The sequence below is a fragment of the Hydractinia symbiolongicarpus genome, chromosome 10 (assembly GCF_029227915.1).
Source record: "Hydractinia symbiolongicarpus strain clone_291-10 chromosome 10, HSymV2.1, whole genome shotgun sequence".
NCBI lineage: Eukaryota > Metazoa > Cnidaria > Hydrozoa > Anthoathecata > Hydractiniidae > Hydractinia > Hydractinia symbiolongicarpus.
In genome coordinates this window covers 10,848,103-10,950,108 of record NC_079884.1, presented here as the reverse complement: position 1 = coordinate 10,950,108, position 102,006 = coordinate 10,848,103, and the positions used below count along the sequence as shown (strand labels likewise).

General features: G+C 33.8%; 11 protein-coding genes across 12 annotated transcripts; 4 read left to right on the top strand and 7 right to left on the bottom strand.

Moving 5' to 3' along the window:
- Positions 1–4,141: 4,141 nt before the first annotated feature.
- LOC130612728 (uncharacterized) lies at positions 4,142–13,726 on the top strand. 2 transcript variants are annotated; one of them, XM_057434077.1, is made up of 9 exons: positions 4,142–4,277; positions 5,550–5,779; positions 8,246–8,371; positions 8,582–8,686; positions 9,814–10,000; positions 10,617–10,808; positions 11,915–12,138; positions 12,323–12,400; positions 13,101–13,726. In XM_057434077.1, the coding sequence occupies exons 1-9, from the start codon at positions 4,178–4,180 to the stop codon at positions 13,293–13,295; spliced, it is 1,437 nt and encodes a 478-aa protein (XP_057290060.1). In that variant the 5' UTR covers positions 4,142–4,177; the 3' UTR covers positions 13,296–13,726. The 2 variants fall into 2 exon arrangements, with proteins under 2 accessions (XP_057290060.1, XP_057290061.1); XM_057434078.1 differs by having other exon boundaries at positions 4,161–4,277; positions 5,704–5,779; positions 13,101–13,721.
- A 5,722-nt stretch (positions 13,727–19,448) lies between these two features.
- On the bottom strand, positions 19,449–20,387 carry LOC130612852 (uncharacterized). Its single transcript, XM_057434195.1, has one exon. It carries the CDS (start codon positions 20,385–20,387, stop codon positions 19,449–19,451), a length of 939 nt encoding a protein of 312 aa, XP_057290178.1.
- Positions 20,388–25,072: 4,685 nt separating this feature from the next.
- Positions 25,073–29,947, bottom strand: LOC130613060 (uncharacterized). The gene is made up of 5 exons (XM_057434376.1): positions 28,204–29,947; positions 27,930–28,117; positions 27,135–27,278; positions 25,996–26,157; positions 25,073–25,815 (listed from the first exon to the last, which is right to left on the bottom strand). Exons 1-5 carry the CDS (start codon positions 29,834–29,836, stop codon positions 25,813–25,815), a joined length of 2,130 nt encoding a protein of 709 aa, XP_057290359.1. The 5' UTR covers positions 29,837–29,947; the 3' UTR covers positions 25,073–25,812.
- Positions 29,948–32,216: 2,269 nt separating this feature from the next.
- LOC130612420 (uncharacterized) lies at positions 32,217–35,679 on the top strand. Its single transcript, XM_057433725.1, has 5 exons — positions 32,217–32,491; positions 32,933–33,097; positions 33,866–34,014; positions 34,805–34,914; positions 35,018–35,679. Exons 1-5 carry the CDS (start codon positions 32,332–32,334, stop codon positions 35,469–35,471), a joined length of 1,038 nt encoding a protein of 345 aa, XP_057289708.1. The 5' UTR covers positions 32,217–32,331; the 3' UTR covers positions 35,472–35,679.
- Positions 35,680–36,226: 547 nt separating this feature from the next.
- On the bottom strand, positions 36,227–45,974 carry LOC130612410 (xaa-Pro aminopeptidase 3-like). Its single transcript, XM_057433715.1, has 16 exons — positions 45,831–45,974; positions 45,516–45,608; positions 45,253–45,330; positions 44,487–44,585; positions 41,775–41,829; positions 41,392–41,484; positions 40,508–40,581; positions 40,145–40,272; positions 39,663–39,813; positions 39,036–39,145; positions 38,551–38,714; positions 38,220–38,370; positions 37,989–38,061; positions 37,606–37,652; positions 37,179–37,339; positions 36,227–36,818 (listed from the first exon to the last, which is right to left on the bottom strand). The coding sequence occupies exons 1-16, from the start codon at positions 45,892–45,894 to the stop codon at positions 36,683–36,685; spliced, it is 1,677 nt and encodes a 558-aa protein (XP_057289698.1). The 5' UTR covers positions 45,895–45,974; the 3' UTR covers positions 36,227–36,682.
- An 86-nt stretch (positions 45,975–46,060) lies between these two features.
- Positions 46,061–53,582, bottom strand: LOC130612418 (uncharacterized). Its single transcript, XM_057433723.1, has 5 exons — positions 52,847–53,582; positions 49,808–49,960; positions 48,506–48,731; positions 47,348–47,502; positions 46,061–46,937 (listed from the first exon to the last, which is right to left on the bottom strand). Exons 1-5 carry the CDS (start codon positions 53,441–53,443, stop codon positions 46,719–46,721), a joined length of 1,350 nt encoding a protein of 449 aa, XP_057289706.1. The 5' UTR covers positions 53,444–53,582; the 3' UTR covers positions 46,061–46,718.
- Positions 53,583–54,415: 833 nt separating this feature from the next.
- Positions 54,416–72,280, top strand: LOC130612407 (uncharacterized). Its single transcript, XM_057433712.1, has 24 exons — positions 54,416–54,485; positions 56,089–56,162; positions 56,455–56,589; positions 56,818–56,854; positions 56,944–57,067; positions 57,993–58,130; positions 59,480–59,652; positions 59,772–59,946; positions 60,342–60,533; positions 60,810–61,040; positions 62,072–62,110; positions 62,528–62,695; positions 63,107–63,253; positions 63,641–63,859; positions 64,231–64,470; positions 65,517–65,716; positions 66,372–66,565; positions 66,882–67,057; positions 67,881–68,042; positions 68,182–68,315; positions 69,388–69,530; positions 69,988–70,085; positions 70,625–70,784; positions 71,189–72,280. The coding sequence occupies exons 2-24, from the start codon at positions 56,111–56,113 to the stop codon at positions 71,263–71,265; spliced, it is 3,414 nt and encodes a 1,137-aa protein (XP_057289695.1). The 5' UTR covers positions 54,416–54,485; positions 56,089–56,110; the 3' UTR covers positions 71,266–72,280.
- Positions 72,281–72,368: 88 nt separating this feature from the next.
- LOC130612411 (uncharacterized) lies at positions 72,369–76,676 on the bottom strand. The gene is made up of 5 exons (XM_057433716.1): positions 76,519–76,676; positions 74,294–75,570; positions 73,680–73,802; positions 72,944–73,040; positions 72,369–72,696 (listed from the first exon to the last, which is right to left on the bottom strand). Exons 2-5 carry the CDS (start codon positions 75,548–75,550, stop codon positions 72,650–72,652), a joined length of 1,524 nt encoding a protein of 507 aa, XP_057289699.1. The 5' UTR covers positions 75,551–75,570; positions 76,519–76,676; the 3' UTR covers positions 72,369–72,649.
- A 145-nt stretch (positions 76,677–76,821) lies between these two features.
- On the bottom strand, positions 76,822–81,608 carry LOC130612408 (uncharacterized). The gene is made up of 2 exons (XM_057433713.1): positions 79,362–81,608; positions 76,822–78,978 (listed from the first exon to the last, which is right to left on the bottom strand). The coding sequence occupies exons 1-2, from the start codon at positions 80,200–80,202 to the stop codon at positions 77,003–77,005; spliced, it is 2,817 nt and encodes a 938-aa protein (XP_057289696.1). The 5' UTR covers positions 80,203–81,608; the 3' UTR covers positions 76,822–77,002.
- A 298-nt stretch (positions 81,609–81,906) lies between these two features.
- LOC130612424 (ADP-ribosylation factor-like protein 1) lies at positions 81,907–89,317 on the bottom strand. The gene is made up of 10 exons (XM_057433729.1): positions 89,161–89,317; positions 84,943–85,045; positions 84,436–84,470; positions 84,205–84,255; positions 84,041–84,055; positions 83,916–83,931; positions 83,544–83,655; positions 82,974–83,021; positions 82,652–82,782; positions 81,907–82,246 (listed from the first exon to the last, which is right to left on the bottom strand). Exons 1-10 carry the CDS (start codon positions 89,162–89,164, stop codon positions 82,216–82,218), a joined length of 546 nt encoding a protein of 181 aa, XP_057289712.1. The 5' UTR covers positions 89,165–89,317; the 3' UTR covers positions 81,907–82,215.
- A 5,686-nt stretch (positions 89,318–95,003) lies between these two features.
- LOC130612419 (queuine tRNA-ribosyltransferase accessory subunit 2-like) lies at positions 95,004–100,528 on the top strand. The gene is made up of 11 exons (XM_057433724.1): positions 95,004–95,259; positions 96,138–96,207; positions 96,493–96,603; positions 96,885–97,052; positions 97,720–97,813; positions 98,433–98,497; positions 98,899–98,950; positions 99,047–99,095; positions 99,480–99,662; positions 99,830–99,955; positions 100,309–100,528. The coding sequence occupies exons 1-11, from the start codon at positions 95,078–95,080 to the stop codon at positions 100,409–100,411; spliced, it is 1,203 nt and encodes a 400-aa protein (XP_057289707.1). The 5' UTR covers positions 95,004–95,077; the 3' UTR covers positions 100,412–100,528.
- Positions 100,529–102,006: the final 1,478 nt, after the last annotated feature.

Here is a 102,006-nt window from a genome sequence, read left to right as displayed (position 1 = left end):
TACTGTTGATATGTTCCATTTCGGCATTGTTCTGGATAGCTTCATCAATGAGCTTTCGCTTTGTTAATGCAGCGTCTCTTTGCTCCAACCTTTGCCACGATTTCCTTTCTTGCTGTGCTTTGGAGTAGACAAAAATTGTCGGTACAGCCCCCTCCGTTAAAATCCGTTAAAAGTCTCGTTGGCAGGCCAAGCATTTTATTCTGTAAAGAAAACAAGATGGTAGATGAAATGATGATAATAAATGAATGTACTATAAAACATACAAAAATGACTATAAACATTACAGCTTATATGGTTGTCATTTGCAAGTATAATTTTCTTTACTTTGAGATCTCTTTTAAAGCCACTATCAAAATGAAAATGACGTGGATGTTTTCTTCTCCTTTAGGCATGTCTTGTTTCAGCTTTGAAATCCACATTTTTTTTTATCTTTGCTTCTTTTGGAAGTTTGAAAAAACTGATTTTCTTTCATCATCAGTTTTTGCTAGAACTTCTAGTAGAACCAAGTGCTGCACAGTGGACCTTACTTAATTGTGTTGTGAAGCCTGAAATACACTATCATTTTTCAATGATCATTTTTCAATGATACATTCCAATGACATTAAAAATGACAAGTTTTTCTTTGCAACATGGACTCTGAATAAGAAATAGCAGCTGCTGTTGTTGTGTATATGTTATCCAAAAAAAGCGCCAAACGTAGGAAAAGAAAGCAAAGAAATGTATGGGTGAAACCGTGGTTAAATAGGCAAAATGAACTTGGCATCTACAATACTCTCATGTATGAACTGCGCGTAGAGGAAATTGCAGAGTATATGCGATTTTTAAGAATCCCGCCAAATATTTTCGATGAGCTTCTAAATCTCATAGAAGTTGAATTAAGAAAAAAACAACGCATTTGCGAAACCCAATTCCTGCTAAAGTCAAAGTAGCCGCAACTTTGAAGTGTTTATCATGTGGGATAAATTACGCCGAATTACAGTATTTATTTCGTTTTCACAAAAGTATTTTGTCACAGTTCATCCCTGAAGTTTGCGAAGCTGTTTACATGCGAGTAAAAGAAAAAATACACGAAGGTAAATATATATTTCGTTCAGTAATTTATCAAACGTACTAAACTAGCAGTCACACATTAATACCCTGTACTTTGTCAGCATTCACTTTCTGGATTGAGATCTGACAAACTTTTTCGACTCTGATAAGTGTTTTAAAATATGTTCGCTGGGTATCGGTACATATTCTGTAAAACAGGAAGAGGATGGTAACTTTTTGTGAAGAGTTCCTTAAGATCGGAGATTGAACGGGCGGTGTTCTGAAAGAGGGTACAGCGAGTAATCCCATCTGAGCTTGTATTTTCACTTTAAGGTATTCTTTTTGCATTCTGTGTGGAATGGCTTTTAGACTCTCTCCAAGAGTGCAGCCGTAGAGTTCATCTGCACTCAGTGTTTTCCCGCGTTTTTCTTCAAAAACTGATATCGCGTGGCTCAACATGTGATTTTCTGAAGATTTCGGGGAAACTTTTCGTTTTTTGGGGAGAGGCTTCTTCGTTGATGCCACACCGGTTGTACACATGTCAATTTCATCCTCTATGTCCCATTCTTCGAGGGTTATTGGTGAATTTTGAAGTGACTAACTCTCCTTGTCAGCTATTTTCATTGTAGTCAAATTCCTATAATAAATTTGCTTAGACACCATATACAGAGGAGGAATGGCGGAAAATCGCGTCGCAGTATGAACAACTTTGGAACTTTCCAAATTGTATTGGTTCTATGGATGGCAAGCACATTGTCATAAAGCAGCCAAACAATAGATTGCCAAACAATCGTTTTATTTCAATTATAAAGGTACTTTCACCATTTTTCTGCTCGCTCTGGTCGACGCAAATTACAAATTTATTTACGTTGATGTGGGTTGCAACGGCAGGATTAGTGATGGAGGGGTGTATCAAAATTCTACACTTTCGGAAGCCATACACGACAACGTTGTCAATATTCTACCCCAAAGGATAGTAGGAAACGGGGAATATTTACTACCATATGTCATAGTCGCAGACGATGCTTTTCCTCTAAAAGAATATATCATGAAACCCTACGCTTTTCGGGGCTTATCTCTTCAGAAACGAATTTTCAATTACCGATTAAGCAGAGCGCGATGTATAATAGAAAATGCTTTTGGGATATTAGCAAATAGATTTTGCGTTTTTTGTCACCAATGTTGCTATCACCCAAAAATGTAGAGAAAGTCGCGCTAGTATGTTGCGCACTTCACAATTTTCTTTGTGAGAAAACACCCTCAGAGCATTCACCACCAGGGTCATTGGATGTTGAATATTTGGAAAATGGTTCCATCCACAGTGGTGAATGGCGTTCACAAACACAAAGAGGAATGGAGTCGATTAATTTCGCTGGAAGCAACAACTACAGAAATGATGCAAAAGATATCAGGGATAAATTTTGTGCGTACTTTAACTCCAACGGTGCTGTTCCATGGCAAGAAAAATTTGTCTGAAATTTATACCCACCATCGAAGAAGTTGTTTTTCTTGGGACGATGGAGACACGTAGGAATAGCAAGGACTGATCGCTTCTTGCGTCTTCATTCTCGGGTGAATTACTTGTTCAAATCTTTGTTTTTATCTATATTTACGCCTAAACTACATCGCGTGCAACAAACACGTGTGCGAAAACAATGGATTCGATTTAAAACAATAGAAAAAAAATGTCATTGAAAAATTAAAAGTTGAACATGTTCAACTTTTAATTTTTATGGATCATTGGAAATGAGAGTGTGAAAAATGACATTTTTTCCTGTATACACTGTCATTTTTCAATGAAAATTGGAAAATGATCATTGAAAAATGATAGTGTATTTCAGCCTTAATATATTTAAAAAGTCCTTCTTTTTATCTTACCAACTATGACGTCACAGCTATTTAAATAACAGAAAACAGAGTTGTAAAAAAGGTCCGAATAAGAACAAAAAAATGATTTATTTTATTATGATAATAAATAAAACATTTCCAATAAAATAAGATGAAATTATTTTTTTTGATTTTTCGTTGGACCACTGGGGGTTAAATAAGCTATTGTAGTAAAGTAAAGCTGCCAGTTTTTCTTCAAAAAATTAAAGGACAGATTAAAAAAGAAAAGATTGTAGTCTTCGATGATGATGTCATGGAAGGTACCATCAGAGAAAGAGTAATTATTAAGTTTCGTAGATGGATGGAAATTTCATGTTTCAGAAAGATTACAATTTTATTTGGGATGCTATGTGGGCAAGAAGACTTTTCAAGGTTAAAAGAATTAATATACCTTAGTACTTCAGTAGAATCAGTAGACAAGAGAAAAAAGGTGTTGGAATTTGTATGGTCGAGAAAATCAAAAAAATGTTTAAGTTAATGTAGAAAGTTCGAGCTAACTTTGTCAGCAACAGTACAGAAGTGATTAATAAATGGTTAACAATTATTTATTAAATAGTCATTAGAGATATTAATATTAATATTAAGAGTTTTAATTGAATTTCTTGAAGAAGGATTAACAGACTAGTGAAGAAATATGATTTATACCAGCAATATTTATTTTGTCTACAAAGAATGGTTATTTAGTTAAAATATTGCTTATAATTGTTTAATATAACACTCTTTTAACTTTGGTTCTGTCCCTCAAAATATTTTATTACGAGAATATATTTAATTATAAGCATACCCTTTGTGATCCATGATTTATTTTTAGAAAAGCAAGATGAGGAATTAGATGGAAGTTATAAGCATGATTAAGAGCTAAGTTAGTTAAAGATTGAATATAAGAATTAGAAGAAAAGTTTACATCCTGTTTATTAAGTTTTTGTTATACATTATACATCTTTTTTATGTTTCTTTCTTGAACTAGAAATAGTGTATTGTTTAATAATACGACCTACAGCTAATTTGCTGCTCATTTGGCCACCCATTAGCGAATTATACGGTCAAACTAATGTCTTCTTTGCTCAAACATTTTTTGTTTTGGTTTTCGTTAAATCAGAACATATTTGGAACTATAGCTTCAAATGGGTATGAGAAGGTTAGCCCTTTTCAATTCCAACCACCAATCAAGCAGGTAGTTTGAATGTGCTATTTTGTTAACCAATGTGTGAGTTTCACTAAAGGTGACTATTTTTTTGCATAATAGAGATAAGTATATATAATGGGAAGTGGATGTTCTTCTCCTTTACCTGATCTACCAAGCAACAATTTTATGGCAATCTCTCTTTATGAATTGGACTCTTTTATTGTACTATATGGCGGTATGTTTAATTTTTAACTATGAAAACTTACAATAGAAGAAAATACATTTTTATTTAATGGTATTAATTAAAGTAATTAATTGGCAATTGTTACTACCCACACACCCTTTTAAGGATTTTTTTTATTTCAATTTTTTGAAAAGTCAGTTATTTTTTATTTTTGCTATAGCTTAGTGGTTATAACGGTTGCTAGTGCAGTTAGCTGTGGTATACCTTAATTGGATCTATGAAGCTAAAAAATGAGCATTAAATATTTAAGAACTCCCTATCTAAGCAACGCCCCTCTTGGAAAAATAGACACAGTATATCCCTCAATATTTGTGAGGTTAGCCATGTAAAGTATGCACGTCTATATATATCTATGATAACAATAATACCCAGCAATTTAAGAATTCTTACTGTGTATATATAAAAAATCCTTTTTTTTTAGTAGGTTTCAAAAATTGTACAAGCACTACCTTAACTTAACTGCTCAACTTAGTTTTGACATGGCCATGACTCACTGATGTACTGAACCCTTTTTTCACAACAGCAAAATGTTGCCCAAATCCAATTTTCAAATAAAAAGCTGTACTCCATTTTTACATGACCTCTTCCTTCTCCCTTAAGATAAAAAGTACTTTTTTAATGTTCCCATGTTTAGCTTTGCACTTTTAGTCTTATACCTTAATTTCAATAATGAATAAGACCTTTTTTATGAGGTATTTAGGAAAAATGCATTTACAAGTCATTCATATATTGTGGCTTTACTCAAAGATTTTTTGTGATCAAATCTTTTTAGGAGTTTTTGCACATGGGTCTATTTTTGCAACTTTGCCAGTATTTTTATGCAACTTTAAATTCTGTCCTGCTTAAAGTAGTCTGCGAACTTCACTGGGGCCAGTAATTAACTGTATGTAAAAAAACAAATGGAATCAAAAAAGAAACAAAATTTAGCTCCTAAAAATTGCATGTCAATTTATTATAAAAATTGCATATCCAGAACAATAGAAAATTCCATCCTATAGAAAAGTTCCAAAGGCAGTAAAGCAATGGTTTTATTGAGAGGGGGTTATGCAAATAAATTAAGGTGTGCTATTAATAGCACAAAAAATACTAAATTTAGACACTTTAATTAGACTCTTGACATTTGCTTTTAGTAGCACATGTGCCAAAATTGCATATGAAAGGCATAAAATGATGATAAAGAATTACCACAATACATAAAGTTCCCGAAACAGTTCATTCTTTCAATATTATAATTAAAAATTTATGATACATGTGTCTGTATAGGTCAACCTGAATTGGATGTGATCAGACATTCCATTGTACAATTCTGGTCAAAAGGAATACAAGAAGAAATGCCCAAATTTGTGAGACCTGAAAATCCTAACACTGCAACAAGATGTTACAAATTCAAGATGAATGGCTATCCTTTTTTTCTTAGTGAAAAATCATCATCTATTGAAAGTCGAAAGATGTGCGCAAATGTGTTATATGGCATGTACAACTTAGGATGGAAGGTAATGTACTCTTCAAGGTCCCAATAAAAGGGAAGAGTTACTTATTACTTAAGAGTCTGCTTTACTGGCAGTTTATTAGAACTTTAAACTTAATTTTCAAGAAAAAGATCACAAAACTAGTTCACCAAATGAAAGTTAAGCTAATTTCAATTTATTTTGGAGTAGACTCGCTTTTGTATCCATGTACAAAATGAATATAACTCGTCTCCATACCAAAATACTCTAAACTACATGCCTGCTTTTCTCAGTAAGTAGCTGGTGTTTCTGGATAAAGGTCAAATGAATTTTTTACTTTAATTACTAAAATTTGCGTCGTCCCAGAAAAAATTGAACATGTATATATACAATTGTATGATACATTCTCATTCAGTTTTCTTTGTGAGTTATATCATCATACGTTTTTTTTTTTTATAAAATGTATTTTTAAATAACATCAACTTTTTACACTCAACGAACAACAACAGTTTGTTTTTTACATTTTGGATTTGAATTAAATTTGAATGCCTTATCTTTTTTATAAAAATAGCAACCTCAGAACACACAAATGGAATATGAAAAAGAACAAACAAACTTTCAACTAGCTCTAACCTTGTGATCAGTAAACATTGGCATGCTTTTTTCGAAATAGCTTTTTCAGATTTAGCTTTGACAAAATGAATACAAAAGATATAAAAAATAGACAGACTTCTTCGCTTGGGTTTTTTCTTTGCAGTTCATAAACAACTTGTTTCGGTGAGATATTGCATGTGCATACTAATATGGGCGTTAACTGGTGACTTTGCGACGTGCCAACCATGCTCACTCACTCAGGGAATTAATATATGAGGTAAAAAAAATTAGAAGATTGTGTAGAAAGTTTTATTATTTTTAAAAAAAGTTTCACGATTTTGAAATTTGAAATGCTGTTAATTATGCATGTCCATATAAAAAGAAATATGGAAAGTGTTAAATTGATGGTTTTTGAAACTTGCTTGTACCTATTGGATGCTCCAACCCAAAACCTTGGCACTAAAACTAAAGCGTCGTACTATAGCAAATATGATTTTCCCTAGAACTTTGTCCCAGTATCAAATACTATGAACATGGATGCATCGCAGATTGTGTTTAATCTAGTCATTAAAAAATCACTAAGATGTTAAGATAATAAATGTATTTTGTTGATATATAAACATCATGTATCTTTTTTTGAAATTTTTAAGTGAACCTTTTATATTTCTTTTAATTTGGAATGGGATATTATATATATACCATTTTTTATGCTTACCTTTGCATTAATTAATTACCTGTGTCAACTTTGCTTTACCCCTTACCTTGAGTCGACGTCATGTTATGGAAAGAGTCCACTCAGGCAGAAGAACAATGGAATAGAGAACTGTCAGTGGCATTTTAATAACGGTAACCTGTTATACACAAAAAAAATATTTTAAAATTTTGTTTACCCGTTTCTTCTATTGTGTAGGGCTTGAAATGCTAGTCCAAATATTATATGGGACCACGTGCTTTAAAAGAACATTTAAATAGATATTGGGGTTTAGAAATTTTGCTGAGGTCAGCAAAGACTTGCCAAAGTACTAAAAATATTTTTAGAAATTTTAATTACAGTTACTTCTATTGTATATAGCTTAAAACTCTGATCAAGAAAATGTATAGGATCGTGCCCTTTTTAAAGAATGGTTGAGGAGATATTGAGGTTTAAATTGTCGGTTCCGAAAAGAGTGAGTTGACCCGGTATCGAAAAAATTGGCCTAAAATTGGTCTCAGGTGGTCCTTACTTACCCCATAGATGATGACTTCAATGATTTCCAGCTTTTTCCAAAGTATTAAGCCGACACAATAGTACAATACAAAAGTCTTAAGACAAACAACGTACTCTTTGCAGAATTCACAGACAGAAGTCTTGTATTATCATAAGAAATGTTTGAACTCAAGAGAAATTTATTGTTATCGTGTGAGCAAATAAACTTCTAAACCAAAATCAGAGAATAGCAACACAGAGGGATTTTCACACATTATCAATCACATTTTGTGTTAACATTTTCATAAAAGTTGTAACGGTTGACTTCAACAGTGCCCCCTCCCCCTTAGCCTCACCTAACCGTGGACGTTATATGTCAACTAGCTATAAGCAGGAAGCCATGCTAATCTAATATAGTTTCTATCCAATAACAGGAGTATTGAAGTTATTACAAGACAATAAACTTTAAACTATTTAAACTCTGACCAAAAATTTACAAATTAGCTAAAAAAGCTAAAAAATCGACAAGAAATGCAAATTGGTGGTTGGAAATGATGCTGAAAATATGTTGCAGAGATTAAAAAGTTTTTTGAATTTTTAAAAAAACTTGTTTTGGTTACATACTACTAGTTTTCCCTTTTTTAACCTTTCCAACTTTGACATCAAAATTACAATATTAACCAAGTACATTTTTCAAATTTCATCTAGATTTTTATAGCCATTTTTTTTAGCTTCTAGTTTCCAGTGATTTAAGCCAGATGCGAGATATGACTACATGGATTTTCCAAAAGCAAACATTGATACCCAACACACAAATCTTTTTCTCGATTGGTATCTCTTTATCTGATAAACTACAGGTAATATTTGGTTTTTTGGTTTTATTGAGAATGAATGCCATTTATTTGCTGGATATTTAATAGAACATTTAGGATAATATACACATTGTTTTTTTGATGAGGGTACCTACCTACCTACCTAACTACCTACTTATTTTGAATTTTCTTGTATAAGCCACTTAAGGCCATGCTCGTCAAGGCCCACTATGTCGATTTGATTTGAATTTCTAGATTAACAATTGCCCAGTGCATTTACATTCCGTTATAAAAGATGTATGCTTATCGTGCTGGACAATTGGTTCGGAAGAGAAACACATCTCTGACAGCACCTTTGAGGTAGTGATTTTCGCTTTAACTCAGTTATTGTCATTGAATAATACGAATATTACTATGTCATGAACAACCAAGTTTTCTTTGGTTATATTTTAGTTCAGGAGATATTAAGGGATCGAAATTTGCCAATCAAATCATTTGCATGGAAACAATAGATTGATTAAAACTTCTTTTTTTTTCTAAATGTTCGCTTGCCAGAAGTTGAAAGGAAGTGCTATTGATATTAGTATTCTATGCTCTATGTTGTTTATGGCTTCTCCTACCATTCTTATTGACCAACTGGACTCTCGGTCTATGATCCTAGTTCTTGCAGGTATGGTCTGTAATCTCATTCTGTCTGTGCCATAGTTGGTTATGGCCTATTTGTGCTTTTGCACACGTTGTTTGAACATTTGTTTCGTTTCACAGACGTAAACAACATCAAAATCATAACATGGGATTTTATAGAAATATTGCATGTACATAATTTTTTTTAAAATCCTAGGAGCGTGATATGCAGTTGATAAAGCTTCAGTCTCATTGGTCTGCATAATATTTCAGCAACAACAGAAAGATTTGGGCCCTCTATAGCCACATCGACAGTTTGCGTAAAGATATTACTGTCGAATAAATGCCATGTTTTTGTTAGCACTAGTACTTCTATCAAGGACATTAGTGTTTTTGTAGGGTATACTTGCTTTGTTCTCATACTCATTTAAAAGTAATTCCCTGATAATGTATATATAATGCATATTCCGTTATCGATACATTTGTGTGCAGTGAAGTAACTCAAGCAATACCATACACTCGTTGTCTTTGATTTATATGTTTCTGATAAATTTTAAGACTCTCTCAAATTTTTACAATGACATTTGTAATTGCCAAGAGCAAAAACTTTTTTAATAGAATATACAAAGAAGACCCTATACACAAAATTGGGTGTACTGGAAATTATAAATGCCCTAATGATGTTATTTTCTATTTCGACATCTTACGTAAAATCCCCTTATTCTAGCCTCTGCTAATGAATGCCTCTGAATATGGTGTGCTATTGTTTCACAGTCAAAAAAAGACTTTATTAACTCCTGTGCAGTTGTTATTTTATAGCAAAACTTGTTTTACTTAAAGAAAATTTCCTATTCCATGTTTAGATAAAATTTAAAGGTAATCCATGGGATTTTGTGAATAAAACTGATAAAACTGAATCTATCATGGCTAGACATATGTTAAAGCAAATTATTCAAAGTCTGTCTGCTCATCAGTGGCTTCTGTATGCAAATAGTAACTTGAAGTCAACAGCTGACACGTTGTTTTTTCGGCATGATCCTACACTGCAAGGTACAGTTAGCTTAAACTGGGCCACTACTGGTGAAATCTCTTAGAATGTAAAATCTCTTTAACATAACACACCCTAATGATTTCTTAGGTTTTTATTTTTGACTCATCCGAAATAATTTTTATAAGGATACTTCAGTTTATCGCATCTTATCGAAAAGTTTAAAAATGTTAAATATGTTTCCGAATGTCCTAAACAAGCTGTCAATTAGGTTATAAAACTTTGGGAGGTGGGATTAAGCCTGTGGTACATTACTGTCATAACTTTAGCGCAAACATTTATGCAATTAAGGTAGTGTTAGGCACAGAAATAAACTACAAGAGAAGAAAACCGTAAAAACGCCTTTGTTTCATACCTCAGTTGACTTTTTATATGATTCTTCTTCCGTTTTCTCTTTTTACATAAATTACTAAAATTTGTTGAATAAAATTAAGCAACCAGTGGAAAATTTCAGACTATTGACTAAAGATCTGAGATCTGAGCAAAATCCTACTAGTGTAATATAAGCAATGGTTTTATCCATGAGGCATTAGAACTGGTTCTTAATTTGATTGCTCTGTGAGGTAAAAAAGCAAACAGGAAAAACTGGCTTTTTTTTGTATAAATTTTAATTTTTAGGTGAAATCGAATTTTTATCTGTGAGCTTAAACAGGTCAGATCGATTGCGGTTCATACACATGCCTGATGGTATAGTAGCTGATTTGGAAGAAGTTGTCCGACAAATTTGGTACAACGGCATACAAGATATTAAAGATGAGCGACCTGTTTGTTATGAGTTGAAGTTAAAGGGTAACCCTTGGTGTGCTTCAGGTAAGAGTAGATGGGATGATTTTACTGCATAGAAGTAACATCGCCCCGAATCGTAAGCAGAGTTAATTCATCGTCATTATTTGATTTTCCAGGATTAACTTGTTGCAGAGCAGCAGCAGGTCCTTGAAATTCCTGTAATTTACAAAACATTCTTGAAAGTGCTCTTTTATTTTTCTTGTACTTCTTTTCTCATTCTTTGTTTTTTGACACTTTTATTAGTTATGAAGTTTGTTCATTTCAGTGCGTGATATTAAAATAACGCCTGGATACTTAAATTTGTTGCATAATGATTTTTTGTTTAAATCTATTTATGCTTTTTAATTTTAGGAATAGTCTAATGATAAAAATTATGTCTTAGAAATTGGTCAAAATTATCAACGAAAGACTTTTAGGATTCCCACCATTTTCCTGTAACAACACTGCAGTAATTCGAACTTAGAATTCACTTTTTTGTAAGCAGTACTAAATCGCATAATAAATATCTGCATCAGCTTTTTGTTCTGTATGGTGGACGCATGCCCAACGTGGTTGAGCTTGTTCACACTAGAAATAACTATGATTTTAAAGGATTTCGATTTTTTTTATGAAATTTAAAAACGTGCAAACGGCTATTAAGTTTTTTAAGTTCTCACCTCTAACTTGTTTTGAAATTCTTTGTACAGACAGCCACTTTATTAAGTTTTCTTCACGTTGGTAATAATTCATGCCACAATAATTTGTGTCCGCAACATTGTATATCAGAATAAATAATGTTTCCAATAATTTTGCCACGATAATTTATATCCTCAATAGTTTGCCACAATATTTTATGTTCTCAATAATTTATACCACAAAAATTTATGTTCCCAATAATTTATACGACAATAATTCACGTTTTCAATAATTTTGCACCAATAATTTATGTTCCCAATAATTTATACCACAATAATTTATGTTGTCAATAATTTATACCACAATAATTTACGTTTTATCCCTAATAATTTATACTACAATAATTTGTGTCCTTAAGGTATTATACTTTACGTTCTAGTTATTTAGATGGGCTTGTGTATCAACAATAATCGCGTGTCGATGGTAATTCACAAAGGCTGTTTGGGATTTTTTAGGAAACGAAGCTATCACATCCAGATTATTGATCGTAAAACTTATGGAAAAACTCAGTTCATACGGTTACTTCGTAATTACTGGCTTGGATATTACTCGAAAAACTAATGATAAGTCGCTGCTACTGTTTCAACGTGGATCACCTCTTCATACCAAGTTCATGTGTCTTTCTTTAAATGAAACTGATAAAATCCGCCTAATTAATGCGCCGAACGACGTAAACTCTGTAAGTTAGAATTTCAAATTTCCTTCATATCACCAATGATTCCAAGTACAATTATATTGTTATAAACTTCCAAAAGGTAGAAAGGGGGATTAGGAAACTGATGACGGTTTTTTTTAAAATTTTACAATTTAAAGTCCCAGAAAATTTGAATGGCTTACTTTCTCAGATTTATGCATTTATGTAGGTTGGGAGAGAAATTATTAGCAAATGGGTGCTTGGTGTCCAAGAAGAAAAAAATGTATATGGTGGTGTCACTTATCAGGTTTAAATATTGATTTGCGTCATTAGCTCGTCGGTTTCAAAATGGGTGGTACTCTGCTTAATTTTGTTTTATGTGTCCTCTTAACCATTTTAGTTACTATTTTATTGTATGGATGTCAAAAAACATTTCTAATTTGCTAAGTGCAAATCTCCCTCCCCTGTTACATGCTCAGTTGGGGAAAAAATGTGCTTATAGGCGTTGAAACAAGACAACTGTGTTCAAAATTTTTGATGGAATCTGCATTGGCTGGTCTATATAGAAAAAGAAGATATTGCCTTTATTACTTAGAGGTTGAAACGCTGATCAAAATATTGTACAGAATCGTGTGTTTTCCACGAGTGGTTGTAAAGTTATTGCGGTTTAATTTTAAAGAGATGAGATCGTTAAGCGTAGATTCCAAACCTAATGTTTTAGCCTCGTTTTGGCAAGTTAGCTCATTTTGGTCTCAAGTTGTTCCTAGTTCCCACGTAAACTCAAAAACAATGCTATGGATTCAATAATTTTGTGTTAAGCATTAACTTTATGCTGCTTTGTCACTATAATTGCGTAATGGCAATATGGTTAGTTTGCTGTTTATTAAATGAGACGTAGCACGATCATATACTTTGAGTAGATATTTTTTTTAGGAGGTATTCCGTGATATTTTTTGTCGTTGAAAACATTACTCTCTCCCTCATGCTTTCATATTGCTAAATTTTAGGCCAAACTTATCGGTAACCCTTGGTGTCACATGTCAAGTGAAGGAATTCACGGACGGGCACTCCTGCTTGGTCTACTTAATGCTTTCACTTCAATGGGATGGAGATTGGTCTGTTCGGCTGACGTTTCAGCAAAGGATTGGATAACCCTTTGGATGTTCACAGTTGGTATTTCATGTTTGACAAATCCTTGCTAAAGCAGCTGCCGGGTCCATCTGGGTATCAGAGTCCTAATGAATCCCACCCAGTCACTGCGCTAATGCTACAACCAGTTGGTCCCAACGCTCCAACCGCATACCGTAGTGTGCCTGTTTATACTAGCTTGCTAGAAACTGCGGATTCTGCTAATACGATGCAATGAAATCATGATGAATACACTCATATATCAAACACATTGCACTTCATCATATTCAGTCAAACCTTGATATTGAAGTATCTTTTTGTTGTTGACCAAATGTTACCTATGCACTTAACTTAATTGGAATTGTAAATATCCCGAATTATGTTATATATATTTGCAATTTGTTGTCAATCAAAGATTTTGATTGTCAACGAAAGAAATGTCTGGGTCGAATATTCTGCTTTTGATCAGTGGCAAATCTAATCAACTGTAATTTTCCGCTACAAAGTGATTAAAATTACCCTTTTTTCAGGTTAGTTTTGTTACGGATTGCAAACTATTGACCATAGTTTTTTTGAGAAAAGGGATTTGGAAGTTTTCCTGTTTGTTTTTTGACCGGGTTTTTTTTAAGTAACTATTATTTATTTGTTCTTATTTATTATATTTTTAATGGTATTGCGTATTGCGTTTTCGTGCAATTCGTACATAATCTTTTTTATAATTTTTTGTGTATCACATATCCAAGTATAATAATATTCGATGTTCATCTGTTTTCAATTATGTCTTATCCTTGAAGTGTATTGGTGTCATGTGATAAAGTCTATATAATTAATTTTAACGCATAAGTCATCTCTAGTAACTTTATCCATTTTCTTAAAGCTTTTTCTGTGCGAAATTCCAGGAATTCTTTGCATGGTCAATGCATGGTTGGTAGTAGGGTCTTGGTATTAGGTACTTGGTAGTAAGTAGGCAGTAGGTAGCAGGTATTTGGTAGTAGGTGCTTGGTATTAGGTACTTGGTAACAGGTACTTGGTAGTAGGTACTTGGTAGTGGTACTTGGTAGTAGGTACTTGGTAGCAGGTACTTGGTAGCAGGTACTTGGTAGCAAGTATTTGGTAGTAGGTATTTGGTAGTAGGTACTTGGTAGCAGGTACTTGGTAGTAGGTACTTGGTAGCAGGTACTTGGTAGCAGGTACTTGGTAGCAGGTACTTGGTAGCAAGTATTTGGTAGTAGGTATATGGTAGTAGGTACTTGGTAGCAGGTACTTGGTAGTAGGTATTCGGTAGTAGGTATTTGGTAGTAGGCTGTAGGTAACAGGCACTTGCTAGCAGGTACTTGGTAGTAGAGATAGTAGATACTTGGTAGCAGGTACTTGGTAGTAAGCTGTATGTGGCAGGTAGGTAATAAGCAGTAATGAACAACGAGGCATAAATGACGAATTTAAGCATAAAGATAGACACTTAACTTAGGTTATTAATATGATTTGTTATAATCGCAAGTTTGTATTAATGTTATCATTATCCTCACTGCATCATTAGATTTATCGTCATTATCTTAATTGGTGCACGTAAAGTTCTCATTTAAGGCACAAAATCTAAGATGTAAATCTTATTCCCTTTGCGCAGCGCTAAACAATATGACAAAACAGTCTATAAACCAAATCTGGGTATTGATTACGGGAAATAGCAAAGCACGGTTTATTTGTTGTGTGGTGCCGTGCGTGAATTGTTTGAATACATGTACATGGCGCTTTGATTGCACTTGCATGTGCAAGAATGTACACATAAAATTTGGTACGTTTACAGAAATACCACCGGCGAATGTTTACAAAAGAGAATAACTTTGACGTTCTTTGATGTGTTTTTTCAACAGGTAGCTTGGCTGCCCTATAGCTACATATATTTATTAATTTATTAGTTAACTAAGTAAAATTGGTCAAGTTTGAATATTAATTTGTTATAGCTAGCTGGAGTAACTATAAAAAGACAAAGCTGAGAGTTTTAGCTGGGCCAAAGTCAAAACTTAAAAGGGAAATTACATGATTTACGTTATTCATCATGGGTAAGAGTTCTTTATAAAAGAACTTGAACTTTTATTAGAAAATTTTTCATGAGGCTTACTTAAGCTTCATATATCTATAAATTTCGCAAGATAAACTTTTGGAATTTTATGATTTATAACTTTTCAAATTTGTCGCTAAAAAAATGTTAGGTTTGAAATAAATGCGCCTCAGAGGTTGGATAATCATATTACGCTATGCAACAACTTCTTTTTTGTAAGAAAATAAAAACACATATAAATATATATACAAAGTATAAAAGATTTCTATCAAAATCTCATAGAATAATTTCAAACCGATTATTCTCTTCAGTCATTTTGGTGTCAGTAGTTGCATGGAAAACAGTGTATCACTTTTGACAAGATACATGTGAAGAAAACATTAAAAGTGATTCTCAGGATTAAAGTAAGTCAGATAGATAAAATGTGTCCTAGGTTTAGGATCAAATGATTCATAAAGCTCAGAGAAAGTGGTAATGTGCTTTTCATCACATTGCCAAATATTCAATCTAAATTTCATGCCGTATAAATACAAAGTTGTGAGAAAATTATTTTTTGTGTCTACCCGGATCTGCAACATGGTTTATCTGCACTATTCGCTTAACCTATGCCACTCACAATTATGTTTTGAATATCCACAAGAACTTATTCTGTAAAATAAAAAAATGCTAAACCACTTTTGTTTCCTTTGCCAAAGTAACAATAGGTTTCATCAAAAGTCTGAAGAATCATTCAAACAGTATGCAGTATCATTCAAAAAGTCTGCAGTGTCATTCAAAAAGTCTGCAGTATCATTCATAAAGTCTGCAGTGTCATTCAAAAACTCTGCAGTATCATTCAAAAAGTCTGCAGCCTCATTCAAAAAGTCTGCACTGTCATTCAAACAGTATGCAGTGTCATTCAAAAAGTCTGCAGTATCATTCAAAAAGTCTGCAGTGTCATTCAAAAAGTCTGCAGTGTCATTCAAAAAGTCTGCACTGTCATTCAAACAGTATGCAGTGTCATTCAAAATGTTTGCAGTATCATTCAAAAAGTCTGCAGCCTCATTCAAAAAGTCTACCCTGTCATTCAAACAGTATGCAGTGTCATTCAAAAAGTCTGCAGTCTCATTCAAAAAATCTGCAGTATCATTCAAAAAGTCTGTAGCCTCATTCAAAAAGTTTGCAGTGTCATTTAAACAGTATGTAGTGTCATTCAAAAAGCCTGCAGTATCATTCAAAAAGTCTGCAGTGTCATTTAAACAGTATACAGTGTCATTCAAAAAGTCTGCAATATCATTCAAAAAGTCTGCAGTGTCATTCAAAAAGTCTGCAATCTCATTTAAAAAGTCTGCAGTGTCATTCAGAAAGTCTGCAGTGTCATTCAAAAAGTCTGCAACATCAGTCAAAAAGTCTGCAGTGTCATTCAAAAAGCCTGTAGTGTCATTCAAAAAGCCTGCAGTGTCATTAAAAAAGTCTGCAACATCAGTCAAAAAGTCTGCAGTGTCACTTCAGAAATGTGCAGTGTAAGTGTATTCACCATTTTGGAGGTACCTTATGTCATATAGTGATAAATGAAAAGGAAATTTTGCCATACATCGTTTTCAAAAAAACAAACAAAAAACATCCAAGTATTGCGAAAATAAAGTTTCGCGAATATCGATTTACTAAACTTTAGCAAAACTGACTAAATTTTGTGAAAGTCGCGCTAATTAGTTTTCTTGAGATAGCATAAATTTGCTCATAGTGTTACTTTACTCCCCATTTTCTTCCTCCACAGCACATTCTAAGAAATAATTTATTTTTTTTAAATATTGGTTTTACGTGGAATTTTTTGTTTGTTTGTCGTTGTTCTTGTTGCCGTTGGTTGGAAAAAGTTTTCTTTTCAGAAGAGTTGAGTAAGAATGCGAAAATTTCTAGCGACAGGTGAATTTGATATTAGCTGTTGTTGTGCACATCAAAAAACAGGCTTTAATAATTTATCAGCTTATTCATTTCCTTTTGCCTTTGTTTGGCTATTTCTTTATTTCTATTTATACTGTGTCGCATATATCGGACGGAACGTGGTGTTTAATATTAGTTGACATGATTTCTTCGTACGCTCTTCTTCTGTTGATGTAGATTATTTATCACAAAAGTGAAGTATTTTAATTCTATCATTTGTGCTAAAATGCTTTCATATCTTTTAAGGAATTGTTTACAAATGACGTCAACCGTTAAGGGGCGTGCGTTAGGGGGGGTGGGGGTGTTATGCTAAAGTTGACGCTGGTTAACGAGGGAGAGGGGGAGGTGATATGTTGACTTCAGCTTTCACAGTTATCAAAACCTTGTTTTTTTCTAATTAAAGCAAAAGTTTCTTATAAAAATGTTTACACTGAATGTAATCAAGGAGAAACCTCCTTGATGTGATCAGTATCATTTTTCTTGAGTCTAAATTTGTATGAACATCTCGACTCGGGGAAAGGCTCTCATGTAACTCAGGGAGCGGGGATAAAGCAAAGCTGAAGGGGACAGTAACAAATCTTAAAAAATAATTCACATCATTTGTGTTTACAAATTTCTTAAGAATAGGCATTGTTATGTTGGTCAATATTTATACATCTCTAGGGACGAGATTGGAGTACCTTAAGAGGACTAATTTTTGGGAAAAAAATATCACGGCCTAATATTTCGCGAAAATTAAATTTCGCGAATCTTGCAAAAAAAAAAAGATTTTATGACATTTTGTTTTTTAATTTATTTTTTAAAGGCCTTTATGTAGAAGAAGTCATAAAATACAGACTGCTGGAGTTGAAATATATACTTTTCATGTAGTTCAAGGTAAATTAGAAAAAATATGTCAGTAGGGAGTTTTACAATAATTTTCATAGATAATAATTTTCAAGAAATTAACAAAAACGCGCGAAAATTAATTTCCATTAAGGTACGCATACAATCACAAAGATTTAATTTATTTTATTGTTTCTTCTAAAAATAATTTTATTTCTGATTGATGTTAAATGTTTGATTGCATTGCGGTATGCAGATAAAACATAAGTAGATGGATAAAACGTTATTTAAAAATAAAAACCGGAATATATAATAGTAATTGTAACCCAATTGTAAAAATAGGCTCCACGAAATATTTTTGTGTAAAGAAGCATAGCGGGTTGAGGGTTTCCCGGCTACACCTGCTCATTTACGCCCATTCTCTAAGAATTTGAAACGATAAAGGTGAAAGAAAACTAGACAAGCTGTTTTTAAAATTTTTTTTAAGCGCCTTAGCTATGATCCTTAGGTCGCCCTCAAGAAAAAGTATTTTCGGTCTAGCTTGTAATTATCGTAAATAGCCCAACTTTCTCATCCTCGTCCACTGGGTCTTGTGGCCCCTGAGCCGTAATTACGGAGTGGCCAACAATGACTTTTTGCCGCTGTCAACTTATCAACAAGGCAAAATGCCCTGGGAACGAGGTTGCAACTTTCTCATAAGCCACTAAAAACTCCCCCTTACTTTGGACAACCCCATTGCTAAACTCCCCCTGCCACCCACCTCAAAGTCCCATCCCAGGAGTGTACTAAGTTGAGGGAAACTACTGATATAATGCTCAAAAAGTTCTCATATTTCTGATCTTTGTCGTTATTAAAATATATTTATCAACAATTTCCGTACAAGCTATTAGCTACCAATCTATATGTACAATTTAAAATTAAGAAAGAGCAAACCAAACCAGCAGATTTGCCAGATTTTTTATTAAAAAATTATCTATTTTAAAAATATGCCAGGGTTGTACTGTTTCTAATATATAACCCATTCGCAAATATTTCATTTTTTAAATGAGCAGTTCTCGTCCCCGGGGTCTCTTATGACCTGCTGATGGGACAGCAGAGACCTGTAGAAAATTCCTGGTGGCGAAGTTGGTCGATTTATTGTATTTATTAGATGTAATAAAAAAATTCTCGTTAGCTAGTTTTTACTCTGCACATATTCTTCTCATTATGCCAAATTACCAGCACGCTAATTAAGAACAATCGAGGCGTAGTCGCAGGTGTTTCGTTGAACAATCGAGGCGTACTCATAGGTGTTTCGTTGAAGGGACAACATTATAAGTTTGCCAACCTCTTTCCTATGGAAGGACTGAAGAGGATCCACTATTACTGGAGCCTAACTGGGTAGAAAACGTAATTAAAAATTATCTTTTTTTTTAAGCAGGGTTTAGATGTTTCTGATAATAGTGGCACAATTTGATTTGTGCATCTCTGAAAAATGATGTATTTTGTTTCGTCCGAACATTTTCCGTCGTATGTTCCTATTCAACAGCAAATAAATAGAAACGTCTGACACAAATCCACAGGAGTAAAAAATCATACTTCCAAGTGCAAGCCATTCAGGATAGGTGTTTAAAAATTTCATGTATATGAAATAGGTGGCATCTGGTATGTAGACAAATATGATGAAAGTGACCACGATTAATGATGGAATAAAGAAGCTATTGTTCTTTTTCTGCTTTCCTTGATCACTATTGCTTTTTATGCCGTTGTTAAGGTTGATGTTGTTGTTGTTGTTGTTTTCGATAGTTAATGAACTTGCTTCTCTAAACTTTTTCTTTCGATTCTCCCTGCATTTCTTGTAAATATACGAATATACGACTATCGCATGCAGCACAACTATAGTGTCTGTAACGGGATAGATATATGTATACGAAAAAACTAAATAATCAAAATTTTGCAGAAACTTCAAACATAAAAATATCACGGCTAGCACTATTGAGAAAATCCAAATCGATAGGACGAGAAGAACTGTCCTGAATGGTGTAAAATATATATTGTATCTGATGTTGAAATAAACTTCAGCAAACCGATCGAAGGTCAATGCGACCATGGTGGATAAATTCACGATCCAAAAACAGTAGTAATGAAGACACACCATCGTGTGATACCAAGTCGAATCCATTTCCGAGTCACAACAAATCGTTGTTATCTCCATAATAAAGTGATCCACTGTTAAAATTACTTCACTGCAACTTAAGTTAAGCATGTAGACCCTTTGATTAGGAGAAATTACTTTGGGATATTTTATTAAAACATAAATCCCTATCAGATGCAACACTTCAACAACAGTGAATAAAACCATGCTAACAGCAAACACTGCCATTTTGAATTTATCCATGGTGGCTGTTTTTTTTTTAATTTATGTATATTTTTTATCAATGCTATGCTAATGAAGGAAGATTGAAATCAATGATAGACAACATGGTTTTTTTGTTCAATTCAAAAAAACACAAAGCTAAAAATTATATTATATATAGAACGAAGCAGATAAATTAATCTTAGAAGAAATCGCTTTGTGATTGAGATCACGCACAAATATGAAAATATACCCCCTGCGAACTTATTAGGTAGTCATAGCAATAGAAAAACTTACTCTTCGGTTCGCTGTATACGTAAAAGTTTCTGTAATTAAGTGCACACATCAAAAAAAGCAAAGCTATTCTCAATAACCAATAAAACCTGATCTTCCTTCTTGTTCTTCAAGGTCTGACTTCCTGTGTTAAATTTTGGTATCCATAAACCAATACATCTTTTCTTCTAGGTGTTAAGTTTTTACTTTTACATGAATTAAGTTTCTTTTAGTGTGAACATATAACTGATTCTCTTTGTTTTTTCAATAATTTTTGCGCGTTTATTTTTTATGAATATTTTAAGGGTTTTTTTCACAGCACATCTGACGAAAATAGCTCGTTAAAGCGGTTTAAACTTTTACTCAAAATCTTATTTAGGCGAAACACTTCCCCAACACTCTCGTGTGAAGGCAGATTATACATTATTTTGACAAAATAAAAACTCCAAAAATACTGGATTATTATGTAAGAACAAGTTGTTACCACGTGGAAAATCCACCTTTCCACGCGTCGTACTTATTCCGTTCCTCAGATTATCGCCCCTCATACATATTCGTGCATCCTTAACACACGCTAATGATTCCGCTAACAGTTCAAACAAAATACAGCTATTATTGCAGAGGTTGAATATTGACGCTTCTGCAACTTATAAAATATTAATAAAATAATAATATAATAAAAAAATTTCACCACTAAGCACAAAGTAACGTTTACGAAATCATGAAGCAATCTGTTCTGCATTAATATTCATCCAATCACACTGGGATACTCTTCCGCGACAAATGTTTACCCCGAATTACGGAATACACTGGGGCTGGTATGTACGGGGTGCGGGGAGAAAGTAATTGGGGTCAGGGGTTGGGGATGAGAAAACAAAAATGTTTTAAAAAATGGATATTTCGTGGAAAACCCCTTATGGATGTTAAATGACGTTAGTGCAATGCAGCATTGTTATTTTTTCCACATCTACATACTACTTGCATACTAATATGTTGTTTTAATTTTATCACAGAAAAAAGTTATTTGCTTGGATATTTCGAATCAGTTAATATTTTGCTCATATCAATCAGTTGATAAGTGTGGGAAAGACGCGTGTGTGGGAGGAGAAAAAAGCAACAAAGATTCACAACAAAACGAGGGGGGAGAAACTTTGCTACTCGCTGCTCTAAAAGGTATCTAAAAAAGTTCCGGGCGTTTAGGGCAGTTGAATGTTTAATCATGGCAAACATTCAAATCTATCACTTATGTAATTATTTTGTTTACAATACAAACTCAATCGTTGAACCTGTAGCGTTTTTGTTAAGGATTTTAATGAGGGTGTTTCATATTTGTATCGAAAAACACCGCAAGAACAAGAGTCGAGGTTGGTTGCAATAAATACGTTAGTTTTCCCAGAAATTGATTATCGTGGGTTTTTGTGGTTTAGGTTCATCATCGCAATTGTTTGGACCGATTGTCTTAGAAACGAGTTTGGTCAATTTTCTTATTTTGAAATTTACTTAATTAATAGGTAGCATGTTCTATATCTATTTTGGCCATTTTAGGTCAAATACCCCAATTACCCACAGGTAATTCTAATTAAGCTTAGATTTGGCACAAACCCTACATTAAGTAACTCCTCTATTAACTGCTCTTGGGTAAAGCAAGTCAAAATCATTCTCCCTGACCTTCCTGGCGCCCCTGTGCCAGTCAAATTTTCTGATAATAATTCTGTCGAAAAAATGACTTTTTCCGCTGAATAGAACTAAAAAGAAAGATGGCCAAAAATGGTATTATATGTTAAATTCACTTGATTCCGGGAAAAAATAAACAAAAATGTCTACAAACTGCATAAAAAGGGATTATATATGGCTGAATTAGAAGTTGTGAACAGGTTGTGTTGCAAAATTGTCAATTCCATTAATAGACACGGTTAATATTTCGTCGGTTACGTATTTAAAACTTAAACTCTCTGGAATTAAGCCAGTTAACTAATTGTCATAAAAACAACAGAATTAGAAAAAAAGGTTGAACAACTGGATGAAAGTAATAATAAGACGGAAATTTAGTCAGACATATTTAATCCTCAAGTACGCCTTAAGTATTATTAACTACGGTAATAAAGCCTACGTTAGGAAAATCTGACATCAAGCATAGCTTATCAGAGACAATGTATTTACTAACAAGCTAAATCAGGAAACACGTTCACAGGTCGTACAACACCAATGGGGAGAAGGACTTGAGAGAGGCTTTGAAACTAATAGCTACCAAAGAAATAATGTATTTTTTATGGGCAACATGAGATGGAAATCCACAAAAAAACAGTATATAACTTATAATTTCTTAGACTTTCTTTGTGCTAAAGGTCATGCAAGTTTCACATAACAATAAAGTGATTAAAATTTGTGATTAAAAATTTAATGTTTTAATGGTACACCAGGCTGTTTTTTGTTTTGTTGAGAAAACAGCTGCAGGTAAAAGAGCCTGGAAACGCAGTTGAAGTCCGGTTTTTTTCATATGATGTTTTGATTTGCTTGAATAATGGTAAAATTTCAGAATTAATTAAATAATACGAAGATTATTTGCATGCTGGGCCGCATTTTGCTAATTAGAAAAACAATTTATGTAATAACAGAGGATAACTTCTATGCACACTCCAAAAATACGTTTTTTCATCTAAAAAAAATGCTGTTCCCAAATCGGTATCTTGCAATATACTACCGATGTTACTAAGCAAAAACAAGCTCGTTCCAAGTGCCTTTTGTCTCTTTTTTTTACTGTAAAAAAAAAAGAGACAAAAGGCACTGGGGACGAGTTTGTAAGCAAAAAGTATTTTTTTCCAATTGTTAGCTGTTTTAATTCCTTAGATGGAGTTTTGTTAGCTTTTAATTCTAACTTGCTTTAAAATTTTTTCGCCACTCATCGTCATCTATTTGGCACTCATAAATCAGTAACATATGTCCACAATTAAGTGTATCTTAAAACTCCTTTGAAACCCATCGACCACCTATCCCGAACACAAGAAGATTTCAGACTTTCTGCAGTCACCATAGATATTATTGCGGAGCGGGACGGATCTTACTGGACAAATTTCTATTCCACATAGGACAAAAAATTACTCGCCGGCGAGGAATGCTATTTGTTCTCGTTTTTTAATTCGAACTACCTTAAAACGAACAGTTTTTTACCTGTAATATATAGGGTTCAAAGTTCAGCTTTCCCTCTATGCGTTTAAATTGTGCAACTTTTACAAAAACATAATGGCTGCAGAGCCTCCTAAAATCATCTACCAGACATTCCCGTCAGAGAAAACACAATATTAATTATTAATAGAATCTAGAGCGGATTTGCGCCTCGCCAATTTTCCTCTTTTCAGGGTCAACGGAACCAGACGTCTGGGTTTTACCAAAGATAATAAAAAATGTCTAGAAAGTGATAATCACATACGTAGTATGAGTATAGGACTTAAAGTTCTACAAATTATTCTGACTGCGGCTAGCTATCAGTAATAAGTACATAACCAGAATGAAATTATAGCAAAATGATTACACCGCGTTTAAATTATTTTTTTGTGTTCTGGTATTTTTGAAATGAGCAATGCGTGTTACAACGTGGGCAATCTGCAATCTTTTTTATCAAAAAATAGAGACAAATACTTTTTTTAATTTAGATGCCACGATAGCGTATCGCTAGTTGGAAACAAAGATATGAAATTAATGAAATTTGGACAGTTGGGACGTGTCAAGTCGCACGTTAGATATTGATACTTTTTATGAAAAGCTTCTTTTAAATTTGCATTAAAAGGTCCTGTAGGACATACTGGGATAGACTGTGAAGCTTAGCGAAACCGAATACTGCTCACACATATGAGCATAGTTTATGGATCCTCTAATGTAAATGTTACAGTTACTTGCCCATTCTGTTGACGACGCCCAAGAAATCAAAATTTCCAGTTACCTAGCAACGGATATGTCCAAAATATATTAAGATAAAAATCACTATATCACTCTATACCGATAGCGAATATGTTAATTTCTCTTGTGTGTTACTAAGAGCACACGAAATAACGATGGAAAAAAAGGATTTAAGTGGCTTGGTCTAAAGATCGTGGATTAATTTTATTATAAATTATCGTTCCAATCTTTGTCAGCGCTTGTGAGGATCATTTGAGGTTACGGCAACGAGAAACGACGAGAATTTAGGGCGAGAAATTTGAGCCAATCTTTAAAAAGCAATGGGTGTTGGGAACAAGGTTGTAAAGTTCCCTGTGTACCACATCAACCTTTTACTAATGATCATGCTTTGGTCTCCGGCGTTGCTTCTTTAAATTTCAACGTTATTAAACCACTCTCGAAATAACATGGGCGCTAAAAGCAGGGTGCTCGATTAACAGAAGAAATGCGGTAGATTTGAAAGTAAAATTGTATTGCGCACGCGCACTTAATCTTTTCTTACTTGGTCTTTTTTTACGAATATATGAAATTATTACAAAAAATCCGTTACAAATTACAAATATAATATACCTAACTACAAAAAATCAATAAATCAAGAAAAAGAGAATAAAAACCATACTTTTAACGCAGGGAGGAATGGGCACCAAAAAATCGGAAGTTTGTGTATTTTTAAGAGACAAAGTAAAACACATAATATAAGCTATTTATCATAAACAACAAGATTTTATTGGTCTGCTTAGTTAGATTTTATAAAGCGAAAACACCATAGTTTATGTTATCAAATAGCTCTTTGAAAATATTCAGTTCAAAAATGAACGGTAGAATTTAAACTTAACTTGAGTTACTAGGCGAAATATAGGCCGTTTTTGGGCTTTTTCGGACCAAAATTTACTTATTTACTCTTTATTAGAGCTTTCTAATGGTGCAACTGGTGGCTTACTAATCTATTCCATCAAGACTTATAAGCAACTTAGGCCCGTCTTAATACAAAAAACTGTGAAACCTTGGAAACAAGATTTAACCTACTAGGTAGCTATTCCCTAAACTCAAAAGAACTACTATATAAAGTTTAATCTGGTTTCTTGGAGTTTTTATTATTTTTCTGATTTGTAGGTTTGATTAAATCCTTCTTTTAATGTGTCTTCTTCGTTATGGGAGTTGAGGCTTATCAAAGGTGTGCTTAATTCTCTTGATGTTGTAGATTGATCCTCTCCGTTTTCTTTCTTCTTCTTCTTACGTGTCTTGCTTACTAAATGAAAGTTGCAACTTGTAGAAGAATCTATGGCTATTAATCTCCAACACGCCTTCCTTAACAGCTGCAAACAGGATTATAAAATTTATTGGTCCAAAATAAGTTTACTATTTTGTATGCTACTACAGCTGTTGTCTTGGTTCATTTTTTGCCTTACAACAACTAAACCATGCTTACAAATTTTTCTGCTTTTCTCTTCTTTTTTGTTAATTCACTTTTCTTTGGTGCTGTATTTCTTATACCTCCTGTTTCTTTGGTGTTTTTTAGATGACACCCAAATGCAGGGACATATGCTAGTCTTTTGTCGTTTTCTTTTTGCTTGTAAAGCCACTCTGGAGTCTAAATATAAGATCTCGTTTGTGTACCTGTTGTATAAAATCAGCATCCAGTAAAAACGCATAACGTTTGCTAAACCCTGACTGACTAAAATGGGATATCTGGCAACGAAAAAAGGCACTGAATTTATTCACGACGCGTTGGACTCGAGGACTTAGCAACATAAGTTTACAATCGTAAAACAGAATCACCTAGGGCTCCCTAACCAGAGTCATACTTTCCTAAATTTACCCAGGGGCCGGAAAAGAATGTTCGCTAGCCCTGCAGCATGTGAAAAGGGCATAACTAAAACCTCTAAAAACTTCATACCATTGCTCACTTTTTATAAGACACCACTAAACAAAGAAAGCGTGTTTTGCTACTTCCTAAAATACCGAGATCTGATACCAAGAGCGTAATCTTTTTTAAAAAAATACTCGGCGAAGTTTAAGCAGCTTTATGGGTTGAGACGAGTCAAGTTCTAAGCGCATGCATGTGGAAGCTTTTTTAATAAGCAATAAATATTTAGAAGACGCTACCATCTTTAATATTATGGAAATGCATATTGAACTCCTACATTTCAACAAGGCAATCGCAGTTGTAGTAATAAGCAGGTTAATGGAATGCAGCATTAATGGGACATTATTCAGTCGAGGTTTTGCTATTCGACAATTCAATGACATCTCGCTAGCAATGCAGCATTTTTCTTGATGCTTCTCTCCAGAGAATTCAAATAGACTGTTTTAATTGTATTACAGACAAACGTAAATAGGCCGAATGTCTTAAACTTTTATTTACTTTACATCTCAATAAATAAGCAAATACAAGGGCTGGAATTAACCTCAGCGAATCGAGAAAAATATAACAAAAATTATCATAATGGATTGATACTCTAGGTAGCATTTAAGGGATGACATTTCCAAACAAATATGATGATACACAGTCCGCAGAGACAAATATATTGTTAAAAATACAAATACAGGGAAAATGATACAACTTACAATATGGCGAAAGATCAAATCTTTCGGTAAAATAGGATTTCTTTCTGCAATGATGGCTTTCTCAATTTCTATCTCAGCATTTCTTAATTTCTCTTGTTGTATTCGCTGTTCTCTCTCGGCTGCTGTAACTTTTGCATCGATTTCCTGGAAAACAATGCGATATATATTATGAAGTCTTTTCATTTTTTTGCAATATTTCTTAACCAATCAATTTTACAAATAGATGTCATATATTGTCTAATTCGACCCTCCAGTAGATTCCAAGATAAGATAAGACAAAATTGGTCTAGAAATCACGCGACCCAGTAAGTTTTGCAAAATAACATGTTTAGATAATAACGAACAATTTTGTTAAGAGAATTAATAAAAACTTTGCCTTGGGAAGTTTAGGAAAATTAATAAAAAAAAATTACATTCACATGCATTATCCTACTGATGGTCTATCTCTACAATTACTCAACCAAATTTTTTTTTATTAAGGTTATCTTTCGATTAAACGATTAAACGCCCTTTTTCTTTAAACACCCCTCGAAGAAAAAACGCCCTTCCTTCAACTTAGAACTGTATCAAAATGTGACATTCTTTTTCAGCTTAGTTGAGCAACAGCCTTAGTTGAGACTACCTGTTATAACATTTCAAATTAATGATAAAAAATGGATACAAAGAAATATTTTTCAAATAAACGCTCTTATGAACCTCCCTCAAGATCTCCTGATATTATTGCAATGCGTTCAACGGCCTCAATCATTTCGTCTTAATTTTCAAAACATTTGAATAATATTGTTTTTGTCTTACCTTTTTCTTTTTCAGTAAATCATTGAGTTTATCAGTTGCTTCCTTTACTTGCGCTTTTACTGCTTGCAAATAGAATTCAAATTCTTCTGTGGTATGACCTTTCTTTTCAGATATTTGATGTCTCTTCTTTCCATATTGTTGTTCTGCATATTTAAACATTCCCTCAGCAAGTTGCTGTTGAATCTTTTCTATGATAAAATAAAACTTTGTGAAAATACATAATTTAGCTTTTAAAAAAAAGGAAAGATGAAAAGGATGAATCAAGATTCTCAACCTTCTGCCTTCAAACGTAATCTCTCTTTTTCGGAAGCTCTCAAGTATTCGTAATCAGATGGCAAATACAACGACGACCAGCTTTGCCTTTGGTTCAAAGCATATCTTTCCATCCTCCAATCATAATGTTTAGCTACATAATCATCCAATGAGAACGTTAGATCATGAAGCATTGAACTGTCCAAATAACGAGTTGGAATCGCAGCGCCATTTTGAGTTATCAAAATTTGTCTTCCGTGAATATCATAGTCAAATTTTCCACGACCAAATTTCTTCAGGACCTTTTTGAAATTTCTCGGCTCCAATTGCAAAGCCTTAGATTTTGCAACAGCAAGACGCGGCGAGGGCGATCTTCGCGGTGTGGTTTTCTTAATAGGCGTGGATGTAACCTTTTCTTTCTTGGGTGTTAAAACAGATGTGGGTCGATTTAATTTGACCTGTGTTCCTTTTATAAACCAGCTTGGGTGTGTCTTAAATAAGGGTGTAGATTGATGCAACTTTAAGCGAGCTTTTTCTTCTTTTGCGGAATCTAAGGAGATATTTAAAAGCTCCGCTTGTGTTTTTTTCGCTTTGAAGCTACTGTCTTGAAAACTGCGTCCGGTTACCTGCGACTTCTTCTCAGAGAACGACGATGCTCTTGCAACTGGTCGCTTCTCCTGAACTTTCGTCGCGCTCTCTTTCCCATTGCTGATTCGACTGCTGGTTCGTCTAGGCGACAAACGATCGTTCCAGTAATCCCTTAAATTCTTCACGCTAAAGTTTTGTTCAGTCGCAGACTCTTCTCCTGTTTTCTTAAGGTCAGACTCATCTACTGTCTTGGTGATAGATTTCTCTTCCTCATCTTGCATGTTTTCTTTTGAGGTAAAAATGGATTCTTTCATCCTCTTGCCATTGATGGATTTTTCACCTTCTTCTAATTGTATCTGCACGAATGTGTCGTAGTTGAACCCTGCATTTTCCATCTGATTTAAATATAAATGTTTGTTCTGTTTAGCCTTTATTTCGGATTTAAGAGCATAATCTGAAAAACTTGTCTCGTCTTTTTCATAACGTTTGCGAAATTCCCCGATATTTCCAAGAACTCTTGATGCCGACTGACGCAAGTCACTGAGCTGTTCTTTTTGCTTCATGTAATTGTCATACAATCTTTTTCGGCTCTCGTAAATTCTTTTATTAAAATAGGGTGACCGAGACGCTTTGTTGTTAGCTTGTAGATAAAGAGTCTCCAGTGTATCATTCGGCTTGTTTTCTTTAGCTAACGATTTTGATTTTTCTTCAAAGAAATCTGTTTCCTCTGTTTCTAGATTCGATACTGCCGAATCTACTTTTTCACAGCCGGGATGTGTTGTTTCATTTACAAATCCTGAATAGCTAGGCTGCTTGGCTGAAGAATTATACAATGACGAAGCGTTGTATAGTCTATCATATTTATTCGTCAACTCACTTGATTCGTCCTCTTTCTTGGTATAAACACGGATCGCATCCAGTGAATCGTCTTCCATGTATTTCTTATATAGGAAAGGTCTTTCTCTTTTTTGTTCAGGACAAAGAGTGTACGTCGTGTTCGCATTGTTAAACCCATTGACCTTCGACTTGGTCTCAAATTTTTCTCTCAACGCGCTTACAGAAAACATTCTTTACGATGTGAAGATCATCTACCAAAGCCAATGGAAAGTTGCATTTTTTGAAATAGATATCTTCTCAAATTATCCAACTTTGATTTTGTTTATAAATGTTAGTTTTTTCAATAAAACCAACGCTACATTATATACATAAAATAAAAAATTGATAATTTTATCAGTAGGCTTGGCAAGCAAAAGAGGTCCATTTCAATACTCTCGTGCGATTAATTTTTAATTTTTAAATGAATTTGCTGCCCTTAAGAAGGAGTTGTTTTTTTAATTTGTGGTGAAGCAAACGAAGAATGATTCAATAATTTATGTTCACAGCGCTTGAATTATTTTTTCAGTTGTATATCTTGAATTGCAGGTAGTACTAGAATTCCAGTGAAATTCTTTTTGCCTTATCAAAGATTGACTTGAAAGGCAGACCACTGATCAACGGGATAAGTCGCAAATTTACAAAAAAAACTGATATTTTGTAAATAATAAACCCATTGAACGGCTTTTTGAAAAATTGGTTTCACTTCCAATGTTGTTATCGTCCTCTAGCTGACAAAATTTAAGAGAATTTTAAAGAAAAGTTTTCTTTCTAACTTTGACAAAAAGGATCGGCTTTTACAAAATATGAAACCACGTGTCTTTTTATGAATTTCCGCATACGTTATACTTGCATTGCATTTCAGAAGAACAAAGTGGAAATATGCATTTTCCTGACTATGCCATCTTTTATTGCCGTCCACGGTTATGTTAAAACTTCGCAAAAACACCATTACAATTCTGATAAAGTGTCTTGATTTTGAGAGACAGGCTTATTTCAAAATTTTTGTTTAACGACTATCGGAGAATCGATGAATACAACTTTCCCGTATTTTAAGAAGTCGGAAAGTCGAAATATCAAAATATAAAATTTTGAAAAACATGCAATTCGAGACTTTCGCGCAGTCAATGCTTACTACCAGTGTACAGTGTAGTTAGGATCGCAGAATTTTGGGTTATTTATTTGATCTTAGATGCTTATTGTTGCTGATGTCAGCGTTATTTTTTCTCCTTAATTCTAGCCTTTCACCTGTAGTTGTATTTGCCAGTAAGAAAATGAACTACTTTGAACGAGCGCTTTATCTGATTTTTTAGCCCAAATTTCGATCGCTGACCGTTGATGGCAGCTGTCGCATTGGAAACGTAGATTAGAATAAACTTGCTTGATTATATTCTTCCCTATATTATTACTACCCGTATTCTGTCTGTTGATCTACGGGGGGTTGATCTATTTTACCTTATTAATTCATCGTTTTCTTACTTAAAAGAGTATTTTTTTGTCAAGATTTTTTTTTATAGAACGAATTAAAAAAGTAAAACTTAATATTCTAGCGATGACGGCATGCTTGGTGGACGATCTAATGTAGCTACTGGTGTACCATTTTGAAGGAGGTTTATAGGTCATTTTTGACCTTTTTTGTTTTGAAAAGTTTTTTATTTATTTTTTATACGTTTTTGCATTTTAATTTTAAACAAACTAATTTTAAGAATTTTGCTACAAACGTAGATTTTGAGAGAGCACCCTAATGCCAGCCAGCGAGATAGCTAGCTAGCCTTATTTAATAGGTTTATCTTTTAATGTTTTAAATCATTTTTGGAAAAGAGTTTTTCATCCTAACCAACATTATTTTGTTTTGCGTTAGGGTTGTGGCGTTCTAACTGCGTCTTTAGCTAGGTCTGGCTATTGCTGAGAAATTGTTTTAACTAAAAGTTGCAACCAAACTTTTTTTACAGAGGTTATTGCGCCTATACGCATGTGCGACATTCTTTACCTGTGCTAAGCGTTTAGCACAGGAACGTATTCTGCAAAATAAGAAATTGTTGGCCGACTCTTTTTGCTATGATAACGTAACAAAAGGTTGTAAACTGTGTTTTTATTTCAGCTAAAGTTGCAGGAAAGTATTTTGTGAAAAATACATTAACCCGAAACACTATAATGCTCTGTAATATATTTCACTGGATTTATGACATTATGAATTTATGTATACTTGTACTATTGCGCTCCACCTATATGTGTGATTTAGTTTACGGCTCTTAAGAAACGCTCGACCTGGCGTTTAACGCCAGGTTTTACAGCTACTTGTGCCTTAACTCGGCATTTCCACGCAGGGCCCTCGGCTTAGTTTATACTGATACCCATATTCTACCTGTGCGTAGTGCGCGAGAAAAAATTATGTCATGGATACACGAAATAGCAAATGTGATAAATTTCTTATCCACTTTGTTGTGACAGGTGAATTCTCGTGAGCTAAATATGGTAGTTGTGTAGTGGGCGAATTTCGGTGTTGTTGAGTATATTTTTTTGCTAGGTCAGCATTTTACACAAATCAGATAGCGCTGATTTACATGCATAGCTATGCGTTCGCAACGTCAATAAATTTGAAGACATTTTTCACTTTAATCTATTTGTTGTGAAAATTTTAAGCTGTTTTATATCGAGACATGCCTGCTTGAGAATTTTATATGTCCTTATGTCCTATAATGTGTGCACGTTGGCATTCTTAACTGTACGCTTGATAATAATCAAATTTTATTTGCATGGTTACTCATGTGTGAAATGTAGGAGAATTATCAACGCATATTTCGCAGCTGACACACGCACGTCCAATATGGCCTCTATTTTTGTTTTTTGTAAGTGTTTGTTTTTATATTAACTTTTTAAGGATTGTTTCTCGTTACACTTTTTTGATAAGGAGAACCCCAAAAACACGGCCATTTGAGAACAGGGACTGGCGGGAAAAATTTGATTCCGTAAGTGGATAGATGGGTTTAAGTGAAGTTAGGCTATGCCTATTTAATTCAAATATAATAAAAATTGAAAGTGAATGTGCAAAAGAACTAAAAGAAAATTGAACTTTGAGCCCTAACTATTTTTTTATAAAAATATAAAAAGGTCTTACGGTGCTGTCAATTTTTAAGTTGCTTCAATTTTCGTCATTTGCGAAGCAGTAGGTTTTGTTTTGGTATGTTGGAAGCATGAAAGCACTACAACAAAAATAACTGTTTAAAAAAATTTTGTTGACAATATTATTCCTATTTTTGTGCAACTCAACAAAATAATATTTCTCGTAGGTATTAAACTTGTTCTTTGCATACTGTTCTTGAGAACATGCCAAGCAAAAACGCAGTCAAGATATGGGCGTGTCGTGACGTTGCAGAGTGGGACAGCTAACGTTGAAGTATTTACTGATGTGTGTATAAAACCAAGAGGTGTTTTGCTTCATATTCACAGTGGAGGTGAGTTAAAGTTTTCCTTACCATCATATAAGAATCACGCAATTTGAGCTTGTCTATGCATTTTTTTTAGTTAAATCCAAAGTCCTAAGCTGTTCTAATTGAAGCACGATTCCTTTCTGACATTTCGGCACTTCGTGGATCTGAATGGGATTATTCCGTAATTCTTGCATGTTAAAGAATGAGCATTCGTAAAGCTCCTTAGCATAACTAATATATAGAGAATTTGAATTTTCGCAGGCTTTCGGTTTAAAGAAGGCACGTAAAGTTCCCGTTACGCTAAATTTTAGTCACAAATTGTTGGTAATCACTATGTATTTTTCATGTATTGTTTGAATTTTAAAATATGAGTTTTAAAAGATTTACCACTTTTATTCTTCCATGCGATTTGAATACATGACATTGGTAGGCTTTTGGTAAAACCTGGATTTGGTTAATCTAATATGATTTTGTCCAAATTTTCAGTACTTTTCTGCACAATAGAGTCACCAGCGCCGCATTCAGCATTTTTTCAGAATTAAGGATTTAGGAAATTTTGATTTTTTGTAATTTACGCCACAATTTTTTACGTCAATTTTTTTTTGTCTCGCATTAACTAAAATTATGTTTAATTCCAAAGAAATTAAAGACCCGGCCTTCTTTACTTACGTTAATAATAAAAAAACCTCTAGGAAGAATTACAAACCATCTTTGCTTTTGATGTTCGAGTCGTTAAATCATGCCCACGGTTAAATCCGACAAAACACAGGTTAGCTATTTCTTTATTTCTAGAACTTGGTGAGTGGAAACAGCTGATAACTTCAAGTAAAAGTATTCTAGTTCCAGGATTCACACACAGAAACAACATGAACGACCTCATTCAATTGAAATTTGACGTGCAAATATATTACGACGAGATTTTGAATATGTTTTCCCAAAAAGTAAGTTGGCATATGTCAAAAAAACAAACCCATGACCGCTTTCCGTCATTTAGGAAGGTACCGTGAGTCTGCGTTTTATATCTAGCGTGTTAACACTAGTCAATTACCAGTGAAAAACACCCAGAGGAAAACCGACCTTTAAATTCCACGAAAATTCGCCTGTCTTAACAAAGTGGACAAACATCTATTGCATTTTCCACTTTGCACGACTTTTTCTTGCGCACACATTAGTTATTAATACAAGACACAAAAAAAATGATTTGCACGAGGACGAGGTCGGGAGAGGGAAAACATCAGTTCAAGTAAAAAAATTTTTAGTTTTCGTGGGGACTAATTTTAGCACTAAATATTTTAAAAATGAAATTTAATTTTCGTGAGAGTTAATATTCGTGAAGTTGGAGAGAAATGAAAATTCGCAAATTTCGAAAAAAAGGTGAAATGCAAGTATATATAACATGCAGTTTTAGACAAATCAAAAGAAAATCATATATCATATATAAATCATTTTTACAAAAAAAAAAAAAAATGATCCAAACGTGAGGGAATTATTATTTTTCCGCATTGACAACAGCTCCGCCAAAAATAATTCCCCATGTTCGGTTTGAAGTTTGTCGAAGTACGTTTTAGATGTTCTCCAATCATTTGATTTTTTTAAAAAATCGACACAAACGATGTTCGCTTTCTTCCAACTTCGTCCCCAGAGCTTTTCTTTTCTTTGCCAATCTCGTTATCTCCATCTGGAAAAAAATAGCGAAAAAATCACAAGGAAGAAGTAAATTTTCTTTCACAGGTTCACCTCATAGAATTCGATAGAAGAAATGGTAAAATAAAGAAAAAAGAAGTTTTGAATGAAAATAAAAAGACTGGGGACAATTATGACGTTAATCAGTGCAAGTCAGGAAAGTGAATTTCTGTGTCTGTGACGTGGCAGGGATCTTTTGTTTATCCTGCTGATCTCTTTCAATATTTGTTCAACTTTACCGAAACCTCTTCTTACGTTAGGGTTCAATCAATGGTGGCACAATGCACCGACCACAACACGATATGTGATCATAATTTCCGTCACTGTGGGCGCCTTTGCCGTCATCTTCTTATCGTGTTTCTTTGTTTTACGACTACCAAGTTCAGGTGATAAAGACAGCTTTTTGTCATCTAACAAAACTGCCTCCAGTGTAAATAACGAAACTCTAAGCGACAGTCAACCAGGTGGAATTTACGTTCCCTGCGAAGGAGAGCTGGATGATGTATTTGGTATTAAATTTTCAAGTGAAGGATATACTCTAGTTGAACTTGTGGATAAACAACCTTGCACCTCATCTCCAGATTCCAAACGATCACATGGAAATGGAAACGGAAGTCATAGGAACTTAATGGAGGAACTGCTTGAATCCAGAGGAAGAATACCATCCACTATCAAACGTGAAAAGTTGAAAAAAATGATTATCACTCAGATTTAAATCTCGTAATTTCGATTAAAAGATTGTTGCTGAAGAGAACTACGTGATCTTTGTGAACAGTAACCTTCCACTGCGAAGCTGATAAGCAATTCTTCGATTGATCCAATGTCATTGCTTTCTACACAAGTTTTTAAAATGTCTAAAAAATTTATTGTGAATATAAAATAATTCTTAGCGTTTTCATGTTTGTAAATATAATTTTTTGTAAGTATTGAGTATTATTTAAACCCCGTTTAGTTTTTTTTACGACTCCTCTGTCGTCAAATAATATGACGCAAAATTATGCTGGCTACGTGATCAGGATAAATATACAACTTGCTATTCAAATTTGAGAATGTAAAATTCTCTTCCCTTGTTTAGAATTTTAGTGAAGATGCACACGTTTGTGGATAGAGGACTTTACAATAAGCATGCGCAGGAGTAATTCGTTGGGTTTACGAGAGACGCATTAAAAAAGTTGCCTTGTTAGCTGGAGCTTTCTAAATCAGAGTGGAATGCCTCGGATTCATATCGTGGTGTTTGTCTTGCCGAACTGTTGTTTTTTCTGATGGGATTTTAGAGGAACAACTCGTGGCCTGTGCTTAGTGTCGCGGGTTACATCTCCGGCAGTCATGCAAGAGAAGGCTGTTTAGTCGAGCGATCCTTGTTTCCATAGCTCAAATGCGAGGTTCAAAAGCTGCAGGACACCTCATTGATATCAGAAGAGGTTGTTCTCGGTAAGTAAGGACGCATGGTCAACCTAGAACAGGTAAAGATCTAATGCATGTTTTTTTTTTTCTGAAAAAATTATACATATAGACTATACAATAACGCAAAATTTACACCACTATTTACAATATAAAACTACAAAGACTTTTGTTAAAAATGTACGTTGGATGTGATGCATAAACTTGTGCAACATAATGTAGTGTCTCGCAATGAAACTGCTATTGAATTTCGTTGTGCTTAGCTACATGTAGGTTGTAAGAACTGCATTTAATACAAACTGAAATTACCGGACGCAAGCATCTGTAGAGACGAGGCTTGACATTGAAAACAAATTGTTATTCTGCCCCTGAATTGGGGAATCATATTTATCACTTATTATTTTCAAAAGCAATGCGCCAAAAGAAAGATTTTGGCAGTGATATGTCTGTTTTGTTCTTCTTTTTTGTTCGACACACGTTTCCCCCGAAAACAAAACTTTTTCTGAAACGGTATAAGTATGACTTTTACTTTCTGAAAGTCCTTTGTGAAAGCAGTTCTTCCACATCCTCAACTTCTTTTGGCAACTCTGCACTCAGCACATATGGACCAGTCTTTGTCATTAGAATGTCATCTTCGATGCGGATTCCAATTCCACGATACCTATTAGTGAAAAACATTTTTTAATGGTTAGAGCGCTTACCATACTCTGTCCAATCTATCAGGACCAGAAAATTTTCACGATTAGGTATAGTAAAAAGTGCAATCAGAAATTCGAAATATTATTAAATCAATGGAAAAAAAATTCCCAATTCTACCTTAAAAATAATTTCCCTCTTTCCTATTCTCTTAAGAAAAGTGAAAAAAGTTCCGAAGGTGTTTTAATTTGCTGCAAGTTTAGCATCCTTGATAATTCTTAAAAAGTAAAAACAAACGGGCAACGGAAATGATTGTTACGTGATGGAAATACAATTGCCTGATAAAGAATGTATCACACTCAAGTAGAAACCAGCTGCAACTTACCTTTCAGGTACATTAGTATTAGTAGTAGGTATGTATAAACCAGGTTCGAGGGTGAACATCATTCCGTCTTGTAAAGGTAATCCTTTGTGAAGTAACATTGTATCATGGGTGTCCATTCCCAAGTAATGACCCAGATGATGCGGACAGAATTCAGCGGTGGTCTAAAGACACAAGTTTTTTTCGTTTTAAATGTTTTCTTAAATGGCGCTCCACCAGTTGAGTCCAAAAAAATTTAGGACTTTAAACACTTGGTTTTGACAATTATTGGGGACGTGAAAACAGCGATCTAGAAAGTGATTTGTTTAGTTAAATATATATAAAAACACACACAAGGAGCCTGCATCGCAAGACGTAATGTATAGTACTGTTCATTAAAGGCGCAGTTAGCCAATATTAAATGCTGTAATACATGTGATGGAATACATACCCTCTTCAATTGGATTTCAGTCAGATTTCGCTGGATCAAACCAATACCTGAGAATAGAGAAACAGTGATATAAAAATAAACAGAGAAAATCAAATATACATCTCAATTGCAGAGGCAAGACGAGTGTGATGTATATGAAAATTTAGGTATCTATTATATAAATGCTGGTACATTAAGACAGATGAAACTTGTAATCGTTTTCAAGCAGGAATATTTTTTTTGCAAATAGCGGGTCTCGAAACAATTTTTGCAGGAAATGATTTTCAAAACATTCGCGAATATTTAAATAACGTTTCCCTGTTTCGTAACAGTTTATCTGCGTACACCACTAAGCAAAGCCGGCCGCTAGCTAGTAATAATCTAGTCGCATTAACGAAAAATACCTTGGAGCTCTTTCCCCATATTTAATAACATTACGTGGTGTAAATGATCTATTGATACGCCAGGTTGGCAAGCCTACGAAAACATGGAAATTAAGTATATAAAATTCGTTCTCCACCTTGGGTACATGCGGAAATGCGAAAGGTGTTAACAGGTTCTAGCGATTCGTCAAGAGCTAAAAATTTTTCTCTCGACGTTAAAAGTGCGTCTGTCAAAGTTAAAGTAACTTTTACCTCCAGACAGATCTTCTGTACATTTAGTACAATTTCATAAAGGTCTCTCTGCGGGAGAGAGAATGTTCCGCTAACTGGCCACGTACGAGTCAAATCGCTTGCGTATCCGTTGTATTCACACCCTCCATCCATGAGCACTAAATCACCATCCCTGAAGTTTTCGTAAATAAAATGCATAATTGCATTGAAAAATAATAAACAGAACTACTAGTAAATATGGCGTTGCAAAATATTTTATGGAGAAAAAAAGCAAAAGCTTCACGACAAAAGAACAACGAATAACCAACAAATTTAACGAATGTCGAAAACAAAAAAATCAAGCAAAATTTACCTCAGTATATTAGTGTTGTTGATGTAGTGGAGCGTATTTGCACTGCTCCCACCCGCAACAACGGGCGGGAATGAAAGACGCTGTGCACCGCCAATTCTACAATGAAAGTTGAGCAATGCATGCAGATGTGATTCTGGAACACCGGCTCGTGTATTTTGCATTACCTGAAATTTCCAAAAATATAAAGAAATGTTTTTTAAATCAGAAAAAAGCCGTCAAAAATGGAAAAAATATTAGTGGCGAAACTGTAACAAGAAGCTGAAATAAAACAAAAAAATTGAACATGTTGGAATGGAAAACATAACGTGGAGTGGAGAACAGATTATTGCTGTACATATGCAGCATTTCCATGCATTTTAAAAATAAAAACATGCTAAAATTGAGGAGTAACCCTGAAATAATATGAACAACAACTATAAGAGAGAACTTTGGTCCAATTTTCACAAAACACAAAACGGACTGCTCAATTGATAAAATTTACGTACCTTTGTAAAAGCTTGCGAAGCTATAGAAGCCGACTTCTTCATGATTTTTATTTCTGCAGGTGATTTGATCAGTCTTAACAACTGCAAGTTGAATCCTATGTTATGTTGTGCTGAAAGAAAGAAGAAATCAAAATATTTGGTCAGATTTTATTTTCACAAAATAATTTCCAGCTAATCTAACCTCTCATGTGCCTAAAGAAAAGCTTCTTAGAATCAAACTTTGTGAAAAATTTTCTTTTTATAAAAGTTCAAACAAAGATATACAAGAACCTCCTTGACTTAATAAGTGGGGAAAAGGGCAAACCTAATTTACAAGAACCCCAGTGCGTAATGCAAAACAGACTTCAGGCGGATATATTCTAAGTTTGAGCTTTCGAGTAAAAACCCAATACTATCGGCTGCACATAAAAACATGAGATCTAATCCGTTCCACTGTCATATCTACTCTGTTTCGTCCTGTGGAAAGTACGGCATCTAACAATATCCACTTTGCTTATGTTCTTCAACATGATAACCAAAAATAAGAATTTGCATACTTTTGGAAAATTACAAAATAAGCTTCTGCTCATGGACATTTTAAATTTTAGTGAACTTTAACATAAACCTCATTAAATATATAACTCCTACCTTCACTATGAAACCATTTAGCTTGAAGAATCGACGAGATTAGTTCGTGTTGTTTACCGTTGCGGTTTTCTGTTTTATACCAGACACAATAATTTTTACTGTACCCATATCTATCACGCATGATAGAATGCAGGGAGTTTAGTGGAAACGCCTACAATAAAAATTATGAAGATTGACTGTATAGTTTTTTAAAGCAATATTTACATAAAAAACAAAACTCTCTGGGATAAAATCCTTCAGTGCTATGGCTATTCAGTAGAAAAGTTAGTTTTTACACCAGAATATGACTAACATAACTTCTTAGTATCTTGTCTATCGCTTAAATACTGACACAAGATTCTCCAGTATAACATCATATCCACAAACAAAATAAAAATTTGTCAATTTTCTATAGTTCTTCTTGGCAGTATTATAGTTAGTATTGGGAAAATGCAACCTGCGTCAAAAAGTAAACTAAATTTAAACAAATGCAATCTTTTTACTTCGTCAGCACCAAAATATTCCACAGCCGCCTTCTCACCCACCACGGCTCCGTCCCATAATTCCCGTTTCGGATCTTTCGGTTTCACAAAAAGTAAAAATTGAATGGACCTGGACGTTTTGTTAAAATCTAGATGGAGAAAAAACAGAGGTTAATAAAGAGAACAATTATAATATCAAAGGTAAAAGAAAAGCAATAGCAATAAGCAAAGCGTAGCGATGTTCACAGTGGTTCCCAACATTCACATCTCAGCGAAGGAAAACGAAAAAACGAGAAACAACGACAACAGCCGCAACAACAACTACAAGATAAACAAACAAACAAAAAACACTGGCAGCTATTAGTGCAGTAGTTTTAGGTATACCTATAGCTAGTACTGCATCCGGCTCGTTGAAACCAGTTAGGTACAGAAAGTCTGTGTCCTGATGAAACGAATATCTAAACATAAGTAATATTGGATAAGTTAATTATAACAAACTACTCGTCATCCCGTGTAAAAATTAACGGGTCTGCTGGTCCTCAGATTTCCGCTTGTCGTGCATATTTTGTCCGTCTGATAGCATTTTGAACAGACAATACGGTTACCTCCTTAAAAAGCAGCTCAAAGTGGCTACAATTTTTGTTCAAGATGTTGTTCGTTAAAAGTGAAACGAAAGAAATGAAATGACACATTTTACTTGTTTTTATCTTAGAAAAGTTAATAAGCGCCCCTGCTTAAATAAGCGCCCCTGCCGAATAACTGCCCCTTCTAAACATAAAAAATTTAAATAAGCGGGCGCTTACTCCGTCTTTTACGGTATTATTGAAACTGCTGGCTGGCAGGCTGAAAATATATGAAGTCAAGTTTTATTCTCCAAAAGATCAATGCGTCACGTTGCACGTCAGATTGACATTTAGTGTATACTTTTTAAATTGTGAGTCACTCCTCATTATTACATTACATTGTGTTTTTAAGCTTTATAATAATAACGGCGTTCTGTTAAAAATAGTTGCGCCGCAGCTTAGCATTTTTATTTCTTCGTGGTAACAGGCGGAGAAAATATGCACGAAATATCGATGCGGGAAAATCTGAAGACCAGGATATGTTTGACGGGCGTACTAATTAACAAAAATTGACAAAAAAAAAAAGAATTGATGAGAAATTCAAAAACTAATGACATTGGAGGAAGGGTCTTGAACATTAGATTCCCGGATTATAAAAATGGTATAACAAGAGAAAGGATAGTTCGTAAGATACTAAATACTAACGGAATATCGTTGGACATCAATTTTAAATGTTCAGCTGACAGAAGCACCAAATGGTTCTCATAATCACGACCAAAGTTACTTTCGCTTAAAACTCTAAAAACAAAAAAAAAAACTTAGGTTAATAAAACGGTTTTTGATAAGAGTCCTCTTAACCCTTAATTTATCTCTACCCTAAATAAAATTTCCCAGGGACAAGCTATAACAAGCTAGTAAGAATCGCTAAAATCCTAAGCCATAAAGCGTGGCAAAAGTTTTATAAAACAGACTACCGCTTAAAGCAGAGCTTACGTGCGATTGAATAGGCCATTACTCAGAATTCAGAAATCACAAACACATTACATATACCAAACAGAATAAAATGTGGAAGTTAAAGCAAGCATTACGTCATCAATTTATATCTTCTCTCTTGATATTCTCTTCTCGTAATTCCAGGTGTCACTAAAAAAGTTAAAAAATTGAAAAAAAATAGCAACAAGGATAACACCCTAAAAATTTAAGTGTTAATGAAGCCGAGTGTTTATGAAAACCAAGGCAGCACGCAATGCTGGAGTTATACTGTAGAGCTTGCGAAAAAAAAAACTTCCTGTTGACTTGAACCGATGCTTTTCTTTGTCATAATCTGGTACCTGTAAAAGGATTGTATTTAAACTGTACCAATATGTGAAGTGTTAACAAAATAAAGTGCCAGATGTGGCAGATACATTCAAAGTAGCTATCCCAAATTAAAATGAGACAATAAATATTCTTATTCTTACCCAGCTCTCCTATATAACTTCGGTAACTAACAAATGGTGTCTTAGGAAATGCCTTGAAAATCTCCTGCATGAAATCATAGCCAACACGAAGATAGAGAGCAATCAAGGCAAAAACGAAGCAAAATAGCAACTTAAAAATATTGAAGATTTTCATGACCAAAGTAACAACCAATCAACAGCCAAAAACTGCAACATTTCATTCCCAGACCACATGGTTTAAATCCCTCTACTTTCAATAATGGGCATTCATGTTTTTATGAATGTTTTTGAAAGCATACAGAAGTATGCGCAATGTGAGCAAAAATACCAGCACCAAATCATGTTCAATCATGATAAGCAGAAGCTTACTTAAAAATCATTGCCATGACTACCACGTTGCCATGGATACAGCAGTAAACAGTGCAGCCATGGTAATCATATATTATATGTTTTGTAGGACATTTTTAATTTCCAAAATAAGATCTTTTTTATTTGCACATGCATATTGGTTTTACAAACGTTTTTATGGTTGTAGACATGGACATCTGAGATAGAGTTAGTTATTAAAAATTTCATGAACTTTATTTCATAACATGATTTTTTCAAACAATTTCTTAAAATAAAATAGCTAGCTACAACCGTTCACAAAATTAAGTGAGACAACTTAATATTTGGTAAGAAATAACAACAAATCAAATGAAAAAAACCCTCCCCCCTTAGCTTAATGTTGAAGACCTGTGTGAACACTGGGTAGTTGCAGGGGGGGGGGGGGGTAGAGCAAGGGGTCTAGCTAACCAAAAAAGTCACAACACTGATTTTGACTCAGTAGTTTTGTGGAGGCTTGTAGTTTTTTTGTCGGCATGTATTCTAACTTATACATTTGCAGTACTGCGACAGATTTAATATTAAATGATAAAACAAGGTTACGAATGGTGAACGAAATAAAATACTGACATCTGTCAACTATGTGAAAAAAAACTGTATGATAATTTTATATATAAAAAAGATTGCTTTTTATACTAATTTCATTAATTTTCGCGCCTTACTTGATGCAATGCATGACAGTTTATTTCTTACTTGCTACAACTAGATACCCATAAAATTTTAAAATGATTCAGCGATGCAATGATGTTAGACATGTTGTTATGGAAATGTTTCACTAGAAAATATTGAAACTGAAAAATATAAAATATTTCTAATATATTATTAAGACTTTAAAACATTATAGGTTTATATTCCCTTGTATCATAAGTCTATTTTATACATTTATTTATAATACAATTTCATGTTGGAAATTGTGGATACAAAATCAGTATGACAATTATGTTTCGCCACATTATAATACATGAGTTTTTTACACATCAAACAAATCTTCCAAGGTGTACCAATTATTTAGTATTTCTCAAGTTCAGTTACTTGTATCTTAAAATATTTTATGATATTGACTGGTTTAAAACAGATGCAAATTTCCCCTTTTTTATTGGTTACCTTTGAGTGTTGTTTACATTGCCTTGACAACTAGAACTTCCACAGGAACAACAGGCAGCTCAAGTTGAATTTTGACAAAAACGAAAAAAGAAAACAGTTTCATTTTTTTGTTTTTTTGCATTGACAGTCAAACAGAAAACAGAAACAAATATCACTCAATATGTTTAAATATGCTTTAAAATTTACTGAAAATATACTTTTAAATAAGCCATTTATTTTTTAAAATAAAAACAGAACCTTAGATATTTTCCACTAGTTTTTTCTTTGGGATTCGAGTTATCGAGCATATTTTGGCCAGCAGCACTGCTGATGAAGTTCAACTTAGCAAATGCTCGAATTATCAGACAGGGTTATCGAGTGATTATTATGATAACATATTAGTAAAGGTTCAGGGAGAATTTAGTTACGGGAAGTTTGAGTAGTCCTGTGTTCAGATTATAGAGAATAAAGTGTAGAGCAAAAGGTAGGGAAAATGTTGTTGCTGTGGTAATGTCATTTCAGGCTTTTTTTGTATATTGTTTGGGTAATTCACCTCAGATTATCCTTTTCTGAACAATAATCAATTTTTTTAAAACAATGAACTTTTGGACGCAGTTGTAATTAAAAATGCAGGCAGGCAACAGGCACAACTTTCCTCAGGCTTAGTTACACATTTTTTGTTTTAACACTATCATTTTATATACATTCTCGAAATTATGACACAAGTTGCATCTATGTGACCAGGATTGTATTTGCAATACTTGAAAATAACAAGTTTTGCACATGTTTACAATGTTCTGTTCCTTTTTAGCATCAACAGTATTCACAAATAAAATAATGTTTAAAACCTTTCCAATACCACAAGCAAGACATGCAAAAAATTGGGTAGCCTACCTTCATCATAACTTTTAAAGAGGTGAGGATGCCTAAAAGGAGTTGGCTGTCCAATATCAGGATACATTTTTCCTTCAATGCTGCTTTCCAGTTGTGGAGCTTAAAAAATAGTTATGGAATTTAAGAAATTAAAGTAATGCAGACACAAAATTTAATCTTAGTATTGAACTGTGCTGGATATGAGATCAATTTATTTCAATCTATTGCAATTCTGTCTAGCTTTCTGGTATGCAATGAGACAATTTTCATTTTCAATTATTACTGTTTCCATGTTAGAAGTGCTCAATGCACAAGGATCTCCATTATACTTTCAAAAGTACATGTACCCATGGCAGCTTCATACCAGGATAGATCTAGCAAGTCTTTTTACTAAGATTTATCACAAACCACAATTATGTATAATGTCAAGTAGAAAAACATTTTGACTTAATATTTTCATAATCAAATTTTTTAAACGTTATCAACTTTGCTAATCATCTTTATGGTAACTCATGTACAAGAAAAGTTGTACATTATTAAAATCTGTAATTTATGAAAAATTTTTACCTCTTTTCAAGACTTTTACCTTGACATTTGGAAATATAAGTGAACATTTTCTTTACTTCAAAAGTCAGTATCAAACTTGGTACAAAACTATTTAATATATTTTAATTATGGTCAGACCAACAGGTCAGTTTTTTGACTTCCTTAGTCCAACTGGTTATTAGAATGGTGACACAAACTTGTTAATAGATATCTTATCTTTAATGATAATCCTGTAACCTACCTGTCAAATAAGGTTTTGCATTTTTACTTCTTTGTAGAGTTATTTGAACTGCTGATATGATGGCAGGCTGTACAATGACTAAAAATTTATTTATTTTAAAAAGTTGAAAGACAATTTTTTCTCACAAAAGTATTTTTTTTATAACAACTCAGACAACACAATGTCTTTACACTCGACCTTACAGTTCTTATAAAAGGTTTTTAATTATAAATACTTCTAAATTTATAACACAAAATAAAATTATGTCTGCTATTAAACTTTACCTTGGTCATTTTTATTTGTGCTTTTTATTTTCGGTTTTCCTAGGTCAGTTCCTGAGCTTGATATATTGGAAGAAATGAATCGCCAGTAATGATCTAAACATCAAGCAGCATATAAAAGACTTGAAAATATGAATAAAATGCCAGTAAAAAGTAACAAGCTACAGAATGTTTACATAAGTGAATGAATGTTCAAAAAAGCAACACACAGGAGTTTTAAGAAGTTTAAAGAATGGTACAATTGCAGATTTTTGTTATGTTCTACATTGAATTACCAAAGTTGGCACAGTTTACATAAAATTTAGAGAATGGACTTACATTTGCACCAAGAATTATCCTTCATAATAATCGATTTTAGCATTCTTCTTGTAGAGAAAGCCATTATTTTGAATTTATGTATCTGAGGTATATTAAAATTTTTGTTTAATAAAATTCTTGAAAAAAAGTCTCAACTCTCAATTTCAAATTAAAGAGAAGAGAGAAGTATAGAAGTAAACAAATCTGTTGAATGATTTTTTTCATATTAGACTAGACAAGCTTGAGTAATATGAACCCAAAGTCATATAGAAAATATAATTTAAAAACTGGAATACAAATAAAAGCTGCTGTCTACAGATTATTCTTCGCATAAAGACCATAACAAGAAGTCTTACTAAAAATATTTTTTCATCCCTCACTATTTATGCAGATCAAAATATATTCAATTAAAATATTAATAGAACCCTGGAAAAATATTACGCCCTAAATGTGATGAAAAATAAATTACAATAAGTACATAATCAAATATATACGAAATATTTAAAATATTTTATCAGATTGGTACAAAAAAGTGCATTTAAAGGTATATATTGTATATACAAATTATTCTACAAATAATAATTGAATTGTTTAGTTTGGTTTTCTTTTCTTTCAAAAGTATTACGTCATTGTTTTTTTACTTAATTGTACGGAAAAAACCTACAAAATACAAAAGTATATCATTCTTAATAAGGTAGAAAATTAAATTATTTTATATAATTGTGAATAAATAAAATTATAGTATATGCAGAGCGCGTTTATATTTATATTGACTTAAATGTTTAAGTTTCGCACATTCATGAGAAAGACAACAACAATTACCACAGCCTAGAGAATGTTTTAGACCACAATTCATACGTTCAAAACACATAGCACAAAATTTGATTTCTGCAAAAAATTGTAACTTCACTAATCTTTCAACCTTCCTAAGAGAGCATCCCGAACTAGTAAACTTGTGGCAGCAGCTGGCATAACTTTTAGATAGGAAGCAATTAGCCCAGCATAAATTCTCTGTACTCCCCCTTCTCTCCATAGTAACTTTAACGCTGATATCGATGTTCTGGTAATGTTTTCTGTGCCTCGCTCAACTTGCATTTGCCTTCGCACAACATCTAAAGGGTGAACAACCTAAAAGCGAATAAAATAGTTATTTTTTAGCAGTTACTGTATATTTAACAGAATATATATTAAGATAATAAAAATCTTGCTTATAGGGCAACAAAATTATCTTATGGGATAAAATACTTAGCAGTAGAAATGGCAAAAAATTAGAAGAAAAAAGTAATTCTTATTATGAATGGTAATACAAATCCTCATAAACACTTGAAAATTGATGGTGAATCTACCAGGCCGAAAATAGTTTCTGTTAAATATTGTCTTGATGCTACTTGACATTTTAGTCGTGATTGCTACAAATAAACCTTGTTTAATGGACAAAACAAAATGTGTATAGAGGAAAAACAAGCAGATGCGTAAAGCTTTTTAAAGCTTTGCTATAACAAAAATCAGAGGATATATGCCTAAAATATTACACTCACAGTTTGAGCAAGCATTCCAGCCAGACCACCACACACCAAGAAAGTAGAAGGATTTGCACCAAATTGACTTTCTAATGCATGCAATTTCATGACATCATATGCACTTTGTTGAACGCCAAGAAATGGAGCAATAGAGACTAGCGATGGTATTAATCCTATAAAAATACAACAGAAATATGCAAAAATTTTGGTAAATTTAAACAAAGACAGGTTACAACATTACGGGTGAGAATCCACAAATTGAGACCCCTTGTTGTGCACCTGCAGCACAATGTGTCCGTACCTTTCATCTGCAAAACTCTGTCCAACATAATTTATTACTAACAATCCAACACTTTGTAATCATTAAAACCCTTGTGTAAATTCTTAGTAGAGGGTTAGGGTTAAGGGAAAATACTTATTGGCTCATTTATTAAGCCATTTTTATAAAGAATGAAATCAATGACTACAACAATTCCTGAGATAATACTTTTTTCAAAATATGTAAATCTTTAAATGTGCTCCCTTTAATATGTTTCAGAAAAAGAATTCGGTGAACAATTACCTGCAAATGAATCACTTAATTTCAGTTTTGAAACAATTCACAGGGGAGACTTCATAAATTTTAAGCGTGTCCAACGCCCAATTCCCTTGACCTTTTTTTATTTATTTTTCTCACTTTCATCTATTTTTGGCTGGTACTGATTTTCTAATAAAGCTTATTCCTCCTGATATTTCTGACATTTTAGCAATTTTTAAAAAATTCTTGACAATTTTTAATGTTTCCTGACTTAGATCTAACACAGTCTAGATCAGATTGGAAGAGGGTCATTAATATACCCCGTCCAACCCATGCTAGCATGGAAAACGGACGTTAAGCCAAGAATGAATGATGATGATGATGATGATGATGACATTTCCAACAAAGTGGACACCCTGAGTATGGCATTTTCATGTGCCATCAATACCATACTTAAATAATTTTAGGTTAGCGAGTGTGTGGACATGCTAATATTCTAGAACTAAAGTATATATGTAAAAATTGTTGTGTATTATATCCAATGCAATCTGCATGTCCTTGACTGTTTACTACTATTACTACTATTACTGTCTACTGTTTACTTTATGTCACACAAAATTAATAGTTAAGGCTTATTAATAGCAACCTGAAACTCCTACCTTTATAAAGACCTCTTACTCCTTCTTCTACATGAATTCTCTTCAAGGCACTGGCTATTCCAGTATAATTTGAAACATTTTTTATTGATAAGTCCTGAATTGTTAATCTGGCTCTGACAACATCAAGAGGGTGTGTGACAGTTGTAGCAATAACTCCAGCCATAGCACCTGATAAAAACCGCCACAAGGGTTGATTGGGATTTTTGGAGTTATCAACAGGAGTGTACTAAATTAACAAAAAAAGGTATTTTTTAGGGGGGATCAAAAAAGTTCTTGTGTCCAAAGAAAGTGGTTTTTCTTAACAACAGGCTGTCTGAAAAGACAGTTAAGCCTAAAAAGATTTTTATTTGCAAAAATTTGTGATTGTTTCAATTGTATAAAATGTAAATAGATCATAGAGATTGTCCCTAAAATAATTTATGTATTTCATGACTACATTTTGCTGTGTTTCAAAACCCTCTCCTGTTTTAAAGATGGTGAGAGCAACTTATACGTACATTTTACATCTTTTGCCAACACGAAGGAAGGAAGCTTAAAAATTGCAGTATTCTGTTCCAAAATGATGAGAAAACAACCTACGAAACTTAAAAATTGGCATATTTTGATTTAAAATGCTGAAATGATGATGCCTCTAATATGATTAAAAAAGCAATCAAAAGTAATATTTTTAATCATGAAAGAAGTAAGTGTGAAATAAAAAAACATCCATTTATTTAAATAATAATTTTAACAGCTTTCGTGATTGTTAGCACTTTTAAATAACAGCTTGCATGCTACATGTGAAAACAAAAAGGTTTTGTTGCATTTGTTATATTGCGCACACGGTGATAATAGAAAGCAATTAAGTTCATTTGTAAACAAAGGATACGTTAAGCATTAAGCATTGTCGTAAAACTCAGAAGTTACACATCATCTGCTAGTATTTTCACACATGTAAAAAGAGAGAGAAAAATTTATGCATAAAGTATTTTTAAATGTTAAATTTCGATCAGCAAATGTGATGTTTAGTGGGTAAATTTGACCTGTCAAAAAGATTATTGACTTGCAAAAAATAAATCATTTGCGAATCTTAATTCATGTGCCATTAATTTGAAAGCTGATAAGAAAAGATCATTCTCTACATTAAGGTGGGATGATATGCTACACATCTATTATAGTTTAACCTGTCTCTGCCCAATATATATCTTAGAAATTTTAAATTCACATATTTAACTTATCTGACAATTGCACATATGTATTTTCCCTGCAAGTGTCAATCAGACTTTCAAGTTATACAGATATTTTTAATACAAGAGTACGTACCTTTATCATCCTGGAATAAACCAAACAAACTAATGCTGAAGTTGGGAAAATTCTAACACAATTGGTTAGGTTACCACTAAATAAGCCACGAAAACCTTCCCCGTGATATATTTTTTGAAACATCCTTGCAATGCTTGTCTTTCCTGAAGATGTCTAAAAACAACATTATAGTATATCTGTAATAGCTAAACAAGGATAATAACAGTAATGGAATCAGGATAAACATCATGAACACATATCAAGCGCAACACATACTTTTCATGATGCTATAAATCATCTTGCCCAATGAAAAAAAAATCAAGATTATGATTTTAAGATTTCATGGTTTCATGTTGAATGTTCATGTTGCTTATTTTGAATTACAATTTATAAGTTCTGATGAGTTGTTTTGAACTAGAAACATTATTTTGGGAAATCATAGTTTTAAATTATTCAGATTGTTAAAGGACCATGGAATTCTCATTAACAATTTTTTGGTTGACGTGTCTAAAGATGATGTATTCAGTCTTACTAGTATTAAGAGCTATCATATTGGCGTTAATCCATTGCTAGAGAAACTTCAGGTCAAGATTTACCTCTTTTGCGAAACTTCTCAGGGAACTATTTATGTGAAGAAGATTGGTATCATTTGCAAAATGATGCACCTCTGAGAATTTTATTGCTGAATAAAGGTCATTAATATAACCACAAGCATAATGACCCTTATCAAGCGCATCAAGAATTATTTGGAAAATGTTCATGAGGGTGTGAGAAGTAGAGTCATGTTTTCGAAAACCAAATTAATGACTATACAAAACCTTAAACTTTTCAAGAAAACTATATATATACACCTTTATACAAAAGTTTCTCAAATATTTTGTCAATATTGGACAGAAGACTGATGGGACAGTAGTAAGCGCAATCCATTTTAGAGCCTTTTTTAAATACAGGAATAGACCTTAGCATATTTGACGTAAGAGGCGGTGGAGAAACGAAAAGATAAAATTTTGGGGGGACTGCATGGACCAGTTCCTTTTTTAAGTTAAAATTTCAATACAATCAGCAACTTCCTGTGAGAAGACAGGATTAAGGAAAATAGAACTGGGAATAGGGTTACCAAGAAAGCTAGAAATATGTTTATTGGCAAAGGGTATTTTAAAACAGATTTTATCAGCAATGGAAGAGAAAAATTATTACATTTGTTTGAAATTTGACCAGGATTAAAGGAAACAGAACCATTGATATTCAAGGAGGTGGGTACAAACTTATCATTATGTTTTAATGAGATAATAGACCTAACACCCTTCCATACATTAGATGTTATTGAGATTATCTTTAAAATATCTCCTATAAAAATTACGCTTACTTTGCCCACAGAGAGAAACAATCCTATTACGATGTATTTTGTAGTTTTCTCTATGTACAGCTTTCTGAGTTGGATTTTTACAATGCAAAAAAGATCTGTAAAGATGATTTCTAACCTTGATTGAGTGGACGATGCCACAAGTCATCCATGGAGAGTTGAACTTTTCGTTATGCTTTTTACTTGAGGATTGTTTAATGGTGCATGAAAATCAAGTAGGATTTCAATTACTTTAAAAAAGTTATCAAATGTGGTATCAACATTTTGATTAGGTAATTTTAAGACATCATTCCAATTTACCTTTCAAAGGTCATTACCAAAACAAATTCATCAAAGTTCCTCCAATCACGGGCTATCGTTAATAGCAGAATTATTTACATGTCTGTCACCTTGATTTAGAATGAGAAATTGTGCAAAGTGATGAGATATACAGATGGTAATATTACCAGATATAGTGTTGGTTTCTGATGACGACCAAAAAATTTATAGTTTGGGAAAATGATGTAATAGTGTTGGTAGAATGATATGTGGTAATAACGAAAAAGAGGAAATAATATCAAAAAAATAGTGACACTTTGAATAGAGGTAACTTTTAGAAGATTAACATTGAAATCACTTAAAAGGATTAATCTTTTATTTTTAAGTGAGACCTTTTCCAGAAGCGGTGTAAGGAAATCAGAATTAAAATCATTAAGAGACATACAGGAATGTCTATATACACATCCAGCAATAACCAGCTTTTAGACCAGATCTGGATGTTCTTGCATATAGACCAAAATAATTTTGGTCTATATGCAAGAACATCCAGATCTGGTCTAAAAGAATATTCAATCTCTTTAGATACATATAGTAAGGTACCACTTTTTCTACCTTCACAGACAGATACTTAATGCATGTTTAAATATATTTTTTACAGTACTGTATTTATGTGTGTGCTATCAATGAAAGGTTTTTTACAAAAAAAAATCGTTTCTAAACACACATCTTTTAGCAAAATTTTATTAAAAAATGTTATTTTAAACTCTCACCTGATTTAGAAGGTTTTACATATAGTTTCAATATGCTAATGAAAAGAATGTATAATTTCCACTACCAACGTGAAATAATTAAGCAAAAGAATGAAATAGAAAAACAAAAACAAAACAAAAAAAGGATGATCACTGTCATCACAAATACATTAATGGAAGAAAAGATTTATTTGGATTTTAACATTTGGTTTTTAGTGTTTGATTAGCGTCATTTCTATATACAAAAGTGAGTCAGTCGGTTGGTCAGATAAAAATTTTTCCCGAAAAATTACAAAAATACTATATTTCGCAGCCATATTTTGTTATTTGTTTTAAATGTATGCCAGTTGTATTTTTAGCCTCCTTTTCAAGTTCGATTTTTGTCAGTCAATGTTGTTCCCATGGTTTTCGCTTGTATTGCCATATAAATGCAGAGCAGGAAAATATAGCACTGAGTAGTTCAGCACAGTCCCCTATCGATTACCACGAAAATAGCGCCTTTGCTAATTTTTTTTACATTACATACACATTGTTCATGGATTATTTGGATTATTTTTTACAAATTTACTGACTCCCCGACGTGACTTTCGCCTTTTAAAGTGAGTCGGTCGGGTGGCGCTAACCAATTATATATTTTTGAGGTTGGCCTGACCCCTTATTCAATTTATAATAATATATAGCTAGCTATACCTGTGCAAGAATTTTTATTTTTTCTAGTGGAGCAGTTAAAGTCCTAGAAGCAACACCAGCCATTCCACCAGCTGACATAAATTGTATCAAGGGCATTTCTGCAGGTGGTATTGTGGTTGGAACAATATCAGAACCAAAATCTAAACCAGCTCCCACACTCCATTTTTTAGCAATTGACTGAAAACTTGGACTTGGTATGTCTGAGAAAAATATGCAAAATTCATCGAAATCAATTTTACCATCATCATTTAAATCCATTCCTTTTAAGATACCATCAACTTGCCGAGTTGTCAAACTAATTCCAAGTTTATGCAATGCACTTGTAATTTCCAAGTGATCTATGAAATGACTGTTGTCCAGATCAATTTCATGGAAAATTTTGTCTAATCGAAGTTTCACAAATTCACTAAAGCCTGCAAATGTTAACCCACCCAATTTTTTGTCTATGCACGAATTAAATGCATTTTGGTCTGATATATCAAGTTCAATGTGAATTTTTTCACAACATGTTTTTAATTCATTCCAATCTATCACATGATCAGAACTGGTGTCAACTTCATTAAAAACAACTTCCAATTTTCTACTCAGGGAGGACATCTGGAAGATATTTTAATGATAGTGTTGTAATATTCAGCTCTATAGACACATCCTACTCCTTGTTCATCACGCTACCATGTAGTTCAGAATGAAAGTCCAAAAATAAATTGTCTGCCTCGCCAGCCTGCGTGTGCACAAGACGGGGCACTTGCCCTGAGAGGCTGAAGTTTGTGGATTGTACTCCATGGCAGAGAGTTTGTCAAACAACAATAACAATGAACTTTTTATGATGTTATGCTTACACCTTACTTTTCATTTGAACTTTTTGGACATTGTTATCTTTTAAAAAAAACAAAAATCATGGTTTACTTGGTTTTTAGTGCATTTAAAAAATGCAAACAAAAAATACCAGTGGATGGACTTTCAAGAATTTTGTCTCTTTGATTCAATCAAAACAAATCACGCTATAAAGGCGGCGCATTGTTGCTATTGGTTGTTTCTACGACGTTTGGTTAATCTTTTGTAGTGGCTAAGATTTTTCAAAAGACAAGAATGATTCATTTCAGGACAACCTTTATTTTTAGCTAGCTATTGTCACTAACGACAACAAAATAATTAAAAACATATAGCTAATGTTTTTTTCTCTGTGAGAATATTTTGTCTTCACAAAAAGATCTTGTAAAGCTATGATACAAGATCGATAGAACAAGCTATAGAATAGTCACACAAAAAAATTTTTGTGACTATGAAGACAGCTAGCTAGCTACCTATAGACCCGTGCAGATTAGATGTATTTTTTATATGAACTTATAATAATTTCCTAATTTATTTATAAAATACAAAATACTTTCATTCAGTTAGCTAGCTAGCTAGCTTGCTACACATCTATCAACACTTCTTCTTTATTATTTTTAATTATTTATAACCCCACTGTTCAACTAATGTATATAGCTAGCTAGCTATACATAATTTATAATTATTTTTATATATTATGTATATATATTTTTGTATATTGATATATTTTTATTTGAACATTTATAGAGACATTTTAAACCTATTCTCTGAGTCTGCAAATATCCCATGATACTTTTACCAATTACAGGTCTGTATTTTTTAGGACAGCCATTATGAATTGAGGGAAAACACACTGTTGTTAAATATATATAAATATTATTTTTTAACTTTAAACCAGACTATTGAATTGTGTAGTTGTAGGTGCGCTTTTCACTAATTTAGCTTTATTTAATTCAGATACAAAGTGTGACTATGAAAAGTCTGTGTTTTCCCTCAGAACAGGAAAAATCTTTTTAAAAACCAAATCTTTTTAAATTATGTTTCCTTTTAATAATCTTTTACAGTCAGGGTAAACCACTAAATGCGACATCCTGAAGTCTTAGTGTTTACTTGTTAAAATGACACCCCATAATCCATAAGATTTGAAGTCAAAGTTTTAAATTTCTGCTACTTTTCAATGTTCCATTCCTTTGAGTATATATGTTTAAAAAATACTGAAACGATTTTCACAAATACTTTGTTACTTTTTGGATCGAATAAGTTTCTTGGCAAGGAAATGGTTCATACCACAAATGTTCTATTTCGTATGGAGAAAGGTACTCTGCAAGGGGTATTATACAGAACTCAAGCCATTCCTTGAGACCGTACACTTGCCCGTACACACGTAAAAAAATTTACCAGTGCCTTGTATCGCATTTTCTTTTTCTAAAATATTAGCTATAGAGTGATGAAAAAAGCTTTCGTGATATGATCTACATCGATCTCTTCGCTTTCTACGATGTCGTGTTTATGATTTTTAAACGATCTATGGCAATCTTTTCACTGTCTACGATCCCGTTTTCATGATTTTTAAACGATCCACATCGGTATTTTCACTTTCTAAAATCGTATAGAGGTCAATTCAAAAAAATATTATATGAATTGAAGCAATCATGGAGACGATTTCTTAGTATTCAAACATCATTTCTATGCAGCTTAAATAACATATGTTATGGAAAACAAAAAATAGCTAAGTGTGAAACACACTTGCAAATATTCACATCACACTTGTAAATTTTGCTTACGAGTGCGATTTTTCGCACACCATAGCACTCATAATTTTATTAACGGGTGCTTTTTGTAGCTCTGGCATAGTTTTATTAAAAATGGCCTGAGAACTAAATTAAACTCAATGTCAGACGACAAATAACAACCATAGCCTTCGTTCCTGACTTTGCCTGTCTGTTGCTGTCTGCATACTGTGTCTGCGAGATCCCTCATTTAGTAATATTCCCTGGCTGTCAGATTTATACTTTATTCTCTTTCGTGTATCGTCAATTTCGCAAAAAGCGGGGAATATTTACGTCAAATATTCTAAATATATAATAATAGTCCAATGTCTTTCAACTGTTTTAAAATCACTTCAATTTACATTATCTGTAACTGCCCAAACATTCCAACAAATATTTTCTTGAGATCGATTGATTTAAATTTGATAAATAAAACGGGCTTTCTCAATCAATCAAACGGGTTGGCAAGTCCTTATTCTAAATTCAATCTTATGACAAAAAAAGTTGTTGTTGAAAATCTTGTATATATAGTTTGACATGGTAAATGAAGTAAAGCTAGAGTGAAATTTCACCTAAATAAATACAAGTTTGAGTATATTTTACACTTGTGTAGAAATATCATCTTAGGTGTTCTTATCATAGGAAAATACATGTCAAGACCAACATGAGGGCTTTTCTTATAGTGATTAGCTTATTATGTCTTAGCCCGATCAAAGGTATGATTGTTTCCTGTATATATTTTTAAATTATTTGTTCATTATTTTAATATGAAAGTGTTGAAATTATACCTTCCGTAAATGGACAGGTATATATATAAACATATGTCTTCTACGCCTTGCACTTTACAGTAATGTACACAATTTTTTTTGTGTAACGTGACACATTTCTGACTGAACCTGGGAATAGTTTTATTAACTCCTCCTGTAGAAGATTATTCATGTCCAATGCTTTAGGTATGCTATAAATAAAAAATATTTCTAATATTTTTGTTATGCATGTTGATTTTAGGTGACCCCTGCTGTGACAAAGTTTCAAGTAATTGTGACTTTTTGTGTGATGACTCCAAAAGCGGTGGATGGTGGAAAGAGATTACATGTGGTCCTGCTAGAGTAAAACTAGCAGCTTGCAGATTGAAGAATACAGGTGAAGATATCTGGCTCTTTATGTTTAGCTTAAAACAAGTCAATGACAACAAATTTTCTTGAATTATAAAAGCATAACTTTTTTCGCATTTATTGAGATATTAAAATTTAAAATTGAATACTAATGCTACACTTACTTAGCTTACTAAGCTGATCATTATTGACTGCTTCAATAAAGTTGAATACAGGTTTTACTAACTGGCAAATAATTTCTTATTGCAAAATTTAGATATTGTTACCCTATTTGGTAAAGACTTTACTGGCATGTAAGAACCCAATGTTTTTGTAACAACTTGGAAATATTTTTGTGTTGGGGTATATATCATTGGCTTGATTTATTCGGTACATTTTTTAGTGTTCAGAAAGGATGGAACAGTATGACTAATGCATTAAAGACATCTGTATCAACAGTTTCTGGTTTTAAAACTGCTGCAGTGGATGAACTGAAAAGAATTAAACAAGATGTCCTTGCTAGTTTGGTATGTTATAGTTTTCTTAAGAACACTACTAACCCAAAGCGGGAGGACCAAGTTCTGTCTAATCAGAGTAGGGTGATGCAAATGTTTTCCAAATGTTTTGCAACCATATTTTTCTCCAGTATTTTGGTTCGCTAATTTTTTACAAGCTTGTGTTATCAATAAAATGATTGAATGAATTGAATGAAACAACAAAGCTTATTAAAGTAAGGCAATTTATTAATCAAAATATTTTTAAAAAACCTTAAAAAAGCAACATTTTAATTATCCAAATCAAAACTAATTCTGCTAATTTTCAAAAGTTTTTTTTATCTTTGAGACATATTTTTAACATGCAAACTTTTTAAAGGTGTAAAAAATGGAAAAACCCTACATTCATGAATTTTCTCTTTTGTAATCAGATTTTGAAAACATTTAAATTAATATACAAAAGGTAAAAAACCGATTGTGGGGACTTGTTTGTGTTAAAAAGATATTGCCTTATCACACACTCTTCACGTCGTAATCACATAACTTTTTATCTTCGAAAAAGGCTGGAGTTTGCCATTTCCTAATTTTTTTAATTTTTAAGTCTTAAATTATAAAACAACTCTTTTTTTAGTTCATTTGGTGTAATAAAACTATTAAACAATGTCTCATTGTGGTGCACTAGTTAGAATTATTAACATTTACAATTGAGAATATCGTGTTACCACAATTTAACTCAAGTTGTGCTGATAAAAAAAGTTGGTTTTTATCGAAAATCTTTTGTTTATTACCCGCAAGTTATGTAATGACATACAAAACATGCAAGATAATTAATGAGAACAAAGGATAAACTACTAACACCTCCAAGAAAAAGGTGTAAACTTGTGCATATGCTCACGCTTACATCTGGACAGTACTGTGTGATCTTTTTGTATATTTTTATATTTTGTATATTTTTCAGCACACTCTTCGTGGTATGACAAAAGATCAATTCAAAGCACTTATTTTTCGATTTAAAGATTTTACTACAGAGAACTTGCGTCACATATTAAACCGTGTTGACATTGATGTTGTTTTTGGAAATATCAAATCTCTAGCTGTAAGGATTTCTTGTCTTATTACACTTTTCTAAAGTAGTTGTGTACCGTATTTTCCGGTATATAACCAGCGGGTTATAAGTTGATTTTTACGAGTTTCACCGTTGGTGCCGGTTATATTGTGGTGCGGGTTATGTGATAAGTTTTATATTTTCTTTCATTTATTGCGAAATTTGAAGTCTATACATTCAATAAAGAAAAAAGTACCAACTGGATAAAATACATTCTTTGCGTACATTATTATAACTGCATGCACGATCCTATATCTACATAATCTTACTTCAACTACCTGATTTAATTTTTTTTAGACAGTAAATTTCTTTCTTTAGCTTTCTATTGCTTACCATTGCTAATATTACGAGCTCTCTCTGAAACACAATTCTGGAGATTATTTTTCTTTTGTGTTGCATGTAATTCTAATCTATTTATATCTTTGCAATCACACTGAGCACATTGAAATGATTTGCTTTTGGTAATAGAGCAATATAGCAGGTATCATTTTTAGGTTTAATTGACACGTATTTTACAACCTAGTGCCCAGGACTTAATTATTAATTCCTGTTAAAATGCCTGTTAAAATTAAAGTACAGATAATAATTTTCTTTTTTTATCTTCGCTACCTTCGAGCAACAGGTGGCCACTGAAAATATCAAAAATAAATATAAAATGCAATTAATAAGACATACGCAATTATCTTCTCCTCATTGCCACCATTCATTTTATTATGCACACTGTGATTGCTGAGATATAAATAGATAACAAAATTCGATAAACAATAGAAAAGAACGTTCCCTACATCGCTGTTACAGACAATCCATGATAATTATTATGTTGTTTATTTTTATGCCAATAAAATTTAAATATACATAAAAAAGGAGTTCACGAGTTTAAACGTCCCCCACTTGTCTCCAGCAAGAAAAAGACAGAACACACCCACATGTTTATAAAATGATTAGGGTAAGTAAGAATATGCTGAATTTTTTTCTTAACACAATGCGGGTTATGCAAAGGTGCGAGTTAGTAAAACACATTGATTGAAATTTTTGCAGGTTATTCGAAGGTGCGGGCTATCTGATAGCATCTAGTTTATAACTCCCTAAAAAAGCTGAGCTGCAGGTTATACGATGTGCGGGTTATATACAGGAAAATATGGTATATACTGGTCATTTATTTTTTTTATTTGTGTAATTAACATTTCTAAAAATATTTAAAGTTGAGATATAAAGTTGAGAATTTTTGATTGATGTGGCATAGTACGCCTGGCCATTTTTCAGGATTTTCAGGACCTTAGACAGTTTTAGCACTTTCCTCAATTCTTTTCCACAAATCTGCATAAACATTACTTTCTTAGAGTACTGCTTGGGAAAGGTCACAATTGGATGTGTTAGCAAAGATTGTGCATAAAAAATATGGAAATGATGTTAGATTATGGACATCAGGAAAGCTGAAAAATTTAGGAAACATTCTTGCTGGTTTACCAGATTCAGATTTTGCAAAATTTACAGCTAAAGTATTTGATGAAAGGTAACACTCTTTGCAGTGCCTGTGTAGATTTTGGTATTGTGTAATCCTCATTATTTGTTTTTATGTTGTTTTTTTCCATGTGTTTCCTGATGGTGTTTTTGAAAAGAATTATTTTATAGTTTGGAAACATTATGTGATGTTAAATTATCTACTCAAAAAAGATTAAATTTATTCATTCCTGCTGAATCTCTATTTGGTAAAATCTCTTGGTGGAACAGTTCAACTATCACACGCATGTGCACCTTTGTTGAAGAATTAACACCAGAACAAATCTTGTCAATAAAATCTAAGGAGGTAAAATTTCTATGAGTATAATCAGTTCTTCTATGAAGTGTTTTAAGAGCTTTAAAAGTTTTTCTGGTAACGCTAATGTCATCAATGTTTGCAAGCACATTATGTTTATAACTTGTTTAAAGTGAAATATTTTAGTAAAAAATAGAAAATAGAACAACAACATGATAATAATCAAAGGGTTATGTCTGAACCAAACAATTTCTGTGCAGAGCACAGAAACTGAATATGAAATACTGATGTACAATATAAGATGTTATTTGAAAAAAGAAATGACGCTGAGTTTTGTAGAAGTGAGGTTTAACACATCTGTGTCAATAGGTTGTGGCGCAAAATAAAAGTGGTTAATTGATAAGTGTTGAAAAATTGTCTTGTTGTATGGGTATTTTTTGTTGTAGATTGCTGCTGCTTTTCCTAAATTGAAATCAAGGTTATTTAGTAAAGGACAAGCTAAAGCGATTTTGAAGAAACTAAAGGATGTTTGGGGAGATGTTGGAACATGGAGTAAGGCAAGATTGATTGAACTTGGTAAATTTGCAAAAACACTAGATATTGAAGACATCAAAAAGATAAATATTGAAAAAATAAAGGTATATGTTCCTTATGTCGTTGATACAGGGTCTTTGTACTCAATTCTTTCTTTATTTTCTTGAAAATTTCTTACATCAAATTTACTGTTTCCTGTTTCATGTTTTATACATTGCCTATCACTTATAAAAATGTCAATAATAGGGAATCATTAAATTCAGTGGTATTGTTTTGGTATGAAATAAAGTGAACTTAGTGGAATTTAAGTAAACACATACTGAACCTATTGAGGATTGGTTTCACTTAACTTAGAATTTTTTTTCGTTTATTTATTATAGGAGATTATAAAAAAAGAAGGTTCAGATATTTGGAATGATGCCCAAAAAAGTGTAATTATTAAGGATTTGCTAACTAAACTTGGTGACCCTAAAGACTGGCCGGAAGACGTTCTACTCCAATCGTTGAGCTTCTTCCAAAAACTAAGTACAAGTGATTTAAAAAATATCAGCAAATCTGCTGTGGTAAAAGTGCTGAAGTTTGCAAAGAATGTAAAATGGACAGAACAACAGGTGGGTGGTGAAATTTAATTTTTTTTACATTGAATCTACTTTTTATTGAACACTAGTCGATACAGCCCTGTGAAAAATCCACTTAGGCAGGATAACAATGGAGAAAAATGCGTTTTTAAATTTTAATGCCTCCATTATGTAGAGTTTAAAGTGCTGCTCAAGACAATGTATATGATCATGTGCTTTTGACAAACGGGAAATGAGATAAAAGGTTTTAATAAATTTTCCTGACTTCAGCAAAGTATTCCCAAAGTACAAAAAAAATTTTCCTTCAAAATTCTAATAACCGTTGCCTTCATCGTATAGATCTTGACGAACAGCTGCAGATATATTGGGGCTTGAAGATTTTTGATAATGTTATCAACTTGTCTGTTCCGAAATGGATTCGTGTACCCGAATCCATTTCGGAACAGACAAGTTGAGACTTTACGACCTCGTTTCCAAGTTATTTGGCCTTTATAACCACAATGCAATGGCTTCACCAGTTTTATTAAACACATTGAAGTCTGGAAAGATTACCAAATGAGACATAACTTTTTTGGCAAAATCAAAGAAAAATAAAGATATTCACTTCACCTGTTACAGACAGACACACAGACACAGTCTTCGTATTATTATAAGGGATGAAATAAACTAATGTGTATGTATTAATTGGTGAAAGACAATATAGCAATGATAAGTAATAAACTCTCATTGTTCATGAATACACCCAGTATGATTAAGACTGGATCTGTAATCATCAACCACAAAGTCATTCTAGTGTTTATTCAGGATTCATTAGCATCTGAAATGTCTTAAAGTAACATAGTATCAGTGTTTCTCAGTGTTTATCATCAACTTACACTAATTAATTCTTCCTAAACTAATTACAAAATTGGACCCTAACTTGGTTTAATTCTTTTGTCTTAAAGTAACACTAATTTTTATTGTTTTGCCAGTTGGTGAAATGAGGGGAAATTGGTGATTTTCCGTTAATAAAAGTGATATGAACTGTGTTTTTAATTTACTTTTAATTTCTGTACTTTACACAGGCTACTTACCTGCTTGGAGTCGCAGATGAAAAGATTTATGTAAGTAAAATCCAAAATACTACAAGTCGCATTACCGTTTTTTTAATTCCTATTGGTAGTTAAAAGGGGGGAGTTTGCAAAGCTCCAAGTGCCGTTAACACTCTTTGAGCCCCAAATGATGTGATATTTAACTACACAACTTTAGCAAAGATATCCTCTTTATTCTTATATATTTTGGATGCTAAAAGCAGAAATGATCGATTCGCATTATTGTCTCATTTTTTCTTGGGTGAGGATTAAGTTATGAACTAGAGTTAGTTACCAGAAGTTAGTGCTTTACCACAGGGCTACAAGTGACATAGATCAGTACCAAAATCGGATTAGGCAATCCTTTTATTTATAAAATTTTCTTGTTTTCTTGTATTGCCATCAACTAATGTAATGTTTACTGTTTATTAATTTAATTTTTCTATTTAGTTTTCAACATTAACAAAAGACAGTGTAGTAGATATGGGATCAATTTTTAATGGGTTTCTCTCATCAGATGTTGGTAAATTCTCAAAAGTCGTGCTTTTTGCTGCTTTCCCGGAGCTGATACCTGTTATTGGAATTGGTGAACCTGTTTTGCGACGTCTTATCCAAGTGGTAAGCACAATTTTGTTTGCTGCTTATTTTTTGTTTGTGATTTTGTTTTTTTTGGTGTAAGGTAAGAAGAGTAAAAATTTCGGTCACGAATGAATCAAGCACAAAAAGTTGTCTACATCTTAATCCAAATAGAAATGGCGTTAATGCCCAAAGTTTCGGCAGGATGTAATTTGACTTCAAGAGTAAAACTTCTAGCTTGTGTTATTCAGATCTAGCAAGTTGAATCTATTATTGTAATTGTATTGAGAACTAATCTTTTTTCTTTTTTATCTACCCATTTTACTTCTTCATTCCAATAGAATTTGAATTTTTTCATTTATCAGTTTGTATTTTCTGGTTTCCAAAGTAGTGACTCAGTATATACTTTTGTTTGTATACTTTTTTACTTACAAAATCATTGCATTCTTTCAGTTCAAAGAGCAATCTAAAAATGGAGAAATAAAATCGTTTGGGCAGTTTGTTAAATACCTCACTCGAGAAGATTTAAGTCAAGAGCAAATTCAAGACTTACTGGGTAACTTGGAAAAGTTGGTGAATGTTGATTTCAATGAAGCACAGGTAACAATTGGCAATTATGTTGTAAATGTTTTAAAAATCCTCTCAGCCTTTCCATGTTTTCTCTTGAGCTTTTTCGTATTTGGTTATTGTTTGCGAATTATCTGTAAAATACATGCCATTTTTAATTGTGAAAAATGTAATGCGAAGGAAATGCATGATGTAGAAACATCATCTCAGTAATAAACACAACATTTTCTAAAATTCTTTTCCGCACATAGTTTTATGCCCAATCAATTATCTTCATATCAAGTCACTTTTACTGCATTTAAGACAAATTTCTTAAGTGATTGTAGTTAATGATTTGAACTTGGCATGATGTTATAGCTATTCATTCTTAGTAACATATCTTCTATAAGTTACAAAATATTCTCATGATGTTTTTCGCAGATTGCAGAATTAATGGTAAAGCTTCGAAGTAAGTTGGGAAACATGAATCTGACTGATAGTTCTGATGATGACGTGCTGCCATGGGGATTTCAAAACTTAAAGAAAATAGGAAAAGTTGTTCTTGGACTCACCAGAAAAGAATTAAAGAATTTTCCATATCGCGGAATTGACACCACTATGGGAGTGCTTGGAAAACAAGATGGCTGGAAAAGAAGACTGGTTAGTGACATCTATAATTAAATATATTTTCAAAAAAGATGCGGTTTATTTGTTACGTTAAATCAAGTCGTCTTATACATTCAATGAACTTTTTTACACGAGAAAACTGAAGGCTTACCAGCTTATTTTCTGTAAAGGGAACATAATACCTTCTGAGTTAAGCTGAGATGTTTCCTAACATTAAAAGAGGTTTTTAAGCCCCTAATTTATACCATTTAAATGCTTTACAGGAAGAGTCCATCAATTTATAATTTTCTTAATTTTTTTGTGATATTTCAAAACTTTTAAAAAAAACCTAAAATCTCAGCATAATGGTTTTTATAAATAACAGGTATGCTTCAATAACACCTCAACATATTTTTCATTTCCAGGTTATCGCAGGTTACAAAAGAGTGAAAGATTTTTGGACTCATTACAACATAACCGGTAAAAACATGACTGAAGCACACATTGAAATCTTGGGAAAGTTTGTGCAGGGATTAACCTTAGACGAACTGAAGTCCTTGCCAAAAGATGTTCAAAGAGTTGCTATCCAAAAACTTGGTCAATTCACTGGACTTCCTGAAGACAAGTTAAAGTCAAGGACATACTTTGCACTGCAGTATCTAAAGGTTTGTTGCTACTCAAATTATTGCAAGCTGTTGTATACAAACGTTACCATCTTCGTGACACAAGCTTGAGTTTACCTGACTGCAGGCATTCAGCATAATCTTTAACTCAGTAACAAGCCTGGTTTCATTATAATGTTTTTATGTGCAACAGATAATTACCATTGATTAATATAAATGATTTATTGAAGGATCGCAGAAAAAACATGATAAATTTTGATCCATAAACATAGTATTCTAAAATTTAGTTTTCAAACATTGACTGTGCAGATGCAAATTTTACTACTTTTACAATAACGGTCTTAAATGAAAACCAAGCTTAAGACAAAAACAAGCATGGTTGCCATGAAAGCAATTAATGTCAAAATTTAAAAAAAAAACAATGAGTTAGCAAGTGTTATTTGCAACTCTTTCTTAATTTGAAAACAAACAATTTGAAAACAAACCCAGAAGGGTTTAACGCAGGTCAAATTAGTGAAAAATATATCCAAGAGAACTAAATGGGAATGAAAAGTGTAACTGAACTTAAAGGTAAAAACACACTGTGTGTCGACGCGATTTTCTTTTTTATGTAGGGATGATCTTCCTTCTTTCTTGTCATTTTTTCTATAATATTGCGAGTGAAAATAGAAAGTAGATTTACTTTGATCTGTAAACATGGATATAATTATTCGGTCAATTGATGATTCTAGTTGTCTAATATATATATACGTTGTATTTATAAAAACTCTGGATAAAAGTTTCAAGTTTACGCCCTATAATTTCTATAACCCACTCTTTGTGACTTAATTTAAAACACTAAATTTCAATTTATTGACATCCTCCATGATAAACAGTAAGAGACCGTAAAATTCAACTATCCCTTTTTATTAGAGCCCACCCCCCCCCCCCCCCATCTCTTTGTTTAGATCAAAAATAGTTTTCATGTGGGGAACTAAAGATAATGGAATTTGCATTCTTCAACAAAAGCCTTTAAAACAACGTAAGGAATAGAATTACATTCTTTGCAGAGAAGACATAGAATATAACAGTCAAATTATTTATTCTAGAAAGTAGGAGATGGCAAATTGAATTCATCAGATATCAAATTACTTGGAAATCTCTTTGCCGGACTATCAAAACAATACATTCGCAAAATCGACCTTAAAGCTTTATGGAATAACTTGGAAGAAATACTAAAGACAAAAGACATTCCAGTTGAGAACTTAAAAGAAATCGTTGTAAGGGTGAAGGAAAGCTTAAATAAGCAGTAAGAAAATTATTAAACTTTGTGAATTTCGAAATAGTAGACACAAGATATCTTTGTTGTGATTGAACTATAAAAGAAAGAATTTATAAATTCGTTGAATCTGTGAAATCCTAAAGACTACTCTCCACTAAACATTCGTGGCTGTACCTTCCAATGTTTTAATGTGCTCAATTTTCAATATAATATGCTCTATTTTTATTACTTTAAAGATGGCAGAGTTTTTTTTTTTTTTTTGGTGGTTCGAAAAGTTGTCCATCTAAAAACGCTTGACAGTTGACTAGTCTTGACTTGCAATGGCAAAATACCGGCGTCATGGCTAGAAAATAATTCTAATGCGCATGCTTAGATATCAACGCTGGGCCAGCATGGCTTAAATAAAAGTGTCCTTAAATCAGACACAATCTATAAAAGACAACAGAAAATGTTAATTTATAATAGTTTGAATAAAGTTTGAATAAAAAAAGATGTGTATTAAGCAATGCTTGAAAATAACGTTTTTTCACTATTTTTAAAATCGTGTTAACACTTTTTCTATGGAGCTCTTGCCAATTTATTTTACATGCTACGCAAGGCATTCGAAGTGTTTATGCTTTGTACATTGGCCCATGTCCCGAGATTAGTCCTTTTAGAGTGTAATTTAAACATATTTTTACAGTGATTTAGGAAAATGGACGGTAGAAGAATTAACCAGGTTAGGAAAAGCACTAAAAACTCTCGATGCTGCTGATTTAAGAGCTATCAGTAAAGATGCTTTTGATGATCTAGTTGATCAACTTGGTTCAGTTGACAGTTGGAACACAGAACAGTTGACCGCTTTGATCAGTAAAGCAAAAGAAGCTTGGGGATCAGGTTGGTAAAAATGGATTTATGAAATATCTTGCAATTTTTCCTGTATTGTTTAAGCCCAAACAAATGTGTGGCAACTCTAGAGCTAGGCATCGGCTTTCTTCAAACTAATAGCGATTTGTTCTGCATTTGTTTTTGTTATGATCTACCTCTTACACCATTTTGAATAATCGATGACGCTTGTAGCTAGGTGACGGTATGATTGCATCAAAACTTGTAAACAGAATGTTGAAACTATAATCTAATAGGTCTAGAGTGAATTTGTAAATTACGTTGCGCTTATTTGTTTTTGTTATGTGTTTGTGTTTTTATGATTTAGACATTTCAAAATGGTCCGAAAAAGCTCTTCAAAAATTAGGAACCATCGTTAACGGTCTGAGCACCAGTGAGATTGAAAGTATACCGAAAACAGTCTTTAAAAAAATTGATCAATTTGGAAGAGGACTGAAGATTAATGACGATCTTAAGAAGTCATTGGCGAAGCGTGTTAAAGAGGTATGTATGTTTTGTCAATTTGGTTGAGCGATTAGAGTAAGGAAAGAGAGGGAAGATCTGTTGTGTGTAGCAGTCACAATAACATCTGGAAATTGTATTCGTTGCACCTTTGCATTTTTGTTTCACAGTGTTCCTTTAGCTCCACTGATTCTTTGTAACCTCACAGCACCTGCGCGTAGGGCAGCGTTTACATGAGAACCCCGAATGAACTCATACGAAACATGGGGTGTTTACATGAACTTCTTCATTTCAGGTGCATGAGAATTAAACATGCGTGAAAATTTTATATCGGTACGACATCTTTCATACTGATATGAAATTCGTACCGGTATGAGTTTCATTACATTCGGAACAAAATATACACGAATAGACACCATAACTAGTGCGAGTTTCATACCGGTACAAATTCCTGCCGGTATGAGCTCAACTTACACGTACTTTTTATGAACGCGAATTGTATTTCTACTCTTCTGTATTTGCAAGTAAAAGACACCTGACCTTCTTCTAGTATACATAAAAATCCTTGTACCAAAATTTCTTATTTTTGAATTGGTGAAAGCTCAGCTATTATTTTTTGACTAAAAAACTAATAAATTTTAATGGAGGAATCTTATGTGATGGTGTTTCTTTGTAACTACAGGCTTCCAAAAATTCGATATGCCTGAAACATGTACGATGCACTTATGTTGCGTGGACGTGAGTGACGAGTTGCACACCTGACCTGCCTTGATGTAACAGGATTACTTTTTTTTTTTGTACCCCTAAAACCTCAACTATTATTTTTGGTTGAAGCATCTAATGGCAACAGTGTTTTTTCTTTTAGTATGTTTTGGACAATGATGCTTCTAATTTCGACATCAATATCATTAAACGATTTAAAAACATTTTATCCGGCTTCTCCACACAAGAACTGTCGTATATTAAACTCGACACACTTGATATGTTAGATGAACTCGGCGAGAGAGAGGATTGGTCGAAAGAACAGGTAAATTTGAAAATATCTTTTCCTTTCACATGCGGTGGTTTTTGCAACACTTCGTTTGCAACACATACAGTGACTGTCACGTGACCTAGATGACGTCATGTTATTATTTACAGACCAATGTGGTTATAATTTTTTTCAGATTAAAGAACTGGCAAAGAAAGCCAAACATGCTATATCCAACAACGCTCGATCAGATGGTGTGACTAGCTTAAAGAATTTGATTAAAGGGTACTCTGGTTTAGATATTCGATCGATCCACAAAAATGCGTTCAAGTACGTATTTTTTTTATTTTCTTATTTGCGAGTTTGCTTATGCTTGCAGGAAAATAAAGACTATTTGAATTTGAATTTTATTTGATCAAGTAAAGGACTCAATAAGTCCTTGTAAACTTTAGAAAAGGAAAAGAACATATATTATAATACACGTTTTTTATACACAGGCTGGTTTTCTGGAGTAGGGAGAATAAAACGACTTAATAAATATCAAGCTTTTGTTTTTTCTAACTATGTATTTAAACAAAAAACATCAAACCTGTTGCTTTTATGGATTAATATGTCAGTGTGTGTTCAGATCTTATAACAAGTTTGCAATCATTTCATGCACGTATACAATACACATGTGTAAGAATGTGTTAAGAATAATATCAGTCTGATAACAGACAAAATTTAGGAATACTTTAGACTTATCATTCGTACATAATATTTCTTGCAATCTTGTGTGCATTATTGTATATTGTTCTTTATTTGGTTCTTGTATGTAAAAGTTACATTTTCCAAGAGTTGAACATCACGGAAAAACAGGGAAAACAATCGGGCAGGAGAAGAAGGGACTTTGGTTAACAATTTTCCCAATTTTATTGATAACACTATATTAACTGAATTGGTTAATTTTCGCGAATTTCGCAAATTTTAATAACATTCGCAAACAATTATGTGCTTAAAAGTTCCCGAAAAGGTTCATTAATCTTCGCGAAATTACTAGAAATGACTTCGCAAAACATTTGCAAAAGCTAGTTTTTTGTGTTTCTAGGTAATATTTCCTTTGTGCAGTTCATAAAAATAATAGCTAGCCTCTGTGATATAAACCAGTTTAAGTAAAAGTTATCTTAATAAATAGGCCTGAGATAAATAAAACTTGCGAAAATTTACTAGATCCGTTAAACTAATTCTTCAAAAAAAACCTTAAAAATGATTCATCAGAGACATGGCTTATTTGTAAAAATAAATCTTCGTGGAATATATTTTTTGGTTGAAAAATAAAATCACTCAATTTGATTTCATTCGCGTTTTTCTCTTATCTACTTGTTTTCTACTTTTTTTACTTGTTTATTCTCGATTTCTGTAGATTAGCGGCTGCAAAGTTTGGCGCAATCAAAGACTTGAGCAAGGAGCACAAAACGGAGTTAGCTAACAAAGCGAAAGAAGCGTGGGGAAGTGACCCTTCCAAATGGACAGCAGGCCATGTTATTGAAGCTGGTTCCTTTATCGGTGAGTTTTCAGCACATGTACACACAGATGTATAGGTGTAAAATTTCTCTTTCTTTAATTTTCATGTTGGTGCTCATTTTAATTAACAAAAGAGTTTTACCCAGGATAGCCTCTTCAGTTTATCATCAGGGTCTTGCAAAGGGGGTCCTAGTTCATGTAAAGCTCCCGTTTGAGCTATGGAAGGCGCATAAGCACAACAGCCACTCACATAGACAACCGGATAATATATCAATCCTATTCTCATGCAGAACGTTAAGCAGAAAAGATCGATTAACACTTTTATAGTCTATGGTACGACTCGGCCGGGGTTTGAAACTAAGACCTTCCGCACTGAAGTCGATCGCTCTACCACAAAGCCACCAGTCAGTTAAATTACTTTAAAATAAGTATTTGACTAGAAAGCTCCCTTCAGTGTTTTTGTTGTTTTTGATATTATCTTTTTTTTATTCTATTCCAGACGGTTTATCAAAGACAGATCTCAGTAAAATCCAACCACAATACATTGAGCATATTCCAAGTGATGTGATAAAGAATATGGACAAGGAGAAATTCCAAGTATAAATTGTTGAATTTATGTGTTTGATAAAAAGACGAAAGTGTTACTCTTTAGCAAAATGTTCTGCTTCCATTTCATTCTGGATTTCAATGAACATTTGTTCTGTTAAAACTAGAGTTTTTAACTTTCAGGGTTAGCAATACTCCTAAAAACTCCTCCATTCTTCTCAATTTTGAAAATTCCTCTCAGATCTCCTCAAATCACCTCTAAAAGTAGATTTTTTTAACAGATTTCTCCACAAATCTTCTTAAATTTAAATTTACAACCTGTAGCATGTTTTTATTTTCAAAACGCATATGTTACATGGGTATGGCAATAATTTTTTCACACATCAATCATTCTCACTTTCTTTGGAAAAATATGAAAAACTACAGTTTTTATAAAAAATTTCGAATTTTTTTTGACATCTCTTTTTATTGACATCTTTTTTTTTAAATATTTCAATCACTAGTTTTTTGTAAAAAAAAAATTAGATATTACCTCTCTGCAATTAGGGTAAGTTATTATTTATATAGGGAATGTTGTTTCTTTATTTTAGGCATTAACTAACCAACAAATGGCTGAATTAAGCGATGAGCAAGTGAGCGCTTTGACAGAAACTCAAAAATCAGGATTACCTGAACCGAAGCGACAAGCATTACAATCAGTGTTGGATGATGATCCGAAAGAGGATGATCCTTTCCCTGAAACATCCAGCGGTAGGTCACTGTGTATTCGCTTATATGTGAAAGTAGCCCCATTAAAAAAAAATAAACACTACTGCTCATTAAAGCGTCTGTTGTATGCCATTTTTCGTAAAGTTTATTGTACAAGTGTAGTCCTAGCGCTAGCATGCTAAGGATGCTCGAACTTTTTACTTTGAGTCTTGAAATACAAGATGCTAACAAGAAATCAATGGCTACTAGAGTTGCTAGTACAATCCTTGCAAGTGTTACTGTTAATTGCAACCTCATTGGAGTATGGTGCTAGGAATTACAATCCTTTAGCGTTTTTAATGTTGTTGTATGATGAACACTGAGGTTTTCTGGTGTTTACAAATAGTCTGTTCAACTATTAAATTTTTTGTTTTAGTCTACGGGTTATTGCAATTTCTTTATTTTAGGTGTATGGATTCACGCCACCTCATCAATGGTTGTGGTCACATTTTTTGTTAATGTGGTATTTTGTATGTATTTGTAACGCGCTCCACTGAAAGGTTCAGGTCGGTTATAAACTCCGACAACAGTGTATGCACACCGGTGATGTCACCTTCAAAGCATCTGTGGGCTGTACATGTCTTTTTTATATGAAACACAATGTTTCGTAACTTTCATCTGGTAACTTGCAAAATATTGAGACAAATAAAAAAAGTAAATTCATAGATTAATTGGGATTTAAGTGTATAAAATAGGGGTGTGACTCCATAGTTTTTAGAAAGCCGCCTTTAAAGTTAAACATCCAAGCTAAACCCAATTCTTTCAAAATAACATGTATATATTTAAGAAGTTATGGGTATTATTGATGGTTATTGTTGCTAAATATATATAAGCCGTCAAACCATTTTAAACATTTGGCCAAAGTGCTTTTTAATATTCTATCTTTGTCATTTCTCTTTTTTATGTATTTTGATGGTTATTAAGGATAAATATATATAAGACGTCAAACTTTTGGGCTCTTTAAAATTCTTTTTTTTTTTGTATCTCTTTTTATGTATTTTGATCGTTGTTAACTCATGTCCTTCGCCTGGCAGTATATCTGTACGATTGTAAATTTGTATGTGTGTCTGTACAAATAATATATTTTACTATAAAAAGCATATTCCTATATTTTCGGAGAACAATTTCACAAATGCAAGCAAACTCTGATGCCGCAGTTTTTAAATAATAGTCAAGATTTGAAATGCTGACAAAATCTGCATGCACAATAAAGATAATATCACATGTTTTATACTGGCTATACTGGTATGCTCTAAATCCACAATGGGTGCTGTTTGTGTTGGCGTTTCCCTAACAGGAGGTTTTTTATTTTTGTGAGTGTCAGGGTTATGCACACATTTACGAAGCATAAAAATGTATTTTTCATCTTATATTTATACACTCGCATTGTAACTATATTGCGAATATTTGTAAATAATTCTTGTTTCGTTTCTTTCTTATCAAATTTGATACACTGTAGATAAATGTTATTTAAAAATATATCATTTAGTCCATAAAAAGTGTCTTTTCATTTCCTTGCAAAATTGCTTATGGCTGAATTTTGTTTTATGATGGCACGTCTCCTAATTTATATAAATCTTACAGTTAAAAAATTCTAGAATACACACCCTGGATGGTTTCGCAGCAGCGGAGCTAACATTCGTTTATAAATAAATACAGTGCAGGCCTAAAGTAGCAAAATTTGATTCTGGAAGTGATCAGTGACTTTTAAGTACCTACATGGAAATTACCTAAAATGTGCAAAAGGTTTCTGTGGTGCAGAATTGAAATGGTGATTGAAATAGCAATCCATAACGTGTCGGTCTAAATATTTAACTTCTCTCGGTGGCATCAGATGCATCATTTTGTTCTCCGTTGCACACTCCTCCTTACCTCCACGATACACTCTCCTTGCCATAATTGGAAAGAAAACAACCTAAAGAAAGTAACTCCATATAACAACACACGAAGTTCGCGCATTATCAATCTTCTCTGTACAAACGGTATAAACAAGCAAGGAAAATTATCAGAATGCAATTTGATGTTCAATCCTTTCCAAGACCATTTTAAGAAAACGCAAGCTCTAGTTTGATTCTAGTTCTAGTTTCACCAACAAAACTTACAATTGTAGGCGAGGAATGTTTATCTAAGGAGGTGCAATGCGAAAGCACAAAGTGACTTACCAAAACAGTGTAGCTCTCCCTCACTGTCCTCCTTCTTCTCCAAATTTTGCAAATCTTTTGCACAAACGACACATTTCATGCAATAACGATGCCAGACCTAAAAAAACAAAGTTAGGAACATTAAGACATCTTTAACCCTGACGTTAGTGTCAACCCCGTCGTCATAAAATCTTTTCTTTTTATCAAAGAATCGCAAATTTTTGGAAATTCTATCTTCGTCTGAGTTGCTTTTATCTACTAAGTGATCACGTTTAGAATAAAGGCAAAACACCCTGTAAAAGTGGTTAGGAAAGTCCAGGTTTAATTACAGAATATCTGTATATGTATGCTAACTTGAACGTATATTTCGCTATCATTTAAGAATAATAGTTCTTGTTCACTTTCTGAGCTTGTAAGTTAACCTAACAAGCCCAGGGGAGAAGATTGATTCTTGTTGAGAAATGAAACGCCTTTTTAATTCCTCCATTTTGCTTTTAAATCAAAATTAATTTTTAGTCCCTGCAACCTCGTCCCCAGGGGTCTTCTACGTCCATGATATTCTGACAGGACGGTAACATCATAATGCATTAAACCCTTACAAGAATTATGAGTTTAGCAGATAAGTGTTTCAAATGATCTAATAAACCTAGAATATTACATTGACAATAGTAAAGAAGCTGATAACATTGGTATTAAGGGCATTTTATAATTATTTTAAGCTTTGAGACATCGAAGAAGTTGATTTGAGTTAACATACCTTGTTACCCTGCAAATATTGCTCGTGCGGTTTAACTTTTTTTTCACAAGCACAACAAATCTTGAGTGGAATTACAGATGTATTTTCTTCAATTAGCTGTTGTTGTTCGTTGACTTGGTTTGCCTGAAAATTAAAAATTTGTTATAAATCCCAACAAAACGCGATATACATATAGAATAAAACAATAGTAAAATTGTAAACTATGGCTTAAAATAATCATACGAAGCGTAGCGCAAGACTCAAAAAACCCTTCTTTCATCGACAGGGATACAAAGTCACTCTCGTTTCCAGGGTCTCTTAGCCCATTATTACGGAGCGGCATCAAATTAATCAAAAAGGCAAAATGCCCTGGGAACTAAGTTGATACGAAGTATATATTACAATATGCTTCCCAAAAAAAACTTTATCACACTGTCGCTTTTTTAACACCAGTGTCACAAAGATCGGTGAGATATTAAGTCAAGATGGTATGACAACGAAAATTTGGGAAAAAAATTGTTTACTATCAAATTCACAGACTGAATGACATACATTTTCGTGTAAGTCACCTAAAACTGAAAAAAGGGTTAAATTCTGTAGCCCCACCTCTATAGCTCAAAAACCAATATTAATACCTGTTCAATTGCCAACCGTACTCTTTCAGAAGCATTGCTGCTTGAAAAACTATAATCCAAAGGCAAAGAAAAACCAAATGCTGATTTGTTTGCATGTTTTGGTTGTTCGTGTTTGTAGTTTTGCTCTCTAACTTTCCAGTCTTCTCTCAAATCTTCGCTACGAACACTTCGAGGTGTTGTACGCACACTTCGTGGTGTTACATGTGAAGTTGTATCTTCGTTACTTCTCCAAGAAAACAGTACTTGGTCTCGATCATTTCGAGGGCTTACATTTTTTACTGCATGACTGATCTTACTTTCTGTTGGCAGAAAGTTTTCTTTTGATACACCAGCGTTTGACTTGCTTATCCAGGAGGTATCTTCCTTACCTCTTGAAGTACACTGCTTGTTGTTCTCTTTTTGATGACTTTGTCTTTCTATCCAAGATGTGTCTTCTCTACCCCTCGGTGACGCTTCCTCGATAACCCATGTGCTATCTTTACTTCTTAATGTGTTATTCTTTGTTATCCAGACATTGTCTTTTATTTTTTCTACTGTCTTTCTACTACTTAACCGTTGCACATTTTCTTTAGTTAGTGATATCTCTTCTATGCTCATTTGAGGGAAGATGTTCTGTTTGCTGTCCCATATTTTTTTATGTTCGGAGACATATTCATTTCCTTGGTGTGAAGTGGAGTTGCTGCTAACGTTCGACCTGGGAGTGTCATTATCTTTTTCTGTTGACCTGGAAGTGAAGATTGATCTCTCCGATATTATTATGTCACTTCTTGGGGTCATTTCTTGTGATCTTGGAGTGCTGCCTCTTGTATGAGAATTTTCTCTACTATAAATTGAATCATGGCCTCTAAAATCAAGATTCATAGATATGCTGTCTTCTGGATTTACTTTTGCCACCAGCTCTGGTAATATTTCTGAAGCAACTTCCATTTCCCCTCTTTCACTCTCAACACTCTTTGTTGAATCTTCGCCTTGTTTTTTATCATTATCGGAAGATGTATGATGAGGAGAATTGTTTGTTACACCACCGTTGAGGTTTTTTGCGTTCACGTATTTTTCAACTTCGTATATTGAGCGGAAATCGCTATTGCTTTGATCTATGATGATGTTTTTAGATTCAGGCTTGGTATATGTTTTGCTTCGATAATCACCGACAAAATTGAAAGATAAATCTTTGTTTGCTTTTAGCGTTTCTTCTCTCAATTTGTTATAAAACCTGTTGTTTTTAGATAATCGAAATTCGATAACTTTTGGAAGCATTTTTAATATGTACACCAATACTAAAAAAAAGGACGTATTTTTTATTATCTTCTTTTCCAGATAGCATATGCATCTCTCTTAATTATAACATATTTAACAAGTTTTTTCATTGCGCAAAACTTTAGTTTAGCGCGCGCTCACCCCAGGATCGTGTTTCGTTCTTAGCTGGCTTGTATATAAATTTAATCTATCATCCCTAACCTATGCGTTTATTTATTAATAACATTTTCGCAGCATATTTGGACGAGGCATACCATAAAAAATGGAATAAAGAAAATTAGAGAGATCCTGCAATCAACATGCAGGTTGAAGGTGTAATAACCTCCTTAAATGTTCTTTTTGTGTCCCTCAAATATATAGATGACTTGACTAAGTTTGCAAACCTTGACAGAACATTGTGTGAATTCTGTACATGCGCACAAATTCTTGTGATCAAAAAGCAGGACTGTATGCAGTGAATGACTGTTATTGAAATTCATACAGAATTTTTTGGAAGCAAAGGATTCAAAATGAACTGACACCATATTTTTGTTGCACAAGATTAAAAAAAACTGAATTGGTAATTTTTTCTATATTCTCTTTCTTGAAACATTTTTCACTAATTTTAAACGGATTTATTTGACTTCTGTGGTCTGTTGTTTACATCATCTACCTACAGAAATGCGTGCGCATGTCTTTTGTTCTCTACGCAAAATCATTACAGTACCTCGGACTGAAGATGGTCCATACGGTCAGATTCACGGATGGTGTCGATCTTATTGCAAGAACATATATTTTAGTAAAAACTGAAAAAAACTTTTCGAAGAACAATTGTAGAGTCGCATCAATTCTTTTTTTAAGCTATAAAGGAATGCAGGCTAAGTACGTTTTTAATATGTACTCATGTTTTGCCGCAAGCTATGTCTCAACGTTTATAGATTCTCATTAAAACAACATACAAAATAGTAAAACAAATATAAATGACACACCTTACGAAATATAATAAAAAAACAGCCAACTCTTCTTCAAACTTAGTATCTAGCTAATCAGTGACATATTCACACTACTGTATTCACCGATTGCGAGACCTTTAAATTCTCTTTTAAATTTGAGAGAAAAGCTTAAACCACTTCCGCTCGTCAGCGTTCAGCTAGGTTTTATAAAATTTGCAAAATTTAAATTAAAATTATTTAAAAAATTAATAAGAAAGCTGCGAATGAAACGGAGTATAACTAGCCAATTAATTAAATCAAAAATTTATCAATGAACTGTTTTTCTTTAAATTAAATATCTTTTAATGCTGTTTTTTATTGGTTTACATAGCTTCGTACGAGCTTTCATTGGTTAGCAGTGTTCACGTGACGAGCCGTAAAAAACTGATCTGTTTATCCTTGTGGTTTGATAAGGGTATTTTTAGATTCGTAAACCCAAATTTATATCATGATTAACAGGGAACTTCAATAACGGCGGTTTTTAAAGTCCTATTATTTTTCGGAAAAATCCTTTAGATTTTGGCTTCTTTTTCTTCATCCCTCTCATGTGATTGTTACCAGTATCAACAAGATCTGTAAATGAAGCTCTTTGATAAGGCTGGAACGTGCTTGCTAAGTCAATTTTCGGTTGGGGCTTTTCTTGTGAAATAACAGACACGTCAGAGCCTTTTCGTTCGGTTACCGTGTGAAAATCAGGTACTTCTATTGCATGCATTTGGTTTTGAACTAATGGTGGTATGACGTCATTATGAGGAGCATTGTCTGCACCCTCCTCCTTACTTTCAATTTTTACAACTTCTTTAACTTTTTCAATCTTTTCAACAGGTTCATCTTTTACTTCTTCTACCTGCTTAAGTTCTTGTGGGTGGTAGAGAGGACTTTGCGGTTCCAACGATTTGGTATTGTCTATTTCCACTGTTTTTGGTGTATCCTCTTGTTCTCGCACTTGAGCTTTACTCCCACGCTGTTCAAATTTCCGATCCGTGCTGGAGTATGCTCTCCTTCCTGGACTAAGTGTTTCGTTTGTTATATCCTTCCCCGGGGCTTTCGGTTCTTCATCGACCTGTTCCTTTTTCTCTTTAAAATCACCTACATATTTGAACGACGCCTGTTTGGCATCCTCACGATCGTTCTCAAGTTTATCAAGATAAAAACGATTATCTTTGGACAGGCGAAATTCAACAACTGCAGGTCCCTTCGCAGGTTCTGGCTCGCCTGTAAAGGAAACCTTCTTTTCCGATTTATTTGTTTTTGCACTTGATTTTGTTTTTATGCTAGAAGGACGTTGCATCCGTTTCCCATCTTCACTAGGAACGTATACTTTTTCTCCCCTTTGAGGCTTGGACGATGTTTCCAACTCGTTTTTTGACTCAACATTATTAGTTTTATTAACAGGGTTTTTTTGCTTAATCTCGTTCTTTGCATCTTCAGGGCTTTTGACATGCCTCGGTTGATTCTCAGATTCAGGGGATTGAGTTCGAGTTTGATAGATTTGTATGTCTTCACCTCCTGGAATGTTTTGGTTTTCTTCATAACTTTTCATATCGTCTCTCCATGCGTCCTTCTCAACGTCCTTACTTGTCAGATTCATGTTTTCAATTTCAACGATTTTATTTGTAACATCTCCCCTTCTTAAACTGTGCGTTTTTCTTTCATCTACTTTCTGGTTGTTGATATTATTATAAAAATCTTGCTTGATTCGTGCAACGCTACGTAAAGGCACAGCCTCGTGTCGAATGACATTGGCAGATCTTTGCTCATAGTAATTCGGCAATCGATATTCCTTATCAACGAACGATGAACGGTTTTTGTTCTCAATCCAATTTTCAAACATATATTTTTTATTTCGAACGGGCACGCCGTATTCATCTATCCAAGTATCTCGAGCCGACTTTAAGATGGTTTCGTATACGGTCTGAAAACCATTACCTTCCTCAGCACTTTGATGTGGTTCTTTTTTATTCAAATTGATCGTAATTTTATCGTTTTCCAACAGATGCTTTCTATCATCAAGCGTATTATCGTATTTTATCGATTTCCTCTCGATTTCTTCCAAGTATCGTCGACTAAGAGGGTGCATAAACTGTTTATGAAGTAGTAAATACTCTGGAGGGTTGGGTGGTAGAGGTTTGAAACGTTTTAGAATACCTCTTAACGGTTTTTTAGGTTTTGAGGGGTTTCTATACGAGTTAATGAGTATAGCATCTTGATTCTCGTAGATGTGTTCGTATGGGTATTGATACGTGTTATTCCACAAACCGAATTCTTCATAAACAGGTTTTCGATCAAACATATGGTATCTGCCATTGTAGTATTTTCTAGCAAGCGCGTGTTTTAATTTATTATCGTCAGGTTCCACCTTCAACCCTGATCTATAATAAGGCGCCATTTCTGGGTTTAATTGATAGAATGATGACGTAAGCATATTGTTGTGGCAACGGTTGCAGTAAATTTCTCCTTAAAAGATATTAATAAAATAAAAATATTCCTACTTTTCAGAACCTAGAAGGATAGATAGGACGTGCAGATACCGCCATTGGTAAATTACGCAAAATTAGGGAGACGTTATGCCAACCAGGTGAAAATTTTGGAAGGTGTGGCGCTCTTCTTCCTTGTGATTTTTTTCCAACTAAAATATCTGTTAATACAGAGCTTGTTTTCGATTTCTTTAGAAGATTTTTTCTGCGGATCTAAAAGCTTGTAGAGGAGCTTGGCTTTGTACAAACAGCTATTTTTTTATATCAGGGTCTGGAGTAGGTGTAGACTTCAACTGTTCTGCCGCTCGTATTTATGCATTTTAAGAGAGTTTATACCCCAACTGGTAATAATAAAGAGCCTACCTGAAAACATTTTGATGTTGTTTGGATCATCTAAGGTGAGCCAGCACTGTTTACACTTGATGCACCATTTGTGCCACGTTTTATCAGCAAGACGAATCAACTCTGACGGAAAAATGTCCTTCTGACATCTGTGACATTTCTCTACAGAATCTAAGCGGAATTTTCTAATCCAATTACTGTCCAATTCATCGCCAAAAATGACCGAATTTTTCTTACTTAATTTATTTTCTTTCTCACGGGGCTCGAAAAGGTTTCTGTAGTTATCCGGAACAACTATGCCATTATGGTGATTGGTGAACTGAACCCGTTTCGGGTTATTATCTTTTTTCGGTTTATTAATTTGGCGAAAATAATCTCCCCATACACCATAGGTTCTTTCGTGATTCCTCTCCAAAGCATCCTGCCAGGAAGCGATATCCTTTGGTTGATTTCTCCAGTAGGATATTTCTTTCGGTCTTTCTAGCCATTTGACTTCAACTCGTGGTCTTTCCTGCCAATTAGCAATGTCTTTGGCTGGTTTTTCTTGCCAATTAGCTATATCCAATGCTGGCTTCTCATCCCAATTAGATATGTCTGTTTGTTTTTCGGTCCAGACATCAACTGGTTCTCTTTGTCGAAATGAAAAATTCTTGTTATCATCCCAATAATGGTTTTTCCAATACGTATTTGTATCATAAGGGATACCCTTGTACGAGTATTGATCCTTATTGATCTCAGATGAGTATAAGTTTTCTGTTTCGTATTGTATAGCTTTCATGTTATTCTCGACTAGTTTTATAAGAGAGTTCAAACTGTTGTCTAAACCTTGGTGCTCGCCATAGTTGTATAAATCATTTTCCATATTATTATCGCAGCCTTTTCTCAAACGTGACTTTTCATTACTCCGACATACTGGCGAATTAATGTGACTTACACTCGCTATGCTTGAAAATCACCGAGTTTTATTCGCAATAAGGTTAAATGTGAAATGACAGCCAATTAGGTCAGGTTTAATCTAAAATTAATTATTTACTCATGCAAAAAAGAAAATATTATTATATAAATTTTGATTCAATATTCAATTGCCAACTGTTTTGTCATCATTCAAATTGTGAAAAATTGATTATCATGCCGAGAAACAAGATTGTACCCAGACCACTTTTATCTCATAAGTTTGCAGCTAAAAAATAAATTTGTGGCTTCTGGATTTTCACTCCAGAACAAAACAAAAGAATAGTAATATTAAAATAATTTGATTGGTTATGAACCACTTCCCGCGCAATGTAATGTTTTGATTTTACTTGAGGACTGCGGGCAACCTCGTTTCCAGGGCATTTTGCTTTAATTGCTCAGGGGCCTAAAGACCCTGGGGACGGAGATAGACTTTTTATCAAACTGACATGTTGCTTATTCAATCACGTTTCAGAAATTACAATTTTCTTTTAACCCCTTTCTTGGGTATTTCTGCCTTTTTGATACGACAGAGGACGACGAAAAAATTATTTAGGGTGAGTTCTCGTTCCCAATGCTTTTTTCTTGCATATCATTATCATCATAGTTATAAAAAATGTATAATCCTGACTGAAAACGCGGACATCGGTGCCAGGCAACCTTGTCCCCAGGACTCTCTTTCTGACTCGCCGTCCGAGATTGTCAGAGATAGAGAAAGGAGCCCTGGAGACGAGGTTGCGGTGCCAGGGTAATTTTTGCAGTCGCATATATTAAAAAGACAAAAGTATCAGAGAACGAGCCGACAGTTACTCATTCAGGAGTGAACAATAATATCCTCTTCTCTACTCTTTTTAACACGATGCACAAAATTTACAAATACCTCACATGTGACCTAGAATTATAGAAATGAGAAGTAGAATATATCTCTTGATGTGAGTGAGGAATTCAAAAATCATAGTTAAGTTTTTGAGAGGATTATTGTTATTATTATTCCGAATATTTGTACAGGATATAGCCACTTCAGCGTTGCAAACACTGTTATTAATGTGGGTCCAGTGTTCGGAATGTATACATTAGGTATACACCGGCTAGCCTACCCAATTTCTCTCACATGGCATGGGTTGACCCGTGACTGCGGTAAAGACACTTGTGAAACATGCCCGCGCTGTGGACCGAACCACGGACCTTGTGATTACAAAGCAAACGCGATAACCACAAGACGACGATTGACTTTCGGAGTTTTTTCTTTTCTTAAAACACTTGGTTAATTAAAGATAAACATTTAGTTGACTTAGAAGCAAATTTTGTGAACTAGAGAATTCCGACCAAACACAAAAAAGGTTCACTTTATATTTTCGTCATTCTCTCGTGGTCCTAAAATTTGTAGAAAATTTCAGGTAATCTAGAGGTGGTGGCGCCTCCCTGGTCACATAATCAGATGGTAAATTTAATTTTCGCCAAATATTTGGACTTGGCTAGATCGCAAAAATTAGTTCCCCGCAAAAATTAATTGCAAAACAAAAGGTTGTCAAATTAGAACGTAACTTATCAGAGACGTTCACGTTTGAACATACTATTTTAAAGCACAAGATAAGTTTAGGAAAGATTTGTAATGCATGCCAAAAAAAACATTTATATTTCGAATTATGCAAGTGATATATACAAGATTGTGCTACCGATATAATTATACAATTTAAATAAATACGCAAAACACGAAAATTTAACTTTAAGTAAACCCATATCACTGAAAACAAAAACAACCGAAAGTTTTTCACAGAGCTGTACGCAATGCTTCAATCGTTGCTGCTCTTTCTTGTGAATGACACAAGCAACTTAAAGTATCTTAAAGACATCAGTATATGATCTGATTCTGTCATATCAGATATTACGGAAACCGATTTTATTACGTGTTAACGCCATAAACTCATTGTCGAGATTTCAGAGCGTCGACAAGCCTAAACAGGAAAACAAAAACATTATTAATTTTAAGTTCCAAAAAATAACAAAGCAACATAAATAAAGCTACATGAATAGCCTGCGGCCTCTTCGACCAGCCATAACTTTTCTTAGGCCCCCACCCAAAGTTACCAGGGTAAAAAAACACAGGTATAATAGGGATAAGACAATACCCAATAACATTAATGAAACTAATTTGAGCGAAATTAACGATTTAACAAGACAGACACAAAGCACGGTATGAAACAAAAAGAAGATAACAAAAAAGTTAAAGTTAAGGTTTTAATTTTTCTTTTACAAACCTTTCCTTAAATATGCCTAAGAAATACACAAAAAACATTATTTCTGTGTATTCCAGTTTTTCAAATTTGACTTAATTCTGTCCAAGTCATTTAACGTCTTACCAATCCATCGCTTCTTCGAGCCCTTCACCCTTCGTTGCAGAGGTTTTAAATATTGACCACGTCCTCGTCTTTAACGATGATAGTCCAAGTGCGTTTGAAACTTCTGTAGCTGTCATTGCTCCTTCCATGTCCTAAAATCAATCAAAAGCCAACGTCCCATAGTGCAATATTCTTGTGCTCTTCAAAACTTTTAGTTTTGCAACTAAGCATCTTAAAAAGTTCCGTGTTTGTTTTTTTTTTTGTTTTTTTAAGACGTACGAAAAATTGCACTCTGCCTTTATTAAAATATGTACCACAAAAAGCATTACATAAAAAAACTCACCTGTTTATTAGCAAACACACAAAGAATAGCTTTTTTTAATTCTTCTTCCTGCAAAAAACAAGATATTATTTCAGTGTTGTCGCAAAATAAATAAGACTAGTCGTTAGCCCGTGAAAAAATCCACGGGTTCGCCCGTCCTCTTTATACCGCATTGCGTGCGTCTCGCTACCTGCGCAGCTAAGCTACCATTTTGCGTGACAGACAGACAGACGGACGGACAGACGTATACGGGCATTATAATACAGATAACATCAGGATGGACATTTATTTTAAAAAGTAGAATATTAGTGACAAAAAGTGAATAGAATCGTCCCAATTTCAGTAGAAACTTATGATAAATCCGAAATAATTTTCAGTCACAGGCGTAAAAAGATCGCACACTCTCGGATGTACTTATTCAAGGTGTTTTAAAAGAAAAATTTAAATATTTTAAATTATACGATTAACACTGATTTCTGAGACCTTGGAAGAAGTTGCTATGGTAACCATGACCAATAAATCAAAAATGGTTATAAGGTTTTAAAGCAACACAAAAAGGAGAAAACAGCCTTCGTTAAACAGTTATCTTACTTCTAACATAGCGAGCAGTTCCTGCTTTGAAATTCCAATCCTATCTTTATCTTGACTATCAACAACGTATATCACAGCATCAGTGTTAGCATAATAACATCTCCAGTATGGCCTATAGAAGTAAAATTAAAAAAAATAATTTTGGGATTTTGACGAAGATGTATTGTGAAGCTAAATATAAATCATGCCAGGCGTTTTTATTATACAAGACTAGTTACTATTTACATCAATTGCAAGGTCAATAATTTTTTGCAAGGTTTAAATATTTACATATATTCATATATCTATAGTTTTAAGCTTGACAAATTTAAGTCAATACGCAGTCATAAAAACACCACTATCACGAAGAGTTTAAAATGTTTATCAACTTACCTGATGCTAGTTTGGCCTAAAAATAAAAACAATCAATTTGTACTTTTCTATAAAGTTTATAATACTAAGGAAATATAAGTTCATAGATGAATAATGTTACAAATTAATTTTAGACAATTACTCACCTCCAAGATCCCAAACTAAAAAAGAGAGAAAATATATAAAAAAAAAGAAAAATAATGTGATGGTATACACACAAAACATTATAAAAATAATTTAAATTTTAGCTGCATTACTACTTCAACAGCTTTCATGAAAGAAATCTTGGCGAATTATTTGGTTGACAAACCTTGGAACTTTAAATTTTTGTATGTCACACTCTCAACGTTGAAACCAATAGCTAAAAACATCAAGTTTATTAATAACACATCTTAAATAAAAATAAACCATATTTTTCTTCCTGCCCACAGGTTATAAAAATTCAGAACAAGCTTTCCTAGTATAGCATGGCATATTGTGTTATGCTAATAATCTAGGAAACCTAAAAGACACTAATTGAGAAAAGATATGTATAATATACTTGGGATTGTTGTCACAACCTCGCCAACTTGCAACCTATAAGATATAAACACATTTTTATGAGATATAAAACGCAGTAACATTATTAAGATAATGTATTCAATGCTAACAAACATTTTTATTAAAGTAACACTACATAGTTTGCCCACCTTTGAATGACCCATTATCGTAAGTGGAAGTTATTTGTAAAAATTGATTACAAAGGGATCATCTAAAAACTCTAATTTTTTTTTGAGATCATTAAATAAAAAAACTGTAACATTTATAAGAAATATTATAAAAGCTTTCTGCTCTTGATAACTATACCATTTATGATGGCTAACACTAGGGAAATTTTATTTAACATGCTTCCAAAGTCAAAAAATCGTTTCCATGTGTTTGTTTGAGAAAAATGGTTCAAAACGTTTTTGGCTTTAAACTATGAAGTATTAGACCGAAAATGAGATTAAAAAAATGACCCATTTTAGGTTCTACAAAACAATTCTGTGACTGGCCTATAGAAACAAACCTGTATAATATTGTAGTTTTGCCAGCTCCATCCAATCCTAATATAAGTATTCTTGTTTCTTTGGCACCAAAAAGGCTTGAAAATATTCTGGAAAATAATCCACCTATGATAGTAAAAACATAAAAGCATTTCTTAACATGTAAACTGATACAAACAGTCTAATGTTTTAATGCTTATATTTTGACTGGATTATTGTACAAGTTGAGAAAAAATTGAAAAAATAGACAGGCAATAAAATGCAGACGTTAGGTTAAGATAAACAAATCATAAATAATAGTAGCATCTTTTCACTGATATATTCTAAATCTAAGCTATAGCTACTACATTATTGCTATTATCAATAACATGTGCATAATAGTCCTTTTATATACCTATCTGATCTGATCCCTGGATCACAGTATTATTTTGAAATAGAACTAGGACCGTCTATAGACGGGACAGACCATTTTTGGACACAGTGGCCTAACCTTTGACAAATGACCCATCTTTTGACATGCTGTCCTGTCAATTGACGAGTCAAAACCTACAAGTGGCATGGCATTAAAATGTATTTGCATATATCAAAACCCAATATTTAACGTAAGCTCTTCATGTAGAGCCGTAGTTAAGTGGTTATAACTCTCGCACTTTGTGCGGGAGGCCAGGGTTCGATTCCCCTTGCAGCAATTTAATATGGGTGAGTGAATGTTACCATAACCCCGGGTTAACCCAAGCCATGTTGTGGAAATTAGGGAGATGGCACACTGTGTGGGCCGTTTGATGTTGCAGGGAGTTGTTTGGTAGAGCGCGGAACCTAATTGAGCCTGCGTAGCTCAAAAATGAGCATTAAATACTCTAGAATTCCCCATATAAAGCCATGGCTCCTGCTGGAGATAATAGACAGGGTATAACCATAGATATTGTGAGGCTAGCCATGTAAAATCTATTTATCTAACTAACTCAAATAAAGTGAAAAAACTAAACTGCTGAACTTTCTATGGCTTAATTTTGTATACAGCTAGCTATAGCTGAATATAAATGCAGTCATGCATTTCAAGTTTGTTGTCAGTATCAAAGACAACACTTGGTGAAAGAGCAATCGTTGTTTTTTATTTGTAATACAGCTGACAAGATTGTATAACAAATGCATATTTTTAAAGTAGTTATGGACTTGATTGTTGCATGATTGGAGATGTTTGATGCATACATAATAACTAGCTAAATATCTAAGATATTACATTCAGCTTAGTGTAATGCATTGTTATATAAACAGCAAGCTATAATAGCTAGCTATTTTCTAAGCTATAACTTTTACGTTTTAAGATAATCTTTGATAAAATTATTACGACTTATCATCATCATCATCTTTGTCATTCTCTGCTTACCATCCCTTTTCTATGCAAGCATGGGTTGGACAGGGTATATTAATGATCCTCTTCCAATTTGATCTAGACTGTATTAAATTTAAACTCAAATTCTTCTGAATCAAGTCTGTCCTTATTACTTCCCGCCAAGTTTTTCTCAGTCTACCTCTGTGCTTTGCCGAAGGAACTATTAAGTCTCTACACTTTCTTACCCAATTATCCTTCTCCTATTCGTACTTTGAGAGAAAGGATCACTTTGGCTGGCATTTAGGAGGAGCTAATGATTAAAATATTTTGTAACATATTTTAAAAGATATTTTAATTTATATTTAATTTCAATCACAGTCTTTTGAGGTGCGCAATCACGCCCTGCACCTCCGCACGCTTCTGCAACAATGGAGCAGTGTTTTCAATCACGCACCAAAAACACTTTATTAATGCGGACCTGAAATATAGTAATTATTTACTATATTAAGAATCAAAGAAAAAAATGACTTAAAGTTCGGAACTTGAATAAAAAACATGCGCGTTTAAAAATGAATTTTTTTTAGAAATTGAATACATTGTACTGGGTAATAACACCTGTTGTTCTTTTTGAATGTTACTGGCTTTTTATGTTTCGAGATGAATTCATTAGGTTAGGGCATCATTAGGTTGTATATCGCAAAAATCGCTGGTGGCATGCTTCGAAAATGCTTGCCACTGGCACAGCTTAAAATGAAGCAAAACTGTACAGGAAACTCAATTGTTAAAGTCTTCGCAGAACATCTCTTCTCGCAAACCCGAGGGCAGGGCTGACTTAATGCCTGGTGTGTTGTGTGGGAGACAGAACTTCTGAACTTCTTTTTAATACAATATACAATTTTTTCGATTATTATTACTAAATATATTTGATTTCTCTTTCCCTTTTTAAAAAGATTTTTTAAACTTTATTCAACTGGTTTATCTTTGGTATTATATCACGAGAACATTAGTCCGAAAGCTGTATTAAGGTACAGGACACCTAACCTCTCCCATGTTCTGGTTATATTTAACTTGCATGGGTGCGCACTCTTCTCAGAGTATTCTCTGTGATGATGAATGTCGAACTGACTTGAGGCATGGTTCCAAATGGTCTTCCATCTTTCGTTTGAGTCTCAGTGTAATACACTAGCCGAGCATAAGAGTGTCAGCATGAAGAAAAGGGGCCAACTTTAATGTTCTCTATACCTTATACATTCTTCATAATAACACCAACCGTTTTTGATTGTGGCATTCATTCAAATTTTACAACAAAATCACGTCGGAAATCTTTTTGCCAATGCAACTACATTATCTTCGTATTTACGTCAGAACTTATGTCAGCAGTGCCAAATGCCAACCGTCTCAAAAGTTCCGCACATAATTCGTATTTTGAGACAGTCCTTTAATAAAGATGCAAATACATTCAATTACTCAGTATGCTTACCACACGATGTGTTATCACGAACTGTAAATTATGAAAATCACTCTCTGTAATTAAGGCAAGATGCCTGAAATTCATCACGCCCCTACGACAATCGAGGCGAGTGAAGTATCACTCAGCTGCTAAAATTCATGTGACCTGGACTGGATCAATTTGAAGCAATAAAAATTTGCTCCCAATTGTCCAAAAGAAACCCTTTTTTTAAAGTTTTGCACTATTACACGACAGCCTTATGTGGGGAACAAACCCACATCTACCTTGACATGAGTTAAACAAATAATAAGTGGGGATTACCCAATCTATCCAATTTATTTCTGTGTTATGTTCATTTTTTAAGAAATCAGAATTAATGACATTGATATTATTTGTTTTGATCATTAGTTAACTGTATTTGTAATAGATCATACTTTGAGAATTCATGATTTATTCTCTTCCTCCAGACATTTTTTTGTCTTCTTTAGTACTCCTTTGTGTATAGTTGGGTCTGTCCCATATGATGACATAGTTTTTTAAAGTGTGAGAGTTCTCTGTCAATAGTTGGCCCTGTACCAACAACAATAACAGCTTACAATAATTCGAGAAAACTAACACTTCATCGCAGCTCATTTTGCGATCAGAGGAGGTAAACATCGCACTTTTATAAGAGTTTATTAAGGAGAAAATGTGTTCTTTCATGATAACTTTTCTTGCTGTGTTTTGTTTTTAATGAAAGTACATATAAGTACATATAAGTTGTATCTTATTATTAGTATAAGGCCGTCATTAAAAATATGTTGCGTTCGCGTCCTCCGACGGACTCACTTTTGGTAATATAAACCAGAGTCGGTAAGTTGGAAAAAGACAGGGAAAAAATTTTGCGAGACATTTTTTGCTTGCTCTGATCTAAAAATCCCGGGAAAAAATACGCCCAAACGCCCGACTGACTCATTTTTGTGGGGTCTCCAGGACGCGAACACCACATATTTTTTATGGTGGCCTAACATTTCCTGAAAATTTGAAAGAAATTAATACAAAGGAAGTTAAAAAACTAGAGAAAACAACAGCAAACGCATGAACCCGTCTTTTTTGCGGGAAAAAACTGTTCTTGAAAGGACAGTCCCACGTATAAAGTTTGACTGGCGTCCATAGTTTGGTCAGAACTGTATTTTTTTTGTAGGTTGAAACTTAAATGTTGGAAGCCTCATTTTTTTTTTGTGGACGGCTCCTTGCAAAGGTGGATCGAATAAGATTTAAACCTTCATCTTTATATAATTAGCAAAAAATAATCCAATAAACTAACTTTCAGACAGTTGCTAATTAGCTAGACAGCTAGCAACATAGCTACATAATAACTCAACCTCCCTCTTCTTACAAAAAAAGCTTAAACTCACAGCTCATATTGCTTTGAAGAATTGCATATATATACATTTGCTATCAAATAAATTCACTTACCCATTTTTCTCAAACTATCTACAAAAACGATTACTTAACACCGTAGATTAGACGCAAAATGAAATCTATATCTCTTTAACCTCCCCTCCTTTTAAATATCGCGCTACTTCTACTGCCATGTTGCGGACAATGTTTCTATCAGCAGTAAACAACGTCACGATCATTCATCACGGTGACGAAAGGCACTTGTGTACTTTTGATTTGCCGTTAAAAACTAGAGCAGGCTTTTCGCCAGCCGTGCAAATTTAATTGTTATTCCTTTTTTTCATGAATTTTTACATGAGATCAAAAGTGTAGAGTGAAAAAAACGTGCTCCACTGTTCCATTTGAGTCATTCTTTTAAGGAGAAAGAAGTAGAGAAGTTTCTTCTTTCACCGTCCTTCACTGATGCGAAAGCAAAGAAATTGCGGTCTAGATAGGACTGATCATTTTCTGTTCCTTTTGATTCCCTCGTGGCGCCGTAGATTAGTGGTCAGTCAGGGTAAATACTTAATTAGGCGACAGTAGGCTAATTAGGGCATACCACCTATTTAGGCGACTCATTGTAGCCTAGTTAGGCCATATGTAACCTAGTTAAGACATTACAATATTTAATGGCTTTTTACACATTCCTAAGAAAAAATTGCAAAATATCTTTGTTTAGAATGTCACTCGTGCCTCAATATGTTCGCGCAACTAACAATTATGTTAAAATGAAATAAATAACCTAGCTAATTAGGTTAAGTGTCGCCTATTTAGGTGACATTTTCGTCCACCACATTTATTTTTTCCCTGCGGCGTGAATGGCTGAAATCCATTATTTAAAACAACAAATAGTGCCACACGAGGTTTGGGCCATAAGTTACCAATGCGCGATGCAAATAATATGATAATTGGTCAAAATTATCTGCAAAATGGACAGATTTGATTCACATAAAAATTGTAGTGCGAAAAGCAATGATTTCAACGTATTTACAACAGAAAGTTTTCGTTCGCCTAGTTAGACTACGGGTAGCCTAACTAAACTACATCACGTCGCCTAATTAAACGAATCGCCTAATTAGGTCATGCCGCCTAATTAGGTGTTTACCCTGACTGGTGGTTTTAGCTCTCGTCTCGTACTCTGTGCGTGGACCCCGGTGGTCGATTCCTCTTTCACGGCAATACAACATGAGCCAGTGAATGCTACCATAGCCCCGGGTTAACCCAAGCCATGTGAGGGAAATTGGGGAGATGGTTCCATGTGTGGACTGTTTGGGTGTTGCCGGGAGTTGTCTAGTAGAGCGCAGGCCCAATTGGGTCTGCGTATAGCTTAAAACGAGCATTAAATACACTAGGACTCTCCATCTAGATGGAGAGTCCTAGTGTAGATATCTAAGCCATGGCCCCTCCTGATTATGTAGATATAGGATAGTGCAATGCAATTATATTAATGTACGCATTTTATCCTGTTGGTGCTATTTTCTTCATTCATTTAGGTGAAGGGTCTCCTTAAGAGGCAAGAGAGAAGTTGAACGTCCTCCACCATACCTTAGTTTAAAGGGGCGATTGTGGAAGTCCCATGAAATGCCACATAGTGATGGTGTCACTTTAAAAAACACCCAGTCCGGTCTGTGAACGGTTGGCGCTAGGAAGGGCATCCAGCTGTAAAACACTGCCAAAACTCTTTATTAATGGCCGTAAGAATAGTTGATCAGACAAACTGCGTAAACGGGGCTGGAACTCTAAGGAGTGAAGGTGTCGCACACGGTAGGACATATGTCAGATGTGAGCATCGTCAGACCGTTACCCAGCTATCACATCACAAGGTAGATAACACTAGGTTAAGGATGGCTAGTGTAAATGTTGGTACTCTGAGAGGTAGAGCAGGTGAAGTAGTTAAAATGTTAGAACGTAGATCTGTTGATATGTGTTGTGTTCAGGAAGTTAGGTGGAGAGGAGCTTCAGTGAGATTTATGGAAGGTAGGAGGGCAAGGTATAAGCTTTTTTGGATTGGTAATAGTGATGGATATGGAGGAGTTGGCATATTAGTTGCAGAGAAGTGGGTAGAAAAAGTAATAGATGTTATGCGTGTTAATAGTCGTATTAATAGTGATAAAGTTTTTGATAGGTAATAGGATTGTCACTTTTCTGTCAGTTTATGCTTCACAGTGTGGACACAGTGAGGAAGATAAAGATAAGTTTTATGATGAGTTAATAGCAGTCACATCAAAGTTTGGAGACACTGAACTTGTCATGGTGGGCGGCGACTTTAATGGTCATGTTGGGAAGTCATCTGAAGGTTATAGAGGTGTGCATGGTGGCTATGGATTTGGGAGCAGTAATAAGGAAGGGGAGAGATTGAGTTTGGAATGGCAACGGACATGGTGGTTTGCAACACATCATTCAGTAAGAGACAGAGTAGGCTGATAACATATGAGTCAGGTGGTTGTAAGACACAGATAGATTACTTCCTGGTTAGAAAGTCAGACAAGAAAGTGGTGAAGGACGTGAAAGTTATATCGGGGGAAGAGTGTGTTTCCCAGCATAGGTTGCTGGTTTGTGATATTATCTTGAAGAGTGTTAAAGAAGCCAAGGGAAAGTACAGGCCCCGTCGAAAAGTCTGGAAGCTGAAGGAAGAGATTGTAGCAAGACAATTTAGTCCAAAAGTTCAGCAGTTAGCCTACAATTGTCAATGTGATAGTGACAATGTTGAAAGTACTTGGACTACTTTGAAGAATTGTCTTCTAGAAGCTTCTGATGATACCTGTGGGTGGACGAAAGGACCAGCTAGACATAGACAGACCTGGTGGTGGAATAATGAGGTTGACCAGTGTATAAAGGAAAAGAAGAAACTTTGGAAAGAGTGGAAGTCAGGTTTTAGTAAAAATGTTTACTTAGAAGCTAAGCGTCGCGCTCGTACAGCAGTGTATAAGGCAAAATCAGAAGCAGAGAGAAACAGATTTGCAGATGTGTTAAGAAGGGAAGACCAGCGCAATGAGGTATTCAAGATAGCAAAGCAAATGAAGAAGACTAATCAAGATATTGTAGGTGAGAAGTGTATACGTAATGATGAAGGTGTTTTGGCTAGCACAGAGGAGGAGAAAAGGGTAGCTTGGAAAAAAGAATCATTATCAGAGGTTGCTTAACACTGAGTTTGATTGGGACGAGGATAATTTGTCTGATGATGATGTCGTAGAAGGGCCAGCTATGCAGATCAAGACAGAATGGGTAGTGGAGGCTACCCAGGCTATGGGTAGTGAAAGTTATTGAAAGAGTGATTGATAAGTTACTTAGAGAAAGAATTGATATAGATAAGATGCAATTTGGTTTTGTTCCAGGACGTGGCACTACAGATGCAATATTTTTACTCAGACAGCTTCAGGAAAAGTATTTAGGAAAGAGAAAGAATCTCTATTTTGCCTTTGTAGATTTAGAGAAAGCTTTTGATAGAGTGCCACGTAAAGTTATTTGGTGGGCTATGAGAAAATTAGGTGTGGATGAGTGGCTAGTTACGATGGTACAGTCTATGTACAGCAATGCTAGAAGTCGTGTCAGGATTAACGATTCACTTAGTGATGAATTTAGTGTAAATGTTGGTGTACATCAGGGTTCTGTACTTAGTCCTTTGTTGTTTATTCTAGTCTTAGAAGCGCTGTTGATGGAGTTCAGAACAGGTTGTCCATGGGAGTTATTGTATGCAGATGATTTGGTTCTCATAGCAGAGTCGATGGAAGAATTAGTTGAAAAGTTTGAGAAGTGGAAGAAAGGACTAGAAGAGAAAGGGCTGAAGGTAAACACAGCAAAGTCTAAAGTCATGATAAGTAGCATTGCAGCCAAGTGTGACCTTGTAGTTGGAAAGTGGCCTTGTGGAGTTTGCAGGAAAGGGGTTGGTAGTAACTCAATTTTTTGTCAGACTTGCAAGCATTGGGTACATAAGAAGTGCAGTAGTATTAGTGGAAGGTTAAGAGCTGACATACAGTTTGTATGCAAGCGTTGCAAAGGTGAGATTATAGAGAATGAAGTATTTCCAGCTTTAATGATGTACAACAGTGGCTCGTTAGAGATAGTTAAGAACTTCTGTTACTTAGGTGATATGTTGGGCAGTGAAGGGGGTGTTGGAAGAAGTGTTACTTGCAGGATAGGTTCTGCTTGGAAAAAGTTTAGAGAGTTACTTCCTTTATTGACTAGCAGAGTCCTGTCAATTGAGGTAAAAGGTAGGTTGTATGAGGCCTGTGTAAGAAGTGTTATGTTGTACGGTAGTGAGACATGGGCAGTGAAGCAGGAAGATCTTGACCGTTTAGAAAGGAATGATATGAGAATGGTTAGGTGGATGTGTAATGCCAGTCTGAGAGACAGAAAGAGTTCAGATGAGCTAAGAAGCAGGCTAAGTCTCCGTAGAATAAAAGATGTTATCCAGATAAGAAGATTGAATTGGCTGGGGCACTTGGAAAGAATGGAGGAGGATAATTGGGTAAGAAAGTGTAGAGACTTGATAGTTCCTGGGGCAAAGCCCAGAGGCAGACCGAGAAAGACTTGGCAGGAGGTTATAAGGACAGACTTGATAGAGAGGAAGTTGAGTTTAGATCTAACACAGTCTAGATCAGATTGGAAGAGGGTCATTAATATACCCCGTCCAACCCATGCTAGCATGGAAAACGGACGTTAAGCCGAGAATGATGATGATGATGATGAATGTAGCTATAAACTTTAAATTTCACAATTTTATTATTTTTATTATTGCGAATATTTATACAGGATAGCCACTTCAGTGTTGGAAACACTGTTATCAATGTGAGTCCTGTGTTCTGAATGTATACATTAAGTATACACCGGCAATACCTACCCAATTTCCCTCACATGGCATGGGTTTACCCATAGCTGTGGTAAAGGCACTCGCTAAACATGCCCGCGCTGTGGACCGAACCACTGACCTTGTGATTACAAAGCGAACTCCATAACCACTTATCACATAACCCGCACATAACCCGCACCACATTATAACCTGCACCACATTATAACCCGCACCACATTATAACCCTCATCAACGGTGGAAGTCGTAAAAATCAACTTATAACCCACGGGTTATTCTTTTAAAGTGAATGATTTAACTGTCCATGAAACAAGGGGGGTCTATCCCCATTGTCGTGCAGTATCTTCTGTTTGTTCATAAACTCTTTTTGGTTTTATTGTATAGCAGTGTTACTTAAGTTAAGATGTAAAAGTTTTATTTACAAAAATCTTTGTGTATTTTTATTGTAAATTTTGTATGTTCTTTTATATGATAATCTTACTATGGCGAAGAAAACAATTCTTCTTTGTATCTTTTCAAGTTGTTTCACTATAGTACCATTGGCACTACTACCGAACAACACCAGCATAGTGTATACTCCCAGTGCACATAACAGAGTATGTTTAAAGCCTTTTGATAGCGCCAAGGTGTTAGGCTGCTCATGTAAACACCTAGGCAACTTGCTTAGTCACACCAAGTGTTAGCTCAATTAAGCATCATGTGGCTTAGAGGGGAAGCAGGGGAGGGGGGAGATGTATATACTCAATTTCCTAGGAAAGCATCATTAGTATCAGCTGTTAAATAAATGATGTTGCTTACTGAAAATACTCATGTATTGCTGTGGCAACAGATTACCCCTTATATCCTTATTGTTTTTCAAATTCTTCAGATGCTACTCTTCTGTTGCACCAGGGCTAGTGCTAGACCAGGGCTAGTGCTAGACCCACTGGGTGCAGCACAGCTTTGCGCAAACTCACTGCTGTTTTTTCTGACAGTGCATAGTATCCTAAAAAAACTGTAGATATTTGGATAAGGTTGGTTGGTCAGGGCTTGCTAAACTGAACGTATTTTTGGCTGACCATTTATACATTTTTTTAATGACATAGTTTTCAGTTTAGATTTTAAACAAAGTTCATAGGTGTATATATTTATGTAAAACTTGAAGCAATGGAGTTAAATGCATGTGAAGTTGGTGGGAAGACACTTAAGTTCAAGGCTTGTGGTGAATCAATATTAATACCAGGCTGTATTTTGTACTCAAGAGGAGGAACAATTCCTCACTTGACTGCTGAAAATATGAGTACTGTTTCCTGTGAAAACAATTTATGGCATGTACCTTTAGAAACAGTGTAAGTATATACTAATGATGCTTTTTTGAGTTTATTTAAGACCGAAGTCAGTCAATCAAAAAGAATAGTTGATATAGCAGTTTGTAGAAATATTGAAAGAAAAAGGACAAGATCTGTGACATATCTATTTTTTATTATGTTTTTTTCAGTAAGCTTTCACTGACACCCAGGTTGGCATCCTGACACTAAATTTTAAAAGAGCAAGATAAAATACTAAATGTAACAATGGATATTAAAAAATGTAACAAAATAATTCTTAAGGTATTGTTCACAATAGGACAGTCATTCTCAATGAATAAACTCTTCATCAGAATGACTTTAAAATCTTTAGACTCTTTTGCAAGTAATGAGAAGTTTGAATGTTCCAAAATGTTCGAAAAAGACAGTAAACTGAAGACCAATTTAATGCGTTTATCTGTAAGTGCAGAAATACCCAGGTGCTCAGAAAGGACTTTAAAATGGCATTTTTTTTTTCCACAATATGTGACGTTCCTGCCACTAGACTTAAGCAGTAAATGAATCCAAAGCGTAATGATTTGGCTATTATGTCCTTAAGGGTAAAAAAGCTACTTAGTCTCCTCTTGGAAGAAATTATAAGTTTAACATGGCAGTACGGCAATTTTTGCCTAAACAGTGCAAGTGTGTAATCAAAAAGTACATGCAATAAAAGCGAAACACAATGCATTTCAAGTAAATGCATTCTTTTTACAATATATATTACTTATTTTTCATTGTGTATATATAAATAAAATTTATTAGTGATACATAAGTGCTGTGAACACAATAATTTGTCTGGGCATCTCCACCAAATATTTTGTGTCTTGCTCCCCGGTAGTCGCACACCTATTTTTATGTTTCCTTATTGGTATATATTTCAGATTTGAACAACCTGGTCTGGATGTAATGGAGAAATATGGTAAATCCTTCCATGAATTTATCTCTGAAAAGGTATGATCTCATGTGTTAAAACAATTTCAAAATGGTGCAGAGTTTTTTTTTCTAACTTTGCTATTTTTGAAAGAAGTAGTAGACGTGACAACACACGTGTGCCATACAGTATAAACATATATACAATTGTGCACATTAAGTTGTTTTTAAAATGTTTTGTAGCATTAAAAAGTACCTTGATACCCTGATCAAGTATCCAGAGTGCCTAATTAATTCATTTATATAACCAGGGGGGATGCCAGAGTAAAAAAAATGTTTTAATTTTACTATCCTTTTTGATTTTAGAAAAAGACATTGCTGTTAAACACCAGTGATACTTACTTAGGTAGACCTGAAATATATTCTTATAATGAAGAAAAATCAGTATCGATATGGGCTCCTGGTGGAAGACGAAAGGTAAGTTTGACCAACATCAATCAGTCCTACTTTTTTGTTTCCTTTTGGCAATTCCAATTTAAATTAGCTTAAAGTGGCATATACACCTGTTTTATATTAAAGCCAGGTGAGGGGTCTGTAATAGTTTCGAACTTGATCACTTCATTCACAGCTACTGTGATTTGGGTGGCACCACAAAGTTTTGAATTTTTGCAAGGTCCAATACAAGCTATTTTCTTTTTTCTGGTCTACCACCTTTGCCCATGAATATATTGAAATGCAAGTTGATACTTCATTCGTAGGTGACTCCTGACGACTACATGAAGTATTTAGAAACTTTTGGTTTCGATGTTTGCATTCCACCGTCTGATACTGTACCAGAATGCAGTTCAAAAAAGAGAACTCGCAAATCATTTGACAGAACAATACGTTTTCTTGATAGGTGTCTTCAAATCAAAAAAGAGAAAAATGTGAGTTGATAATTATTTAAAAACTGGTCAATAATGATTATGGAAAAATCTGCTCAGTCAGAAGAACAATGGAAAAGATCAAAGATCTGTTAAGTAAATTTTGACTATGTCAGAAATGACCAGCGGATCAACAAATGATTTTTTTTACAAATTTGTTGAACTTGAAATGCTGATTAAGACAATGTATAGGATCATATGCTTTTGAGTAACAGTTAAGGAGAATAATTTTGGTATCGTCATCAAAGTCCTGTCACAAACAAAAATTTTGGAAATTTGTATGCCTGTTTGAAATGCTGATGAAGACAATATATAGGATTATGTACTTTTGTCAAACAGTTACAGAGATATTGGGGTTTAAAGGTTTTTTAATGACGTCATGAACCAACAGATTCCGGGACCAAGATTTGTTAAGATATTGACTTTAAATTAGTGTTATCGACTTTGCAACGTTAAATTTGTCGATTAACATTTATGACATTTTTGAGGCATTTTGCAGGGACAACCTTTTATTCTGTTTGACGTGTTAATGTAATCTTAAGTGGTAAAAAAAATGTGTAAGGTGCAAATTAGAGTCATGTTGATGTGACTTTTAATTATTATTGTCAATATATATATATATATATATATATATATATATATAAATTTATGAATGATAATTGTCTTTTAGTTGAATGTTCCAGTTCTTGGGGTTATTGAAGGTGGTGATAGCAAATTTGAACGTGAAAAGTGTGCAAAAGAAGTTTTCTCAAGAAATGTAGATGGTAGATAAGCTATTTGATTGATTTTTTATCGCAGGTTTTGCGCTGTCTAGCATTGTAATGTGTCCAAGTTTTCAAGCAATGCTACATATGTTAAAACCCATAACAGTTAGAGGAACAAATGAGAGCAAATGTTTTTTACCTAAATGAAAACCGATTTTGCTTGCGGGCTTCACAACTAACCGAAAAATCAGGGGAATTTGGAAATCGACTTTTTAAGGGAAATGTACTAGAAAAATACAAGGAAATGTATTGTGTTGATGTAAGTCTTTTCATTTGTGTATGATTGTGACGTAATATTGAAAACTTATTATGCCGCTTTAAGTATGCACAATGTGGTTAAAGTATTAATGGGTATTAAACATAGGCCAGGCTTCATATGTTTTTAAATCTCCCTTATTTGATAAACATCCAGGCTAAACACTAAAAGTTTTGTAGAAAGTGTAATTTAAACCTTAAATTTATAATCGGTAACATAGAAATTGATTTTCTAATCACTTTTAAACCTGACGATGGGTGTGTATTTATGATCATTTGAAAGCTGAAGAGAAAAAGAAGGTTGTCACAAACTTCGCTTTTAGTTTATTTATAAAAAATTACACCTTTTTTAACTATCTCTTAGGTTATGTCATATCCGGATTTGATAGAATCCCATCCAAATACAAAGAAATGTTGCAATTGTGCATGGTAAACAATGTTTGTATTTTACTTCAGTGTTTCTACGTAGTAGTAGACGTAGTAGACAACGGGGTTGAGAAAAGCTGGTGAAACGGGGGTGTTGAGGGGGGAACCTGGAACAGTTATAAATAACCCGATTATGATATATTTCGCTGTCATTTTGGTCTGGAACGTCAAAAAAAATGTGTTTAAAACAGTTTAAAAACTCCGGGAAATAATTTTTTAAAAATAAAATGTCAACCTGAGATACATTTCTCAATTTGTTTATATTGTGAATGCTGACGAGGCTCCACAACCAGGGCTTCAAAATGCAGGATAAAGGCTGACCAACCCCCCCCCCCCTCCTCTCCTCCTTGGACTGTTATCCACCTCGCGGCACTTTTTTACTGATTGTATGAAATCTTTTTCAGAACGAACTAAAAGACAACAAAGTGAAAATAATGTTTGGTATTTTGACACCAGGTATGGCTACATATTTTAATTGAGACTGCTGCAGTTTTTATTTCTTTTTTTTTCGGTGATAAGTTCTCCTTTAGTTCATGCTTTTTTTTAATTTAGTTGAAGTAGTGACGGCTGTGGAATTAGGGGTGGATGTATTCGATTCAGTGTATCCTCTTTCATACTCAAAATCTAAAGCCTAATCTTTGTTCATGAATGAATGAATATTACATTTTAGTTAGGCTAATGTGTGCAACGAGAGAATACCACGCATATCGACTTTATGCGTGAATTAACGTCGTTTTTGTATGTCTATCTGCCTGTCTGTTAGTTTGTTGTTTTTATTTCCGCTAAAAAAGCCTTAATCCCAATGTCTGTATTGGTTGTTTCTATATTCGTGTCTGTTAAAGCCACGTTACAATTACAGCGTAACATTAGCTATATAGAATCCCTTTTTGTGACTACGTGCTCAAAGAAAGTGTTCTTATCGATGCTTGATGAATTAAGATTAATTTATTTTTTATACATTATTTTAATTAACAACACATCATAGAATTTCTTATTACGCATCTGAAAGAGGCTGTGCTCTCAACTTCGTGTACACCCAAGACAAATTGCGTCATCGAATGGAGAAAAGTACGTCCGCCGAAACGACAAGTTGTGAAAGTAATGAAGAGAGTTTAGCTAAAGATCGGAAAAATATAGATTCATTTGAAATGAATTTAAACGATAAAATGTAAAGTAAAAAGCTTCGTAATTCGAAAAGTCGATTTTTTTTTGTAAAGTTTTTAGCTGTTTTTTTTACCAGGAAGTCTAATTTCAAGCATTTTAAACTTTGGAGTGTTTCTTGTTAACTTTTATTTTGTATCTTGTTAAATATAACTTGTTTAGTTTTTTATTTAGATATTTCGACGACACTCGTTCATTAGTTGAAGGATGTCAGTGTTATTGCTGTCAGCGATATGTCCGCGCGTATGTACACCATCTGTTAGTGACAAAAGAAATGTTGGCGCAAGTTTTGCTCATGATGTAAGTACAAAACAATCTACACTTTTCCTGTTCTAACATGCGCGATGTTTTCGGAACATCTAAATCAAACAACAGGCAGCAAATACAGCGATACAGAAGACAGAGAAGTTCGACCACTGTTACGGAAGCCATTTTTGTGTTTTTTTGCGACCCAATTATTTCAGAAACTCTTTACCCAGCTTTATTTTATTAGTGACCACTACTTTCTGCTAGTATCGTGTATGGCCTAATGTGGTCAAGCATCAATTTTAACATTTTTGTGAACTATATTTTCTGCTTCTCTTCTTAATCTATCTCTTCTCTCTGACTATGTTTTCCCCTATCCTAATCTGACGTTCCATTGATTTGTTCAGGCACAATCTACATCACTGGTTGGATTTCTTTAAAGAGATCAGAGAAAGCGTAAAGAAAGGTAAACTGGCGGAACTAAAAGATATACTTCTTAATAACAGCTGACGAAACAAGCGAGCCAACAACATTGCAGCATGCAGTATCGGAAAGATCTTGATGAATAATTGTATGACGGATTTTTTTTGTCCGTATTTCAATTTTTTTTAATATTATCTAAAGCATTAATTTTTGCCTAAATTTTGAAATCATACGAATCGCATATTTTAGATGATGCGAAAGTCTGTTTCTGTAAAATATTGAGACAGAGGCCATTCGCGTGAAATCAAAACAGAACAGAACTTGCTTTGCTCCACGCTAAAGTTTCATATCCTGGAGAATATTGCTGCCGAAAACAACCGAGACCAGTTTTTTCGAATTTTGAACTCTATTTAACACATGTTCGATCCAGTATTCACGGCCATTTAAATCGTAGGAAACCTAGAAATAAAGTGTGTGCATGTGCAAATTTTTTTGCGCATGCGCACACAAATTCCGTACGGTAAAATTTGATGTGTTAATGACGTCATAGCTATTGACCTAACTCATTTAAATGCAATTTACTAATATGTAGGGGGGGGGGGGCTAGCGGTATAAATAGTATTTTTAAACTTGGTAAGAGTGACCACACCGTCCAAAATGTCACTCATTTCAGCCGGATTCGCGCCTAAACAAAACACAAAAAACTTTGAAGCTAGGTAGCCTTTAGCAAATATTGCTCATTTTTTTCAAACGTTTGCGCTAATTCTACCCAAAAAAGGGTGTAAAATTTATCCTGAAAGTTGAAGGAACTATTCAATAACCTAATTCAAGTTGCAGTTATCTGCTGTACTTTTTTTATACGTGGTGATACAAGATTTTGCAACCACAACTTCTAGTTGAAATTTCACTTTCGTTTTCTCTCAAACATGGCTGACCCAGAGAGTCAACACAATATATATTTAACAAAACTGTGTCGAACTTGTCAGGAGCATACTGGTAGGTCCTAAGAAATGCCTTATCCGTCACAAAATTTTCTGAAAGAATTGAAAAAGCCTTTAGAATAGACCTTAAAGGGGACATTCTAACAGTACACCCTAGAAAAATTTGTTTAAAATGCTACTCTTTAATGAAAAATTTGGAAACCAAAAATACAACACCCATATTAAATGTGAAATCATGGTTTCCACATAATCCAAGTGACTGTGACACTTGCAAATTGGGGTCTTTTAAATCAAGAGATAAAAAACCCAAATCTCAAAGTGTGGGAAGACCACCGAAAGATGGTAGTATGTGGACACGACACATGATTGAGGCGTTATACGAAAAGACTCCGGCAGATATCATACCAAGGAGATACAGAAGAGAAGATATCTCTTGTAACAAGTCACTGCCAGAATTTGTATGCTTTTCGTCCAAGGATAATGCCTTGTGAGCACAAATTCTGCTTAGAATGTTTGGTACCCAATATTGAAGGTGAAAGAGAAACGGACTGGAAATGCCCTCAATGCAAACTGCTTATAAAAAGCAACCAAATTAATCCATCAAAAAAGATACAAAATCTCACAAAAATGTTATCGACAAAATGTAAAAGATGTTATTTATTTAATTTGCACAAGGAAAAAGAAAAAAAACAGCATGAGGCATCGTGCATCAGTCAATCTCCAAAAGTTCCAAAAGCGTGG

Excerpts from the sequence above, each read along its gene's own strand:
- LOC130612728 (XM_057434077.1), top strand. The coding sequence starts at position 4,178 with ATGGGAAGTGGATGTTCTTCTCCTTTACCTGATCTACCAAGCAACAAT. Across the intron at positions 4,278-5,549 it reads TTTTATTGTACTATATGGCG|GTCAACCTGAATTGGATGTG; the intron begins GTATGTTTAATT and ends GTGTCTGTATAG. Across the intron at positions 10,001-10,616 it reads GCATGATCCTACACTGCAAG|GTGAAATCGAATTTTTATCT; the intron begins GTACAGTTAGCT and ends TTTAATTTTTAG.
- LOC130612852 (XM_057434195.1), bottom strand. The coding sequence starts at position 20,387 with ATGGCAGTGTTTGCTGTTAGCATGGTTTTATTCACTGTTGTTGAAGTG.
- LOC130613060 (XM_057434376.1), bottom strand. The coding sequence starts at position 29,836 with ATGTTTTCTGTAAGCGCGTTGAGAGAAAAATTTGAGACCAAGTCGAAG. Across the intron at positions 28,118-28,203 it reads ATTACGTTTGAAGGCAGAAG|AAAAGATTCAACAGCAACTT; the intron begins GTTGAGAATCTT and ends ATTTTATCATAG. Across the intron at positions 27,279-27,929 it reads ATTTACTGAAAAAGAAAAAG|GAAATCGATGCAAAAGTTAC; the intron begins GTAAGACAAAAA and ends ATTGTTTTCCAG.
- LOC130612420 (XM_057433725.1), top strand. The coding sequence starts at position 32,332 with ATGTCCTATAATGTGTGCACGTTGGCATTCTTAACTGTACGCTTGATA. Across the intron at positions 33,098-33,865 it reads GCTTCATATTCACAGTGGAG|AACTTGGTGAGTGGAAACAG; the intron begins GTGAGTTAAAGT and ends CTTTATTTCTAG. Across the intron at positions 34,915-35,017 it reads GTTAATCAGTGCAAGTCAGG|GTTCAATCAATGGTGGCACA; the intron begins AAAGTGAATTTC and ends TCTTACGTTAGG.
- LOC130612410 (XM_057433715.1), bottom strand. The coding sequence starts at position 45,894 with ATGGCTTTCTCTACAAGAAGAATGCTAAAATCGATTATTATGAAGGAT. Across the intron at positions 41,485-41,774 it reads AGAAGATATAAATTGATGAC|AGTTTTAAGCGAAAGTAACT; the intron begins GTAATGCTTGCT and ends TTTTGTTTTTAG. Across the intron at positions 37,340-37,605 it reads CTGAAATCCAATTGAAGAGG|ACCACCGCTGAATTCTGTCC; the intron begins GTATGTATTCCA and ends TTGTGTCTTTAG.
- LOC130612418 (XM_057433723.1), bottom strand. The coding sequence starts at position 53,443 with ATGTCCTCCCTGAGTAGAAAATTGGAAGTTGTTTTTAATGAAGTTGAC. Across the intron at positions 47,503-48,505 it reads AGTAAGAGGTCTTTATAAAG|GATTAATACCATCGCTAGTC; the intron begins GTAGGAGTTTCA and ends GTATTTTTATAG. Across the intron at positions 46,938-47,347 it reads CTGGAATGCTTGCTCAAACT|GTTGTTCACCCTTTAGATGT; the intron begins GTGAGTGTAATA and ends ATTCGCTTTTAG.
- LOC130612407 (XM_057433712.1), top strand. The coding sequence starts at position 56,111 with ATGAGGGCTTTTCTTATAGTGATTAGCTTATTATGTCTTAGCCCGATC. Across the intron at positions 62,696-63,106 it reads TGCGACGTCTTATCCAAGTG|TTCAAAGAGCAATCTAAAAA; the intron begins GTAAGCACAATT and ends GCATTCTTTCAG. Across the intron at positions 69,531-69,987 it reads TGAAGCTGGTTCCTTTATCG|ACGGTTTATCAAAGACAGAT; the intron begins GTGAGTTTTCAG and ends ATTCTATTCCAG.
- LOC130612411 (XM_057433716.1), bottom strand. The coding sequence starts at position 75,550 with ATGCTTCCAAAAGTTATCGAATTTCGATTATCTAAAAACAACAGGTTT. Across the intron at positions 73,041-73,679 it reads AATATTTGCAGGGTAACAAG|GTCTGGCATCGTTATTGCAT; the intron begins GTATGTTAACTC and ends TTGTTTTTTTAG. Across the intron at positions 72,697-72,943 it reads GGGAGAGCTACACTGTTTTG|GTTGTTTTCTTTCCAATTAT; the intron begins GTAAGTCACTTT and ends TACTTTCTTTAG.
- LOC130612408 (XM_057433713.1), bottom strand. The coding sequence starts at position 80,202 with ATGGAAAATGATTTATACAACTATGGCGAGCACCAAGGTTTAGACAAC. Across the intron at positions 78,979-79,361 it reads CAACATCAAAATGTTTTCAG|GAGAAATTTACTGCAACCGT; the intron begins GTAGGCTCTTTA and ends ATATCTTTTAAG.
- LOC130612424 (XM_057433729.1), bottom strand. Across the intron at positions 84,256-84,435 it reads GGTTGTGACAACAATCCCAA|CTATTGGTTTCAACGTTGAG; the intron begins GTATATTATACA and ends TGATGTTTTTAG. Across the intron at positions 82,247-82,651 it reads CTCGAAGAAGCGATGGATTG|GCTTGTCGACGCTCTGAAAT; the intron begins GTAAGACGTTAA and ends TTTCCTGTTTAG.
- LOC130612419 (XM_057433724.1), top strand. The coding sequence starts at position 95,078 with ATGGAGTTAAATGCATGTGAAGTTGGTGGGAAGACACTTAAGTTCAAG. Across the intron at positions 97,814-98,432 it reads TTTCTCAAGAAATGTAGATG|GTTATGTCATATCCGGATTT; the intron begins GTAGATAAGCTA and ends ACTATCTCTTAG. Across the intron at positions 99,663-99,829 it reads ATGAATTTAAACGATAAAAT|ATATTTCGACGACACTCGTT; the intron begins GTAAAGTAAAAA and ends TTTTTTATTTAG.